This window comes from Pongo abelii, chromosome 2 (assembly GCF_028885655.2).
Source record: "Pongo abelii isolate AG06213 chromosome 2, NHGRI_mPonAbe1-v2.0_pri, whole genome shotgun sequence".
NCBI classification, from domain to species: domain Eukaryota; kingdom Metazoa; phylum Chordata; class Mammalia; order Primates; family Hominidae; genus Pongo; species Pongo abelii.
In genome coordinates this window covers 169,845,440-169,967,335 of record NC_085928.1, presented here as the reverse complement: position 1 = coordinate 169,967,335, position 121,896 = coordinate 169,845,440, and the positions used below count along the sequence as shown (strand labels likewise).

The 121,896-nt window shown below is 41.9% G+C and overlaps 1 protein-coding gene and 1 long non-coding RNA gene across 2 annotated transcripts; one reads left to right on the top strand and one right to left on the bottom strand.

The window, feature by feature from the left end:
- Window positions 1-18,537: 18,537 nt before the first annotated feature.
- C2H3orf80 (chromosome 2 C3orf80 homolog) lies at window positions 18,538-21,721 on the bottom strand. Its single transcript, XM_024244220.3, has one exon. The coding sequence runs from the start codon at window positions 21,110-21,112 to the stop codon at window positions 20,366-20,368; it is 747 nt and encodes a 248-aa protein (XP_024099988.2). The 5' UTR covers window positions 21,113-21,721; the 3' UTR covers window positions 18,538-20,365.
- Window positions 21,722-23,268: 1,547 nt separating this feature from the next.
- LOC129058703 (uncharacterized) lies at window positions 23,269-59,737 on the top strand. The gene is made up of 5 exons (XR_010139296.1): window positions 23,269-23,506; window positions 29,081-29,196; window positions 39,769-39,956; window positions 57,964-58,099; window positions 59,552-59,737. It is a non-coding gene; the product is annotated as an uncharacterized LOC129058703 (long non-coding RNA).
- The last annotated feature ends 62,159 nt before the right edge of the window (window positions 59,738-121,896 follow it).

Below are 121,896 nucleotides of genomic sequence, written 5' to 3'. Positions count from 1 at the left end.
CTACTTTTGCTTGGGCTGTTATAAGTAAAGGTGTTATGAACATTTTCACACAAGTTATTGAGTAATAGATCTTTTTTCCTGTCTTCTTTTTTTTTTTGAGACAGAGTTTATATATGTATATATATATACACACACACACCATGGAATACCATACATATCATGGAGATAGATAGATAGATAGATACATATATATGTATATATATACACGTATAGATATATGTGTGTGTGTGTGTATATATATATATATATATATATATAACATTTTCTTTATCCATTTGTTGATTAATGGGCATTTGGGCTGGTTCCATATTTTTACAATTGTGAATTCTGCTGCTGTAAGCATGCGTATGCAAGTATCTTTTTCATATAATGTCTTCTTTTCCTCTGCGTAGATACCCAGTAGTGGGATTGCTACATCAAATGGTAGATCTACTTTTAGTACTTTAAGGAATCTCCACACTGTTTCCCATAGTGGCTGTACTAGTTTACATTCCCACCAGCAGTGTAAAAATGTTCCCTTTTCACCACATTCACTCCAACATCTTTTTTTTTTTTTTTTTTTTTGGCCATTCTTGTAGGAGTGAGGTGGTATCGCATTGTGGTTTTGAACCACATCTGATCATTGGTGATGTTAAGCATTTTTTTCATGTTTGTTGGCCATTTATATATCTTATTTTGAGAATTGTCTATTCATGTCCTTAAACCAATTTTTGATGGGGTGGTTTGTTTTTTTCTTGCTGACTTGTTTGAGTTCCTTGTAGATTTTGGATATTAGTCCTTTGCCAGATGTATAGATTGTGAAAATTTTCTCTCACTCTGAGGATTGTCTGTTTGCTGATTGTTTCATTTGCTTTGCAGAAGCCTTTTAGTTTAATTAAGTCTCATCTATTTATCTTTATTTTTGTTGCATTTGCTTTTGGGTTCTTGGTCATGAAATCTTTTCCTAAGCCAGTCTCTAGAAGGGTTTTTCCGATGTTATCTTCTAGAATTTTTATGGTTTCAGGTCTTGAGATATGATTTAAGTCCTTGATCCATCTTTGTTGGGAAAAAGCTGAGTGTTGGGAAAAAAAACTGAGGCAGGGCTTGTATGTCTGACATAATGTCCTCTGGAATGTGTCTAGACTGGCTGGCTCCTTGCTTCTAGCCCTCCTACACTCTTAGATCAATTGTATTCCCATTATCTCAAGTAGCAGAACATGTTCCATATAAATGCTAAACCCAGAACAGCTGTAGATCATGCGCCTGCCCATTTGACCCCCACATTCTCACCACCTGTTTCTTTGTTGAATTACCAATAAATAGTGTGGGCTCCCAGAGCTCAGGGCCTTCGCAGCCACTGCAGCCTCCGCAGCCTTCGCAGCCTCCGCAGCCTCCGCAGCCTCCACAGCCTCCACAATCCCGACGGCCCCCTGGTCCCACTTTCCTTCTCAAACCGTCTTTTTCTCAATCCTTTGACTCTGCCGGACTTTGTCACCCCTATGACCTGGTGTTGGGTCTGATCACCCCAATACATCTTGAGTTAATTTTTGTATAATGTGAGAGATGAGGATCCAGTTTCCTTCTTCTACATGTGGCTTGCTGGTTATCCCAGCACCATTTGTTGAATAGGGTGTCCATTCCCTACTTTAGGTTTTTGTTTGCTTTCAGTTGGCTGTAAGTATTTGGCTTTATTTCTGGGTTCTCCATTCTGTTTCATTGTTCTATGTGCCTGTTTTTATATCAGTACCATGCTGTTTTGGTGACTATGGCCTTATGCTGTAGTTTGAAGTCAAGTAATGTGATGACTCCAGGTTTATTCTTTTTGCTTAGTCTTGCTTGGCTATGTGGGGTCCTTTTTGGCTCCATATGAACTTTATGATTGTTTTTTCCTAGTTCTGTGAAGAATGATGGTGGTATTTTGATGGGAATTGCATTGAATTTGTAGACTGCTTTTGACAGTATGGTCATTTTCAAAATATTGAGTCTACCCATCTATGAACATGGAAAGTGTTTCCATTTGTTTGTGTCATCTCTGATTTCTTTTAGCAGTGTTTTGTAGTTTTCTTGTAGAGGTCTTTCACCTCCTTGGTTAGGTATATCCCTAAGTATTTTATTTTATTTTTTTGCAGCAATTGTAAATGGGGTTGTGTTCTTGATTTGATTCTGAGATTGGTCACTGTCGGTGCATAGCAGTACTACTGATTTGTGTACATTAACTTTGTATCCTGAAACTTTGCTGAATTCATTTATCATATCTAGGAGCTTTTTGGATGAGTCTTTAGGGTTTTCTAACTATGTAATCATAACATCAACAAACAGCAACACTTTGACTTCCTCTTTACTGATTGGATGCCCTTTATTTCCTTCTCTTGTCTGATTGCTATGGTTAGGACTTCCAATACTATGTTGAATAAAAGTGATGAAAGTGGGCATCCTTGTCTTGTTCCAGTTCTCAGGGGGAATGCTCTCAACTTTTCCCCATTCAATACAATGTTAGCTGAGGGCTTGTCATAGATAGATGGCTTTTATTACATTAAGGTATGTCTGTTTCATGCTGATTTTGCTGAGGGTTTTAATCATAAAGGGATGCTGGGTTTTGTCAAATGCTTTTTCCACATCTATTGAGATGATCATATGATTTTTGTTTTTAATTCTGTTTATGTGGTGTATCATATTTACTAACTTGCATATGTTAAATTATCCCTGCATCCCTAGTATGAAACCCACTTGATTATGGTGGATTATCTTTTTGATAGGCTGTCAGATTTGGTTAGCTAGTATTTTGTTGAGAATTTTTGTGTCTGTAGTTTTCATTTCTTTTTTCTTTTTTTTTTTTTGTTATGTCCTTTCCTGGTTTTTGCATTATGGTGATGCTGGCTTCATAGAATGATTTAGGGAGGATTCCCTCTTTCTCTATCCTGTAGAATTGTGTTAATAGAATTGGTACCAATTCTTCTTCTTCTTCTTCTTTTTTTTAGATGTAGTCTGGCTCTGTTGCCCAGGCTGGAGTGCAGTGGCGCGATCTTGGCTCACTGCAACTTCTGTCTCCTGGGTTCAAGCGATTCTCCTGTCTCAGCCTCCCAAGTAGTTAGGATTACAGGCGTATGCCACCACGCCTGGCTAATTTTTGTACTTTTAATAGAGATAGGGTTTCACCATGTTGGCCAGGCTGGTCTTGAACGCCTGACCTCAAGTGATCCACCCACCTCAGCCTCCCAAAGTGCTGAGATTACAGGCGTGGGCCACTGTACCCAGCCCCAGTTCTTCTTTGAATGTCTGATATAATTCAGCTGTGAATCTGTCCGGTCCTGGCCTTTTTTTTTCTTGGCAATTTTAAAATTACCATTTCAATCTCGCTGCTTGTTACTGGTTTGTTCAGAGTTTCTATTTCTTCCTGGTTTAATCTAGGAGGCTTGTTTATTTCCAGGAATTTATCCATCTCCTCTAGGTTTTCTAGTTTATGCGCATAAAGGTATACATAGTAGCCTTGAATGATCTTTTGTATTTCCGTTGTATTGGTTGTAATATCTCCCTTTTCATTTCTAATTGAGCTTACTTGGATCTTCTCTCTTTTCTAGGTTAATCTTTTTTCTTGGTCTATCGATTTTATTTATCTTTTCGAAGAGCCAGGTTTTGTTTCATTTGTCTTCTGTATTTTTGTTTGTTTGTTTGTTTCAATTCATTTAGCTCTGCTCTGATCTTTGCTATTTTCTTTTCTTCTGCTGGATTTGGGTTTGGTTTGCTCTCATTTAATTCCTTGAGGTGTGACCTTAGATTGTCTATTTGTGCGCTTTCAGACTTTTTGATGTAGCCATTTAAGGCTATAAACTTTTCTGTTAACACCACCTTTGCTGTATCCCAGAGCAAAGGTTTGATAGGTTGTGTCACTATTATTGTTCAGTTCAAATAATTTTTAAATTTCCATCTTGATTTCATTGTTGACCCAATGATCATTCAAGAGCAGGTTATTTAATTTCCATGTATTTGCATGGTTTTGAGGATTCCTTTTGGAGTTGATTTCCAATTTTTTTTCACTGTGGTCTGAGAGAGTACTTGATATAATTTCAATTTTCTTAAATTTGTTGAGACTTGTTTTGTTGTCTATCATATGGTCTGTCTTGGAGAAAGTTCCATGTGTTGGTGAATAGAATGTATATTCTACAGTCGTTGGGTAGAATGTTCTGTAAATATCTGCAAAGTCCATTTGTTGTAGGGTATAGTTTAAGTTCATTTTTTCTTTGCTGACTTTCTGTCTTGATGACCTGTCTAGTGCTGTCAGTGGAGTATTGAATTCCCCCCATTATTATTGTGTTGCTGTCTATCTCATTTCTTAGGTCTAGTAGTAATTATTTTATAAATTTGGGAGCTCCAATGTTAGGTGCATATATATTTAGGATTGTGATATTTTCCTGTTGGACAAGTCCTTTTTATCATTATATAATGACCCTCTTTGTCTTTTTTAACTGCTGTTGCTTTAAAGTTTGTTTTGTCTGACATAAGAAAAGCTACTCCTGCTCACTTTTGGTGTCCATTCACATGGAATATCTTTCTCCACCCCTTTACCTTAAGTTTATGTGAGTCCTTATGTTAGGTGAGTCTCTTGAAGACAGGAGAAACTTGGTTGGTGAATTCTTACCCATTCTGCCATTCTGTATCTTTTAAGCGGAGCATTTAGGTCATTTACTTTCAATGTTAGTATTGAGATATGAGGTACTGTTCTGTTCATCACGCAGTTTGTTGCCTGAATACCTTTTCTCTTTTACATCGTGTTGTTTTATAGGTCCTGTCAGACTTATGCTTTAAGGAGGTTCTATTTTGGTGTGTCTTGAGGAATTTGTTTCAAGACTTAGAGCTGCTTTTAGTTGTTCTTATACTGTTGGCTTGGTAGTGGCATATTCTCTCAGCATTTGTTTGTTTGAAAAAGACTGTATCTTTCCTTCATTTATGAGGCTTAGTTTCACCAGATACAAAACTCTTGGCTGATAATCGTTTTGTTTAAGGAGCCTAAAGACAGAACCCCCATCCCTTCAAGCTTGTAGGGTTTCTGTTGAGAAATCTGCTGTTAATCTGATAGGTTTTCCTGTATAGGTTACCTGGTGCTTTTGCCTCCACAGCTTTTAAAATTATTTACTTCATTTTGACTCTAGATAACCTGATGACTGTGTGCCTAGGTGATGATCTTTTTGTAATGAATTTCCCAGGTGTTCTTTCAACTTCTTGTATTTGGATGTCTAGTTCTCTAGCAAGGCCAAGGAAATTTTCCTCAATTATTCCCTCAAATATGTTTTCCAAACTTTTAGATTTCTCTTCTTCCTCAGGAATACCAATTATTCTTAGATTTGGTCATTTAACATAGTCCCAAATTTCTTGGAGGCTTTGTTTGTTTTTTAAATTCTTTTTTCTTTGTCTTTGTTGAATTGGGTTAATTTGAAAGCCTTGTCTTCAAGCTCTGAAGTTCTTTCTTCTACCTGTTTGATTCTATTGCTGAGATTTTCTACTGCATTTTGCATTTTTTAAAATGTCTCCTTCATTCTAGAAGTTGTGGTTGTTTTTTATTTATGCTTGTTAGATATGAGTTCTAAACTTCTTTTCAAAGAATCACTATGTCAGTATGTTCAATTCTTTGCCTTCTACTTTTAAACTTAACTTCCTCATAAAGTAACCTTTTTTGATTACCTGCTCCACCCTGACTCATTTCAATCACCTGCTCCATGCTGACTCATTCCAATTACCTGCTACCTGCTGCGCCCTGACTCATTCTCCACCCTGCATAACCATTTTTCCCGCCAAACCACTCACCCCCGTCACTCTCTGTAAATTAGCCAATCAGAATTAGGTTAGCCTGTGCGGTCTAACCCTAGCCAATAGGGGGACAACACAGCAGCAGAGATCACGTGCGTCAGGGATAAGAACTCCTTCCCCTCCCTTGTCCAAGTGTGTGCTCATCATTACTCCATCTGTAAGGGCCCACCCTTCTATAGAAGCACCTTGCCTTGCTGAGAAAAAGAAAATTTTATATTCGAGTGCTATTTCTTTTGAGGCACCGAAACTTTATTTATAACACTCTCTATTCCTCTGGAGATTTTTCCATCCATATCCTATAGCATTTAAAAAATTTCTTTGAGTTGATATTCACCTTTTTCTGGTGCCTCCTTGAGTAGCTTAATACTTGACCTTTTGAATTTTTTTTCTGGCAATTCAGAGATTTCTTCTCAGTTTGGATCCATTGCTGGTGAGCTAGTGTGATCTTTTGGGGGTGTTAAAGAACCTTGTTTTGTCATATTACCAGAATTGTTTTTCTAGTTCCTTCTCATTTGGGTAGACTCTGTCAGAGGGAAGATCTGGGGCTCAAGGGCTGCTGTTCAGATTCTTTCGTCCCACAGGGTGCTCCCCGGATGTGAGTGCTCAGAGAAGAGGCTTCCTGAGAGCCAAACTACAGTGATTGTTAATTCTCTTCTGTATCTAGCTGCCCAGCAGAGCTGCCAGGTTCTGGCATGGTACTGAGGAGTCTCTGCAAAGAGTCTTTTGATGTGATCCATCTTCAGGTCTCTCATCCTTGGATACCAGCACCAGCTCCAGTGGAGGCAGCAGGAGAGTGAAGTGGACTCCGTGAGGGTCCTTTGTTGTGTTGTTGTTTATTGTGCTAGTTTTGTGTTGGTTGGCCTCTAGCCAGGAGGTAGTGCTTTCGAGAGAGCATCAGCGGCTGGGCACAGTGGCTCACGCCTGTAATCCCAGCACTTTACCCACCCAGGCGGGTGGATCAAGAGGTCAGGAGATCGAGACCATCCTGGCTAACATGGTGAAACCCCGTCTCTACTAAATATACAAAAAATTAGCCGGGCATTGTGGCGGGTGCCTGTATTCCCAGCTACTCAGGAGGCTAAGGCAGGAGAATGGTGTGAACCCAGAGGGTGGAGCTTGCAGTGAGCTGAGATCGTGCCACTGCACTGCAGCCTGGGTGACACAGTGAGACTCCATCTCAAAATAAATAAATAAATAAATAAATAAATAAATAAATAAATAGCATCAGCTGCAGTAGTATAGGGAGAATACAAGCTTGTCCTAAGGTCACCTGGATAAGTTTCTCAGGCAGTGGGTGGGGCCATAGGGCTACCAAGAGATTATGTCCTTTGCCTTCAGCTACCAGGGCAGGTAGAGAAAGTCCATCAGGTCGGGGTAGGGATAGGTGTGTTTGAGCTCAGACTCTCCTTGGGCAGGGCTTGCTTCGGCTGCTGTGGTGGATGGGGGTGTGGTTCTCAGGCCAATGGAGTTATGTTCCCAGGGGGATTATGGCTGCCTCTGCTGTGTCATGCAGGTCACCAGGGAAGTGAGAGAAAGCCAGCAATTACAGGCCTCACCCAGCTCCCATGCAGCCCAAAAGGCCGGTCTCACTCCCAACACGCCCTTCCAATAGCACTGAGTTTATTTCCAGACAGGAGGTGAGCAGGGCTGAGGACTCGCCCCAGGCTCCAGGCCACCCCACTGGGAAAACAAGCAGGGCTTTCAGGTTTTGCACCTCCCTGCCTGCCACAACTTCTGTGGCTTCAAGACCCAGTATGCCAGTCTGACTCCCATGCCAGTATGCCAGTCTGACTCCCATGCCAGTATGCCAGTCTGAGTCTCTCTGGCTCTTCTTACCATTCGTCCACTACACTGGCTTCTCAACAGCAAGGTGTCCACACTCAACCCCTCCAGTCTCATTTAGTGTGTCACATCTAGTCCCCCCTTGCCTGCCCCAACCCTATGTCTGTTTTCTGACCCAATCTTAAACTCAGTGTGTCACTTCAACCAAAATCAGTCATGGAGATCATTTTGTAGGCTTTTTTAAGTGAAGTTAATTATATTGTGTTTTACATAAATGTGTTTCTATTCTTCTTAATTCAAATCATTAATGTCCAGGACTAATTAGAAAAGTTTTGGAATTTCCACAAAGAGATTTGAATTTCACACCAAGAATGCAGTGTCAACCAATATGTGTACAATGGCACTGGAAACACATTCTGATGTTCCAGGCACCAAGGAACAAGTTATGTGGCTTATGGTCACATAACTAGTAAATCTAGAGACCAGAGATTTACCTAGGCAGGCAGACTCTGCATACTCCACAGCCCAACTCTAAACCACTATGTATATGAAGTTCTTGTTTGTTTGTTTGTTTGTTTGTTTTTTGACAGAGTCTCCTTCTGTTGCCCAGGCTGGAGTACAGTAGCATGATCATAGCTCACTGCTGCCTCGATCTCCTGGGCTCTGGTGATCCTCCCACCTTATCCTCCTGAATAGTTAGGATTACAGGTGTGCATCACCACACTCGGCTAATTTTTATATTTTTCACAAAGGTGGGGGTCTCACTTTGTTGCCCAGGCTGGTCTTGAACTCCTAGGCTCAAGCAGTCCTTGCCTTGGCCTCCCAAAGTGCTGAGATTATAGGCATAAACTACCACACTCAGCCTATATGAAGTCTTAACATTCATATTCTACCACAAAAATATAAACAGAACCTTAATTTAAGAATGTGCTATTTTTGTCCTTGCTCTGATATTAGCTACCATTGGGTATTTAGTGATATGTTAGACTCCATGGTTCTCATTTTTATGCTGAGCATACAAATCCCCTGATGTTTCTTTTTTAAAATATTGGAAAAGATTTACCAGCTATTTTAAAGAAATGGTTTTCAATTTTTAAAGTTAACTAAGCCAGACTGGGAAGGAGGCACACTTGGTACTAACAGCCCATTAGCCAAATGAAATGGAAAAATGAAAAACACAAACAAACAAACAAAAAAACCAAACCAGTATCTGAGTAGTTTTTTGTCGGACATTTCAGATTGTATCCATTTTATCCATTAAACATTTCTACATACCTACAAATAATTTTGAGTCATTATTATAGATTCCCAGCACAGATCCTAAGGTGTTTTTAACAGTGGTTTCTTTAAACAGCAAATTACAGCCACCATGCCTGTAATCCCAGCACTTTAGGAGGCCGAGGCAGGCAGATTGCTTGAGCTCAGGAGTTTGAGACTCCAGCCTGGGCAACATAGTGAAACCCTGTCTCTACAAAAAATACAAAAATTAGCTGGATGTGGTGGCACACGCCTATAATCCCAGCTACTTGGGAGGCTGAGATGAGAGGATCACTTGAGCCCCAGGGGTTGGGGGAGGGTCGAGGCTGCAGTGAGCCTTGATTGTGCTACTCCACTCCAGCCTAGGCAAAAGAGTGAGACTCTCAGAAAAAAAAAAAAAAAATTTTATATATATATATATTTATGTATTCTGCAAGGTTAAATTAATTGTGTGTTGAGACATTGAGTGGTTGAGAACAGCAGCTCTGGAGTAAAACAGGCTGGATCAGCTTCCTGGATCTTCTACCTATCAGCCATGTGACTTTAGGCACATTACTCAACCTCTTGGGGCCCTACTTTTCTCATCTGTAAAATGGGGTTAATAATCCTCACTTCCTCCTGATGTGAATTTTAAGTGAAATAACACATGTAAAATGCCTAGCACAGTGCCTGGCATATGTCTTCATTCAGTGAATTATAGTTATTTTTGTTATAGTCATCATGATAGAAATGAAAAGTGTCACCCTCACAGCAAATGTTGAGCTTATATCTAAAGTTGGATGAATGCCTATATTTTATTTGTCAGAAGAAAGGCTAAAATGTAAATGCTACCAAATGTTAAATCAGAGCAAGCTAGAAATAATGATATTTAACTTATCAAAGTGAATTGCCAGAGTTCAAACTCAGTAACTATAAATTTCAGGAATTCACTAATGAAATTACTAATTATAACTGATTACAGATGTTTACTAAAATAGGTAGCCATAAAAATCTTAGGAGCACTGCAAAGCATAATTGGGAACCCATAGAAACTCTAACATTCCTCAAGAGACTGATGAAAAGAGCTGAAGAAAAGGCAAAAGCTGTGGAAGACCTGGCAGGTATCAGAGAGCACCCACAATCACTGAAAGAACCAGAGGAACAAATTAAGTGGTGAAACACCCATAGAAATCTTATGAGCACTCCAAAGCACAAAACAGAACCAGCGGAAACTCTAAGAATTCTCATGAAAATGCCAGGACACTTAAAATAAAACCAAAACCCACAGAAGACTGGCAGCTATCAGAGGGCTCCTGTAAACACCAAAAGAACTAGAGGAACAAATAAATGTTGATGATGTCAACAGAAAGTTTAGGAACACTTCAAAGCACAAACCCAGGAGACTGCTGGGGATGACTGGGGAAAATGCAGTCAGGAAGAAAACCCGACAGGCATCAAAGGGCTTATGAAAATGCCAAAGCAGACAGCACAGCTAGAGAGTGAAAGCAACAAGAACCCCAGATCTGCCAAGTGGAAATGGTGAAACCTCACAGGGAGCAAGAGATTGTTTAGGATACCTAAAGAAAAGCCAGAACTGGCAGAAGACCCAACAGAAACCAAGGGCCTTGGGAAAACTCCACAGCCAATTGCTGACCCAGAGGACAATCAACAAGAAACTTGGGACAGTGCCCAGGGCTCAATGCGAATCAGCTGGACTTCTTACAACAATCAAGAAATTTCTGAGAACTTCTGTGAAAAAGATTGAACTCATGGAAGACCTGACAGGCACCAATAGACCAAAACTCCTAAAGAAATAAAGGCCAGTACAGTCGTTGACGTCTGTAATCCCAGCACTTCGGGAGGCCAAGGTTGGAGGATCACTTGAGTACAGGAGTTTGAGACTAGCCTGAGCAACATAGCAAGACACACACACATACACACACACACACACACACACACACAAAGAAATACATAGTTTCAAATAGCTAGAAGAAGGATATTGAATGTCCCCAACACAAAGAAATGATAAATGTTTGAGATGATGATCTGCTAATTACCCTGGTCTGGTCACTATACGTTATAGGTATCAAAACATCACTATGTATCTCACAAATATATACAATTATTATACGTCAACTAAAACATGTAAAAAAATGAAAAAGATGAAAACAGTGACTTGAACTTAGTATGTTTTCAAGAAATATTTGTAAAAGAATAAAAGTAAAATAAAGCCCAGTTGGATTCTGTTTCCACTAGAAAAAAAAAAAAAAGAGAAAACAAGGCGAATATTTTTTCTTTCTTTCTTGAGACAGTCTCACTCTGTCGCTCAGGCTGGAGTGTACTGGTGCTGTCTTGGCTCACTGTAACCTCTGCTTTCTGGGTTCAAGAGATTCTCATGCCTCATCCTCCTGAGTACCTGGGATTACAGGTGTGCACCATTACACTGGCTAATTTTTGTATTTTTAGTAGAGATGGGGTTTCACCATGTTGCCCAGGCTGGTCTCGAACACCTGGCCTCAAGGCCAGGTCTCGAACCACCTGCCTTGGCCTCCAAAAGTGCTGGTATCACAGATGTGAGCCACTGCGCCTGACCAAGAAGATTTGACAAGTGTCAAGAACCTCATGACAACTCTTTTGTGGAGATGTGAATCGGTAGAAAATTTTACAGGCATCAAGACACTTTTGAAAATTTCTAAGGTATATCTAGTAGAAGATCTGGCAGACATTCCATTCCAATGCTTATAGAATCTTAGAAACTCCAAATTCTAAAAAGCTTGCTCATAGGAAACCCTTAGTACACATTCAACTATATTAGACAGAACTAGAAAACCAGTTGGCTAAAACACCTATAATAAAAAATACAAAAAATACTACTGAATGGCCGGGCACAGTGGCTCATGCCTATAAGCCTACCGCTTTGGGAGACTGAGGTAGGAGGATCACTTGAGGTCAGGAGTTTGAGACCAGACTGGCCAACATGGAGAAACCCCGTCTCTACTAAAAATACAAAAATTAGCCGGGCATGGTGGCATGCACCTGTAATCCCAGCTCCTTGTGAGGCTGAGGCAGGAGAATTGCTTGAACCTGGGAGGTGGAGGTTGCAGTGAGCCGAGATCGCACCACTGCACTCCAGCTTGTGTGACAGAGACTCTGTCTGGAAAAAAAAAATACTACTCAAGAAAGCCAAGCACTAGAAAAAAATATATAGAACATACAGAGATTTTATTTAGAGTTCAAATTTGATTGTACAAGTTTTCAATCAAAAGAAAAGGTGGAAGACCATACAAAACTTTTTTTAAGGTTAGTCAACTGACCATGAAGCCCTCCTCACAGCGTTAACAAGAATTCTGGACAGATATACAGCTAGAATTAAGCATTAATCAGGCTGTACTTTGGCCCACTTCCTTGTAATCAAAAATCAGGGTGGCACTAGATACTAACCATTTGCATCCCCATTCTTACCATAAATAGGATTTCTGATCTTTAAATGATAAAACTCTTAAGAATTGCTTCAGCAGATCCTAAATTCCAGAAGTACAGCTGAGACAACCAGTTTGAAGACCACCACAGAGAACCCAAATGAGCATGAGAATACTGATGCTGTCCCATGACCACACCTTTGTACTCTGACCAATCAATGAGCTCAACACTTTGGCCCACTCCAAAACCAAAATCCTCAGGGAGACAGATTTGAGGTTTTCTCTCATCTCCTCTTCTGTTTGGTGGCCCTATGATTAAACCTCTTTCTCTGCTGCAACCAGGTGTCTCTGCATATTAACTTCCTTGTGCATCAGGCAATGAACCTATTATGATTACAATCATACAGAACTTTTTAAAACACCAAAAGAAAACACTGACCCGAGCAAGAGCTATCGGTAACTTACTGAAACCATCAAGAAAAATGAACAGTGCAGTTGAAGACTTATTGGAATGAAAACACTTATGACAGAACCCAAACGAAAACATCGTTTGGAAGTATATAATGGATTTGAAGAAATGTTTGATCCAATGAACAAAAATAAGAATCGACCAGGAGATCTGTCAAGAAAACTTCTTCTGTAATCCTTGTTAATATGAATCTAAAACGAATGCTTCTGAAACTGGAGACATGGCCAAAGAACATGCAAAGTTGAGTTAGTCAAAGAACCAGATCTACCCTAAAAAATAAAGATTTTCAAGAATCTAAAACCTTTGCCTAGCCAAACAGATATGTGCAAAGAGAAATTAATATAAAGGAATATAAGCTTTTTTATTTTTTTTGAGACAGAGTCTTGCTCTGTCACACAGGCTGGAATGCAATGGCGCAAACTCCACTCACTGCAACCTCCACCTCCTGGGTTCAAGTGATTCTCCAGCCTCAGCCTCCCGAGTAGCTGGGATTATAGGCAACCGCCACCACGCCTGTATTTTTAGTAGAGACAGGGTTTCACCACACTGGTCAGGCTGGTCTTGAACTCCTGACTTCAGGTGATACATCTGCCTCAACCTCCCAAAGTGCTTGGATTACAGGTGTGAGCCACCATGCCTGGCCATAAGCTTAATTTTCAAAAAAGCTGAGTCAGGGAATGTCCCCACGTCCTAGACCCAAATACAGAATTGATAAAAACTGCAAGAGTCTCAGTTGCTTACATCAACAGAAAAGATTCAAATAAACAAAGTTTAAAAGAATATTGTGAAGATGCCAGGCGTGGTGGCTCATGCCTGTAATCCCAGAATCTTGGGAGGCTGCAGTGGGCAGATCACTTGAGGTACGGAGTTCAAGACCAGCCTGGCCAGCATGGTGAAACCCCATCTCTACTAAAAATACAAATATTAGCCAGGTGTGGTGGTGCATGCTTGTAGTCCCAACTACTCAGGAGGCTGAGGCAGGAGAATCACTTGAACTCAGGAGGCAGAGGTTGCAGTGAGCCGAGATAGCGCCACTGCACTCCAGCCTGGGCAACAGAGCAAGATTCTGTTTCAAAAAACAAAAAAAGAATATTGTGAAGAGTTTCCAAGAGAAAAACTCAGAAGATGGAGCCATGAAACAAAAGACAGTGAGTGTAACATAGCGGGGGTTGAGGGGTGCGGAGGGGGTTAGTGGGATGGGAGAAGGTAAAACTGGTATAAATCTTCAGGAGTCTGATGGGTTGGCAAGTTCAACAGGGATTATACACATGGAAAAGAATGACAAACTAATGAAGAATTTGCAACAAAAATTTAAATCTACAAATGGAAAGAAGATATTTTTAAGACCTAGAAAAACAATCAAAATTAATTTTTATCCATTGGTATCTTTGATCAATACAGAAGAAAAACTTCACAGAAACCAAAGTGAAACAGGAGTAATCTGGAAGGTTCTAATCCTCTGTCTGATGAAACTAACATAGGCAACAAAGAGGCAGAAAACAAAACTATTGACAGTTCTTCAGATAAGGTCCTAATACAGTGGGGATTTGAGGCATTATAACTTCAAGATCATATCTGCAAGCAGGAATAAAAGAAATGTAAAGGTAGAGATATTTTCTAGTCTACTCAGTAAAACAGAGATACCATATGCAGAGGAAGTTTAAAAGGAGCCCTTGCAAAAAACCCGTAAGAACGTTATAAAAGATAGAGCAATCAATTGTAAATCAAGTTACCTTTGAGGTCCAGAGACTCAAATGAGGTCTTTCCTACAAAGATAGAGGATATGATCTTTTAACTAGTACAACAAATAGAATATCTGCGAGCAAGGATAGGAAGAAAACAGGTGATCATTACTCACAAAAAGTGACACACATAGAGGATACCACAGTGATGCCTGTGAGAAAAAAATCGAGTAGAAAGATGTAATAGTCCATGAAGAAAGAATATGCTTGAGGTTTGGAAGCCAAAATAAGATCCCTGTCATTACTAAAATGCAAGGGTCTAATTATGTGTCCTAATATAGCAGAGAACACATCTTTGGGGAAAGATGGGGAGAAAAGTGCTGATAATCCCTTCAGGAAAATCCAGGTGAGAAAGCAGAAGATAAAGAGGTAGTAATACATCTGGATCTATTACATTTGAGATTTAGAACAATCCTTGCTGGACACATGAAAAGATTTGTTTGTCCGGCATCACAGAGAAAAACTTCATAGATAATAACAAATAAAAAAAGTTTACAGTCCTTTAGTGGATAAAGAGGAAAAACCATGCCTGGGTCAACATGGAAAAGCTACAGAAGTCACATGCAAAGAGAAAACAAAGGAAGCACGTTGGAAAATACCATTTTACCAAAAGAAGAAACTGTGCAAAAGGTGAAGCCATACCAGAGAGAGATGAAAGCACAGCAGAATAACATGGAGTTCTAAGAGATGTGTTTCTGAGGAAACATCTACTGAAAACCTAAGCAGGATAAGAACAACCACACAAAAAGAAAGTAAGAATGGCAAGATATTAGACAAGATACTTAGCTAAGAAGCTGAAGAGGGAATAAAAATAATACTGTTTGGTTTGGCGACAAACATAAGTATCTCCACCATCATATAATTTTTGCCATAAAATTAATAAAAGTGGGCTGGGCGTGGTGGCTCATGCCTGCAATCCTAGCATTTTCAAAGGCTGAGGCGGGAGGATTTCTTGAGCCCACGAATTCGAAACCAGCCTGGGCAGCATAGTGAGACCTTGTCTCAACGAAAAAAGTTAAAAATTAGCCAGGCATGGTGGTATACTCCTGTACCCAGCTACTAGGAGGCTGAGGATGGAGGATCACTTGAGCCTGGGAGGTTGAGGCTGCAGTGAGCTGTGATCACACCACTGCACTCCAGCGTGGGTGACAGAGCAAGATATTGTCTCAAATAAATAAATAAATAAATTTAAAAAGTGAGTTCTGTAAATAAAAATGAATGAATAATAAAATTAGGTTCTACATGTAATTAAGTATGACAAAAGTATTGGTTTTACTTGATATTTGATTATTTTTACAAGCAAAATTTTACAAAGGAATACTGTAACTTTTCTGGTATTATCCATATGGAAGAAAGAATGGCTTAATTTTTTGCGATTTAGCTGTTGCTGATTCCTTGGTTGACAAAATACCTTCCCTTAGTTTACCAGTTATTAGTCTCTTCATCAATGCATGAAAGGAGAATGAAAAAGTAAATTGTAAACTACTGAGGTCAGATATGAACTTGCCAAATATTCTATTATTGATCGGTTTAGGAAACTTACACTTTTGAAGAGATGGTTAATGCTTGTTGCTCAAAATAAAACTCAACATACATCATTATTTCTCTCAAGCTGGAAACCCAAATTAATTACAATTCATAAAATTTTTAATGAAAGTCAGATGAGAATATTGTATAAATCTAGACATCATATTCATGTTTATATGAGTTTCAGCTTTGAATTGTTTCCTTTATTAATTCCACTTGAGAGAAACTGTATACAAAAAGTACAACATTAAGGTACTTAGCATATTGCCTTTCAAATTGTTAACTGAGTCCATTTCCTTAATATTCCCTCTGGCCTTTACAATTGAATCTTGTTTTCCTTATAGAGTACATTTCATGCCCTTTGACATAATTGCCAATGCCATTTTCCATGGTTGAAGCACACTCACATTTGCAGAATGTAGCAATTAATGGCCTCTTAAAACTATTATTCTATCTCAAGAAGACATTTTCCCCTTGGTAATGATATTGAACACCCATAACGAATTGCTTGTAAGCAACTGGTGATTACACACACACACACACACACACACACACACACACACACACTACAGTCATCCCTAGGTATCCATAGAGATTGGTTTTAGGACCCCCTGCAGAGGTCAAAATAAACTCCCTGATATAAAGTGGTGTAGTATTTGCATATAACCTATGCATATCCTCCCATATACTTTACATCTCCTCTAGATGACTTATAACACTTAATACAGTATAAATGTTATGTAAATAGTTGCTATAACATATTATTGTTTAATTTGTAGTTTTAAATGTTAATTTTCTTTCTTAAAAATATTTTCAAAAAATTAAAAAAATATATTTTCTACCTGCAGTTGGTGGCATCTGCAGATGCAGAACCCACAGATACAGGAGAGCCAACTGTACATATACAATATACATATTTATATATGTAGCACCTAAATTTAGAAAATCAATCATGTTTTTTGCATTCCAGATGGATTACAATATGCAGGACCATTATTTCCCTACTCATGAGAAGTCAGTGAAAATAAAATGTGCTTAAAATGTTTTAGTATTCGAATTACTCTGATAACTGAAAACCAGGAGCAAAAGCTCACTTGGTACTGGAAAACACTGCACGCCCAGGTGGGTTTAGTTAAGATATATATACCAAAGGCTGGGCATGATGGCTCATGCCTATAATCCCAGAGCTTTGGGAGGCCAAGGGAGGCAGATCACTTGAGCCCAGGAGAATGAGACCAGCCTGGGCAACATGGCGAAACCCCATCTCTACAAAAAAATACAAAAATTAGCTGGGTGTGGTGGTGTGCACCTGTAGTCCCAGCCACACAGGAGGCTGAGGCAGGAGGATCCCTTGAGCCCAGAAGGTCAAGGCTGCAGTGAGCGGTGATCATGCCACTGCACTTCAGCCTGGGCAACAAAGTGAGATCTTTTCTCAAAAAAAAAAAAAAAAGAAGAAGATATATATACCGTAAAATTAATGTTCCATATTAATTCCATTAATATGTCATGCCATAAGTTAATAGTGTATTATTCTACATATAAAGAACACAATGTTCTATCCTCCACTTTTACTACAGAATATTCAAAAGAAGTAAAATCATTTCTTTGTGAGTTTTTTTCAGGTAACAGGATAACTATTTTCTATATTAATAAACACATGCAATTATAATAGGGCCTGTCTATATAATAATTTCCAAGTGAAATCTATAAAACTTAACACCCAGATACTGCCTTTACTGCTTTAAAAATGTTTCTATCCAGGCAATCCAGCGTTACAAACACACAGGTTTTGTGTGTGTTAATATGGTCTGTTGTATGTGTATATATTACCATGAGACATGCTCATTTATTAATAAAATACTGTTTTAAAGAATTTTTCCACAAAATTATGCCTGAACAAAATTGTCCTTGGTAAATCAATGGATTGCAAGAAAAAAAAACCCACAGTAGAGTCAAACTCATTTCTATTGAACTGAGGGATGTGAATAAAAGCTTGTGGGTTGGGCAGATAAAAAACAGGTGAAAACTTATCATTTTAAAATTCAGTAGCACCTCATTGTGTGATTGGTATCAAGTGTAATTACCACTTTATAGACATTCTAGATTTTAGGGAGAGAAATGTTCCATAGTTGATAAAAGAGAAATATACTTGATCCATATTGTAAGTATTTTTCATAGGATTTTGTTGAATTTCTTTAAGATGTTATGGTAACAACATGTAGACTGCTTCATATACTGGCACAGGTATTTGGATATTTAGGTTGATGTTTCAGATACAGGTAACATTTGTGAAATGTGTAAAACAGTGTAACCTCAAATAATAAGTTATTTTTTAAAATATGGCAACTTTCCAGTTTGTTTGAATGGTGAGTAGTATTGATAGCCACATATAACAAAAATATACGGTATCTGAGTAACATTAATATGTGATTATCTATATAATGTAATTAAATTTTGTACCATTCTCAACTGATACAGCCTCAACTCCTGATACTTTTGTCAATTCACAGCTCAAATTGCTTTAAATGACAAATAGACATATTTCATATTTTGATACACTACCATATAGCCACACATCTGATAAAATTTGCACAGAGAAAAGATTTTAATGTTTTGCTATTTTTTAATACACTTCAAATGATTTTTCTTTAGTCACAAGGTCATTAGTTTTTAGTTTAAAGTAAACCATTTTCTTTTATTACAATTCAGACATTTAAAAATTCTCAGAACTCAGACTTTTTCAACCAGCCTTTAAAAATTTAATCAAATAATTTTCTTCAATACAAGTTAGATATTTAAAGATTTTTTCAGGAGTGTCAGACTTCTTCAATCAGAAGAACAATGTTTTAAAAACATGTATGAGATCCATGTGTGTAATCGTTCTTGATATAACAACATTCACCTTTTCCCAAGCACAGAAACCTTTCGTATTTTTCCTTCTTTCAGGTGAATGACAAACTGTAATAACAATATTATAAACAATGTGTATACAGTACATAGACAATATGCATATGTACATTACACACAATGTATTAAAATATGCTATATTATCTTTTACTTTTAAAGGGCGTGTCACAGAACAGGAAACTGATACAATGACACTTGTTTCTTAAGAGAAGCTGATTGAATCCTTCTGTAGCACATTACTGCACAATTAATGGCTTTAAACAAAAGTTACAAGTCATAAGTTCTTATGTTTTGGATCATGTTGTGGAATGTATTCCAAATGAAAAATGGAGGAGAAAGTGCACAACATCATATGCTTCATGGTATGGCATATACTGTCAATTATTTTTACATATAACTATGTGATGAGTGATACAATTAAGAGCTATACTACATAATGCATACAGTTATTATTATAAAAAGTTATATATTATGCCACAGTACTAAAAATAAAATATATTCTTCTCAAATAGTGAAAATAAGATATCCTTCATGTTTTTTATGTCACATATGCTTCCTCCTTTGACCATACCTGTTTTTTTATGAAATAATTTAATGAATTATTAAACAATAATGACAGAGCATGGGCAATTTCCTGACCATTAATGGCCTACAAAAAGTGATAAGACGATTACCTTGTCGTGAATTTGCTGAAATACCCTCCTGTTGCGTTCAATGCATGGTAAAAATATTAGAATAAAAGACAAATAAATATAAATACCTTCTCAGTTATTGAACAATCAAAAGTCCAGCCGAATGGATATACATGGTTGCTGTTCCCTGAGTAGGTACAGCAGCTAACCTTGTATCACAGGTGTCCCCCCTAGCCCACTCCCCGCACTCCACCTAATTGTGAAACACCAGCTGTGACTATTTGCTCGATCAGGAAGACACTGAGGGATTTTTGGGGGTCTGCCGCATGGCAGCGATTTCATCAAAACCAAGTGGCGCTCTCCCACACCCACGTGCAGCAGTCCCCGGTCGCGGCTGGTCCTCAACGGCTCCTCGCCCTCTGCGCACCCTGGGAGACCTGTCCAGGCGGCAGGTAGGGAAAGGAGTGGAACTGCGGTCCTTTCTCCTCAGCCCTAAAGAAGACCGCCCTTCTCTCGACGCACCAAAGGGCTCACGTGTTCTCTTTGACTCGGGAAGCAGGCACTTACTAGTGAACCACAATACGAGGCAAGGCAGAGGGCAGGGACGTCCTTCGAAGGTGCGCTGGAGGGTCGCCTGCTGCAGCCGCACCCGCCGCGCGTGCCCCACGTTTCTTTGAACGGAATGAAACGCAGAGAAACATAAGATCCCGGGAGAACGCGAGGGAGACGAGTGACCCCAACCCAGTCGCGGGGTGCCGGGCAGTTAGGCCAGGGTGCCAGATAAGGTCTGAGGCAGTTGGCGGCGGCACCCCGGCCGTTGCTTGCCACCCGCAGCCCCCAGCCCTGCACCAGCCGCTGATCCCCGAGCGCTCAGATAAGGGGGTAGCGGCCCTCGCCGCCGTCGGGCTCCGCGGCGACCCCGCCTCGAGGGCGGCCGAGCACCGACACTGGCAGCACGACCTCCCCGGGGCTGAGCTGCTGCAGCCGCATGGACTCCTCGTAGGTGGGCAGATACTTGACCTCCTCGTAGCTGGGCAGCTGCAGGAAGACCGGCGACACTACACGCATCTCGTGCTCTGAGGCGCAGGAGGGGTCCGGGCGCCCGCCGCCTCCCCGGCCCCGGCAGCCGCCGCCACTGTCCAGCAGTGAGTCCTGAGAGCCGGCTGCTGCCTCGTCGCGCAGCAGAGCGGGCGAGTCGTCGTCGTCGTCGTCGGGCGGCCCCGCGCCCCCCAGCGGTCCGGCGCCCCCCGGAGGCCCGGGCCGCTGTCCCGGGCGCGCCTGGCCGCGCGGGTACCTGCGTGGACTGGGGCAGATGATGCGCTGCAGGAAATAGCCGATGGCGAAGAGCACCAGCAGGATGAGCAGCCCGGAGAGCTTGCGGACGAACCAGCCCACGTTGTCCAGGAAGGCGTGCAGCGGGAGCTTGCAGCAGCGCACCGCCGTGGCGTTGGTCGCGTCGCAGCAGCGCTCCCGCTCGCCGCACGCCAGCTCAGCGCAGCCCCCGCCGCCCCGCGAGGGCGCCACCAGCGCCAGCGCCAGCAGTAGCAGCAGCGGCAGCAGAGGCGGCGGCGCCGGAGCCACCGACAGGCCCTCAGCAGTGACCCCGGGTCCCCACATGGCCCGCGCAGACCTCGGCTAACGTCCGGGACGGGAGGCTGGGGAGTCCGTCCGCCCGCGCGTCCGTCGGCCCCTCCCAGGCGCTCCGCTCGGGTCCCGCGCGCGCCGCCTCCCGCGCCTCAGCTACCTGCGGCCGGAGCAGTCCTCACTTGGCCACGCTTGGGCGGGAGGAGGAGCCCGCGGCGCGCGGAGGCTGCGGGAGGCGGCTGCTACTCGCAGCCCAAGCAGCTTCCTGAGCTTCTGACCTTAACCTCTCGCGCCCAACCGCCCGGGCCGGGTGCAAGGCGTCCGGAGCCTCCCTAAATGGCAGAGGCAGCCCGCGCGAGGCTGCCGTGGGCATCTTGGCCCCGGCCGGCCGCGTTTTTCCTCCTCCGCCTTGTCGCTCTCTGGGACTGGAAGGGTTAACGCTCTGCTCTCAGCCCGCGAGCCCCTTGATCTTGATTAATTCAGCCTTGGCGCTTAGGCCCGCCAGACGGGCGGGGGCTCTCGCTCGCGTAGGTGTCTCCGTTTTAAGTGATTGGATTTCCCCAGGAATGTTATTTAAATTGACTTGCGACTGGGATTCGCTTACCATCTTTCTTGTGATCTTCCGATTAAAAATAGATGATGGCCATTAATGGCTAGTGCAGTATCCACTGCTGTCCCAGAGTTTGGGGGTGGGGGTTGGGGACCGGCGGATATTTCTGCTTGCAGGCAGGTCCAGGGAGCTAGGAACCCGGGATTCCCAGGAAACCTCCAGAACAGGTAGAGAATTTCTCGTAGAGGGACAGGTCAGGGTACCACAGAGGTAGCCCCAGAGGGACAGGGAAGCGCTCTGTCAAGGTGACCTTAGTTGATTAAGGAGAAGTGCGGGGACACATATTTTCCCAGTGGCTCATCCGACAAGCCCCCACTGAGTCCGAAACACAGAGCAAAGATTTGGGTTGCCGGGATGAAAGGAGACTCCTCCTTGAGCATAAATAACACGTCCGTGAAATGTCTAAGGAGGTTGCAAGTGATTGGCAATGTTCTTGAGCATTGATTTGCGCCTAAAAGGTCTTTTTCAAGATTATTCTTGTTCGCAAAGTTTGACTTTAAAGGAAATCTGCGCTCCCACTTAACATGGAACAGGGTTTACCTTGCCTTGGTTGTCACCATTCTCTGGGGAAGCCCGTTAGCGCACACAGCACACGTAAGGGGCGACAGTTACCGCGGTCCCTGACTGGCAGGCACATCTACATGGTGTAGTTAAGCTCTACCCCCGTGGTGGATAGAGCCACACCACGGGGAAGCCAAGAGCTTGCCACTTTTATTAAGGCAGACTGAAGTAGACAATCATTCCCTCACCCCTTAAACACGAGGACCCCTTGAAGAGAAACCAAAGGGAAAATTCCACCGTCACAGAGAGAAAAACAGTAAAAGCAAAGGAACAATATGCAGACAAGATTCAACCGAGGATCAGAGAAAAGCAAAGATTTCTCCCTGAGTAAGTCATCGTATATCTCTGTAACAAAGTGTTGATGGAACAAGAAGGTTGGCAATGGTGATTTGATTGAGACAGGACATTGCTCAGCCTAAATGAAACATTTTAAACATATCTGTTGCTGTGAACACCTTACTTTGCCTCACACTCTAAAATGATTCTTTCTACTCACAGAGAAGCTTCTAAGTGTTACTCAGACAAGATATGATATGTAACGCTTACTTGAGCACAGGTCCCTTTTTTCCCAAGCTCTTCAAAAGCCACATTTCTTTGTTATGATCTCTTTATAGGGAGGCATATTACCTATTTTGCAAAGCCTGATTGACAATGGATTTCAAATTGTAGTAAAATCATGGAATGAAAATGATTCATTTTAATACAGTGAATTTTTTTTTTTTTTTTTTTTTTTTTTTTTGGACAGAGTCTCACTCTGTCACTTGGGCTTGAGTGCGGTGGCACAGTCTTGGCTCACTGCAACCTCTGCCTCCTGGGTTCAAGTGATCCTCCTGCCTCAGCCTCCTGAGTAGCTGGGATTACAGGCATGCACCACTACACCTGGCTAATTTTTGTATTTTTAGTAGAGATGGGGTTTCGCCATGTTGGCTGGGCTGCTTTTTGAACTCCTGACCTCAAGTGATCCGTTCGCCTCGGCCTCCTAAAGTGCTAGGATTACAGGCGTGAGCCACCACACCTGGCCAGAAAATTGTATTCTTTCATTCACCCATTCTTTTGCTAAATTTACGTTGAACATTTTCTATGTTTAGGGAACTCTGCTAGATGCTCATTGTAACAGAAAAATACTGACTCCTCCCCAGCATGGAGTAAACCCAGGTCTGCACTCCCAGCTTCAACTAAATGGATTAAAAGATTGCACAGAAGGCAACAAATGGCAGTTTCTTCTTCTATCATGACTTGTTCTTACTCTCCCAAAGGTAAAATAAAATTAATGAATTTCAAACAATTTCAGGAATGAAGGCAGTTCATAGCTTGAGATAGGCTTTGAATATGAAATAGAAAAAATATAAACCGTCTTTGGGTTTTGATTATCTGAGTTTTTGGGATTTCTTCCAGTAGTAGCAGGAGCAGTGGCAAAAGTAAAGGGGGTTATATGGCTGATGACACATAAGAGAAAGTCCCCTGCTCATTACTATTTTGAAATTACTAAGCAGCATTTAAATGGTTTCATTTATATCTACCTTTAAATAGTTAGAATTTGCAGAATGTTAGGTAGGACACAGTAGAAGAACAACATAGATTGTATATAGTATCATCCATTCAAGACCCTCTACAGAAACTGGCACCTCTTTATTTCTTCTCTGATCTCTCAGTTTCTCTTAATTCATCTCTATTTGCAATGTAATTTATTGTGTACAATATTTCAAAGGAAAGAATAGAAACCTTATAGCTTTAAAAGCCCCAGAAAAGACACAATCTTCATTACTCAGCATCCTTATTCTTTTCTTCGATTCAACACACAAATAAATGGGGTAGATTGAGCTGCCAGAAAATCAAATTCAAGCCACTTAGGGGGGAAGACGGAATTTAATGATATGTTTCATAGAATGACCACAGTGCAAAAATTAAAACCTCATTTTGTTAAAAAAAGAAATTGCACCAAATGTGTTAAGTGAGAACAAGAGAGTGAGAGAAAAAAACCCAACACGTGGTGGGAGGGGACTCACCTTTTTCCAAAAAGCATAGTCTTAATGATAAAGATTAAGAAAACTTCTTTACCGTACTGTAGAGCTTGAATGATAGTTTTTGAACATTTTCTCTTCCTGATTTATTTGCATTCACACCATATGAATGCAAATTAGCCATACTTTTCAACTTTCTGGAACAGAAGAAAGTAAACAGAACACAGCAAAATTGGCTGCTATTTTACCTGTGTCTCTGGGAGCTGTCTTGATAGCTTCAGAAAGACTTAGTGGCTCCATCATACAACCTTCTGTTCTATCACATGACACAGGCCCAGAAGGAAGTTTTTCTCTGATGTCTGCTGACTGTTGCTTGTGCCTTCAAGCCTGAGATGTGATGGGTCTGCCCTTTTCATGTCCCTCCTTCAAAACGTCTAGGCATGGGTAGTTGGGACCCTGTAAACTGTCTAGTCCTTAAGGACCCCTTATTCAGGATGTGCAACACCTGAATACTACCTTACTACTAAATTATTATAATTGATTTCTTAACCTCCTCATTGTATGATTTCCCTCCACTTGCACATGTCTTCCCTGAGCAACAGTAAATTAAGAGGCTTATTGTAAATAGCATATATTTGCATGAATATACCTCCCTAGAAATGACGTAAGATCTGAGATAATCTGCTTTGGAGTTCTTTTCAGATCGTATTTCTTTCATCACTCATTCAATAAATATTTAATGAGGGCCCACTTTGAGCTAGGCATTCTGCTCCACTCTGAGGATACTATGAAATCAAACAGTTCTCTGTCCTCAGGGAGCTTATTAGGGGAGGGGGAAAAGAACAACAGTCAAACAGTCAAAATAATGAACTGGTCATTCCAATGATCAATGCACACACTGGAGGAGTGCAGGATGCTCTGAGTTTTTGCACTGGACATGATCTGGATTGGGTTAGGGCAGTGGCATTGGCTGGAAAAATGTCCCTAAGAAAGACCTCCTTAAAAAGGACAACAAGGGGAAGCAAAAAAGGGGTCCTCTGGGCAGAGGAATCATCATGGACACGAGTCTCCGAGGTAGAAAGACACCTCATGTGTCATCTCTTGTGATTGAGGCAAAACTTGTATAATTTCTATCCCAACAATTTTGACTCTGCTCCTAGATTAGCTTTATGTAGAGTCAAGCCACCTCTGCTGCCATCCAACTTTAAAACCGAATCTGATTCTCTGCAGCGGTCTAACAGGCTGTGTGGTTGTACTTATCTTTGTATTTGGTCCTGCCCGGTTTCCCCTTGGAGACCAGGAAAATTCTAGTGACATTTCCTGTTCTTTCCACCTCCACAGCCCTGACTTGGAGTGGAGTTCAGATTTCCCCTTTCAACTTTATGAGTTGGTAGCTGGCTGACAAAAGGCTTCTGCAAGCCAAATGCTTGAAGTAGGAGAAAAGTCCAAGTGGAATGCTTTGTATCTTTTGTCCAAATTAGGAGCAAAAGGAAGTAGAAAGCTTTCTCTCAAGCATGAAGTTAGAAACAAAAGGTTGAGTAATTCCAGGCCCTTATAAAAATAATATCTATGTTTATATTTGGCCTTTTAGCTTTTCAGAGAACTTCCACATGCATTGATTTTTTTTTTTCCTCCTTACTACATTTCTGTGAGATGGGGTGAAGTTATTATTATCCCTTTTCACCAATGAAGATAGGCTAAAACAGCGAAATCAAAGGACAAATTAGTGGTGGTGCTAACACTGGAATCCAGGGCTTATAACTCTAAATCTAGTTAAAAACAGTGGGTTGGCATCTCACTCCCTTACTGATTTGAGCTGGACAGGCCAAAGGGATCACTGTGGCGGGAGTCACCTGATTTCCCTTAGACAACTCCTGATGCATCATGAGGCCAATTCTAAGGAAAATAGCTGGGAATTAACCTGGACTGTATTCTGGACCACAAATATGAGATTCTTCTGAGGAAATAAAATTTTTATTTCTGCCATTTTGTGGCCACTTTTGTAAACCATTAATAATGGTCTAGGTGAGGCCAGCTATTTTTGTATGCATTTCTGCAAACAAAAAATGAATTTCCCTCCTTCATTACATTGATCTTTACCCATGAACTAAGTTATCTAATGCTCATCAATATAAAATAAGAAATGCTTGGCAAAATAAGGACACATTGGGTTCTAAAACACAAATAAATGCAGTATTATTTATCAATAATTTAAACTTCTATATTTAAATTCTTGCTTTATTACAATTATCAGTTAATTTCTTGTGGCAACCTTGTAGAAGAGATTGATAACTTTCGCATTATTGCTGATGACATAAAAACTAAACCATAAATGTTATGAGAAAGATTTAGTGAGGCCGTGAAGATCTGAAATTAGAATTCCAGTTATGTCAGCTGAATGAATTTCTTTCTCACTCATGTTTTTTAAAAATGGTCAGATTGTTCAAGTTAGAATATACCTGCTAGTACGCTGTTGTACCAGCCAAACACTTGCATTGGCAGAAAAATCACATAGCATGAAATTATTTCATAAGATGAAATAATTTTTTAAGGTGAAACATTTTATGCTCCATTATTTTAATCTGAAACTAGTAATGTACTCTTTGTCTCCCTTTCATTACAAGGAAAAATTGCTTGTCAATAGCTGCTTCTGAATATTTTCTGTAAACCTGGATGGAACGGGAGATGACTGTTCCTGCTCACCAGGCCAGACTTTATACTTATAGGGCAACAGGCTAATGGCATTGACTCTGAGCTTGCCATTAGTCCCTGGGCAGCAGGGCTGTGGTCCATCTACCCAGCATCCTGCTTCTAACATTACATAAAATGGGATAACCGTCTTCCAAGACACCTGCCTTAAAACTTTTGAATATACCCTAAATATCTAAATTCTGCTTAACAGTTTTCATTGTAGATTTATCCAACTATGAATTTCAAAGGGCCCTTTGGGGTATAATCCTAGTCTTTACTTTCACCTTTCTTTCCTACTCTCTTCCTTTGTGCACCCTTTGCTTCAATAAGTGACTACCTGATATGGCTGTTTAAGATGCCTGCTTTAGAGATGTTCTCCCTTCCCTTTCGCTGTGCCCTCCACCAGGAATTATCTTTTCCCATCTCTGTTGGTCAAAACTATGCAAAATACAACTCCAATGACAGCTCCTGTCCAAAATCTACCATCTACTGTTTGTGGCAATTCTCATTTTTAAAATTTTATTTTAATAGCGACGTGGTCTCACTATGTTGCCCAGGAGGGTCTCAAAATCCTGAGCTCAAGTGATCCTCCCACCTTGGCCACCCAAAGTGCTGAGATTACAGGCAAGAGCCACCATGCCTGACTGCAAATCTCATTTACTACCTCATATTTCAGGTAGTTATGTACACATTTTGGCCTTAGGACTTTTAGAAATAAGCATATGGTGGTAGGCTTTGTGTGTGTGTTTCTGCAGCACAGTGGCTTTCCGTCTCTTTGAATACTAGTACTAGACTTTGGGAGGCTCTCTTGAAGGGTTCACCTGGACCTATGTTGCCTTCCGCCCATTGCTATTTTGTTGTTTGGATGCAATGCCTCACTGTCTGCCTGTGTTCCATTAGAAATTCATAACACAATGCCCTCAAATGTTTCTGTAAGCACATTTCCTTAGCCCCTACTTGCTGTTAGAATGTTCTTCTTACCTCCCGCAGCAAGACTTATCTCACTGAACTCAAGTCACAAGACGTGCAACATTCACCATTCTGTCTAACAGGCATCACTTACATGTATGGGACTCAGCAGGGACAAAATGAATGCAGCACACCTGTGAAGAGCTTACAGGATTCCAGAATGCCATAGCCACATCATCCAGGAGCTTCTACCAACTTATACATAATAGGTGCTGAATACATTTTTGTAGAAATAATTTACCTAAGTTTATGAGTCTATTTATGTTTTCAATATATACTCCTCTTCTGAGTAACAATTCCATGGTTTTGCTACTTGCTGGATGAATCATTTTACTTATGTATTCTTTCAAGCATAAAGAGGATTTTCCCCTTGTTATAGTGACTTGGGATTTAGAGAACTGGACTTTATTTACCATGGGATTTGCCTTCTGAGGTCCATATGCTCCAGCTACTTGAAGACAGAATGCCTACCTTTTTTTTTTTGTTTTTGTTTTTGTTTTGTTTGTTTTTTTGACAGGGTCTCGCTCTGTTGCTCAGGCTGGAATACAATGGTGTGATCTCTGCTCACTGCAACCTCTACCTCCTGGGCTCAGGCGACCCTCCCACCTCAGCCTCCTGAGTAGCTAGAACTATAGGCATGTGCCACTACATCCTGCTAATTTTTTCTTTTTTGTTTTTGGTAAAGACAGTGTTTCACCATGTTGCCCAGCTGGTCTGTTCCTGAGCTCAAGCAATCCACCCACTTTGGCCTCCCAAATTGCTGGGATTATAGGAGTGAGCCATTGCGCCTGGCCGGAATTTCCACTTTTGTAGTGTTAGTGTGTGAGCCAGTCTTGGGTGTTTTTGCTTTTGGATTTCGTTCTCAACCTTTTACAGCTCTGCCCTGTATCACAGGAGAGCTGATCCCTGGAGGGTGCATTTCCCTGTTGGTGAAATTCTGGCAGAGTTCAGTCAGTGGGAGATTGGAAGGAAGATAAAGGGTGAAGCCAGGGTGGGGACACTGGCAGCTCCTCCACGGCTCCTATTGAGGCCTGCTGTGGCTCCAGCTGCTGTCAGTCAACTCCCCTGCCTCCCCAGGCTCCCATAAGACCACTTCCACCTTCCTACTATTACCAGTCTCTAGGCTGCCTCACCATTTTCTGGGAGATTCTTAGCACTTCCTGCATCAACAGTTTCTTGTATGAAATTTCTCTCTGTTTAAAAATTCAGAATGGGTCGTTTTCCTGGTTGGACCCTTGATTGGTGCAGTTTGCCTGAACCACTTTCACCAGCACTAGGATGCAAAGATAACAAATTACGTGATTCCACTGATCCTACTGACTGAGGTGAGTAGTGTTAATCCCCTCTAAAGCTTAAGACTGGTCCCATTTCTCCCAACCATTGATGTGGAAAAGGTGACCCTAACTGCTGGTAACAGTAAATGATGTTAGTACCAGCCATGTGATCTTGGACAATTAATCACTGGATCTGCATTTTCTTGTCTATGAAATAAAGGGTATAATAATACCTACCTTCCATTGTGCGGATTAAATGAATGAATACATATAAAGTGCTTAGAACATTGGCATATAGTGAGCTCTGTGTGTTACCTGTAATTGTTACTTAATCACAAAGAGTGCATTATCTTTTCTTGCCTGCTAGTTTGATTCTGAAAATGGTGAAGTAAAAGCTAATTTTTCTTAGGGTTATCATGACTTAATTAGATTTGTAACTTGTCTTCGTGAGTGAGCCAAAGGCAAATGAAACTTATTAACTTTGTAACATTTGATATTTGTCTCTCAGCTTTATCACTGGCAATATTCTAAGAGTTAACCACATGAAGTTATTATTGCATTTGTGGAAAATGGTGGGAGGCATCATGTCTCCTATGAAATTCTCCCTTTTGAATGATTTCTTTTAGAAATTCAGCCCAAAAAAGCCATGTTTTCTTTAGAGACATGTTAAAGCTTTCTTCTTTTTCATCATGGTAATTTTGTAAATGGTCTTGAATCCCTCTTTGCTTTGGTTGCCAGGGAGCTCAGAACTAGATTTAAAGTTTTTTTAATATCTGTGCTGGCCCCTCCTTTTTTTTTACATTTATGTTTCTACTGCCATATGGCCTTAGTTTTCTAATTCAAAATTTATTTTTTGTTTGATTCCGTCTTTAGATTTTGCCATTTATATTCATGTTGTAAGTTATGGCACAATTTTTTGTGGAATAAGATGTAGTAGAAATAAATGACACTAAATTTGCAGAGTTTTTAGAGTGTGTTTTGAGTTTTCCATCAATATGTTATTCTGTGTCACCAAATTCCTTTTGGAATATACAGTCTTTTCCTGCATAATGATTTTCAGAGAGCTAGGGACTGCATATATGATGGTGGTTCCATAAGATTATAATACAGTATTTTTACTGTATCTTTTCTGTATTTAGATAGCTACAAATTTTCAAATTTAGGTACTCTACAAATAGCATTGCCTACAGTATTCAGTACAATAACATACTGAATAGGTTTGTAGCCTAGGAGCAATAAACTATACCATATAGCCTAGATGTGTAGTAAGCGATACGACCTAGATTTGTGTAAGTACACTCTATGATGTTTGCACAATGATGAAATCACCTAAAGACACATTTCTCGGAACTTATCCCTGTTGTGAAGCAATGCATGGTTGTAATCTCAATGTAAAAAGTAACATTCTTAGATAGTTATATTTTTCATCATGGTATGTATTGGGAAGTCCATGTGGTTTGGTCACATGCCTCAGTCATTTTTATTTCAGAATAAATTATATTCTGAAATAATATAGTTGTTATTGTTATTCGGGAAAGTGGTTTTGTGGTCAGGCAAGTTTGGGAAATACCCAGTGAGCTTCATTGCTTCAAGATTTTTCGGGGCTGGGAGCCATGGCTCATGCCTTTAATCCCAGCACTTTGGGAAGCCAAGGAGGGTGGATCACTTGAGGTCAGGAGTTTGAGACGAGCCTGACCAAAATGGCGAAACTCCGTCTCTACTAAAAATACAAAAATTAGCTGGGCGTGGTGACACGTGCCTGTAGTCCCAGCTACTCATGAGGCTGAGGCAGGAGAATTGCTTGAACCTGGGAGGCAGAGGTTGCAGTGAGCTGAAATTACACCACTGCATTCCAGCCTGGGCGACAGAGAGACTCCATCTCAAAAAAAAAAAAACAAAACCAAAAACCAAAAAAAAGGTTTTTCGGAGCCTTTAATTTGTTCAGGTAAACAGTTGGCCCTACGTATCCCTGAGTTCTGCATCTGCTGATTCAACTGACTGCTGATAAAAAAATATTTGGGAAAAAACCCCCAAACCCAAACCAATTAAAAACAGATACAAAAATAAGAAAATATGAATTTTAAAAGACTATTCATGTGGCATTTACATTATATTAGGTATTATAAGTAATCTAGAGATGATTTCAAGTATGCAGGAGGATGTGCATAGGTTAAATGCAAACACTATGCCATTTTATATAAAGGACTTGAGCATCGGCAAATTTTGGTATCTATGTGGGTCCTAGAACCAATCCCCCTGTGGATATTGCAGAATAACTGTATTGTGATTCTCTAAAAGAAAGAAATATAAGGTAGCAGTTTTCCAACTTACTATGACCAAGGCACTCCCCTCAAATTCCCGCAATTTTTTTCCTCTCCAATTTTTTTTTCCTAACTGAAACTCCAGTTAAGATTTTAAGGAACTAGGGTTCTCCAGTATAGGCTAATTTCCCATAGACTAGGTTTTGCCTACATTGGCAAGTGCCGCTTTTTCAATAAGTCCATAAGAAAAATCTGAAAGGGCTGTTCACCATTAAAGCATTCTTTAGAATCAGAAATCTTGAAGATGCCTTAATATTGAAAAAAAAATCTTATTGTAATAATAAATGAAGATTATTTGGAAACAAATAAACATTTTTAGTGCTGGACCTTCACTGTTTTTGCTTAAAGTCTACTAGTCTGGGCAGAAATATAAAATCAATGGCCATGTTACTAATGTGACATTTAAGCTGTCAATATCATGGAGCCATGCTTTAGCTTTAGATGGGGTCAGATTAGAAATGAGTCTGAGAAAAGAGTTAAAGAGCTCAAAATGTGAATAGAAGAATTTTTTAAATGACATGCTTGGGAAATGAAAGTAATTACTTTTGAGTGCTTTTACATATATATATATGTATATATATATATAATCCTCAAACACAAAGCATAATTTTATTAAGATTGACAAGGCTAATCTATAATTAAAGCAGTTCAGAAAGACATTTTAGCAGAGATTTACTTTTTCTTAAAGTGGAACACAATGCATACTGCTAAGTGGAGCCATCTAATAATAAAGCATTCTGGCTGCCTGCCTTTGGTTCCAGAGAGCACAGTGGGGCTGGCTCCAGAATTCTAGATTCCTCTATTTATGTGGACATTTATTCCCAGAGAGTCGATACCTTCTTCCAGCTCAGTTTTCCTATCCTAATCAGAATCAAAACAGCTAACATTTGTTTCACACTTAAAATTTACCAAATGTTTGCATATGTGTCATCTTGTTGGTTATAACAAGATGGATCAGGAAAGTGTTAGTAGAGATAATTATGCCTGGTGGTTAGGAGTTCAAGCCACGGAGTCAGACAGACCCTGGGTTTAAAGCCAGTTCTACCATTAACTCTGTAACTTTGGGCAGGTCACCTAATCACTCCAAGCTTCAGTTTCCTCTTCTATAAAATGGGAGTAATAGTATAATCTAATTTGTAAAGTTTTTGTAGGATTAAATGAGATAATCCAAAGTGCTTGGTGCATAGTAAATGCTCAATAAACACAAACTATTATTATTTTAAACTATAGAAAAATTTACTAAGCAAATTGCAGAATTAATTCTATTTATCTTTTGCAACATTGAGAAAAAAATAAAATCTGATAAAATTTTTGGAACATGGCTGGTTGTGGTAGCTCATGCCTGTAATCCCAGCACTTTGGGAGGCTGAGGCAGGAGGATTGCTTGACCCCAGGAGTTCAAGATCAGTCTGGGAAACATAGTGAGACCCTGTCTCTATAAAAATTAAGAAAACAAAAACAAAAACTTATCTGGACATGGTGCTGCATGCCTGTAGTCCCAGCTACTTGGGAAACTGAAGCAGGAAGATCATTTGAGCATTTGAGCCCAGGAGTTTGAGGCTACAGTGAACTAAGACTAAGATTGCACCACTGCACTCCAACCTGGGCAACAGTGAGACCTCATCTCTTAACAATTGTGTTTTTTTTTTTTTTTTTGGAACATGATAGCAAATACAAAAAGGAAATGTTTGTGGAAACAGAAGACGATAATGAACAGAGGCAATAGCCTAACATTTATAAAAATAGAAAGATGGCAAACCATTACAGCATTTTGAAGTTAAATTATAAATAAGTTAGTTGATAACTAATACCATACATTATTTAATGAATTTAGAAGAAAATTAGATTCAAGAAGGGTGACTTGTTCAAGGTTGCAGAAACAGGAAGAACTAGGATATGAACTCTGATCTCCTTATTCCCAGTGAGGAAATCATACAGTGCTAAGCTGGGGGACAGCTGCCTGCCTGATGAGTATGCTGCTGACCCTGCCTAACAAGGTCCTGGCGTGAGTTCTACCGTGACATCAGGATAGAAGGTGTGTGGGGTAGGCCAAAGAGCAGGAATATCAGAATTGGACAGATAAGGGTGCAAATCCAAATGGTGTCACTTTTTAGCTCTGTGAGATTGGGATAATAATTCGGGATCATTGTAAAATTTAATGAGATGATGCTTACAAAGTGACTGGGTAGATTGGTTATGGTTGAGAAGTCCTGTGGTGGGTAGGGGCCACCTCTTCTGTACTAATCCAGGCAGAACAGGTTTGGAATGGCCCCAGTCCTCATCCCATAGTGTGGAGACTTAGACGCGATGTATTTTATTTCCTCTACCCAGATATAAAGAAGGAAATAGAAAGGCTTTCTCATCCCCATTATTTTTTAACAACCTTGTTTATAAACTTTATCTGCATAATCCAAAATAAAATATTAAAGCTCCTTAATAGGCTCTTAGAAGTACCATTTTGGCAAGCGCTTCTGAACATGTTTACTGCATCTTGGGTTTGTAGTTACAGTAAGTCAATATGTACTTTTAGATATAATTTGAAGTTTACACTTTAATATTAGATACATAAAAGAACCTCAGAAAATGACATATTCAAATAATGCTCCATCAACATTTGATATTAACTACCATCAATTGGGAGTAACATAAGCATTTAGGTGTTACAAAAATATCTTGAATTTTATGAGCTGAGGAACACTGAGGGCAAGGAGCAGAGCAGGAAGGGGAGAAGGGGACCGTGGGAAATGTCAGCTGAAGCCTAAGGAAGGAGTCAGGACACGAAAAGACACTGAGGACTGTGGGTCGTTGTAATATAAGGTATGCATAACAGATCTTACGGTCTAAAGAATAGAATAGGTGCAAGCATCTGAACACACATATAAATACAAAATTGAGTAGGTGATTTGATTTTTGCCGGCTCTCTGGCAATAACCATATTTCCCTGCCTCTTGCCTCTGCTCTCTTCCCCTGGTATAAGTTAGGGGCATCTCATATACATCTCATCTCACATGCTCTTACAATGTATCCTTAACATGCCTCAAAAGAGCTAGCGTTTATGCTCCCTCTCATTGAGCCAAAAGAATGTAGCAGAAGTGACTCCAGTTGACTTCCAAGGCTAGGTCATAAAAGGCAATATGGCTTCCACCTGGCTCTCTCTCAGGACAACTGCCCTTAGAACCATGTTGTGAGGAAGCTCAGGCCACATGGTGAAACTTCATGTGGATGTTCCAGTTGACAGCTACAGCTGGGCCCCCCCAGTCACTAGCACCAATCACTTGATTGTGAATGAATGACCTTTTAGAGAATTCCTGCCCCCTGCCTTTGATTCTTTCAGCCAATGTCTGAGACATTGAATAGAGCCAAGCCAGCCTTGTTATGCCCCAATTTGAACCCCTGACTCATAGGAACTGTGGGAAATAATAAATGATTTTTGTTGTTTTAAAAGCCTCTAAGTTTTGGGGTGATTTACTACACAACCATAGTAATCCAGAGCAAATTCTTTTCCCAGTTATTTCTGAGAATCCCTGGGGGCATCACAAATGCATCTCATAAATGACCTTCTCATGCTGTTCAGCTTTGTTTCCTATGGGATGGACACTGCTCAAGAAGCCATGCAAAGTGCAATGCATGCAAGGGTGACTGGTATGATTAGAACTAGGTCAGGCTTGTCTGGGGAACTTCACATGTATCTGGAGAATTTTGATTAGTTATTTGAAATAAGTTGGAGAGAAGCTGAAGGACCATTACCTGAAAGAGAAATAACATATGGCACTATAAGGAGGTTTAAGTATGTGTACATAAGTGTGTGTACATATTGCATACATAGTCAGTTGCCTGCTGGGTATGAAGTTGTGGGATTCAGCTCCAGGGGGAAGGTGCTGGAGTTCCATTTAGGGGTACAAACAGCAGGCAAAGTGACCCTTTCAAGTGGTGCCCATTCGGTCATAGACTCTCAGCCTTCATACCCACAGTCATCATCTTTTCAGGGACTCTAGAGAATGTGGTTTGGGATGCAGGAGGAGTCAGGAGATCTTGTATATACTTTGGCCACTGGGAAATGTCTGCTTCTGTACTGGACTGGTTCAAAGGAAGAACACTTAGCATTGTGTCTGGCTGCAAGTAACAGAAAACCTGAAGAAATAGTGGCTTAAACAAATAAGAACTTTTATTTTTTTCTCATGTAAAAGAAGTCCAGAGGGAGGCAGCAGGGAGCTGGTATGTGGTTCTGTGATGTCATCTTGTTGCCTCATGGTTACAATATATCAACTCCCTTTCCAGACATCACATTTGAGCTCTAGGCAGGAGGAAGAAGGAAAGGCAAAATATAAAAAGGTACATGCCAATTTTTTTTTAAAAAGTGTATTCTCACTGTGTCCACCATTGCTTTAAGGAGCTTTCCCTAGAAGCTCTACCTAAACAATTCTATCTATACCATACTGGCTAGGATGAGTCATGTGCCCATCCCTAGTTGCAAGGCATCTGGGATATGTAGTTTAGTAGGTGGCACATTCTGCCTAAACCAAACAGTGGATCTTTTGTTAAAAAAGAAGTCATGGAGTTTGGAGTGGTTTCTGAGAGTGGTTTCTGATTTTAGCAGGGGGTGCTGATTTTAGCGAGGCTACATGGTATGCCATTAATAGAAAGAACACAGGCTTTGGAATCAGAAAGAAAAGTACCAATTACTGTTGGGTGATATTGGGTCAAAGACTCACTTCCTTTGTGCCTCATTTCCTCCAGTTTTAAAGATTACATTACATTAAATTTTAAAAAAAGACACAAAATGACCAGCACAGCACTTGGACATAGGACACTTGCAAGACAATTAGTTCCTCTTTTTTACAAAGGATTTTAGCTAGGACCTGCAGAGTCAAGACCAGTTAGACTCTCCCAAGTCTCCTAGACCCTTTGCACAAGCAGGAGGTAAACTCCCTCCCCCTGTCCTCAGCCAGAACGAAGGCCCCAAGGAATCTAAACCCCTTAATGCCAGGAGAAACAAATGCAATTCCTGCAGCAGGTTTGCGGACTCTGTGGGCACTGACCCTTCTGAAACCCTTCTCCTGAAGAAATCTAGGCACTGCGTAGGAGTCGTGGAGGTGCCTAATAAACATCTCTGTATGAAGAGGTGATTAACTTAGATGGATGGCATCTCTCCATAGTCATAAGATGTGGGTTTTATGAAATACAGGGTAAGATATTTGGATTGGTGACAGTCTTAAAGGCCTTGATGACTTAATACGAAAATGAAAGAAGTTGACATTATGATATGATTAGATGGGTGCTTAAGGATGAGGAGAGAGAGGGAGAGAGGAACAAAGACCATCACAGATGGCATTTCCCCAGGCTAGGCACATGAGGGCTCAGAGCTGTGGCTGTAGAATTATTTAGTTAAGGTAATTCTAATTCCCAGAACAGTTAGACTCTCCAAAATCTCAGTGGATTTGTACAACAGAAGTTTAGTTCTCACTCTTGTAAAGTTCAAAAAAGGTCCAGATTAGGGCAGTTCTCCTCCAAGTGATTTGGAAACCCAAGCACCTTTCATCTCCTTGGTCCTTCATCATCAATTTATCTATGAATCTGCCTAAAGCCAGTGGCAGGGAACGAACATGGATGATCCTGCATGGGTGGTTTTGTGGGCCAGTCCTGGAAGTAAATGCTCATTCATTGTATTGACTAGAAATCAGTCACATGGTTACATCTCTTTCTGCAAGAAAGGCTGGGAAATGCAATCCAGCTGTGTACCCAGGAAGGCTGGAGAAATGGGTTTCGTGAACATCTAGCTGGTGTCTACCATGGAGATGAGAAAAAAGTTCAGGTCAAAATTGTAGCCTTTGAATAACAAAACCTTAAGGCCAAAATAGAATTTTAAAGTCATTTAGTTCATCCTCCTTATTTTGAATTTAGTTCAATTTCTAATAAAGGCAACAAAGTTTGAAGACACTGTGCTAGGGTTTGTGGGCAACCCAGAGAGGAGCTTCATCCTGCTGCGTCCCTGCCTGTCCTCTGAGGAAGACAATGCCACGTGGGAGGGGGCAGAACAGGAGCCAGATGTGTGTGATGAAATGTAAGGTGCAACAGAGGATTACTAAATGACAGGGGACCTTTCAGAGGTGTTTCACTTAAATGTTAGTGGAATATGTAAGTGTGAAGATGGTACTATAAAGCTGGTAACAATCAGTAAATATTAGCTTTAACCAAGTGGTTCTTGAAGTGTGATCCCTGGACCACACTCATTTGGCAGACTCATTTGGCAACTTGTTGGAATTGCAAATTCTCAGGCCCACCCCAGATCTACTGAATGAGAAACTCCAGGGTAGAGCCTAGCAATTTGTGTTTTAGTAAGCCCTCCAGGTGTTCTAACCTATGAAGTTTGCAAAACTCTGCCTCAGAGTACATCAGCTCTGCAGATATATATATATATTATTTATTTATTTTTTTAGATGTTCAGGCCTTTGAGACACCCTAAACTGTAAAGGTTTCCACTGTTCTCCCATGTTTATTCCAATGTTGTAAGCTTATTTTATCATCAAATATCAATAATATCTGAAACCTAAAGAAACTATATAAAGTTATATAGATTGTATTTTCAACAGTTATCCAAACTATTATTTATTATTAGTTTAATATTCTTTGGAGTCATAAGGGCATTTTGATCTAAAGGCCAGTTAGTGCTTAATTGCCTTGTTGGTCATTAATGGTGTTGTACACTGGAGCTTTTATAAGTCATGGCTCATAGATTCCTCACTTTACTCAATAGCAGTGATACAGGGGAAACGACCAACCATCCATCACCTTCCAATCACTGAAGTCAGAAGGGCCCATTTCTTCACTGGTTGCATATCACACCCTGACCCATATTTATTGCCACAGTAGGTATCAGAGGGTGGTGACATGAGGGGCGATGAGGCTTCAGGAGCCGGTGCTAACAGTGATACAGGATTAGGGGACGTGGCAGCTCTTCTGAGAGGCAAGAAGGTGCTGAGAAGTGTGATGACCTTGCTTCTAAATCTCAGTTCTGCCACCACTGACTCTATGAGACCCTTTTGATTTTCATTTTTGTAACATGAAAGACCTGGGTTTGGTCTGTGGGTTTTAACTTCTTTGGAGCCATGGTCCCCTTCAGAATCTCTGGAAGCTGGGAATACTGTCCCTGAATATGTACATGTGCATCTATATCCCCAGTCCACAGCCCTGGAATAGATGGTCTCTATGAGCCATTCCAGCCCTGACCTCATTGAAAGTTCTTATGCTTCTGTGAAACATTATGGAAAGGAAAAGTTCATTACTTACATTCTGGAAATAAATGTTGCCATCATCCTTCATGACCCTGTGGGTGCATAAGTCTCATGCTGTAAAAAGCACCTTTAATCTAGTTTAATCTGATTAATCTAGTTAATGAAGTAACTCTGATTTGTAATGCTGGTCTCAAGGTAGGGAAGTGGGCAATTCATTCCCGGCCTTCAGGTAGGAAAAAAGGCAAAGAGTTCACACTTTTTTTTACAAAGTAGAAATAACAGTTTTACATTTTCTTTAAGTTTTCATTTTTTATTTTCAACAGGGTTAGGAAGCAGCCAATCATAACTCAAGCTATTGGGTAGTAATTATCCTTCATCCGCTAATTTCTAGGCAGGAAAAATATGATTAAAATGAGTTTCCGCACAGCTGTTGATTAGGCATAATGTCAAAGTCATCATCATAAAACTAATAATCAGAGCAGAGCTAACATTTGGAAAGTTATTGTTGAGTAACCGGAAGGCTCTAAAAGCCAAAAACAATGTCCAACTAACTAGAAAATTACCACCGCCCCCACATACTTTCCTGTCTACACTTCAACATCAATTAAACACAGCAAACTAAAACCAGTTAATTACATCAATTTTGAGGTCAACTTTCAACAACTCAAACCTCTGTGATAAACAAACCACAATATCGAAAGGTTTTTTGAAAAGTCAATATACAAACAGCCATAATTCTAGGAAAGGCTGCAATACAGTTAACAACACATCAATAAATTCTAAACAAGCTTTGTACTTTGATTAGCTCAAACCCCCTGTTGCCTCCCCCTGCCCCGAATATGCATTCCCATTCCAATCAGGCCAGTGTGCCTGTGGCCCAGGGATGCTGCAGTTGGACAGCTGTTGGAGGTCTCCGCTGATCAGCTCTTTGCAATTTCAAAGCTCCCACTGGAAAACAGAGATTAATGAGCTCACAAATGGAACAGCACATAATTTCAGATCTTGGTGGTGATAACAAGGAGCTCTTTAGGATCCTCCTTGCTTGATAACAGAATCACTTTCTTTCTTAGATTTGTCATCCAGAAGTCTAAAGTCAGTAGCAGTAATGGAAAGTTGGGCTAATGTGGAGATATTCCAAACAGAGCAAGAGCAAATGGGATTCTTGGCTTGTCTCTCATTGTGATCCTGATTGAAGACCACTGGACAGATCTGTCAAGATTCTAACCGCAATCCATTGGAAATCATTGGAGAGCCAAAGGTGAGTGAAGATGAATGTATGAATGTATACTAGGGAGGTTTGGTAAGATAGCCAATGGTAAAGACAATTGCAACTCTAGGGTTTGGAATATTACCATCCTTTGTTGTTTTCTTTCTACTTTTGCCTCCTCTTACTTTTTTTTTTCTTTTTATGCATTTAAATTTCTTAGAACTCTCTTTCATTGTCCTGGCTGGAAGCACTGGATTCCTTCTATCAAATGAACTAAAATATTTTCCAAGATGTCAGGTCAATCTGGGCAAACTTTCTCAACATAACCATCCCTACATTCCAATATCCCTCTTTTTCATTTTTCCTTTAAAAATAAACGTGCATTTTTTTCTCAAAATTGACTGAGCTCCATACTCCACGCAACCACTGTTTTTAGACCATCCAGATGCTTTGACACATGATTTTATATTTTAATAGAAGAAGGCTGAATATGAATTGCAAAATCATCTGTCTCCTTTTCAATCATAAGAATGTGACAACTCATTAATCTCAATTCCTCAACAAATAGCAGTCTTCTCACATGGGTAAAACTCCATAATGTTAAAGTCATTGCTTTGCAAAGACATTCTCATAAGATTCTATTTCCAGGAAAACTCCAAATTTCTAGTGCTATGAGTGTCGGTCACTTTGACAGAAGAGGGATGGTCAAATATTTGAAATTTGCATTGAGAATTAAGGAGTTATCTACCTTTTCCTGGGATTACTTTGAGGAAAAGGAAGGAAATGTAGAGGCTCTAACTGTGAGGAGTTGGAGGACAAAGACTCCACTGGGAGAAACATGAACAAAAGGGAAAAGATGATGAGAATATGGCACGGCACTGAATTCGCAAGGAAGGAGTTCTCTTGAATGATATTGGTCAGTGTTTGTCCTCAACTCTGCACACAAAGCTGTAGGCCTTGTTGCCTACTTTCTGGGTTACAATTGAAGCCAACAACTCTAGTTCCCCAGGAACAGAATGGTCCCACAAGACCCTCCTACTCGTGGTTCTAGGAGGATGATGAACAATTCCTACTCACGCCCTCTTTGGAGAGGGCTTGGCTTCCCTGCTTGGAATGGGATTCCTGGCAGTGTGCCAGGAGGTATTCCTCAAGAATTTCACGAGGTCTAAACTAGGGAAACGTTTCACTTCCCATCCCCTTGTAGTTTCTTCTCAATCTCCTATGCTCTCATTCTCATATTTTAGGACATGTCTATTAATGGCATGATATAGAATGGATTGAGGTAGATTAAGAAAAAGTTGCAATAATCTTGAAATGTTAAGATTGGTGTTTCCACTATAAGTCTTGTAGAATCACTGGAAGCTTTGAAGTGCCAAAGGATGTCCAGAGACCTCAGAACCACTTACTAAATCTTTGCTTTTCTTAATCTTTATATTTCAGGATCTGGGTGGTCTCATTTTGACTTCATTGAATTTCTCAAATTTTACCTGCTGTAGCCCAAATTAGACTCTGCTTCTCCTTCTCCTGCCGTCACCAGGAAAAGGGTGGGAATGGGTGACGCTGAAGTTTAGGTGTATTAGTCCATTCTCACATTGATATAAAGGACTACCTGCAAGGCGGGCTGATCACTTGGGGTCAGGAGTTTGAGACCAGTCTGGCCAACATGGTGAAACCCCATCTCCACTAAAAATACAAAAAAAAAAATTAGCTGGATATGGTGGTGGGCACCTGTAATCTCAGCTACTTGGGAGGTTGAGACATGAGAATTGCTTGAACTGGGGGCTCGGCAGAGGTTGCAGTGAGCCAAGATCATGCTACTGCACTCCAGCCTAAGCAACAGAGCAAGATTCTGTCTCAAAAAATTAAAAAATTTAAAAAAAAAAAAGAAAGAAAAAAAGGACTACCTGAGACTGGGTAATTTATAAAGAAAAAAGATTTAATTGACTCAGTTTCACAGGCTATACAGGAAGCATGGCTGGGGAGGCCTCAGGAAACTTATAATCACGGCAGAAGGCAAAGAGGAAGGAGGTACATCTTATGTGGCAGGAGGAGGAGGAAGAGAGCTAAGGAGGAAGTGCTGCACACTTTTAAGCAAGCAGATCTCGGAGAACTCACTCATTATCGTGAGAACTCACTCATTATCATGAGAACAGCAAGGGGGAAGTCCTCCCCGGATATGTTTTGGCTGTGTCCCCACCCAAATTTCATCTTGAATTGTAGCTCTCATAATTCCCATGTGTTGTAGGAGGGACCTGGTGGGAGATAATTGAATCATGGGGGTGTTTTCCCCTATGCTGCTCTAGTGGTAGTGAATAACTCTCACAAGATCTGATGATCTTATAAAGGGAAATTCCTTTTGCTTGGCTCTCATTCTGTCTCTGGCCTACTGCCATGGAAGATGTTCCTTTCACCTTCCACCACGGTTGTAAGGCCTCCCCAGCCACATGGAATTGTGAATCCATTAAACCACTTTTTCTTTATAATTTACCCAGTCTTGGGTATGTCTTTATCAGCAGTGTGAAAATGGACTAATACAGCCCCCATGATTCACTCACCTCCTAGCAGGACCCCCTTCCAACACTGAGGATTACAATTTGACACAAGACTTGGGTGGGACACAGAGCCGAACCATATCATTAGCGGAGAAATTGCAGGAACTTACTTTGATTGAGTGTGAGAAGATGACTCCACACCATTCTCTGCATGAGTTGGCATACAATTAAGACAGTCTGATAGACTGATTGGATCTTATAACCTAGGCCAAGGAGGCCATTATATCATTCATCACAAGCCTGCAGGCAGGCCCTGGTCAAGGCTGGCCTAGGGAGGAGAAGAGGAAGCAAGTCATGATGGGTCAATACCACCTTCTCTTTCTCAGCCTTCCACACCCTAACCTCTGCTGTTATTCTCAGCTGATGATCTCACTTTGCACCTTTTTAGGAAAACAGAACAAGTCTACTGAGGTAGGGCCTCTCTTCTCTGTTGTTTGAGTCTCTCCTCCCACCAAAGGCCAACCTTCCACTTCACCTTCTCAAGGACCTTTTCCCTTTGTTTCTCCTCTCACTTCTGAATCTTCAGCATCTCTCCCCTCCCTTTTTTTTTTTAGACAGAGTCTCACTCTGTCCCCCAGGCTGGAGTACAGTGGCACCATCTCGGCTCACTGCAACCTCCATCTTCTGGGTTCAAGTGATTCTCTTGCCTCAGCCTCCCGAGTAGCTGGGACTACAGGTGCGTGCCACCACACCCGGCTAATTTTTGTATTTTTAGTAGAGATGGGGTTTCAGTATGTTGGCCACGCTGGTATCAAACTCCTGACCTCGTGATCCGCCTGCCTCAGCCCCCAAAAGTGCTGGGATTACAGGGGTGAGCCCCCGTGCCCAGCCAGCATCTCCCGCTTTATTCAATTACTATCATGACTAGATAGACATGTCCTTAAAAACACAGAATAACCCCCTCCTCCCATATGTCTCTCCTGATGCTTTCCCATTTCTCTTTTGTTAAATGCCAGCATCACGATATGGGCAGGAATGGCAGTAGGGTGATCCAGAGAAGGTAACAAGGGAAGAAAACATAACTCTGTTATGAGAACAGGTTAGACTTCTCCCTGCACAGGAAGGGGGAGTGGTGGTGGGTACTTGTAGGTAAGTGTGAGCAGAGTGGGAGGATAAGTGTTCATTCTAACAAGCATTTAGTGAGCACTTACTCTCTGACAGATACTCTGCCAAGTGCAGGGAATGTAAGGATGGCTAGCATTTTGTCTCTTCCCTGTGAGTGCAGAAGTGTGAGCCTAGAAAAGAGAGGAGGAGAGGAATAAGGAAAGAAGAAGGAGAGAAGAAGGAAGGAAGTCAAGGCAGCAAGAGAAACTAACTGCCCCCATCCCCAATCTCACCTCCATCCCAGTAACACAGACTCCTGGGACTAGCTAAAAATGATGGCTAGGATCATGACCTCTAATATAACATCTTTAGAAAGCCCCTGAATGGCTTGAACTTAGGAGGTCGAGGCTGCAGTGAGCTGTGATTGTGCCACTGCACTCCAGTATGGGTGACAGAGCAAAACCCTGTCTCAAAAATAAAAATAAAATAGAAAGCCTCTGAGGTTTATTGAGGCCTTGTTCTGCACAACTCTGCTTTCAGCTTCCTATCCTTGTACTCTTGAGCACACTAGGCCTTTTACCCAGCCCAGGAGCAGTAGCAGCAGGGCTGGGATCAAGATGGCAGTTGAGTATTAGTACAATTTTCCAAGAGCCATAACCTTAAGCTAGTAGCTAGGCTCCAGATGTTTCTGTCAATGCACAGACCTTTTGGGGAGCCTCCTGTAGACTCAAAAACATAACTTTTCTGGTTTAAGTGTCAATATGCTTTAGTCTTTTTTGTTTGTTTGTTTTTTGAGACAGAACCTCACTGTGTTGCCCAGGCTGGAATGCAGTGGTGTGATCTCAGCTCACTGCAACCTCCACTTCCGACGTTCAAGCGATTCTCCTGTTTCAGTCTCCTGAGTAGCTGGGACTACAGGCACATGCCACCATACCCGGCTAATTTTTGTATTTTTAGTAGAGACGGGGTTTCACCATATTTTTCAGGCTGGTCTCGAACTCCTGATCTCAGGTGATCTGCCCATCTTGGCCTCCCAAAGTGCTGGGATTACAGGCGTGAGCCATCGTGCCTGGCCAATATGCTTAGTTATAATGGTCATTTATAAATTAAGAAAATTGTTTCTCACTCTGTGTTCATGCTGTAAGATTGAGGTGACCTTGAGAAGGCGAAGCATTTCCTCTTAACACCTTTCATGTTCTGTATCATTTAAAGATAGTGCATTTAAAGGAAGTGGCACTGGCAGTGGCTGAAATAAGTAGGGAGGTTATTTATCTCATGCATCAAAGAATTCCAAGATAGGCAATAGAGCAGATACTGCAGGTCACGGTGACCCCAAAGATCCAGGTCCCTTCTCTCTTGCTGCTCTACCATCTTTAGATAAGTGCTTGGCACTTGTCTGCTTGCTTGTAATACAGCAGCTGAAGATCCAGGCATGGCTTCTATATCACAGACAGGAATAAAAAAAAGGGGACACAGGGCAAGGGCTAAAGTGCCCACCAGCCAAGTCAGTCTCCTCTAAAAAGCTTTCGTGGGATCTCTACCCAGTGAATTCCACTTATATCTCACTGGTCAGAACTGGGGCACATAAGCCTCTTACTGTAAGGGAATCTGGGGAGGTATTTTAATTTTCTAGCCTTTTTATGTGATGAAGACAAGGGAAAATTGAGCACTGGATGGCTTTTGAGTAGCTCACAGTGTGTGCCACACACCCCATGGAGCTTTCTCCCTGAAGCAGGAGTTTTCAGCCTGAATGTCGATTAGTATCCCTGTGGGCTTTTAAAATTAAAGCCCAGGAGCCCTCAGACCAATGAAATTAGAATCTGCAGGTGGAAAATAATGTCAGTAATTTTATTTTTTTAGAGGCAGAGTCTTACTCTGTTGCTCAGAATGGAGGGCAGTGGTGTAATCATAGCTCACTGTAATGTGAACCTCCTGGCTCAAGTGGTCCTCCTGTCTCAGCCTTACAGGTGCCTGGAACTACAAGTGCATGCCACCATGCCTGGCTAATTTTAAAGTTCTCTGTAGAGACGGAGGACTTGCTACATTGCCTAGGCTGGTCTTGAACTCCTGGTCTCACACAATCCTGCCTCAGCCTCCCAAAGTGCTGGGATTACAGGCGTGAGCCACTGTGCCTGAGCAACATCAGTAAAGTTTTAAGATCCTCAGGTGATTCCATTGTGCAGTCAAGATCTGAAGCTGTTATTCTGCAGGCTGCCCTGAGTGTTAATTTTAATGATTCTCATTAGGAACGAGTGATAGACTATATATATAGAACGAGTGCCAGCCTCTAGGCTGGGCAGAACCTTCAGGATCATAGAACAAGATTTGCTCAAGGTTAAATTTGTAGTCAATGAAGAGTTTGGGGTGGCATAGCCAGATCCTCCACCCCACCCCTGCAAATAATAATAGCCCCTGCTCAAGGTTCCTATTATATCCAGTTAAATGCAATGTGAAATATGTGGCTGTTTGGAAGAATTAAACCTTGATCCAATTAGTACTGAAGGTTGAGGAGAGCAGGTAGCCTTGGACTGTAGCTGTCTCTCCTACACTCCAGTAATGATGCTCAGCTTGAAATCCAATTTGGGATGAGTGTGTAATTTAAATGTTTATTTAATTCAGAGCCACTTCTCAGTAAATAGGATGCTCAGGGGCTTGAATTACCAAAGCTCTCTCTACCCAAGTCTCCCTTACTAATCTACTCCTGACATTTATTCACTGTGTGTGCAGCTGCCAAAAAGCCCAATGCTAAATGCCCTCATTCAGTCGGAGGTTTTGTCTTCTGAAGCCAAACATCTGGTCTGTCTGAGTCCCTGGTGGTGGTGATTAACACGGGGTTTTCCAGACTGTTAGCACTGATGACAGGCTACAGATTATCCATCCAAACTAAAGCTTAGGGAGGTTAGGTGGGGTGACTTGTCCAAGGTCACGGAGACTATTTGTTGCAGCACCGGGATAATAACATCAGCCTTTAGGTTAACTCAGTTGGAGGTTGTGTGTGTGTGTCTGTGATATGGTTAGGCTTTGTGTTCTTACCCAAATCTCATCTTGAATTGTAGTCCCAATAATCCCAATAATCCCTATAATCCCTATAATCCCAATAATCCCTATAATCCCTATAATCCCCATGTGTCAAGGGAGAGAGCAGGTGGAGGTGACTGAATCACGGGGCGATTTCCCCCATGCTGTTCGCATGATAGTGAGTGAATTCTCATGAGATATGATAGTTTTATAAGGGGTTCTTCCCCTTTGCTTAGTCCTTCTCCTTCCTGCCACCTCGTGAAGGTGCCTTCTTCCCCTTTGCCTTCTGCCACGATTGTAAGTTTCCTGAGGCCTCCCCAGCCATACGGAACTGAGTCAATTAAACCTTTCCTTTATAAATTACCCAGTCTTGGGTAGTTCTTTGTAGCAGTATGAAAATGGCCTAATACAGTGTGTGTGTTTTGTGTTTTTTTAGACAGAGTCTTGCTCTGTTGCCTCGGCTGGAGTGCAGTGGCACAATAATAGTTCACAGCAACCTCAAACTCCTGGGCTCAAGCCATCCTTGTGCCTCAGCCTCTGGATTGGCGAGGATGATAGGCATGCAACACCATGCCTGGCTAATTTTTTAATTTTAGTAGAGACAAAATTTTGCTATGTTGCCCAGGTTGGTCTTTAATTCCTGGACTCAAGCCATCCTCCCGCCTTGGCCTCCTAAAGTGCTGGAATTACAGATATGAGCCACTGTGCCCAGCCTTGATGGGATGTTTTTACAAAGCAGAAACATAACAACTTTGACTAAAGATACACTGGTGCATAGTTATTGCCCTCCAAATTTTCAGCATAAACCTTTAAATAATTCAGAACCCTAAACACACCCATCCTGCAGGAATAACTCAGCTAGTAGAGGGAAGAGCAAATAATTCTACGCTTTTCCTGAATTGGCTGCCTGCCTGCACTGCTCAATTACACCAAAAGGCCCTGTCAGCACCTGGCACATGCCTGACCCACATGGGTTCACTCTAGATGGTTGTTGGTCTGAATTGATCCCTGCAAGGGCTTTGCTTTGTTACCCATTATTTAGAACGCCTCTGCAGGACCAAATTATTACCAGCTATTACATCTAGAGCAAAGCAACAAGAAATCCACTATCTTTGGGATTTATGTGAAAAAGACTCGTGGTAGCTGGAAGTCATACATAGACAGATGAGTATTTTACGGTAATGTGCTCTCAAAGTTCAATTTCTCAAGTTCTCTAGGTGACACAAAATGATTGATTTTGAAAATGAATGCTGAAGAAATAAATTGATTCCTTTGAAGTAAGTGGACCATTAATTCTTGACCTTAAAATCTCTAAAATGTTTTAAAAGGAGTTGACTTAGCAGTTACTGCATTTTGTAGAATTAACTCTTTTTTCTTCTTTTGTTATATTATCTTGCTGGGGCCCATCCACTAGCTTCACAGTTCTTAGAAAAATAGGATAGAGCCTGCTATTGGCCATATGTTTCTTAATGCCTTACTTTAAACACACATGTAGTCAATGCTTGAAGGTATAGTGGGGGGAATTAAATCCATGGGAAAGCTCAAAGCCACGTTCTACGCTACTTTAGGAAATGGCTGGTTATTTTGGCTGTGGCTCTCATTTGATCTCATTACTGAGGCTGACTGTCTTACAGCAATCCCTGGAGCAGTGTGAGCTGGCCCACCAGGGTGCAAGCTCCTCACTTGGTTGTGTCTATCTAGACTGAGCGAGAGGCTCCACTTTACTCTGTGTGGAAACTTCCCCCAAGCTGCCACTGTGGAAGCTCTGGTGAATGGGCTTAAACTTCATTCATTTGTACATTTCCTCGTTCATTTATACCTTTATTTAGTCAATATTTAGTGGTTATCTACTATATGTTAACAGGCCTGCCCCTAACATTTGGAGAGCAATTGGAGGCCCACATACTATATGTCTAAATTTTAAGTTATAAATCAAACTAATGAACTGTTCCATCATATACTGTCATAAAGACCTGGAGGGCCAGGTTCAAATGCATAATCCTAGAGCTCCCTGGAGTTCTGCATTGGAACTCGATGGTGTGTGGAGAGCTCCCCCATCCCCTCCCTTGGCCCCCATATAGGAACTGCCCTCTCTTTTCTTCCCTCCCCCAACTCTCCCTCATTCTGAGGAGCCTCCCCCAACTCTGCCCAGCATTCTGAGGAGCCTCACCTGCATGTACTGCCCCGTGGCCACCCATCGGGCCTTGGGGCCTCACAATGGTGTGTGATCTACCCTAGGGAAGATAAGAGGCCCACAAATCCTCCCTGGAAGTGGATTTAGGGCCATGTGGTCAGGGACTTACTGATTCCTGGGTACCCATAATGCCATCTAGAAGAGGAGATAATGGGCTCTGGGTGGGTACTCCCTTTGGTCCTGTGTAGACCCCTTATCCTATGGGGAGGGCACAGCTGCAAGGGCCCAGAGCAGACCCTCTGGGCAATGGTTCAGGGCCCAGGGCAGGGGCTTGGCTGCCCCTCGTCTGAGGATGGTGCTGTTTGCCAAGTGCTGCAAGGAGACAGTGAGCAAGACTCCTGAGATCCTAACCTCACTGAGAGAGATAAAAATAAATGGATAGGTGTGCGCAGTGGCTCAGGCCTGTAATCCCAGCACTTTGGGAGGCCGGGGCAGGCAGATTGCTTGAGCCCAGGAGTTTGAGACCAGGCTGGGCAACATGATAAAGCCCTGTCTCTACCAAAAAATACAAAAAAATTAGCCCAGCATGGTGGTACATGCCTGTAGTCCCAGCTGCTCTGGAGGCTGAGGTGAGAGGATTTCTTGAGCCTGAGAGGTCAAGATTGCACCACTGCACTCCAGCCTGGATGATAGAGTAAGACTCTGTCTCAAAAAAAAAAAAAAAAAAAAAAAAAAAAAAAGAATAAAGATGAGTAGGATAAGGGTTTGGAGGCATTCAATGATGAGATACAGAGTGATTGATGAATGCTACTTTAGAGTGACCAGGGAAAGGCCTCTTGGAGGTGACGGTATCTTCGTTGAGACCTAACTATACAGAGGCACTGTCCAAGCACAGGGAGCGCAGGGGCTGCAATGGCCCAGAGGCAGATTTGAGGAACAAGGTGGTAGGGAGCCCCTGGTACTGGGTTGGGGCTTGGGGGCAGTGAAAAATGGGCTGTGTTTGTAGTGGCCAGTAGGAGCTAAGTGATACAGGGCCCAGAGGAAAGAGAAATGGCCTGAGACTTCCCAACTGGCTGTCTCTGAGCAAAGGACATCCCTTGGCCTTAGCAGCCTCACCTGTAAAATTGAGATGCCTCATGCCCCTCAGAGGGCTGCAGAGGAACAGATGAGATGCTGCTGCTTCTGATATTGGACATGGAATAAGTAAGCAGTGATGTGCAGCAATGAGCTGCCTTGGACTGTGCCAAAGACTGCTGCTGGGAATGGCTCAGGAGCGTCTTGTTGCAGCTCTAAGGGAGGATTCTTTCTAGGGCATACTCACTCCCCAACCCCCACTCTCAGATGGGCTTTGAAGCCCTTCTCATGGCCTCTGTCTGTCCAGGGAGATAGCTCTCTGCCGATAGAGCAGAAAATGTCTGGGAGGCTGTGGAGCCAACATAGTCTGGACAAAGCAGCTCATCTGCAGCCCTTCCTCCCCTGTCAATAAGGAAAGCCCAACCTACCCCAGACTGTGCCCTGGCCAGGAGCTGGAACAATAACTAAGAGTCAATCCCAGGGGCTCCAAACCAAGACGTCAATGGCCCACTTGGCACAGAAGCAACGTTAGCTCATCAAACACCAACTTGCCGGGACCAGCAGTGGGACTTTTCACCCAACCACTCTCGGTTAAGGCTGCTGTTTAGTGAGAGGAACCAGAGGCCACATTGCGTGGTGTTTCTTTTTTAGGTCACTGTCTACACTGTACCTTGTGAGTTGTCTGTTACCCTCAGTACAGACTGTGAGCTCAAACATTCCCAAAAGATCTTTTTGACATCTCTACAAGATCCCAAGTTAAGGAATCTCTTCAGAGATTGTGTAACAATCTTCCACAATGGCGGTAGCTACCAGCTGTTACCCATTTTCTATTTGTCAGGACCCACACTGAGCTCTTGAATCTCACAACCACCCTATAACGGGAGCACCATTATTATCTCATTTTCCAGATGAGGAAAACATGTATTAAAGGGATTGAGTAGCTTCCTTAGGGTCATACATTTGAGATTTGAACCTAGGCTTGTTTGACTCCAAAGTGACACTCTTTTTTTTTTCAACTTTTATTTTAGGTTCAAGGGTATATATGCAGGTTTGTTACATAGGTAAACTCATGTCACAGGGGTTTGTTGTACAAATTATTTCTTCATCCGGGTACCAAGCCTTGTAGTATCAATAGTTATTTTTTCTGATCCTCTCTCTCTTTCCACCCTCCATCCTCAAGTAGGCCCCAGTGTCTGTTGTTTCCCTCTATATGTCCATGTGTTCCCATCTTTTAGCTCTCATTTATAAGTGAGAGCATGTGATATTTGGTCTTCTCTTCCTGAATTAGTTTGCTAAGGATAATGACCTGCAGCTCCATCTGTGTTCCTGCAAAGGACATGATCTCATTATTTTTTATGGCTGTGTAGTATTCCATGGTGTATATGTACCATATTTTCTTTATCCAGTCTGCCATTGATAGCCATTTAGGTTAATTCTGTGTCTTTGCTATTGTGAATAGTGCTGCCATGAACATTCGCGTGCATGTGTCTTTACGGCAGAACAATTTATATTCCTTTGGGTATATACCCAGTAATGGGATTACTGGGTGAAATGGTAGTTCTATTTTTAGCTCAATGTGACACTCTTAATCACAGTGCTGTAACATCATCATCATCAGCAGCAGCAGCATCCTAATACATTTTTAGCAGAATTTTGTACACATTACATCATTTAATCCTCACAACCCTAAAGAGAGTTATTATTATCCCATTTTACAGATGAGGAAATGGGTACGGAGATTTTTAAATAACTGAAGTCTCATTGCTCATAGGTAGATAGTTTTGTAAATAAACACCTATCACCCAGAGGGGTCAGCTGAGGCTTAGTGAGATGAAGCATCTTATCTAAGATCACATGACCAGTCAGTGGCAAGACAGGGACTGAACCTGAAGTTTGCCTGGCTCTCAATGCAAGCCTCTTAGAAATCTGCACTGAGTCTCCAACATGAGGACTCCCTGCCCCATATTTCAGTGCCTGGAGCAGAAAAACCTGGGTGGGGGTGCAAGAATTATTTTCACAGGGGTCCTTCCTGCATGTATGTGCCATGTGTGACTCAAGCATCTTGAGAAACTGAAGGTTCAAGGATCATTGCCCAAGTCCTCCTTGTGGTGGATATTTTAACAAGTATCACTGAAGGACAGATGATGAAAGAAGAAAGGAAAGCACAGGAGCTGAATAATCCAGAAACTGGATAATTAAAATGGACTCTATTTGAGAACTACCTGGCAAAGGCCTCTTGTTGGCTACAATATCAGAATTCAGAGTTGAACCCTTATAAAGTTGAATGACTACTTTCAATACAATTACAGTGCTTGGGCAAAACCATCTTTCTTTAAAAAAAAAAAAAAAAAGGTTTTCCAAAGGGAAGGGACAAACCTATCATTCCTTTCCCAGCAAATTTGAACAATTTAGGTGGTACAAAGGAAGAATTTAGCCTGTTGATGATAATAATGATCATGATAATAATGTTTCACTTTAACTTAAAGTAAGAGTCATAATGAAAGGCACGGGGTTAAATAAAGAGCATTTGCTTACTTCCTTAATGCCGTAGGTTTAGATGAAGTATATATGATACGTCAAGTCCTTGAGTTAGGCAGCGAAAACCCAGAACTTGTGTGAATGTGGTTTATTTTCCAGTGAGGAAGCAGACATCAACCAAGCATCACAAGTAACTTTCAGAATATCAAGTGGGTGCAAAGATAGTCTTTTTGACAAATGGTCTGGAACAACTGAATATCCACATGCAAAAAAATGAATCTAGACACAGATTTTCACAAAAATTAACTCAAAATGTATCATAGATCTAAAGGTAAAATGTAAAACTGTAAAACTAGAAGATAACATAGAAGAAAACCTAGATGATCTTGGGTTTGGTGATGACTTAGATACAAGAGGTGATTAGAAGTAAGCAAGGGCTGTGAGAAACAGGGTAAAATGTTTGAATTTGGGCCTAAAAGTAAAGCCAGAGGTGCAGAGCTGTGTTATCAGCAGGATCAGTCACATGCAAAGGCAAAGCAGGTGAGGTTTTGGGTGACTGGGTTGCCTCCTTTACTCTTTCCTCTACTCCCCTTCCCCAATGTCTGATATTCCAACATTAATGGCAATCACTTTAATCCTCCCACAATTCCCTGCTGATGTGCCAAAAATAGTCTGGTACTGCCGGGGAGGGCTGCCAATTCTGAAGAGATTACAGACTGGGGGATTTGAGAGCAGGCCCTATGGTGCATGTAGAAAGCAGGGTGGCACTGGGTGTCTAAGGATGGATCTGGAGGGGAAGGTGGAACAGCAGCGGAGGAGGCGGGGCTCTGGGTCTGTTGTATTCCCTAGGGTGGCTCTTGACTGACAGCTGCACTAATTGCAGATTACATTGCTGATACATTATCCATATAGCTGAATTGATAATGTTTTGACAGCGAAATGTTTTATGACTAAAGTCTCCCAAGGTGAAGGAAACCAATTATGAAACATGATGGAGAATCTCATAGAAGCACACACCACTACGCTCTTTGTGGGCATGAATGTGTGTGGGTCATGTGCTTGGCCCTGCTTTCAGCACTTTGTAAAACCCCCCACCAGCCCTCATCTCATCCTGGCTCTGACCTGCCTCTTTCCAGGGGTCTCTTGGCCAAGTTTCTCTTCCTGCCTGCCCCTCAAAACCCCATGCTCTGTTCTAAAACCACTGACAATCCTGTCTAAATGAGTTTATTTGCAATAAACCCATTTTTACCCCAAATGCATACATTCCTGTGTTAGTGTTTAAAAGCTAACGGTGGCACTAAAGTGTCATTTGTTCATTCACTCATTGGTTCTAATAAATGGCATTCATCAAATGCCCATGATATCCACTAAAGCTAAACATGCCCCTGTCCTATGACCCATCAATTTCACTCTTAGGTATTTACTCAAGAGAACTTAGTGCATGTGTTTACAGAAGCACATGTATGTGAAGGAAGACAGCAGCTTTATTCATAATTGCCAAAAATTGGAAACAAACCCAAATGGCTGTCAAGGTGAACGGATACACAAATTGTAATATATCCATACGATAGAATGCCCCGCAGCAATTAAAAGGAACAAACTATGGGTCCATGCAACAACATGGATGAATCTCAAAGACATTATGTTGAGCAAAATAAGCCAGGTAGTAAAGTCTACATACAATATAAATCCATGTCTAAGAAGTTCAAAAGCAGGTGAAACAAATCTATGGTGTTAAAAGTCAGAATGCTGGTTGCCTCTGAGGGAGGGGGCTATTGACTGGGAAGGGCATGAGCAAACTGGGTTATTGAGCCTGGAGAAGCCTTCTGGAGTGATGTAATTTTTCAAACTCTTGACCTGGGTGATTTGCTTACGTGGGTATACCCATATGTAAAAATTCATCAAGCTGTACACTAAGATCTGTATACTTTACTATAGATAAGCTATACCTCAATTTTAAAAAGTGTTCACCACCAGGGCAGTGTGCATCCGGGCTGAGTCCAGCTGTTCCAGGCCACCACTGTTGAGAAGAGTCAATGGCCCAGATGAGGGTCTGGGCAGCCCTCCCTCAGGGCCCTAAGGAAAATGAGCAGTCGTTGGGTGACAGCACTAACTGCAGCTCAGGGTACTCCAGGGAAAGAGAAAAGACTGTTAAGGCAGAAAGGAGGTGTGTCTGGTGGTCACTGCTGAGGCCTGCAAGGAAGGCTGATCCAGTGTGGACCACAGCAGGGTCTCAGAGAGGCAGGAAAGAACCTCCCTCATCAGTGCCAGTGGCTCAGAAGCTGGAAGAACTGCACAGCTGTGGCCAGGCCAGGAGGCAGTGATCCAGGGAATGGAGACCCAGGGGTCTTCTTACCAGGAAGTGAACATGTGGAGGAGCAAAAAGAGAGATACACTGTGGATAAAGCAGCTCCTTTCTATTTTTGAATGTGTACAGACATTATTTCATTTAAGTCTCACAACTCTGTGACATAGCCTGTATTAGCCCCACTTTGCAAACAGGAAACTCAAATCTGAGTTCATAAGATATCCTGAAGGCCTGCAGCCAGTCAGTGCCGCATTCAAACCCAGGGCTTGGGGCCCAGAACCTGCACCCCAGCCACTGCACTGTCTGCCAGATAACGAGTGTGAGGACAGCTTATTCAACCCATGACGTCCGTCACACATAAACTGCCTGTTTTTTCAATGTCTGTCCCCATCTATGCTCTGCTCCTGAGTCAAAGGCTTCCTTAATGTCACCTCTGTCCAACTCTGTAACTTCATAATTTCAGTTATTAAAATAAGATAATCCAGTTATTAAAACTCAGCCTCATTTGTTTTAAAACTCCAATAACACTTTTTAAAGTGTTATTTTGATTTTAATTGACATATAATTGTACATTTCCGTGATGTTTTGATACATATATACATTGTATAATGATCAAATCAGAGAGATTAGCATATTCATCACCTCAAACACTTGTGATTCAAATCTTTCTTCCTTTCCCAAGCTCAGGCTCACCTGCAGTTCTAGGGATCTGGAGCTGGGAGGTGGTGTGGGCCGCTCCCTTTGCTGTTCCCCACCCCTTCCCCATCCTTCTGTAGAGGAGGGAAGCTGTCTCCTTAAGCAAGAGCATGCATTGGTTGATGTTTGGTTTCTGGTGGTTGTCACCACTGATCCATTTCCCTTGTTGGAGCCCCTCACTCCCATGACGCATCCGTGGCTTTCATGTACCTGTGAGACACATCTGACCTTCACTTGGGGCCTCCTCCTGTGCTCCTCAATCTAGTAACGCTTCAGCCCCAGTCTCCTCTTCCTTCCTTAGACTCTAATGCTGGGGCTCACGGCTTAGATCAAATCCATCTTTTATATCTCTGTGGCCTGGGAACGTGAGGGATATTGTCTTAGTTCTGGTGGCTATAACAAACTGCCATAGGCTGGGTGGCTTATACAACAAGCATTTATTTCTCACAGTTCTGGAGTCTGGGAAGTCCAAGATCAAGGTGCTGGCAGACCATATGTCTGGTGAAGGCCTTCTTTCTGGTTTGCAGATGGTCATCTTCTTACTGTGTCCTCACATGGCAGAGAGCAGAGAGAGAGGAAGCTTTCATTTCTATTTGTAAGCGTACTGATCTCATTCATGAGGACTCTACCTTCATGACCTAATTACCTCCCAAAGGCTCCACTTCTGAACACCATCATATTGGGGGTTAGGATTTCAACATATGAAATGAAGGAGTGGGGGACACAAACATTCAGTCCGTAGCAGGTATCCTTGCTCCTCTCCCCCAACACCATCCACCATGCTACTTCTCCCTGGTATACTTTGCCTGATTTGCAAGCACTTGGACAGGCAGGGAGTCCAGTGGCTAATCAAACAACTGGGAAGAAGATGTCAGTCTTCCCTTCTGGAATAAAATCTGAACTGTATAAGCAAGTCTTCTTGGGACTTCCTTCTTCATCTTCAATTTTTAACAAAGGAGTCCCTAAGGAACTATAACAAAAGAGCACGAATTCCCTTTCCCTCCCAGAGTGGGGAGAAACATGACCAATCCTCATGAACACTACCTTCTCATCAGAGGCAACCTCCTCCTCTTCCTCCTCCTCACTTACTTCCTTTTTTTTGTTTTTGTTTTTTTTGAGACAGAGTTTTGCTGTCTCGCCCAGGCTGGAGTGCGGTGGCACAATCTTGGCTCACTGCAACCTCTGCTTCCCGGGTTCAAGCGATTCTCCTGCCTCAGCCTCCTGAGTAGCTGGGACTACAAGTGGCTGCCACCATGCATGGCTAATTTTTGTATTTTTAGTAGAGACAGGTTTTGCTATGTTGGCTAAGCTGGTTTTGCACTCCTGACCTCAAGTGATCGGCCCTCCTCAGCCTCCCAAAGTGCTGGGATTACAGGCATGGGCCACCGTGCCCAGCCCTCCTCCTCACTTCCAATCTTCCTTTGGTATCTCCAGGATGAAAGCCCCAAGGCAGTTCATCCACCAGTTCATCCCCCCTTCTGCCTAGAAGGGGGCCTTCTTTGAAGTAAGTGCTGAAGAATTTAGTAATTTTATTAACAGCAACGTCTTTACCTGAGGTGCTATCTCTGAACTACTGGGTAACCTCTAGGGCAAGTAAATAGTTCAGTTCAAACTCTCACCAACTCAGTTACAAGTTTGCTCCTGAAAGGCCTTTATTGGGAAGCCCACATTCCTGCGTGAGGTAGTGAGGTGGTTTGCCTCCTTTGAATACACTGTTCATCATGCTGCATTGCTTAGGAAAGGTCAGATTCATGAGGTTTCTCATGGCAGAAAAATACTTCCAGAACCCCTAGGAATGGTGGCTACACAAAGTCACTCATGTAGTGGTGATGGTGCTTATTGATGGGGATCTGCAGGATGGGGATTGATTTTTCTCACTTGTCTCTTGGGGCTTATGGAGTGCTCATGAGTACTTTTGCCACATGACAAAGCACACCAAAGTTAGCATCATAAAACATTGGCCATTTGATTATGCCCACAAGTTCTGTAGACCAAGAATGTGAAACAGACATTATGGGGATGGATTTTCTCTTCACATGTTTGGGCCTCAGCTGGGAAGTTTAAAACACAGAGGGCAAACTGAGGCTCCAACTCCCATGTCTCTGATGCCTGGGCTGGGGGGACTTAAAGACTGTCACTGCCAACTGGAGCATCTACATGTCTCTTCTTCACTGGATTGCACCTCCTTACAACATGGCAACCTCAGAGAAGCTGGACTTCTTACATGGCAGCTTAGAGTTCCAAGAGTGTGTCACTGTATTCCCAAATCACAGGCCTTGCCAGACTCCAGTGGGGAGAATATGACTTGGGAGCTATTGTTATGATGGCCATTCTTGGAAAACACCCTGCCATGGGAGCCTGTGCCCCTTTTCCAGCCTCGAACATCTCAGATTCCAACAGAGCCAGGTGAAAGGACACCGCACCTCAAGACAGGTGCATATCGACTAAAAGCACCAAGGACAAAATCACTATACTGCAGAAATATTGTTTTATTCTAGAGAGTGAACAATTATTTAAGGTGTCTAAAGATGTCAAGAGCAGGAGTGGTTGTCCTGTCCTGTTTTTCAAGAGTACAATGCTCACAGAGGGAAGCATTTCTCATGGGCCACTTGTTGCAGTGCCACTAAGCTGTACCTCAGGGATAAAGCTGTCTCAGGATCCAGGGCAAAATTCAAAATTTGTGATTCCCACCCAAAAGGGCAAAGACATCTCACAGCATCGTCTTCATCATTATTTTTTATTTTTATTTTAAAGAAATGGAGTCTCAGACATGTTGTCCAGGCTGGAATGCAGCAGCTATTCACAGCCATGATCATAGTGCACTACAGCCTCAAACTCCTGGGCTCAAGCAATCCTCTCATCTCAGTGTCCGGAGCAGCTGGGACTATAGGTATGTGCCACTGCACCCAGCAGGACATTATTTTGAGTGTCCCCAAGTGGGACAGCAAATGTTTGAATCTCTCTGGCCCCTTTGGGTGTGGTGACCAGGATGGGCCATCCATTAAGGTACATGGGGCTGGGGTTAGAGAATAGAGCTTCTCCCTCTAAATCATGGAGTTGCCAAAACTAGAAAGTGAAGTTCAGCCAGAGAAGAAATGAAGTCCAAGCAACTACATGGAGGTTCCAGAGAAGGGAGGAGAACTAGATACAGAAGTTGTGATTGAGTCAGGCATTTGGGAGGTAAATAATTAGTTTGAGAGGAAATGGAGGAAGGGTCTTGTACTATGCTGTGCTGTTCAATGTGGTAGCCAGTAGCCATGTGTGACTATTTAAATTTAAATAGCTAAAATGAAATAAAATTAAAAAGTCAGTTTCTCAGTCACACTAGCCACATTTCAAGTGCTAAATAGCTACATGTGTCTAGTACATGCTGTATTAGGTGGCATAGATTATAGAACATTTACATCATCACAAAAAGTTCTACTGTACAGTGCTGACTCTATAACAATTGCCTAGAGCAGGCAGCTTTTTTCATGAACCAGCCTTAGCATAATGGGGGATGGGAAGGAGGTGAAGGGTAGGGAGGTGGTCAGCAGAATGTAAGCGGTCAAGAGTGGATTTGACTTTCCAAAACAATCCAGAGTCATCTGGAGCCAAGTCATACCCTGGATCTGGCATCCTCATGCTCAATACATTTTTGATGATTACATAAATGAGTGCTTGAGCTGTACAGTATCATTTGGTGGGGATAGGGGTTGAGAGGAGACAGAGGCCTCTATAAAATAGAGGGGCTATATTTTCTTGTGTAGCAACTCATTAACTAAATGAAAGACATTCTAAGAGGAGCTTCAGAAATGTTTTGAGTAGCGTCAGCAACATCAGAATGAGTATAAAGCCTCTGAACATAACTGCCTTGAAAGGGGCCACATTCAACTAGCTGGCTGTGTCACCAAGGTTAAGACCCCTAGCCACTCTGGGCTTCAGTTTCCTCAGCTGTCAAATGAAGAATTGAGACTGAAGACCAAAGCCAGCTCTTTATGTGTATCTGTGATTTGGTTATTTAAACTCTATTATTATCATCTTTGTTAAAACAGCTTTTTTTGTCATACCACAAAGCTACTATGAAAGCATCAGGGAGAGCAAATAGGTTTCATCTCATGAGCCAGTTTTGATTAATTGGTAGTACTTGCTTGGAAAACTCTGTTGGGAAGAGTTCAAGGCCAAGTTCAAGCTTAGTGATAGGAGTGTCCTGGTTGATTAGTGATGTCTGCCTTGGGGATGGGAGTGGTGGTGCACTGGGACACCTACCATCCCACCTTTAGGCACTGCCTTACCCAACACCCAAGCCTAAATGTTTACTTTCTTAGCCTTTCTTGCAATTAACAGTGACCATGTAACACAGTTCCTGTCTAGATGTGTGTTAGTGGCTATGGCAGCCATCTTGTGACCAGGAGGAAGCTTCTGAGAATCACAGAGATGCAACCTCTGAAGCTGCCAAACCACTGCCAGCAGCTGCCTAACCACTGCCAGCAGCTGCCTAACCACTGCCAGCAGCTGCCTATCTCCAGACATCTTGGTAGGTGAGAAAAATAACCCCCTCTTCATTTCAGTTCCCAGAACTTGGGATTTCTGTTACTTTCAGCTGAAGGTTTTCTGGATACATCCCAGATCACACATCTGCCTTTGCATGGGCACATATAAATGGTCTTTGCTAAATTTCTACTACTTGCCCTTTTCATTCAACTTCTTAGTGTTCAGAGGTGTTCCCCTTTGTCTCTTCTCTGAGATTTTGAATTTATGCTACTCTGCTTGAGGAAGCTCTGGAGACATATTCCTTTATCACAACATTCTGTGAATATTGAAAGCCTGGGCAATGGAAAGAACATTGGCCAGAATGTCAGGTGGGGCAAGTTCCATTTCTACCACTGTCACTCACTGTGTGTACTCAGACAAGTCACTTGGCCTCCCAGGACCTCAGTTGCACTCTGTAAAATGAAAGGCTGGATTATAAAACTTTCAGAGTCTCTTTTTAGCTCTAACTCCTATGGACCCTGATTGAAATGGATGTAGACATGTTTGTTTTTCCTTTTGTTTCATGTTTTTCCTTGGGTAACTAGCATATTTTACCTTCAATAGGTACACATTATGAAAATCCACCTTGTCGGTGAAGTATAGTTCTTTCTTCATGCTGAAGCAATAGTTCTTTGGCAAGGAATAACCAAGGAGTTTTGGGATAAGACAATTGGGTTAGACACATGGCTCCATCTCAGAACTATCTTGACACATCTGTCTCTCTCTGCCTGCCCTTTGCCTGCCTGAAATTTGATATTCAAGCTATCCTACCACCTGGATCTGGGAAGCTCCTCCATGTTTTGGATTTCTGCATGCCGGATTTGTCCTTTCTCCCCTGGCCCCAACTCCTTCCCTATTTATTTTCACCTCTAATAACCTCTGATCTTTCCTTTGTGCTTAACATTTCTCAACCTGAAATCTGTAGGGTAGGCCCTGCTCTAACCACAGGCCCAAGGAAATCAATGAAAACAATAGTATTGCCCATATATAGAGACTAAGATCTGTGCCTGTAAGCACTCCCTGCCCTTCCCCTTGTATTCAGTCTTAGTGGCTCCAGACCCCTCCTTGTTAATGAGAAATCACTAGGATCCCTGTGACACGGTCTGCCTCCCTACCCAGGTTCTCAGAGGTAGCTAGCCACATGCAATCAGATGCATTAAGTAGCTGCCTTGTCAACATGCAGCAGCCAAGAAAAGTCCTTTCTAATCATGCTTCCTGTGGACTTTGAGATTCAAGTTCCATTAGGTACTCCAATGATCCCAGCAATGTGATAACATTTCTATAGCAACCTCCTCAGGTTCATGCAAGCCAAGCACTCAGGCACCTTGGTTCCACCTCTGAGGCATGAGTGGACTGCTTATCTCCTGACTTTTAAACACCTATCAGCTGTCCCAACACTTATGTAAATTTGTCCATTTGCTACTAGCCAAAGAGGAGAACTGAGCTTGCGAAGTCATGGGGGAACAGCCATAATGCATAACTCAATTTATCCTGGTTGCAAAATTAATTTAGGTGAACATAAGTCTACATGGCAATTAAAAGACTGCACACTCTGAGTGGGAGATTTCCCATCTTAGTGGAGAGCATTCATGAAATTTTGCCTCAATATCTGATCTGTAGTCCCTACTCTATTCACATGGGCCTCTGCTCATAATTACCTGTTGTCTGGCTTTCAGAACTGTGAGTGTTTGACTTTCCTTTAAACTGTAGATTAACTATCTGGATTTCTGATCTCCTGTGTTAGCTGGCCCTTAGAAACAGCATGCTCTTTTATGCTTGCATACTTGTATCTCTGCACTATTGCAAGTTGTGGCTCTAATAATATATATTTGCTTATTATTATTTTTTTTCATTGCTAACATTTCCATGGAGTAGCCCTGTTCCCTATAACCCATCACCCAGGGTAATAGCCACAGACTATGATCCACATAGATATTTTGGACAATTTTCAATAACAGGCTGACAAATGTTAATCTCAGAAGTTGGTTAACATTTCAGAATACTAGGTAAACTCTGCATTACTGCAAACACAAGGTAATTAGTTTTCCTTTAGCTTAGGTTAGCTGAATCAATCTCAAAGAATAGAAAAAAAAACCACGAAGACCATTCACACTTTAAAGGGTCCCCCTCAGCTGTCCTTTACCTCCTTCCCTGCAACCAACAGTCTCCTATGGACATGGGATCTCTAGCATTTTCAGAGCGTCTGTAGGAAGAGATGGAGTTATTTATGAACACTGTGCATGATTACATGACTGTTACAATAACTCATGTGGAGTCATCAAATGGATGCTTAAGCCTTGCTAAATATATCGGACGGAAACTTTTAAAAATTTGAAACACAATTACGCAATTGGCTTTTGAGGTTCACATTCTGAAAAGGCATGTATTTAAAGATAAGGGGAGTTTCTTTCTGGCTTGGAAACTTACCATCTCTGGCTCTGAAACCATTTTAGAAGCAAGATGACTCTGCAAGTTGGAACCAAACAAAAGAGATGAGAAATATTCTGCTGTGAGCAAGTATTTCCTTTTAAGTTATGAAGAAAGGCATTTTCTTCAGTTCTTATACAAGATTTCTCGTGATATTTTCCCTTCCCAGATTAGGTTTTTTCTTCTGCTAACAAGCTGGATAATGTCCCAAAACAATCTAAATTACTGAACTTCACTAAATTTTGAAAAATGCTGTAATGAAATCTCATCAACACCTTGGCTACTGTCAAAGTTCCCAGATTCTAGTCTCTTGTATGCCATTTAATGTCTTTATTAGCATATGTGTATAAGAATAATCATGATGATAGTTTTAATCTAATACTATTTTCCTTGTCATGACAAGAACTGGTTAATGTCCATAACAATAAACATGACTTCACACTTGCTGCAAAAAATAGTGCAAATCTGCATCAATCCAGAACCACACACCAAAGGATAGTCTGAGTTGCTCTTCCTAATACGATACATTTTTAAAACATACATCCTGAATCACTGAAATGTATGAAACCAATGATTACATTTGTTGGCCTGGGAAAATTCAGGACAACGATCCGATGTAATAATAATAATAAAAAGCATTTATTTTACAATGAACAAGTTTTTTCAGACCAGAATTTTAAGTAGTGACCCTTCTCAGGCAGCAGTAATGCTATTGCCATGGATTTTCCAGAGAACATTTCACTTCACTGTTATTTATAACTTAGCTCAGCCTCTTTCTATTATTTATATTTAAATGTAGAAAGACATCTTTTCCTGTTCCTATTTCTTTGGATTTTTCTTTTCAACACCCACACAAATCCATGAGTCATAAATGAGACTATGAAAATGAATGGTTCCCCATCGCAGAAGAACACTTTTTGGCTACTCATGTGAATTTAGATATAGTTGTCAAGGTAGGTTCAAACTGCAAATGAAACAATGTCATGTGAATTCTACTCAGAAAAAACAGAAATTAGGGAGTTGGCATATTGTCCTTATATTTTAATTTAACACAATAGATTTTTTATACAAACACATCCTTTCTGAACTCTCACATAAATACTGTAAGATATGTATAAGTAGTAGAATGGGATGGTAAGAACCCAGCTTCTAATCTTAGCTCTCCACTTCCTGATTAGGTGAACAGCTAACTGTGGCTATCTGCAAAGCAGACAATACTGTCTGTCTAGCCTCCCCAACGGTGTTGCTAAGAGGGTCTAATGCATAAAATATGTAAGAGTGTTTTGTAAACGATAACACGCCATCACAATTTTAAGATATGTTTATTACCGTTTCTTTAGCTAAATTAATTGTGTGGGCAGAAGAATAACTAGGCAGGAGAATGAACTGACAGGCAGATTATAAATTCGTCTGCTGCTGCAAACAAATTTAATGTTAAACTTAGTCCCCAAGGATCTGATAATGAATTTGGTCCTGTAATACAAAAAGACACAATTGATCACCATAAGTCAAGTCCAATTCAACCTGAATGATCCAATGATGAGTAAGTAACAAACGTCCAATATACAGAGATGTTATTGCTTTTTGCAGTTGAACTCAGTTTTATTTTTATCCAAGAGTGAGCTGCCCCTGCAAAACTCCATCTTAGTTATTTTTCATATGAGTATGTACCAAATGTTACAAATGTTATTCATCACTCTTTATAATAGTGTCTCTGTTTCAGAGATGAAGAAATTGAAAAAAATTTTTTTTTGAGATAAGGTCTTGCTCTGTTGCCCAGGCTGGAGTGCAGTGGCCTGATCATGGCTCACTGCAGCTTCCACCTCCTGGGCTCAAGGGATCCTCCTAATTCAGCATCCCTAGTAGCTGGGAATACAGTCACATGCTACAACACCTGGCTTTTTTTTTTTTTTTTTTGTAGAGATGGGATCTCACTGTGTTGCCCAGGTTGGTCTTGAACTCCTGGATTCAAGCAATCTTCCTACCTTGGCATCCCAAAATGCAGAGATTACAGACATGAGCCACCATGCCCAGCCTTGAAATCTTAGAATAGCTTTATTATTATATAATTATAATAGCATATAATTACAACTCTGACCAAAGTTTTATGAATTAAACAGAGTTGTAATTATATGCCATTACTATTGTATTTGAACAAAAATTGTTAGAATATTTGAATTGCATTTTTAAACTTTTTAGCTGAGCTAGGTTTACCAAACATACCAAAAGGTGTAAAACATGAAAAAATTCAAAGGATAATAATATAAATGGTAAACACTCCAACAATATTAAAGAATATATAATGAAAAGTTAGTCTCTCTAGCAGGGCAAACACTCAAGTCACCCATCTCACTTCCCTCCAAGAACATACTCCAACCAATCTGGTGTGTCTATGCTTTTAGAATTTTTTGCATATATAAGCATTTATATATCTATTCTTCTTTTTTTTTATTTTTTATTTTATTTACTTTTTTTTATTATTATACTTTAGGTTTTATGGTACATGTGCACAATGTGCAGGTTAGTTACATATGTATACATGTGCCATGCTGGTGCGCTGCACCCACCAACTCGTCATCCAGCATTAGGTATATCTCCCAATGCTATCCCTCCCCCCTCCCCCCACCCCACAACAGTCCCCGAAGTGTGATGTTCCCCTTCCTGTTTCCATGTGTTCCCATTGTTCAATTCCCACCTATGAGTGAGAATATGCGGTGTTTGGTTTTTTGTTCTTGCGATAGTTTACTGAGAATGATGATTTCCAATTTCATCCATGTCCCTACAAAGGACATGAACTCATCATTTTTTATGGCTGCATAGTATTCCATGGTGTATATGTGCCACATTTTCTTAATCCAGTCTATCATTGTTGGACATTTGGGTTGGTTCCAAGTCTTTGCTATTGTGAATAATGCCGCAATAAACATACGTGTGCATGTGTCTTTATAGCAGCATGATTTATAGTCCTTTGGGCATATACCCAGTAATGGGATGGCTGGGTCAAATGGAATTTCTAGTTCTAGATCCCTGAGGAATCGCCACACTGACTTCCACAAGGGTTGAACTAGTTTACAGTCCCACCGACAGTGTAAAAGTGTTCCTATTTCTCCACATCCTCTCCAGCACCTGTTGTTTCCTGACTTTTGAATGATTGCCATTCTAACTGGTGTGAGATGGTATCTCATTGTGGTTTTGATTTGCATTTCTCTGATGGCAGTGATGGTGAGCATTTTTTCATGTGTTTTTTGGCTGCATAAATGTCTTCTTTTGAGAAGTGTCTGTTCATGTCCTTCGCCCACTTTTTGATGGGGTTGTTTGTTTTTTTCTTGTAAATTTGTTTGAGTTCATTGTAGATTCTGGATATTAGCCCTTTGTCAGATGAGTAGGTTGTGAAAATTTTCTCCCATTTTGTAGGTTGCCTGTTCACTCTGATGGTAGTTTCTTTTGCTGTGCAGAAGCTCTTTAGTTTAATTAGATCCCATTTGTCAATTTTGGCTTTTGTTGCCATTGCTTTTTGTGTTTTAGACATGAAGTCCTTGCCCATGCCTATGTCCTGAATGGTAATGCCTAGGTTTTCTTCTAGGGTTTTGATGGTTTTAGGTCTAACGTTTAAGTCTTTAATCCTTCTTGAATTGATTTTTGTATAAGGTGTAAGGAAGGGATCCAGTTTCAGCTTTCTACATATGGCTAGCCAGTTTTCCCAGCACCATTTATTAAATAGGGAATCCTTTCCCCATTTCTTGTTTTTCTCAGGTTTGTCAAAGATCAGATAGTTGTAGATATGTGGCATTATTTCTGAGGGCTCTGTTCTGTTCCATTGATCTATATCTCTGTTTTGGTACCAGTACCATGCTGTTTTGGTTACTGTAGCCTTGTAGTACAGTTTGAAATCAGGTAGTGTGATGCCTCCAGCTTTGTTCTTTTGGCTTAGGATTGACTTGGCGATGCGGGCTCTTTTTTGGTTCCATATGAACTTTAAAGTAGTTTTTTCCAATTCTGTGAAGAAAGTCATTGGTAGCTTGATGGGGATGGCATTGAATCTGTAAATTACCTTGGGCAGTATGGCCATTTTCATGATGTTGATTCTTCCTACCCATGAGCATGGAATGTTCTTCCATTTGTTTGTATCCTCTTTTATTTCCTTGAGCAGTGGTTTGTAGTTCTCCTTGAAGAGGTCCTTCACATCCCTTGTAAGTTGGATTCCTAGGTATTTTATTCTCTTTGAAGCAATTGTGAATGGGAGTTCACTCATGATTTGGCTCTCTGTTTGTCTGTTATTGGTGTATAAGAATGCTTGTGATTTTTGTACATTGATTTTGTATCCTGAGACTTTGCTGAAGTTGCTTATCAGCTTAAGGAGATTTTGGGCTGAGACACTGGGGTTTTCTAGATATACAATCATGTCATCTGCAAACAGGGACAATTTGACTTCCTCTTTTCCTAATTGAATACCCTTTATTTCCTTCTCCTGCCTAATTGCCCTGGCCAGAACTTCCAACACTATGTTGAATAGAAGTGGTGAGAGAGGGCATCCTTGTCTTGTGCCAGTTTTCAAAGGGAGTGCTTCCAGTTTTTGCCCATTCAGTATGATATTGGCTGTGGGTTTGTCATAGATAGCTCTTATTATTTTGAGATACGTCCCATCAATACCTAATTTATTGAGAGTTTTTAGCATGAAGGGTTGTTGAATTTTGTCAAAGGCCTTTTCTGCATCTATTGAGATAATCATGTGGTTTTTGTCTTTGGTTCTGTTTATATGCTGGATTACATTTATTGATTTGCGTATAATGAACCAGCCTTGCATCCCAGGGATGAAGCCCACTTGATCATGGTGGATGAGCTTTTTGATGTGCTGCTGGATTCTGTTTGCCAGTATTTTATTGAGGATTTTTGCATCAATGTTCATCAAGGATATTGGTCTAAAATTCTCTTTTTTGGTTGTGTCTCTGCCAGGCTTTGGTATCAGGATGATGCTGGCCTCATAAAATGAGTTAGAGAGGATTCCCTCTTTTTCTATTGATTGGAATAGTTTCAGAAGGAATGGTACCAGTTCCTCCTTGTACCTCTGGTAGAATTCGGCTGTGAACCCATCTGGTCCTGGACTTTCTTTGGTTGGTAAGCTATTGATTATTGCCAGAATTTCAGCTCCTGTTATTGGTCTATTCAGAGATTCAACTTCTTCCTGGTTTAGTCTTGGGAGGGTGTATGTGTTGAGGAAATTATCCATTTCTTCTATATTTTCTAGTTTATTTGCGTAGAGGTGTTTGTAGTATTCTCTGATGGTAGTTTGTATTTCTGTGGGATCGGTGGTGATATCCCCTTTATCATTTTTTATTGCATCTATTTGATTCCTCTCTCTTTTTTTCTTTATTAATCTTGCTAGCGGTCTGTCAATTTTGTTGATCCTTTCAAAAAACCAGCTCCTGGATTCATTAATTTTGTGAGGGGTTTTTTGTGTCTCTATTTCCTTCAGTTCTGCTCTGATTTTAGTTATTTCTTGCCTTCTGCTAGCTTTTGAATGTGTTTGCTCTTGCTTTTCTAGTTCTTTTAATTGTGATGTTAGGGTGTCAATTTTGGATCTTTCCTGCTTTCTCTTATGGGCATTTAGTGCTATAAATTTCCCTCTACACATTGCTTTGAATGCATCCCAGGGATTCTGGTATGTTGTGTCTTGGTTCTCGTTGGTTTCAAAGAACATCTTTATTTCTGCCTTCATTTTGTTATGTACCCAGTAGTCATTCAGGAGCAGGTTGTTCAGTTTTCATGTAGTTGAGCGGTTTTGAGTGAGATTCTTAATCCTGAGTTCTAGCTTGATTGCACTGTGATCTGAGAGATAGTTTGTTACAATTTCTGTTGTTTTGCATTTACTGAGGAGAGCTTTACTTCCAACTATGTGGTCAATTTTGGAATAGGTGTGGTGTGGTGCTGAAAAAAATGTATATTCTGTTGATTTGGGGTGGAGAGTTCTGTAGATGTCTATTAGGTCCGTTTGGTGCAGAGCTGAGTTCAATTCCTGGGTGTCCTTGTTGACTTTCTGTCTCGTTGATCTGTCTAATGTTGACAGTGGGGTGTTAAAGTCTCCCATTATTAATGTGTGGGAGTCTAAGTCTCTTTGTAGGTCACTCAGGACTTGCTTTATGAATCTGGGTGCTCCTGTATTGGGTGCATATATATTTAGGATAGTTAGCTCTTCTTGTTGAATTGATCCCTTTACCATTATGTAATGGCCTTCTTTGTCTCTTTTGATCTTTGTTGGTTTAAAGTCTGTTTTATCAGAGACTAGGATTGCAACCCCTGCCTTTTTTTGTTTTCCATTTGCTTGGTAGATCTTCCTCCATCCTTTTATTTTGAGCCTATGTGTGTCTCTGCACGTGAGATGGGTTTCCTGAATACAGCACACTGATGGGTCTTGACTCTTTACCCAATTTGCCAGTCTGTGTCTTTTAATTGGAGCATTTAGTCCATTTACATTTAAAGTTAATATTGTTATGTGTGAATTTGATCCTGTCATTATGATGTTAGCTGGTTATTTTGCTCATTAGTTGATGCAGTCTCTTCCTAGTCTCGATGGTCTTTACATTTTGGCATGATTTTGCAGTGGCTGGTACTGGTTGTGCCTTTCCATGTTTAGCGCTTCCTTCAGGAGCTCTTTTAGGGCAGGCCTGGTGGTGACAAAATCTGTCAGCATTTGCTTGTCTGTAAAGTATTTTATTTCTCCTTCACTTATGAAGCTTAGTTTGGCTGGATATGAAATTCTGGGTTGAAAATTCTTTTCTTTAAGAATGTTGAATATTGGCCCCCACTCTCTTCTGGCTTGTAGGGTTTCTGCTGAGAGATCCGCTGTTAGTCTGATGGGCTTCCCTTTGAGGGTAACCCGACCTTTCTCTCTGGCTGCCCTTAACATTTTTTCCTTCATTTCAACTTTGGTGAATCTGACAATTATGTGTCTTGGAGTTGCTCTTCTCGAGGAGTATCTTTGTGGCGTTCTCTGTATTTCCTGAATCTGAATGTTGGCCTGCCTTGCTAGATTGGGGAAGTTCTCCTGGATAATATCCTGCAGAGTGTTTTCCATCTTGGTTCCATTCTCCCCATCACTTTCAGGTACACCGATCAGACGTAGATTTGGTCTTTTCACATAGTCCCATATTTCTTGTAGGCTTTGCTCGTTTCTCTTTATTCTTTTTTCTCTAAACTTCCCTTCTTGCTTCATTTCATTCATTTCATCTTCCAGGGCTGATACCCTTTCTTCCATTTGATCGCATCAGCTCCTGAGGCTTCTGCATTCTTCACGTAGTTCTCGAGCCTTGGTTTTCAGCTCCATCAGCTCCTTTAAGCACTTCTCTGTATTGGTTATTCTAGTTATATATTCTTCTTCTAAATTTTTTTCAAAGTTTTCAACTTCTTTGCCTTTGGTTTGAATATCCTCCCGTAGCTTGGAGTAATTTGATAGTCTGAAGCCTTCTTCTCTCAGCTCGTCAAAGTCATTCTCCGTCCAGCTTTGTTCCATTGCTGGTGAGGAACTGCGTTCCTTTGGAGGAGAAGAGGCACTCTGCTTTTTAGAGTTTCCAGTTTTTCTGCTCTGTTTTTTCCCCATCTTTGTGGTTTTATCTACTTTTGGTCTTTGATGATGGTGATGTACAGATGGGTTTTCGGTGTGGATGTCCTTTCTGTTAGTTTTCCTTCTAACAGACAGGACCCTCAGCTGCAGGTCTGTTGGAGTACCCGGCCGGCAGTGTGAGGTGTCGGTAGTCTGCCCCTGCTGGGGGGTGCCTCCCAGTTAGGCTGCTCGGGGGTCAGGGGTCAGGGACCCACTTGAGGAGGCAGTCTGCCCGTTCTCAGATCTCCAGCTGCGTGCTGGGAGAACCACTGCTCTCCTCAAAGCTGTCAGACAGGGACATTTAAGTCTGCAGAGGTTACTGCTGTCTTTTTGTTTGTCTGTGCCCTGCCCCCAGAGGTGGAGCCTACAGAGGCAGGCAGGCCTCCCTGAGCTGTGGTGGGCTCCACCCAGTTCAAGCTTCCTGGCTGCTTTGTTTACCTAAGCGAGCCTGGGCAATGGCGGGCGCCCCTCCCCCAGCCTCGCTGCCGACTTGCTGTTTGATCTCAGACTGCTGTGCTAGCAATCAGCGAGACTCCGTGGGCGTAGGACCCTCTGAGCCAGGTGCGGGCTATACTCTCCTGGGGCACCGTTTCCTAAGCCCATCGCAAAAGCACAGTATTCGGGTGGGAGTGGCCCGATTTTCCAGGTGCCGTCTGTCACCCGTGGAAAGGGAACTCCCTGACCCCTTGTGCTTCCGGAGTGAGGCAATGCCTCGCCCCTGCTTCGGCTGGCGCACGGTGCGCTCACCCACTGACCTGCGCCCACTGTCTGGCACTCCCTAGTGAGATGAACACGGTACCTCAGATGGAAATGCAGAAATCACCCGTCTTCTGCGTCGCTCATGCTGGGAGCTGTAGACCAGAGCTGTTCCTATTCGACCATCTTAGCTCCTCCATATCTATTCTTTTAAAAGCAAAATACAAAGGCTAGCATAATATACTTGCTATTCCACTTTTTTTAAATTTAACAATATATCATGGAGGTAGTTATACATCAACTTATTTCATATTTGGACGTATAACAATTTGTTTAACCAGTTCCCTACTTACGAGCAATATTTTGCTGTTGCCAACAAAGGCAAAATCCTTTTACATACATCTGCACATATTTTAAAAGGAAAGAATGAATTGATACTCTAAGACTTATTGAAGTACAAATGCATTACAAGTAAAAATAGAAAAAAGGGATTATCCATAATTTCTTTAAGTTTGAAAAAAATCCTCTGAATTACTTTTTAACCAGATGAGAAAAACAGAATGGAATGCCATAGCTTAACTTAAGTAAATTTGACCCTATGCTGATTAACATTTGGATGTTGCATATGATTACCCAAAAGTAAACTACTCTGCAGCCAACTTCAAGTGACACTCTAGTGTTTAGACAATAGTGAACCTCCCATAAAAAATAAACAAAGCCAAGTTACCTTCAGCAAGTAGAGGAGATGTATTTAAGAAGATGATATTCAGTTTTCCTACATAAAAAAAAATTGGACAATTTTGCTATTTGGACTTGGTTTGAGGAGGTGTTTGTGGCAAGTCTCAGGACATAACATAATTTCACAAAAATGGTGCCATGCAGGTCATTTTCTTTGAGACTTCCATGGAAGGAAAATATAGCCCTCCAAAATGAGATGGAGAGATTGCCTTTCCCAGAGGCCCCACTCTCAACTCTGCATGTCAGGCCCACTTTGGTGGTGCCAAGGCTAACATGAGCTGGTCTGGAGATAAAACCATCCCATGTGCCCATATGATGGAGACCTTCCAGAGCATTGTCTCCACACTTGAATCTACTCTGCACCACTCCCTGAGATCCAGGAGAAGATTGTCTGGCAAATGCTTGCCTTCACCTAATGGCTTCATTTGTGCCGCAGTTTCCCTTGCATTTTCTGCATTGTTCACCTAATATCAGTCTTTTTCTTTAATGGATATATTGTTTATCTAGCTTTTCAGGAAGAGATACATTTGCTTAAAAATAGATTGTCTTCATTATTATTCCAGTTAATTCCAGGACGATGTCAAAAGCAATCCTCTTTGCTAGTGGCTGTGAGAAATCCTGTGTCTGGGCCTGCTGTGTGACTTACCAATGTCCTCCTCATCTGAAAAACTGGCCTCCCAGAGTTTTTGGAAGGAGCAGACATGCAATGTGGTTTAAAATGCATGTAAGCAACTAAAATTTATGGATCACTGTAAAAGTGTCAGCCATCCTAGTGATTATTTATCTTATCTCTGTCGCTTTTATGGCTATGTAGGTCCTGAGGCCTGATGGGAAGGGAGTTCTCTAAAGATGAATTGCACTTAACGCCTCTCGTTTTCTCTGCAGCCAAACCAGTGTGATTGCATAATGATCCTAACTCCTTTCATTGGCTTAATGGCTACATTTCCTTCCATGGATAGAGATTTGGGGGAGGAATGTTTTTTTATGGATCTTTCCCTTTGGCCATATTTCCAAGTTGTAATCCCTCTTAGGGTTTTGTTAGAATTATCTCAAGGAGGATTTTTAATGTCCTTGCTTGCCAATGTCCTGTTGGCAGGAGGACGCATCAAGAGCCAGTCAGTCCTAAAACTCTGCTGCCAGGAAATGAGGCAGCAGTTAACAGGCTAGGGGAGTCGAGCCGCATTCAATCTGCATCCTGCTCCACGTCCGACAGGCTTTGCCCCTTCTGCCGACTTAAACAATATATTGTTTTCTTCTGATATAGAAGTGAATAAGTGCTTGTAAATAATTCAAACAATCCAGAGATGTATAATTTAGGAATTCAAAGTCATCTATTATTCCTTTCTCATAACTACTGTTAACAGTTTGTGGATTATTTCTCTGGATTTCTTTCTATGCATATACTAAGATATGCATTCATTTTCTAAAGTGGGAATTAGAGTAGACACAAAGTTCTGCATCTTACTTTTACACTTAATATTACATATGAGACTTTTTCCTCATCTTTAAATGTATCTCATTCTTGTTAAAAGCTGCACAGTATTGTATGGATGTAACACACATTAATTGGAATCTTACTAAAGAATATTTGGGTTGTTTCCCATATTTCAATATCATAAAAAGGAGTAAAATAAATATTTTTGTTCATATTTATTTGCAGGCTTGACCAAGTGTTTTGGTTGGATAAGTTCCTAGACATTGCTGTATACTCTTAAACAATGTTAAAATTTTAATTGCAAAATATGACAAAATAAGCTGTATTCTATTATTAGATTAAGAACTGTTGCGTGAAGAAAATTTGGTCAAACCAAAGTGGAAATTTAATTGCCGCTGTAACAGTGGGATCTTTAAGAAGTGGTTAGGCCATGAGGTGCTCTGCCATCATCAATGTATTAATGCCTTTACCTTGGGAGTGTGTCCCTTATAAAAGGATGTGTTCGGCCCCCTTTTGTCTCTCTCTCCCCTCTCTCTTTTTCTGCCCTTCCACCATGTTATGAGGCTGCAAGATTTTTGAGGTGCCGGAATTTTGATATTGGATTTCCCAGCCTCCTGAACTGTGGGTCAATAAATTTCTGTTTATTATAAATTACCCTGTCTTATGAATTCTGTTATAGCTTCACAAAACAAACTAAGACACGTATACAGGTACTCACCACTCTCTTCTGTTCACTTTTCTATAAATGTGAAAACTATCCAATTAAAAAGTTGAAAAAAAAGAACCAAGATAATTACCCAAAACCATATAGTAAGTCCTCAATGTCATGGATAGGTTCTAGGAAACTATGACTTTAAGCAAAATGTTGTATAATAAAACAATTTTTTCCCTCATCAGTTTTATAACAAATCACATTGAGGGAAACAATGTTATTCTAGGACTGCTGTATGTCACTTTGCTTAAAGTCACTGTTTCCAAGGACCTATAAGGACATTGAGAATTTACTGTATCTTGCTTTAATTTGCATTTCTTTCATGAACGAGGTGGAATATTCTTTCTCATTTTCATTTACTAATTCCCATTTTAATTATGTGACTGATCTGATATGACCCTTTACTCATCAGTGGGGTCTTAATTGTTTCATATATAAACTCTTTGTAGATACTGATACTAAAATCCTGAAACTCATTATTGCAAATCTCTTTTTCTCAAACTATTTTCCTGTAATATTGGAGAGCCTGGCTCTAGGCTGGCCCACTTTTCTCTGTTCTCCTCCCTGAGTGATCTTACCTGGTCCCATAGCTTAATGGATCATCTACATGCTAATGATTTCCAATTTTAGATCTGTAACTATGACTTCTCTCATGTCTTCCAGCAACATCCCAAAGGTAATGACAACCTTCTGCCCTGACATTGGTTTCCAAATATCCTTCCCAAGTAAAATGAACTAGGGCTCCATGGAGAAATGGCTGATTTCATGGCAGAAGCAGGAAAAGTAAAAGATAAACCTAGAGCATCTTGTATCAGAAAGTAAGGAAGAGTTCAAAGAATGATGAAAATTTGTCAAAGGGACACAGAAGCCAGCTTGAAGGGGCCTTCAGTGGCCAAATCTAGAACAATTTCAGCATCAAAACAAATAATAAATGATAGTAATGGGGCAAAATAAGAATCCACAAAATAAGAATCCACAATAAGAATCCAAAAAGATACAAGAATTTGTATTAAGTCCTGATACAAATAAGGACTTGGCTTTTCCTACAAAGGGTTGGATAATAAATATTTTAGTGTTGATAAGCCATACAGCCTCTCTCACAACTATTCAACTCTGCCATTGTAACACAAAAGCAGCCATAGACAATAGGTGAGTGTGTGGCTGTGTTCCAATAAAACTTTATTTGCAAAAACAGGCAGAAGGCCAGATTTGGCCCATGCATCATAGTTTGCCTATCCTTGCATCAAATAAACAAATGAATAAATAAACAGAGAGGACAGAAAGCTCTTAATCATAGCAGAATGCCAACTAATAAACCCAGAGGAGTGTTGGGGTTTAAAAAGTCACAATGTGGCAGCCATCACAGTAATTATTAATTCAGGTAGAAATATCAACAGATGCTAAAAAATAGTGTGTAAAAGAAGGATGAGCCAAGGTGGTGCCATTGCACTCCAGCCTGGGCAACAGAGACTTTGCGAGGAGCCATGAGCAGCAGAAGCAGTGGTTCCAAATCAGCGTCCAGTGAAGGGTATACATAGAATTGAGGTGGAGGCTGCAGTCTTAGCAGCTACGGAAGGGGGGTCTTTGGTCTGCAGTGTGGCTTGGGTGTTGCAAGGCTGGCTTCATGGGCAGTAGTCTCTACAGTCACAACTGCCCTGCACTTAGAAGGGCTCCACACTTGGTTTAATGCTCTGCTATTCCTGTCTTAAAATTCTTAATAAATTTGAACGATAGACCTGCAAATTATGTTAACTGGTCCTGGGGTATTGATCTGACTGTAGTTTTGTCCTGACTGAGGAATCTAAACCCAGTCCTTCAGCCCTTCTAGAGACTTGGGGAGTTACCCAATACCACTGGTGTGCCAGGGCAAATGTTTAACAGCCAGTAGCTTCTTTGAGGATAAAAACAAATACAAACCATTTGACTTGAAGTTTTTGCTGATTCCTGTGGTGTAAATATGCTCACCACTGCTGAGCTCAAGCTACCAGTGTAATGTCAGTAAACATGAAGCTGGAAAGAAAAATACAACAGCACATTGCTATATGGTATTTCCACCACACAGACACAATACATGTCATAGCCTCGAGAGTATAGATGCCAATAAAATCTAGAAAGATACTTGAGAAGTGATGAGTTTCGAGAATTTATTATCTTTGATTTTGATATAATTTATTTAATTGTAAGTTTACTTTTTATTTATTTATTTTTTGAGATAGAATCTCACTCTGTCACCCAGGCTGGAGTGCAGTGGCACAATCTCGGCTCACAACAACCTTCACCTCCCAGGTTCAAGTGATTATCCTGCCTCAGCCTCCCAAGTAGCTGGGATTACAGGTGCTCACCACCATGCATGGCTATTTTTTTTGCACTTTTAGTAGAGACGTGGTTTCACCATGTTGGCCAGGCTGGTTTCAAACTCCTGACCTCAAGTGATCCACTCACCTTGGCCTCCCAAAGTCCTAGGATTACAGGTGTGAGCCACCACATCTGGCCTAATTGTAAGTTTATAAATTTAATTTTTTTTCTTTTTTTTTTTTTGAGACAGAGTCTTGCTCTGTCACCCAGGCTGGAGTGCAGTGGCGCAATCTCGGCTCACTGCAAGCTCCGCCTCCTGGGTTCAGGCCATTATCCTGCTTCAGCCTCCCGAGTACCTGGGACTACAGGCACCCGCCACCATGCCTGGCTAATTTTTTGTATTTTTAGTAGAGACAGGGTTTCACCGTGTTAGCCAGGATGGTCTCGATCTCCTGACCTTGTGATTCACCTGCCTCGGCCTTCCAAAGTGCTGGGATTACAGGTGTGAGCCACCGTGCCCGGCCAAATTTTATTGTTGATAATGGCCATGTTTAACAACTAGCTCACAGAATTCTTAAAAATTTCACAATTGACTCTTGTGAGCCAGTAACAAGCCAGCCCCAGCACATGACTCCTTTCTCCTTTTAATGAATTACTTTTCAGTTTAAGTCAGCCAGCGTTAGTTTCTGCTGCTTGCAATGAAAAACCCTGAGTGACAGGAGCAAGAATTATCAAGGTGTGTGCAAGGTGTAACCAATTATCCTATGTTGCCTCCTGTTTCCTGTTTTATTTATCTCACTAGAAACAGGAAATAGGAGGCAACACAGGAGACTGACATGAACTATGAAATCCCATAATTCCTGGCCTGCTGATGATCCCATGGAGATAGGGTCTGCTGAGGAAGACAGAGTGGGAGTTATCACAGAGTAAAGGTGGTCCCAATGCTGGGTATAGCCTGGTTATGTGTTAAATTCTGGGGTTCACACTCTAACTGCTTCAGAACCTTGAAGACAGGAGAGGCCAGTTAGTTCTGAGTGGGGCAGTCTAGAAAAGCCTAAGAAAAGAGATTAGATTTGAGCTGGCTTTGAAAGAGTGACAGGATTTGATAAAAATTTGGCTTCCATTTATAAATGTGGGAACATCTTGGAACCTAGCTGCCCTAAAAAAGCATACCCTTGTTAACTAATAAGCATTTTTTTGGTCATAGAAACCTCAAGAATATAAAAATGTGGGCGAGGAAATTTGGAAAACTCCAAATTTGTTCTTTCTCATGAAGTCCCTGTTACATCAGCCAAATAATCTCAGCTAAATGTTGGCTTTCTCATCTATAAAACGGGAATAATAATACCTGCCTACTCTATCTCACAGTTGTGTGAGGATCAGATGAGATAAGACATATGAAAGCCCCTCAAGAAGGCCATGAACAGACTAAAGACATGGTCACAGTCATCCATGTTTAAATGCAAATGGAAACGCAGCAATTTCTTGTTATTCCGTTTACAGCTTTCATTCTGCCTCCTGACATCTGGATGATGGGCTTCTTGCAAGCCTATGTTTCTTCCCAACTGTGGCATGGAAAATTTTGTTCACACACCACATCCCAACTCAGACTTTAACTTGCCAACATCATGATGTCTCCCATTTGAAACAACCTCCTTTGGAAACATTATCTCCTTTGGATAAGTGTGTAGTCTTTCTGATGATCTCCCACTTTAAAACGTACCTGGGATAAGGCCGGGCATGGTGGCTGACACCTGTAATCCCAGAATTTGGGAGGCCGAGGTGGGTGGATCACGAGGTCAGGAGATCGAGACCATCCTGGCCAACATGGTGAAACCCTGTCTCTACTAAAAATATAAAAATATAAAAATTAGCTGGGCATGGTGTCGGGTGCCTGTAATCCCAGCTACTCGGGAGGCTGAGGCAGGAGAATCCCTTGAACCAGGGAGTCAGAGGTTGCAGTGAGCCAAGATCACGCCATTGCACTTCAGCCTGGCGACAGAGCAAGACTCCATCTCAAAAATAAAATAAAATGTACCTGGGACTTGTTTGATCAGGTATGGTAAGGTGACTGGCACGGAGACAATTGCCTTGAGAGAATAGTGTATTACTTACACTTCCCCAGAGGAGGAGGGATGCCATGCCATGCAGGGCCACATGGGGAAGCACCAGGGTTGGTAAAGGGGCAGAAGGAGTGAGATAAAAGCGTGGGCCAGAGTCTTTATTGTGATTTTTGCACACAATAAATATATATGCTGGGAGGATAGGCTGAGCACATTTAGGACTGGATAGTAGGCTGAGGCAGGCAGATCATCTGAGGTCAGGAGTTTGAGACCAGCCTGGCCAACATGGTGAAATCCCCTCTCTACTAAAAATACAAAGAAATTAGCCAGGTGTGGTGGCAGGCACCTGTGATCCCAGCTACTTGGGAGGCTGAGGCAGGAGAATTGCTTGAACCCGGGAGGTGAAGGTTGCAATGAGCTGAGACCGCACCATTGCACTCCAGCCTGGGCAACAAGAATGAAACTCTGTCTCAAAAAAATAATAATAATAGTAAATAAATAAAATGAAAACAAGTAATATACTTTCCTTCCCCAACTCCTCTCCAAGATGATATCTGGGAATATAGATGATTCTAGATTCATGAGTGTCCTCTACATTCTTAGTGGTCTGTTGCTGATTGTCTGCTCTGGACAGGCCCCTAAGCAGATGCATACACAGATCCCTGAGTGGATGCATGGACAAGCTCCTAAGCTGATGCAGGGTCAGATCCCAGAGAGGAGATGCATGGACAGGCCCTTAGCTGATGCATGATCAGATCCCTGAGCAGATGCATGGACAGGCCCCTAAGCAGATGCATACACAGATCCCTGAGTGGATGCATGGACAAGCTGCTAAGCTGATACATGGTCAGATTCCAGAGAGCAGATGCATGGATAGACCCCTAAGCTGATACATGGTCAGATCCCTGAGCAGATGTATGGACAGGCCCCTAAGCTGATGCAGGGTCAGATCCCAGAGCAGATGCGTGGACAGGCCCCCAAGCAGATGAATAGACAGATCCCAGAGCAGATGAGTGGATAGACCCCTAAGCAGATGCCTAGACAGATCCCTGAGCAGATGCATGGACAGGCCCCTAAGCTGATGGAGGGTCAGATCCCAGAGCAGATGCATGTACAGATCCTTGAGCATATGCATGGACAGGCCTCTAAGCTGATGCCCTGTCAGATCCCTGAGCAGATGCATGGATAGGCCCCTAAGCTGATGCATGCAGAAGGGCAGCTGGCCCCATTGGGTCTTCTAGAGCATCTGATGGCACATATTTGAAGCCTCCAGCTCAGCCATTTGCCTCTGGCTGTGAAGGCCCCAAATGTGGTGGCTTTTGTCCGAATTCCAGCCTCTATCAGAGACTATGGAAAATCTCTATGCTCTATATCAACGAAGTGTGCTACGCAGAGATGATGGAGAAAGAATATATTGGTTTGATATTTCAGAATATTATTTGCCTTTGGGTCCCCCATGCAGGTGTGGGTGTGCTCAAAGGCAGGCATATGCAGTCAAAAAGGGTGAGCTGGGGTTTACTTCATGAGGATCAAATGACTTGTTGCCTCGATTTGCAAAAGGAAGGTATAACATGGATATTAATTGTGAAAAGACATCATCTAAAGTCTCTGGAGAGATGACTGCCAAAAAGAACGAGAAGATACATGACCCGAGGTGGTTTTTAATGGAGCGAGGTATTAATTTGGTCCAACTGAAGTTCTTAAAGTCAAAATAAAATTATAGCCTGGCCACATTGATTGGCCCCTAGCCAAATTCACACCTCGGAAGGAACCTTGCTGTTCCAGAAGAAGCCAATTTGCTAAGGTCGCCTGTTTCAGTAGAAAGCAGGAAAAGGATGTGGTAGCAGCATATCAGAACCTCATCTTATGAGCTTCAGGTTTAAATCCCTGATAGGGAAGAAAGTATATTTATTGTTCTTGCAGCTGTAACAGATTTTAAAAAGAAATAAATGGAAAGGGAATGATTTATCTTCTGTTTACAGCTTGTGAAATGGACGTCTGTTTTTACTGACCTCCTCAGCTTTCATTCCCTCTCCATTTCTTCCTGGACACTCACCCTCCACTGAGCACATCCTCAGAGAGACTGGAAATGGAGGTGTCCAATTCTCCCTGGCCAAAGCGGGCGTGGGAGGGGCAGTGTAGGCAGACTCTCCTTTATCTGTGCTGTAGATAAAAATATTGCAGGGAAAGGGATGCGGAGAGCTGGGGTGGGAGTATAATTTAAAGGATGGTGGTCAAGAATGGCCTCACTGAGATTTAGAATTTACCTGAGGCTCTCCCCCAAAATAAACCCTGCTCTACCCACAATCTTCCTCATCTCAGTCGATGGTTTCACCACCCTTTCAGTTATGTTAGTGAAAAAGTAAACAAACAAAAATGAACAACATGGAATAATCACTCCCATTGTCTCACATCCCACATCCAATCAGTCATCCTCACATCCTGTTTACCTTCTAAATAGATCCAGAATCAGACCATCCCTTCCCTGCACAGCTATCAGACTGATCAAAACCCCCACTCCTAAACGGTCTCTCTGCTCCTGCCCTTACATCCTGTCATCTATTTTCAGCACCACAGCCAGAGGAACCTCTACAGGTAGAAGTCAGTTGATGTCACTCTTTTCAAAACCTTCTAAAAGCTCCCCATCTCACTCAGAGAGAAAGCAGTCTTTATCATGGCCTACAAAACCCTAACTGATCTGGCTTCCTATTCACTTCTATGACCACATTTTTGGTTATGTTCCCCTTTGCTCGTTCTTCTCAGCTGCCTGGCCTTCTGTTAATCCTCAATGTCTCTGTGCAATCTTATGCCCCAGGGCCTTTGCATATGCTGTTTATAGTTTCAGATATTGGATGGTTCACCCATTCAATTCCTTGAAGCCTTGTGTGTTTTCTCCGGACTTCTTCAGTTGTGTGGGCACAGGCACAGTAGGCAGAGAGCTGAGGTTGACCATGGGATTTAAACTGGATAAAGAGAGCAGTGAGGAGCAGAGGGGCTGAGAGACAGTTAAAAGGCAGTAGAGTAGATGAATTATCAGCTCAGTGAGGTACTGGAAAGAATGAGATGTGCTGGGGCTCAGATTGTGATACACCTAAGTATGGCACCTTAGCATGCTGAGTATTTTGAACTGAAAGAGACTGTAGAGTTTCAGAGGCAAGGTCCCTCTGACCTTCTCCTGCCCTCCTGTGTCTCACCCCCCTCTCTCCCTAATTGAGTCATAGAAACCAGAACTCCTATTCTCCAAAGCTGACCATAGCAACTAGAACCCCTCTCTCCAAAATCAAGCCATACAACCTAAAAGGTGTATAACTTGAAGCCTGCAGCTCAGCCATTTGCCTCTGGCTGCAAAGGCTCCAAGTGGGGTGGCTTTTGTTCCAATTCCAGCCTCTGCCAGAGACTATGGAAAATCTCCATGGTCTGTCAACCAAGCGTGTTATGCAGAGGTGATGGAGAATAAGAATATATTGGTCACTCTCTCCCTTCTCCCTTGAAGACCTTCATGTAAGAGATGTTCTGTCCTATTCCATAAAGGGGGGAATGCTACACAGAGAGACCAAGCATCTGAAAACACAGGACTTGCTGGGTTTCCCCCTCAGTCTATTACCATTAGATCATATCTTTTTGTCTAATCACACTTTTACATGGCTATCCATTCTTCATAGACTCTAAGCTTGAAAACAGAATGTTTTTCCTGGGTCTTTGGGTCTTTATTTCTGAAGCCTCCTCTGTCACATAAAAATGTGATTAAATAAGTTTGTTATGCTTTTCTGTTGATAACCTGTCTTTTGTTATAGCAGTGTTGGCCTTGTCCCTTATGATGAGTGAGGAAAGGTATCACCCCTTACTGCCCCTACAGATAGAAAGACAGGAGGTGGTGTTGGAGGACAGAATGCTTGGAATTAAGATTAGGGAGGGGTTGTTGTTGAAAATGCAAAATTGGGATATGACTCTGAAAGTGAGTAGCTGAGGTCGGGTTGGGAACAGGATCCCTGGAGGAGAAGGCAGGAACTGAGAAGCTAAGACTTTGAGAGGATCATCTTTGTGGATGTTGAAATCCCCAAGAATTAAGGCAAGAGTAGGGTTGGAGAGAGTGACAGCGAGCTAGCAGCTAGAATCATCTCTTGGGGTGTGTTCCAAGAGCTGGGGAAAACTACAATGAGTAGAGGTGTGGAAGGGCCTGCCAGAAGACCTGAGATTCAAAGATGCTGGAGGGTGCAGCAAGTCAGAAAGGAGAGAGGCAAGAGGATCTCCCATTCCCGGCCTCAGGGCCAGTGGCATGAGGCCTGGTAGGGGCTGCAGGGGAGCGGTGTCCTCAGGACAGCTGGTTACTGTTAGAGCAAGAAGGCAAGGACTGCATTTAGAGAAGAGGCTGGGGATAGAGAGAGTTTTGCTGATGACTGTGAGTTTCCAGGGGATGGTTTTGGGAGTGTGGGAATGGTGAGGAATAGGTCAGGAAGGTTTGAGGTTCAGAGTGTGGGAAAGGGAGGTGGTCTGAGTCCTAGGATAAAAGGCAAAATGAGATGAGTAACAGTGGTAAAACCCAAATTCCTTCTGCAGCTGCAGTGACTCAGCGAATCAACTAGTCGCATGTTATTATGAGCAAAAATAACATTTAAAAGTAGAAAAGAAATACATGCTCCTGGAAAAAAAATCCAAATAATTTAGAAAAGCATAAATTGGAAAATAAAAATCCGCCTCTCCCTCCCAGCCCTACCCCCAGAAGTAACCAATGTTAACAGTTTCTTGGGTATCCTTGCATCCACTTTTTATGTATGTGCAAGCAAAAACAGTAGGTTTTTTATGGGATAATTTTATACAGCTTGGTCTTATCCATTAAAAATACACTTGCTATACGTCTTCATACACATATAAATTCCTCCATTCTGCTGCATAGTATTTTATTATATGCAATCTATTTCACCAGTCTTCTGTTGTCGGCCATGTATGTGATTTCCAGTTTTTTGCCTTACAAACAGTGCTTCAGGGAACATTGTTGAGAATAAATCTTTGTTTTATTTCCCATTTTATTTATTTGTGCTCATTTGTTAATATTCATATTGTTACAGGTATTAACCAATGAGCACACATATACATATACAGTGTTACATATTGTTCATATTGTTGCACTGTAACATATTCATACTGACAAAATAATAAAACATTTCTAACATTGAAAGTACAGGACAGATGTAATACATAACTACATACACACTATGGGGATTGAATACGTGTTAATGTTTTACCATAATTGCTTTAAGTCTTCAACTTTACTACGTGTGGCTACCTTGCTTTTCAAGGCAGTTGTACTAATTTATGGTCCCACCAGCAATTATAAGCATTCACATTTCCCCACATCTCTGACAACACATGATGTTAAACTTTTGTTTTGCCAGTCTGTTGGGTAGAGAAAATCATATTGCATTACTTTAGTTTCATTTTCCTGTTTCAAAAACTATTCAAATGTTTCTTGACCATTTGAGTTTCCATCTTTATGAATAACCTGTCCTTCACATTTTCCTGGTTCTTCCTGGCAATATGCTCTTCCAAAACGATGTAGGATTACTTTGCCAAGTTCTATGAAAAACCATTGTTTTAGCTATAGCTCTTTGCATAATTTTCCATTTGTTTTAGTTATGTCAGCAATAGCCGCCATTTTTTTTTTTTTTTTTTTTGAGGTGGAGTTTTGCTCTTGTTGCCCAGGCTGGAGTGCAATGGCACAATCTCGGCTCACTGCAACCTCCACCTCCTGGGTTCAAGTGATTCTCCTGCCTCAGTCTCCCAAGTAGCTGGGATTGCAGGCATGCGCCACCACGCCCGGCTAGTTTTGTATTTTTAGTAGAGTTGAGGTTTCTCCATGTTGGTCAGGCTGGTCTCGAACTCCCGACTTCAGGTGATCTGCCTGCCTCGGCCTCCCAGAGTGCTGGGATTACAGGTGCGAGCCACCGCGCCTGGCCGGTACCCAACTTTTTGGCACCAGGGACTGGTATGGTTCTAGGATAAAACTGTTCCACCTCAGATCTTCAGGCATTAGTTAGATTCTCATAAGGAGAGCGCGACCTAGATCCCTTACATATGTAGTTCACAATAGGGTTCATGCTCCTATGAGAATCTAATGCCAATGCTGATCTGATAGGAGTCAGAGCTCAGGCAGTAACGCTCCCTCGCCACTCACCTCCTGCTGTGCAGCCCAGTTCCTAACAGGCCACGGACCAGTACCAGTCTACGGCCTGGGGGCTGAGGACCCCTGCTCTATATCCTTTACTTTGCACAGTCTTTTTAGAGTTGACATTGTATCATTTTGTGTGTAAGTATTGTTAAAAATATAAAAATTTTACAATCATAGAAGTCTATTTACTCCTCTATATGCTTTTGCACAAGTTGCTATATGTAACACATATAAACCCATATAATTATAATAAATGTTATAATTTTTGCTTTAAGTATTACCGTGTATTTTAAAGGAACTAAGAGGAAATTATAATAGTCATTTCTATATATCCACATATAGTTACTATTTCACTGCTTTTTTTTTTTTTTTTGGTAGAGTCTTACTTTCTTGCCCAGGCTAAAGTGCAGTGGTGTGATCATAGCTCACTGTAACCTGGAACTATTGGGCACAAGTGATCCTCGTACCTCAGCCTCCTGAGTAGTTGGGACTACAAACACATGCTACCACAACTAGCTAATTTTTTACTTACTTATTTACTTACTTATTTATTTTTGAGAGAGAGTCTTGCTCTATCGCCCAGGTTGGAGTGCAATGGCATGATCTCAGCTCACTGCAATCTCTACCTCCTAGGTTCAAGAGATTTTCATATTTTTAGTAGAGGTGGGGTTTTGCCATGTTGGCCAGGCTGGTCTTGAACTCCTGGCTTCAAGTGATCCAACTGCCTTGGCCTCCTAAAGTGTTGAGATTACAGGCGTGAGCCACCTTGCCCAGCCTAACTTTTTTTTCTTTAGATATGGAGTCTTGCTATGTTGCCCAGACTGGCCTTGAACTCTTGGCCTCAAGTGGTCCTCCCACCTCAACCTCCCAAAGTGCTGGGATTACAGGTATTAGGTACCATGCCGGCCTTTATTTCATTGCTCTTTATTCCTTCCTAGAGAGTCTCTTTTCTATCTGGTACCATTTTCCTTTAGTTAGAAGAAATTCCTTTAGCCCTTCTTGCAGTGCACATCTACTGGCGACAAATTATCCTGCGCATTTTGTTTTTTTAACCTGAAACTATATTTCGCCTTCATTCTTGGAGGATATTTTTCTTGGATATAGAATTATAGGTTGATAGGTTTTATTTTTTCAGCACTCTAAAAGTATATTCCACTGCCTTCTGGACCTCGTAATTCACAATTCAAATCATCAGGAACTTCACTCATTGTTCTCCTGCAATATGCTGCTTTTATATTTGGTTTTCAGCAGTTTCTCCATGATGGGCCTAGGTGTAGTTTTCTTCATATTTATCTTGTATGGGATTCACTGAAATAATTGAATCTGCTAATTTGTTTTTCACCAAATCAGGAACTTTTTCATCCATTATATCTTCAAATATTTTTCTGCCTCAGTCTCACCTTTCCTTCTGGGACTCCCAGGGCATGTTTCTTTAACCTTTTGATATTGTCCTTTAGAGCCCTAAGAGTTTGTTAATTTTCTGCATTTTTTTTTCTGTTCTTAAGATTGGATGATTTCTATTGATTTATATCCAAGTTTATTGACTTTTTATTGTCATCAGTATTCTGCTGTGGAATTTTAATTTTAATTTAAACTTTTATTTCTGCTTGTGATTTTTAAATGTCAGAATATTATTGTTTTTGAATTTTCAGTGATTCCTTTTGAAGTTTTTATTACTCTATTGGGATTTTTTTTTCATTTATTGGGAAGATATATTCTTCTATTTCGTTGAGCATAATTAATATAGATGCTTTAAAATCCTTGTCTATTAATGCCAAACTTTGGATAACACTGGGGTTGGTCTCCATTGACTGCCTTTTCTCCTGACACTAGATCACATTTTTTTCTTTTCTGCTCTTCATATGTCAGATCTTGAATTGTGTCTTGTACATTGTGATATGTTGTATAAACTCTGACATTTGTTATATCCTTCCAAAACTTTTGATGTTTTTGTGTTTGGAGGCAAGTAACTTGACTGGACTCAAGCTGCAAACCATCTTTTGCTTGGCAGCTCAAGTTTCAGTTCAATTCTGTCTTTATGTGAGTTGCCCTGAGTCTGCCCCATGAATGCAGAGAACTGGATTATAACATAGGCTCAGGATCTGGGGATTCCCTTACTCAGATTCTTTCATTTCTGGGATTCTCCCCTCATTTTCTAGTATATGCAGCTGCTCTAAACTCTCTCCTCTGGTTTTCCATCCCACAAAAACTATGCTTTTTTCTATTGGACTTTTAGTACTCTGTGTAACACTGACCTCAGACTAAAAGCATTAAAAACAGGTAAATCACTTTTTATTATTTCCTTCTTTCAAGTTTTAACTTCCTTTCAGAATAGATTAACTCTTTTGTTCACTGTTCAGTGTCTTCAGATCATTCTGTGTGGGTGTGTACATATGTATGTGTGATATTTTCTCCAGAGGTTATAGTTGCCTGTGGAAGTCATATCCAGGAAAAGCTTACCTGTTTACTTGGGCATACTGGAAGCAGAAGCCTTCAATCTTTTTTTATTTTGCATCTTTAAAATTAGAATATGGTGGAACATCTTTTTATGTGTTTGTTTATATCTGCATTCCTTTTTAAAATCAATTATCTGTTCATGTCCTGTGGCTATTTTTTCATTGTTTTTTTTTTTTTTGGTCTTTTGATGTGTAGAAGCTCTTATTGTGTTAAGAATATTAGCTCTGTCTGTCATACTTGTCACAATTATTTTTTCCAGATTGTTATTTTCTTTTGACTGTTCACTTTTAACTACTAGGAAGCTTAAATTTTTTATGTAGTCAAATTTATCAATCTTGCCTTTAATGATTTCTGGATTTTTGGGTCATGCTTAGAAAACTTTTCTCCACCAAATACTAAAATAACTACTTTTAAATATTTTAACACTCACCTATTTAATCTATTTAGAATTTGTCTTAGTATAAGTATTTAGAAACTGAGCCAGCTTATTTTTCCAAATATGTAACTAATTATACCAATTTGATTTGTTAGATAATTTGTCTTTTCCTCACTGATTTTATGATGCCAACTATTTTACTTTTATATCTCTATTATCTTCCTGCATTTTCTCTTAAAATTTATATTTCTGACTCCTTTCATCAGTGTATATTCTACTTCTTGTTCTTTTTTTTTTTTTTTTTTTTGAGATGGAGTTTCACTCTTTTTGCCCAGGCTGGAGTGCAGTGCAGTGGTGTGATCTCGGCTCACTGCAACCTCCGCCTCCCGGGTTCAAGCAATTCTCCTGCCTCAGCCTCCTGAGTAGCTGGGGTTATAGGTGCATACCACCACGCCTGAATAATTTTTGTACTTTTAGTAGAGACAGGGTTTTGACGTGTTGTCCAGGCTGGTCTCGAACTCCTGACCTCAGGAGATCTGCCCTCCTTAGCCTCCTAAAGTGCTGGGATTACAGGCGTGAGCCACCGCGCCCTGCCCTCTTGCTTCTTTTAGGATGGCCTACATTTTTGTAACGTTTATATCTTTATTTTCTTTTTATTGTCCCAAGACTCTGCCATCTCACTCTTCAACGATTTTGTCATCTTATCTGATCTTATTTGATCTCTCGAATTTATTCGTTGAGTTCTATTTCTTCCAGAGTTCATATCCATTCCAATTTCTTTGAGAGCATAAAGAAGCATTTGTCTGATATTTTCTTCTGTTTCTGAAGTGATTCTTCTTCTGCTGTGAACCATTAATCTGTATTTTGCTTATTCTATTCTTTCCCCCCAGCTTCTGCCAGGTTTGAACCACATTAACTTATCTGACATCAAATCCCAAGTTGCACTGATGCAGGATATAATATAAGGGGTGAGAGTGCAGACCCTGGAGCTGTAAAGGCTGGGATAAAATCCCAGATCCACCACTTACCAGTTCTGTGACCTTGGACAACTGAGTTGGTATCACATTATCTGTCTTACAGGGCTGCTGTTAGGATTAGAGTGTTTAATACAGTGTGTGGTACATAGTACTCAATAAATACTAGGGAAAGATAATTCTGGTTATTATTTTAGCAAGAGAGCTATAATACTTATGTAATTCGGTGTTATCTAATTAATATATGGACACAAGAAAGCTAATTTAGTTTTTCTTTTTGGTTCATCCAAAAAAATTACAAAATAGATTATTTGTGATATTTGTTATTATCCACCAATAAAGAACTATCCCCATCTGCTGGCCACACTCAAGAATTAAAAATCAAAAGCTGTTCAAATATGGTTGTTGGAATATTTCATCGTGTAGCCGCTATGACTTGTAGCTGTCTTTGTAGCAAACAGCCTCTCTCTCTCTCACCTACACAGTCAAACAGATTAGCATCTTGTCACACAGTGCTGGGTAATTGTTGATACACTTATTTAGTTGGAGGCAAACATTTATTTTCATTCGGGAATTTAGATTTGTCTTAGATGCAGGCTATATGTTTCCCTTCTTGCTTAGCTTGGCTATTTCATATGTTTACCTTTCCAAATCTTGAATCTTTGTCCCAAAAAAGGAATTTCCCCTAATGTCTTTCTTTTTCCTTCTTAAGACTCACTGCAGTCAACACACAGAATATTCCTAACTACCATCAATGTTTCACAGAAAAAAAATTCTCTTAACTAATCATCCTCTCTCTCTCTCTCTCTCTCTTTTATGAAGATGTTGTAAGAATTGCTGATAAATGAACTGTTGGGGAGAGTTCTATTTAAGTTCTACCTGGAGTCATTTCAGACTGAATAATAAAGGCCAGTAGGTCTTGGTCTTTGAGTTTTGGCCTTTCTGAGATCCATGCATTTCATCAGAGCTTTCTTTGGGGTAATCCAGACCTGACTCTCTGGGGAACTTCCATTTCTGTGGGTCACAGGGATTGGCTCAGGGCAGTGACTCAGGTCAGTGCAGCAGGAGGAGAAGCTGAAGCAGCACCAGCTGCGGATGCTGAGGAAGACCCCAGACCTGCCTGTGGCATTTCTGCATAATTGGTGTCAGCCTGTCTGCCCTCCTGGCCTTCTTGTTACCAGGGCAACAGTGGGCCTATTCCGAGCTGGCTGAGAGGTTGCTACCCTCCTCTGCCTTCCACCCTCACATTCATCGTGGCCTCGCTGTGTGCCTGCTTCCAACGGCCTCCAGCTCTTTCTCTATCTGGATTCCCAGGGATTCTTTCCTGAGCCCAGCCAGAGGACAAAGGGACTCTCTCACTCTTTATTCCAAAGGATATAACTCTTACTACTTTACTTTCACTCTGTACCCCATACACAGCCTTCTGATGCTACTGCAAACCCTCTCCACAATCTTCTCTCCAACTTCTCCCAAGCCCGTCTGCTGTTCCCTCACCAACTCTCTGCATCTCTTCCTACTCTGCCCCAGCCTCTATGCCTTCCCAACCGCTCTCCTGGTCCCTCACTCTACCTTCACAGGGCCTTTCTTTTCTGTGCTTTTGTAATGTCTTAGGCTGCTTTGTGCCTACTGATAACACACCCTAGTTTTTTATTACTTCTTTTCCCTTTGTGTTCCTGTGACACTTCGTCTGCTTCTCAGATAGCCCTCATCGCAGCATCCTATCACTTTTGTGTCTGGATCCTTCTAGTCCAGACTCAGGCCTCACAGATATCAGGGACTGTCTTCTTCCTGGTTGTATCCCCAGTTCTAAGAACAGCCCCTGGCATACAGTAGACCCTTTTTGTTGAGCAAATGAATATTTCTGTCATTCCAAATCTTCATTTGTTGATCAAGTTTCTCTGATGTTTATTTTCTCCTGATTTTATTGTCCAAAGTTTTAAAATAACTTTCATTTTGAAGTACTTTTAGACTTTTTAAAAACTTGCAAAAATACTACAAGAAATTCCCATACACTCTTCAGCCAGATTCCCCACATGTTAACATCTAACATATCTACAATATGATGATCAAAACAAGGAAATTAACACTGATGCAATGCTATTAACGTCTCCAGATTTTATTCAAATTTTCTCAATTTTCCCACTAATGTCCTTTTTCTGACCCAGGATGCAAATCCAGGGTCACACATACTATTCAGTTCCCACACCTCCTTAATCCCCTTTAATCTGGGACAGTCCCTTCATCTTTCTTTGTCTTTCATTATCTTCTAACTTTTGAAGGATACTTGCCGATCATTTTGTAGACTGTCCCTCAAATTCAGTTTGTGTAATGTTTTCTTATTATAATAATCAAGTTTTACATTTTTCCCAAGAATCTCCTTCTCAGTGCATCATATCAGAGGGTATTGATGTCTATTTGTCTTATTACTGATGATATTAATGTTGAGCTCTTGGGTAAGGTGGTTCTAGCAGTTTTCTTCAATCTAAAATTATTATTTCTCCTTTGTAATTAATAAGTATCATGCAGGAATATATAACTATACTGGTTCTCATCATACCACTGATTTTAGTATCCTTTGATGATTCTGCATTGCATGATTATTATTGTGGTGTTTTCCAAACGGCAGTTTTCTATTTCCAAGATTTTAAATGGGTCTGGGGAAATGATTTTCTCATAGTGAACTGTCAGGGTCTAATGCCAGGCATGACCCTAAAGCATTCTCTAAATGAGACTTGAGCATTTCAAGTAGCACTCTGGGTCACAGATCTCTCTAAACAACTTCAGTGTATGGACTGCTCCCTTTCTTTTTTCTCCCCCAACCCCCAAATCTCCTATTTGTGGACACAAATAGGCTCTCCTGATGGGATGGTAGTGTTCCTGATGAGACACCAAGAAGGGCTATCAGAAGTAAATTGATCATGACTCAATTATTAATTCATGCCCTTAAAGTACATACTGTGGAGATTAATGCTCCAAGCCAAAAGATCCTTGGCTCACATTTTTAGAACCACTGTCTTAAAGGACAGCTGCATAGGCTAAGATCAAGGTAGCATACAATAAACCAACACCTAATGTCTTTAGGGAAAACACTTCACAATCCATTATGTGCTATGTCATGAAATCAATCACCTTGGGATCTTTTCTAAAACATTCAAGCACAGAGTTAATGAGTTTAGGGAAGGAGTTGGAGGTTGCATGACATTTTAAAATGCTAAGACACTGGATCCTTGACAGAATGCTTGTTAGGTTCTGTTATTCCCTGAAGTATAGGGTGTTTATGATCTACAAAAAGTTTCAAATCCATAGACAGTGTCAGAAAAGAAAATCTTTTCTTTTCTCATGTTTGCAGTAGCTAGTTTTCAGTGTGACCAAGTTTGGGTTAATTATTCCCTGATTAGGAGATCAAGGTGGTAGAATTTGGAACTGTGTTTGGGGGACTGCAAAGCAGGCCACCAGAATTCCTAGCTGTAAGAGGACTCCTTGGGAAAATCAGGCAAGCATACACTGGGATTCGTAGTCAAGACTGAAATGAAGAAAAGGTAGCCTGCCTTTGACCCTGTGCTGGGGTCAGTAGGTTGCTGAGGCAATTGGAGTCACCAAAGCAAGACAGAATCCAAGTCATGGGCCTGGTTCTAGATTGAGTTTCAGTGCTGGAGAAGTCTCTCAACAATTGCCCTTCACCGCGTTCCCTACCCAGAAACCCGGGAATTACAGAGGTGAATGAAGAAGATCAAAAGACCTCAGTTTGGCTGAGAAACACGTGACACTTGGGGGACCAATCACTGCCCGGCTTTCTCCTGTGTGAGAACACTGTAGGCAGAAGCTGAGGACGGTGTGTGCTATGGGGATGTGGCGGGGGCTGGCAGCAGCCCCAGGGTGACAGTTATGATGGCAGAGACAGTTCCTGCCATCATTAGAACCCCTGTCTGTGATTCCTCTGACCCATGGCTGGTATAGTCCAAAAAACAACGGTTACCTTCATGAAAAAATTCAAAGCAAACGTTATTTCCTCTTTTTGTGAAATTCCTTAATACTGATTATTGTATCTCCTGAAATCTGTAAGAAAAAGTAATCTTCCTTCAGTTGGAACAGAGAAATCTTTATGTTCAAGTGGCAGTGCCCAGTGAATTGTTCAAAATCTTTTAAGAATTGAACAGCCTAACTACTCTCTGCATTAGCACAAAAGCTGTTTGTCATGATACCGATATTCTCAACAAAGGCCTTCTTTGGAGCCGTAGACTTTGGACTGAGTTTAGCCTTTGGTAACTCATAAATTCTGGTCAGCCATTGAAGAGGCCCTTTCTGAGGGTAGCTCTGCCCAAAGGGATAGCACTATCTAGGGAGGACTTCTCTCTCTTTTTTCTCTATAGCATCTCAGGGACAAAGATCTCACTTCACAGCTCTGAACTTAAAGATGACAGCCTCTCTTTCAGGCTTGGCTTCATCCAGCTGGGTTCTCTGAAAGAATGACCACAGAAAACACTCAAACATATACATCACCACTGTGCACAATAACTTGAAATAACCAGTGTGCAAATGGGACACCAGGCTGGGTACTCGTCATGGGGGAGGAGGACGAAGTTAGGTCCTTGTCCATCACTGAGCAGTGAGCTAGGTGATGCCAAGAAATGTTTTGCTTAGGACCTGTGTGAATTCTATCAGTCAGATCTGTCAGTTGGCCTGGACTCGCTTTGGGACAGCTTGATTTGGAAAGACCTTGAAGAGGCCTGAGAGACCTGGGCTGGAGGGAGGGGTAGTGACTCATCCCTGGCCAAGGCCATTTTTATTGAGAGTATTAATATTGTTTCCAGCATAGAAACCATTAGATACACAATAAGATTCCTTCCTCTCCTAGAATACCCTGGGAGCATACCAAAAAGAGAAGATCTGGTAAAATAACCTTTAGCTCAATGTTATTCATTCATTTAACTAATCACACTGCTGTTCCATGAATATTTATTGAGTGTCTAGTAAGTGGCAGGCACTGTACCAAGTGCCAGGAATGATAGTAGTGAACAAGACAGACACAGTCCCTGCCCTTGGGGAATTTGCTTTCTAGTTGAGGGAGACATCAACAATACATTAATCAGATATATTGTGGATAACAGTGTTATAAAGGAAATAAGGCAGGTTAATGCAATGGAAATGGTTTGGGGTCTAGAGGGCCCCCGATCTGAATGGCAGGACAGATCCTGTTATGCGAAGACCTGAGGCACATGAATTCCAGGCAGTGGGAGCATCCCAGGCACAACCCTGTGGTAGGACCGTGATAGAACTGTGTTTGAAGAGCAGAAAGAAGGCCAGTGGAACAGAGCTCAGAGAGCAGATGTGGGGTGGCCTGGAAGGTGAGGGTGAGATGGTGAATCTAGACAAGACCAGAGAGACAGGGAGAGACTGGATCATGCAGGGCCTTGCAAGCCACTGCAGTCTCCTCAAAGAAAACTAGGAGGTTATTCAGGTTAGTCTTTAAAAACTGTCTTCTCTAGGGACCTCTGTTTTATCTGAAGTCCAAGGGAGCAGCAGAAGGAGCAAAGCTCTTCCCCTCCCCCAGGGCCCCCATGTCCCCCTAATATGCCTCCCTCCCCTTTGTCAGTTTTGCACAAATTCTGTGTAAGATTAGCCTCTCAAAGATTTCAAAGTTGTGATAGGTTAAAGATAGAAATTCTTTCACTCACCCACAAAGAGGTAGAGTTTTTATTTACCCTGTCTTTGAAACTGGGCTGGTTCTCTGACTGCTTTAACCAAAGACTGTGGGGGAAGTGATGCTGCACAGCCTTGAAGAGGACTGGCACCTTCCACGCCCTCCTTGACCGATGGCCTCTCGGAGCCTTCACTGCCATAGAAGAAGTTCTATTCTACTGAAGAGGCCACGTGGCAGACAGCCAAGCAACCGGCAGACAAGGAGACCTGTGGCACTGACCCACACCCTCCACTGGACCGTTCCGGCCAGCCCCCAGCCATCTGCGCCCTCTCAGCAGATGTGAAGAAGCGTAAGAATTCCGTCTCCAGCAGGCATCACCTGGGGCAGAGACGAGCAGATCCTGGTTGCCTTGCCACGGACCTCGGAACTGTGTTCAACATAAAATGGTTGCTGCTTTAATCCACTTTGCTTAGGGGCAGTTTATTATACAGCAATAGATAACTGAAGGAAAAGTTTACACAAAGAGGTTGAAAACCACTTCTCTGAGAAAAATCAATGGTTTTATAAAGAACTCAGAGAACTCTGCTCTCACAGCTGGGAAGGCAGTGGAGTGTGATGGGGTAGGCAAGGACTCGAGAGTAAGATGGTCCTGAGGCTGAGTCATGGCATAACCTTGATTCTTTGCCACTTTGTTTCTGAGACACAAAGAATAGTATGTACTGTGGAGGGTTAACGTGAGACTTAAAATCAGACATGGTGTGTGAAGACCTTGGTACGTACTAGGAGCTTGACATGTTGTAACTATCTTGTGGTCATCAGGGCCCTTCCAGGGCTCCTGGCCACCTGGGTTAGGAGCCCACTTGGTGGGCCAGGCCCTGTCACTGCCAGAACCGAGGTGAAATCACAGATGTGGGCAGTGGCAGGAGGAAATCTGCTACCCAGACTTACTGTTGAGTTTCCCTATGTGTTAATGTGTTTCATGAACACAGTATTTCATAATGTTGAATTAGTATTGAGAATGTTTTTCCCTATTCAATCCTCTTTCAATCCTGATAAAATCAGAACAAAATTGCTACCACAGCTTTAACATCTCTCTAGCCCTTGGTGATCTCTCTTCCTTCCTTCCTTTTTTTTTTTCATTTTAACAGAGAGACTATAACCTTTGGTTTAGAGTGTTTGGCGGGCAACAGTATGTAACTAGACTAATATAGATATCATTTAGTTTGTGTTTTATTATATTACTAGTTTCCTTTTTTTTTTGAACTTGATATAAACATTTTCCTGAAAATGAAGGAAGAAAAGTGAGCCAATTTAAAGAAGACTATTAGATAAGAAATATACAGTTACGATGTGACAAAGATTGTGATGAAGGTATGCGGTTGACCGATGCAAATGCTGCTCCATTGATTATCCCCCAAGCTTTGTCTATGGGCCTACTTTGGGTTGTCACAGTGGAGAAAAGCTGACAAAGCCACTGTGTTGTGAAGTTTCCCTCTGCCACCTCTGAGGCCCATGCACCCTACAGTCCCCCACAACCCAGAGTGGTCTAGCGGGGGTGACAGGAGTGGGCAGTAGGAGGGAACAACAGCTTCATGGTTAAGATCCTAACATGCAGTTGTTAAGACTCTTTCAGCCAGCCCCTGGCATTTGGCCTCTTGGTTTCTTAGTCCTTTTCAGAGCTGGGTTGGCCCATGAGCCATGCACCTGGCCCAGGACTCCTGCCTGGGCAGTTCTGTCAGCTCAGCTCTCCCTGACCTTCTCCTTGTCTGCAACTTTTCCCTCCCTAATGCGCTCAGCACTTTTAGCTGTTCTGTGATAGTCTCAAAGGGCGTGGAGATGAGAGCTTTGCTGAAAATGTGCACCTTCTGCAGAAAAGGGCCAGGGAACACTTAGAAAGGAAAAGGACAAAAAGATCAAAGTGGTTTTGAAACAGAAGAGGGAAAGAGGAGCTATAAAATTTGAATGAAGAGGCTGGAAAAAAGAAGCAGGAGAAGGCAAATGGCTTTGTTTGGTAGTTAGAGCTAAGAAGGGAGAAATGATAAGAGTAAGGATAGAAGCTCTTTAAATTAAGGGACTACTTTAAAACTAAAAATATCAATGTGATAGTGATCAAGCTATCACAACCTACCATGGCATGGATCTCAAGCACTGAATGCAAGTATAGCATTTCTATCTATCTATAACACAGTGTGTCTATGGTCCTTTATCCTCCCAGGTATCTGCTCTTATGTCACCTCCTCCGTGAAGTCTTCCTGGACCACATCATCTGAAATAGCAATCTCCTTTTTCTCTATCCCTGATCCCACTGTGGTTTTCTTCATCACATCACCACATGGAATTTTGTTTGGTCATGTATTTGTTATTCTATCCCCATTAGATAGTAACTCCATTAAGGCAGGGACTTTGCCTGTCACTTTCTATCTCCAGTTCCTCTGGCACAGAGAAGGCATTCAATTTAAAAAAAAAAATGGTAGAGGAATGAATTCAAATAATTAATGTAGGCTGGGCACAGTGGCTCACACCTGTAATCTCAGCACTTTGGGAGGCTGAGGTGGGCAGATTACTTGAGGCCAGAAGTTCGAGACCAGCCTGGCCAACATGGCAAAACCCTGTCTCTACTAAAAATACAAAAATTAGCCGGGCATGGTGGCATGCACCTGTAGTCCCAGCTACTTGAGAGGCTGAGGCAGGAGAATTGCTTGAACCTGGGAGGCGGAGGTTGCAGTGAACCAAGATTGTGCCATTGCAATCCAGCCTGGGCGACAGAGCAAGACTCCGTCTCAGAAAACAACAACAGTGACAAAAAAAAAAAAATAGTTTATGTATATAAAGTCCCTAATATTCTATAGAATATTCTAAGAACAAAAGACGAGTCAGATATGAATTTTTCCCTCAATACATGGTCTAATAATTAGGATAATCACTATCCATTTTAGAGGGCTACTATGTGCTAGGCACTTTATACACATTATGTTATCTTTAATAATTAGGAGCAATATTCAATGTAAACATATTTAACAGGTATTATAGAAACTGATCTATCAGTACCATGAACTGGCACTCCGACATATTAAATAGTATTGCCAAGATCTGAGAACCAGAAAATGGCAGAGTCAAAATCTGAATGAAGGTGTGCCTGACTCCAATGTGCATTCTTCTGGGCATACTACTGCCTTTCTTGGAAATACATGTGAGCACACATATTGAGACTTACAGTTCTTTGATGCTGGAGACCATTCTTTTATGTGTGTCATAAATAGTTGTCAAAAGACAACTTTTATGTGTGCACAGAAATGGAATGTTTTCAGCGTCAGAGAACTGTAAGTCTCACTGAAGAGCTAAGGACTTTGGACCAGTTAGGAGCTGGGGAGCCAGCCAGCTTCTTCTCTCACAGCCATCTTAGCTTCAAGAGGTGCTAGATCCAATGTCTATACAAAGAGAAATAGGAGAGAAGGGCAAGAGGAGTGGGGGATAGCTCAGCAAGGTAGCTTTGGGGAAGTTTACAGAAACTGGGAGAATAGGCAGAGAAAGCCCAGACCCTGGATAGTTTGCTGGTTCCCACAAGGCTGTGTTCCTCCTCACCTCTTCTAAGTGACCTCCGTCATAAGGGAGTCCAGCCCAAGGGGGCGGCAGCAGGCTGAGCTCTCTAGGACGGGCTTTTCTCAGGCCTGGCAGTGCAATTTGAATTTTCATCCCAGATGATACCTAATAGAAACAGTATCACCACAATCAAAGAGAACTGGGACCTGGCCTTCTCACTGTCTGCAGAGCCTGTGCCTTTGGTAGTAATAGTTAGTGCTCACCAAATGTCCATGTGCTCCCTCTGTTTCCCAGCCTTTCTTGCAGTTCACGGGTGGCAGAAGAGATGTGCCACTTTCAATCTTAATGCCTCTCTTCTGCTGCTGTGGCATTAGAGTCACATTTTCCACATTCATAGTTACAAGGTGGAGGTCAGCCTCCTGACTCGCGACCAGCAACCACAACGAACTTGTATTGGGTTAAACCACTGAGCATTCAGGTTTGTCTGTCGCAGAAGCTAGAGTTAATTACCTAGGACTGGTATGTCTCACTAAATGCACTCTGCACTTCCTAATGCATCTGTAACGATCACTGCTAATAATGGATGTATCATATACTTTCATATTAACAGTGTTTGACTTAAACTTACATGGGTTTGGCGTATGGCACAATTTTATCCTGGCCATATGCCAGAGAAAGTAACAATGATGGAATGAAATCTGTGCTTGTGCCTCTACAGTGGTGTGGCACTATACAATAGCTTCCTAAGACATACCTATAGATTCTATACATCATCTGGGTAGGCAGAGATTTTTGTATTTACCCTGCTAGGTAGATACTGTTCTCTTCATGTTACAGAAGGAGAATGAAGCTCAGAAAGGCCAGTTAACCTGTTCACAGTTGCATGGCTAATGAGCAGTGGAACTGGGCTTCTAACCAGGGAGCACTGATTCCAGAGCCCATTCCACAGTGCCCTGCTCCCTTGACTGACAAGCTGCCTCTATTTAATTCACAAATAAGACTTGGATATTAACCTCAAAAAGAATAGAAGCCAGATGAGGCAACTAGCTGAACCCAGGTAAGATAGTTAGAAGGCAATATTAAAAAGCACCAGTGTGAATGAAACAGATTTGAAATACTACAGGTACCCAGATAAGAGGAGAGAGAAAGGCATGCAGGAGTGGGAACGCAAGGCTTCGCAAAACTTAGAGAGCTGAGGGAGGCCAAGAAGGATGGAGAAGGTAGGGGCAAGAGGAGGGAGGAAGGTGTCCTATATGAGGGAGAGCATCCGTTCAGGGCCTGGGGACAGGGATGGGGAACTAGCCAGGGGCATCAGGTGACAGGGAGAAAACTGATATGGCAAAATGAAGGCTTTGTGTGGAGATGAGTGGGATGGAGGCCCTAGAACAGGAAAGCCTGTGGAAGACCTGGCTGGGGAGTTTGGAGTTGACCCTGAGGCAGGGCAGAGCCAAGAAAGTGAAAATAAAGGAATCAGTTGTTTGGAGGAGATAGGCTAAGAAAGATTTTGAGTATGTACTTCCTTTAAAAATGGAATTGATTTGCAGGCAGTTAAAGGTAAAGGGATTTGACTCAGGAAAAATGAAGATCCAGAATGTCAATTTAGAAGATATTCCGTGGTTGCAGTTGGCACCAAGGTGAACCCTGTTTTCCTTTCTGTGGAACAGGCCACCCCTCCAATGGCTCGCCCTCTCCTAACATTGAATGAGAAATGACTGAGGATAAACAGCTGTCCTTGGCCTTTATTTCAAATCACTTTATCTCCCTGGCCTCAGTTGCTTCACTTGTGAGTTGGCAGCATTGGACCTGGCAGTCTCCGGGTAGTGGTTGGCCATGGTGACAGCAAGCTCTTCATTTATGTCTACCCTGTTGCACTTCTTTTCATCAAGCCCTTGCTCCCCTCTTTTTTTCCCCTTTGGAGGATGGCTTGGGATATATGATCAGATTTCCTCTTTGGGGTCTTTGGCTAGGTGGGAACATAAGCCATCTGATCTGCTTTGTATAGGTCCTGATTGCCTATTCTTGTGTTTGGGCCAAAGCTTAGAGTCTCAGGGAATATAGTTCTCTTCAGCTGCAGCATGTGAGGAATTGCTCCCATGCTGAGATTTGGGGGACCCTAGGAGAGATAAATGTTCAAAAACTACCTCTGTGAGTACACACTGAAATATTTATGGATAAAATGATATAATATCTGGGGGAGTGGGTCATGTATGAACGAAACCAGATTGGCCATGACCTGGTAATTGCTGAAGCTGGGTGATGCTACATGTGGTTTAATTAAACTGTCCAGATGACTTTTGTGTATATTTAACATTTTTCCATAATGAAAAGTAGAAAAAGCCGCACACACACACACACACACACACACTTTTTTTTTTTATGTTGCAGCATTCAGAAAACTGGACTGTTGAGTCTCCAGAGAGCACAAGTTGAGTACTCACAAGGCAGTATCCATAAAGCATCCCTGAGATGTGGGACAACAGTAAATTTGATACAGCTAAATAATTGACTGTACATGGTAGGGTATCTATGAGCACATTGGCCTTGGATGCCTTGATGGCCTTGGATGCCTTGTTGACCAGAATATCTCCCTTTATTGTGCGCTATTTTCCTGTCTGATGACTCCACCTTCCACATCTTTCTCTTCCCATTTCTTCGTTGGCAAGTTAACTTTCTCCCATAGGCAGAGGGAGCTTCTCTTTCAGGAACCGTAGAGGAAGGATGAGAGAGCCCTCCAAAGCTGCAGTTTTCAATTTTTTTGACCACAACCCCAAGTAAAAGATATATATTTTTATCATCATAGACAATCATAACTAAAATGTGAGTTTCACAAAATAACACCCTTTACCAAATGGGATACATTCTGATATTTTCTCTTCTGTTCTATTCTAGACTATTCTATTCCATATTTTAAAAGGCTGTCATGATCCATTAAATGTAAATCACTAATAAATTCAGGGTTCCTAATGGGTTGCAGCCTGCATTTTAAAACAAAATTGGTTAGTGGAAAGGAGATGTTGGGCAGGAAACTTACTATTTAACACATCTGGCCTGGGGTTGAAGTCACAGGCAGCTGGATTTCATTTGCATCTGACAGTGGAGAAGCCCTCCATACTTTGTGCGGGTGTTAAGGTCAGATCTACAGTGCTAGCCAAGGATTGACTAGAGTATTAAATTTCAGCAGATGTGTTAATTGATGTGCTCGTCAACAGGGAGAGATCACAAGTCATAGACTTAAGATGGGAATTTTGTTGAACTGGGCTGTCACATGCCATCTTGTAGTTTTAAGATAGAAAAAAAACCAGAAAAAAAAGAAATAGCCACGTTATTCACACCACCACTATGACTGTTCTCAGAGAAGACGCCAGGCAACAGGATAAGACAGTGCATGTCCTTCAGAACCAGGTAGATCTGAATTTGGACCCCATAAACTACTAACCATGTGACTTTAGAAAGATTACTTAACCTCTCTGAATCTCAGTTTTTCTCATCAGAATAGGAGAATGATAATACTTCATTAAATGAGAGAGTATATAGCATCTAGCCCAGAACCTGACTTGAGGGCAGACCCTCAAATGTTAACCCCTTCTTCTCCTAGCACAGAGGCCCTGTGAGGTTTCCTTCAAAGGCTGTCAATCTAGTACCCCATATGACAAATCTATCACTCTACTTTGCTCAGTGGTTTACTGGAGGGGGAAGAGAGCCAGGAGAAAACCCAAATAGAAACAAGCGAAGTGCCAAGAGAGGAGCCACATTTTCAGGCTGAGCGACCTAGGTAGTGCCATTCACCAGCTTTAGCTCTCCAGTTCTCAGTCATGAAATGAAGATGAGGAAAATGCTATGTTCTCCAAGAACTCTTGACTCATATTTCCTAAACATAGTTGGCTTCCTGGGCACCAACTCAGACCCAGTGAATCATAATCATTCTAAGCCAATGTCCAGTAATTTACCAAATCCTTTCCAGCCTGCTTCCTAACCATCTCTCAAGACAGCTCATTCTCTCCTCCCCACCGCCCCTACCTCTGTACCCTTCCCACTCCTGCTTGCCCTTTTCTCCTGCTGACTGCATTTCAGGCTTTCAGTCTTGCTTGTTCTTCACCCAGTTTTCACTCTGCAACCAGAGAGACAGTTTTATCCTGCAAACATGACACCAAGACTGCTGTCCAAAGCTTCTAGTGATTTCTCTTTGTCCTTAAAATAAAGTCTAAACTCTTAACCTGTCTGTCCCCAGGGCTCATCTTGATCTTCTCAGCAACAACCCTTGCTCTTTCTTTTTTGATCATCCGTCCCCACCCCTGGACTGTCAAGTCTGGGATAGTGGCAGCAGTGTCTCTCCTGCTATTGATGTAGGCCCAATGCCCAGCACACGGCCTGATGCAAGTCAGGCACTGAATGAAAAAGCAGTTGCGGAGCTCCAACTAATCTTTTTCCATAAAACGATAGCATGTGACCTATTTTCTGGATAAAATAAATTCCATGTGCTATGGCAAATTGTCTCTTAAAGTCCTTACTGTGTTCTCTGCTAGCTGTGTAGAGACTAAATCAATTGTACTATAATGTCTATTATTTTATATTTTGGTACAAGGATGCTTTCAAGGATTTTTTTGGGTTTTGAAGAACAAATATGATTTGGGTGCCATTTCCATACCCCTCAAAATACTCTAAGTAGATAGTGAAGCTGCTATTTATTTCTAAACCCTCATCTCGCACAGACATAATAGCCAGAGATTTCCCTTAGCAGGAGGAATGTCACGCATTATGGTTTTCACTTCCATTTAACTGGATTAAGTATTTGTTGAAGAGCTTTGTGCTGATTAGAGATGTCTGAATATGAAGTGCTCCTTGAACAAAAGTTATGGATAGTCACATCAATTTAATTGAAAAATGTTCCATAATTAAGGCAAAACCACTTCACTTAAATAATTAGCTTGAAGTGGTCATAGTAACAGAGTTAATAGATTTTCTTTTATTTCCTCGGTGTCACTGGTGCCTGCCTGACAAAAGAACACTGGTGACATGGTGTTCTATAGCAAGTTTTGGGCTTAGCATTTAGGATTCTGTGCCATATAACTACTGTCCAACTCTCTTCCTAAGAAGGCACCTAAAGAGGTGTCAAAGTGCAATAATCACCAGATCATGATTTGTTCATAAAGTTGAATAAGCATTCAGAACAGAGTGTTCTGGAGAAAATATGGGTGATTCCACCAAGCTTAGTGCACACTGGAGGAATTATTTCCAGAGTTTTCTAGAGTATTGATCCTCACATCACTACTGATTCAGGATGCTGCAAAATCTTTGGGGTGTCAATTGCAGGTGATTCAGTGTAGGCAAAGGATTAGTAAATTATCTGTTAGATATGTGTTCAGAAGCTCATAGCAGAAAACCCAATTTACAAGAGCTTAAACAATTTCCCTTTGACATCATCAAATATCCAGAAGTAGATGGTTCTTTGTCTTGGTTCAGGCCCAAGATGTCACATGGGTACGCAGGTGCTTTCTGTTTCCATCTGCCATCTTGTGATGTTGCCTTCACCCTTAGGCTCCTCCCACCATGGTCACAAGCTGCATGCCAGCCATACATCAGCAGTCCAGGTGACAAGAGGGGAAAAGGCAGGTAAGCCACATATGGCATCCTTTATCAAGGGAAAACAAGGCTTTCTCAGACCCCTCTACCTTGCTTAGATCTCACTGCATGGCCACCCAGGTCAGAAAGTACAGGACAGTGGAGGACAGAAGTTTCATATTTGCTTTAGACCTAGTCTTATTGTAGGATAAATATATCAGAGAGCAATAATTTAAGCATACCCTTAGAATGACCCTGTATGGCAGATGCACATGAATCCGGGAGTGGCCAACTCAGAGACTCGCTCTTTGTCTATGAGGAACATCTGAGTCCCTGGCACATCCTATAGAACATGGGCCGTGCAGGGTATTCAGGCTCTGGGTTTTGGATTAAATGAAGGTTATCAGGCAGAGGCCATTAGGGGACAGCGTTAAGTGAAAAGGTAATATCAACTGCATGATGTCTGTAGGTGGTTGCAGTTTTCCTGCCCTGCTCATCACTACTGGGCCATGAGGTTATTTTGTCCAGCCCGTGGCCCTTGGACTGTAGGAAGGTGGATATCTTGCCTAACCCACTGCCACTGGACTCTCTGCTTTGTATGTAAGCCCCTAGTATTAATAAAACCCTATGTCTTGTTTGCTGGATCTGGGTCTCTTCATTGGCCTCTAGAATCTGTTGCCTTCTCTATTAAGGTTAATAGGGGTTCAGCACAACGACTATCAAGACAGGTCTTCCCTTTTATTCCCTCTGTTTAAAAAAATGTATTCAATGAAGGACTAATATTCAGAACCTATAAGGAACTTAAACAAATCAACAAGGAAAAAATAACCTCATTAAAAAGTAGGCAAAGGACATGAACAGACACTTCTCAAGAGAAGGCATACAAGTGGCCAATAAGCATGAAAAAATGCTCCACTAACATCAGAAAAATGCCAATTAAAAAACACAATGAGATATCATCTCACATCAGTCAGAATGGCTATTATGAAAAGGTAAAAAAATAACAGATGTTGGTGAGAATGTGGTGAAAAGGGAACACTTATACACTGTTTGTGGGAATGTAAGTTTGTTTAGCCCCTGTGGAAAACAGTATGGAGATTTCTCAAAGAACTAAAAAGAGAACTACCACATGATCCAGCAATCTCACTACTGGGTATCTACCCAAAGGAAAGTAAATCATTTTATCAATAAGACAGCTGTACTTGAATGTTTATTGCAGCACCATTTGCAATAGCATTCAGGGAATCAACCTAAGTGTCCATCAATGGTAGCTTGGATAAAGAAAATATCTGAGGCAGGAGAATGGCTTGAAGTCAAGGGTTCAGGACCAGCCGGGGCAACATAGCGAGACCCCCTGTCTGTATAAAAAAATTAAAAATTAGCTGGGCACGATATTGTATGCCTGTAGATCCAGCTACTTGGCAGACTGGGGTGGGAGGATGACTTGAGCCCAAGATTTCAAGGCTGTAGTGACCTATGATCACATCAGGCTGGACGACAGTGGGAGAGACAAGAAAGAAAGAAAGAGAGAGGGAGAAAGAAAGAACGAGAAAGAAAGGAAGGAAGAAAAGAGGGAAGGAAGAAAGGAAGAAAGCAAGAAAGCATAAAATATGGTATATATACACTCTGGAATACTATGCAACCAGAAAAAAGAATGAAATCATGTCCTTTGCAGCAATATGGAAGCAACCGGAGACCATTATCCTAAGTGAATTAATACAGAAACAGAAAATCAAATACCGTATGTTCTCACTTATAAGTGGGAGCTAAACAATGAGTACACTTGGACATAAAGATGGGAACAATGGACACTGGGAACTCCAAAAGGGGAGACAGAGGGAGGGAGGAAGGGAGGGAGAAAAGGGTTGAAAAACTACCTATTGGGTACGATGTTCACTATTTGAGTGATGGGTTCAATGGAAGCTCAAACTCCAGCATTATTCAGTACACTAGTGTAACAAACCTGCACACGTATCCCCTGAATTTATAATTTTAAAAAATTTAAAAATAGAAAATAAATATTTTGTAATATTCTTTTATCCTTAAAGGCAACGAATAAATCATATAACCCATTTAAATTCATAATTTTGAAGTAATGCCCTAACTGTAACTTAAGAATTAGAGGAAAGTAGCCCAAGCAGGCCCCATCCCCACAAGACCTCTTATCTTGGAGGAAGAGAAGGTGGAGGGATGAGCATCCATAGGGAAGTCAAAGTGGGTGACAGGAGGACTCGAGGCAAGGTGTTAAATCTCAGTCCCATTAGTGTCACAGCCTGGCACAGGGAGAAGCCGTCCGAGACACTCACTGCCAGCTCCCAGCAGGAGCAGAAAGCATCTCCAAATAAGAAGCAGGTTCCTAACCAGGGAGGTCATAGCTGAGGAAGGGTAAGATGCCCCATGAACCTTGGGCTACAAAGGAAACTCAAAAAAGAAACATCTTGAAAGCTTCCTCCAGCTGCCAGGCCTCTAATTCCCTCTTGAAACAAGAACTCTAATCTGGAAAAGCAGGATTAGAGAAAATCTAAAACCATTTATGTCAATATGCCTGCAGGATTTGATCAGGGATCCTCACAGTTGTTGCTAGAATCTATCTCACCTTCCAGCGTTGGACACATAGTGACTGATCCTTTATATGGAGAAAAACCACTGGACACATTAATAGATATTTTTATTTTTAAATTTTTATTTATTTATTTATTTATTTATTTTTGAGATGGAGCCTCGCACTTTCGCCCAGGCTGGAGTGCAGTGGCGCGATCTTGGCTCACTGCAAGCTCCACCTTCCAGGTTCACACCATTCTCCTGCCTCAGCCTCCCAAGTAGCTGGGACTACAGGTGCCCACCACCACCCACGCCTAGCTAATTTTTTGTTTTTTTAGTAGAGATGGGGTTTCACTGCATTAGCCAGGATGGTTTCAACCTCTTGATCTCGTGATCCACCTGCCTCCACCTCCCAAAAGGGCTGGGATTACAGGCGTGAGCCACCGCGCCTGGCCATTAATAGATATTTTTAAAGACACAAGAGGGGCCTAACCTGAAAAATCAGAACAACAGTGTTCCCCTCTGAAAGTATTACTTCAAGCCCATTAGGAAGACTTAAGCCAGCTCTAATTCGTATCCTCTAGGGAGTCAGGGGCACATTGCACCCAAGACACAGGAGCAGGCAGACAGGACACAGGGAAAGATTGGGGCAGGAAAATTATTTACATGTTGCAATGGATTGAATGTGTCCCCCCAAAATCCTTATGTTGAAATCCTAATCCCCTCACTGTGATAGAAGTAGGAGGTGGGGCCTTTGGGAGGTGACTAGGTCATGAGATTGGAGCTTGCACGAATGGGATTAGTGTCCGTATATGAAGGACCTCAGAGAGCTCGCTCCCCCTCTTTCTCCAATGTGAGGACATAATGAGAAGATGACAGTCTGCAACCCAGAAGAGGACCCTCATCAGAACCTGACCCTGCTGGCACCCTGATCTCTGCTGGCCTCCAGAACTGTGAGCAATAAATTCCTATTACTTAAGTGCTATCCAGTCTATGGTATCCTGTTATAGCAGCCTGAACTAACTAAGGTACATGTGAAAGACACAATGTCATGGCTGGAAATGCAGTGGAGACAGTCAGTGGAGATACAGCTGATGCTAAATTAGGGCAAGAAGACAAATCAGACATTTTCCCAGAGTTGAATAGAGGCAAAAATGACACAGAGAAGAGAGAAGCCATGATGCACAAGTCCAGGAAACCCAAATCTGTAAAACAGGGTCTTCCAAAATGAGAAAACAGGGCAGATGCTGTGATTGCATCCAAGTGGAAAGTTAACTGTTATTTTCTTCTTCATACTTTTTGCTTTGCTTTCTTCTCCTTCAAATTATCATGGAATGTGCTACTTATAAACTCAGAAAACTACAAACTACAAAAAGCACACAACTTAGACAAGAAAATCTGTATAGAGGCCCTATTCTCTCTGCCTTTGAAAGAGAAAATATTCTATTTTAATTTTTACTTTTAGAGACAGGGTCTTGCTCTGTCATCCAGGCTGGAGTGCAGTGGCGTGAACATAGCTCACTGCAGCCTCAAACTACTAGGCTAAAGTCATCCTCCCACTTCAGCCTCCCGAGTAGCTGGGACTACAGGTGTACACCACAATGCCTGGCTAATTTTTTTTTTTTTTTTGTAGAGAGGTGGTCTTGCTATGTTGCCAAGGCTGTTCTTGAACTCCTGGCCTTGAGTGATCATCCCACCTCAGCCTCCCAAAGTGCTAGAATTACAGGCATGAACCACTGTGCCCCACCTGAAAGAGAAAAATCTTATAGAACTAAGGGAGGATCCCAGGCTGAAGGCCAGAAATGAACACGTGTGACTGTAATTTGCAGCCAGGTGAGCATCAGCTGCAAGAGAAATGCCTTGATAGGTTTACTCACTTGCTTCTAGGTCCCTTTCACATCTGGGGAAGGCTGAAGCAATTCCACTGACTGTGGTCCTCCTCTTGAGCAGGCCACATACAACCTCCCTCATCTCATTGACTGGGGCACCCACCATTGATTGGGGCTCCCTCCTCTAGAACCCTCTGGCATAACCACAGTTATTGCCTGAAGTCTGGGTCTAGCATGCTGCTAGTGAGGAAATTGTCAGAGGTTAAATGCCAGGATGAATCTGTGAGTTTTATGCAATGGAAGCTCCAGACCTTCTGTCCCAGAGAAGCCCTGGCTTCGGTGGCTCAGGTCACACTCAGAGTCAAGGGCACCAGATGAGGAATCATTGCAACTCTTACAACTGGAAAAATAGCTCATATCACAGCTCTGTTAATGGTGTGTAAATGAAAGGAAGGGTTTCTCACTGCATGGACTTTCTAGTGGTCCATAGTTTTCTTTTAAGTAGAGTTAGGTAGACATTCAATTTTTTCATGGCCATCAATGAAAACAGCACTCCACTCTTAAGTAGTTCATTGCACTTCCCAAGTGAGTATTTGCTCTATGGCACATTGCCCCTTTGAGGAAGAAGAGGCATTGCTCTTTTAAAGTGAATAACATGGGCTGTTTTTTCATACTCAAATGTGAAATGAATGAAACGTGGCTTATAATTTATTACAATTTTAGTCTTTCTCTTCAGCATAAGCCTTAGGCATATCTTAACAGGATTGAAAATATCAGCATGTGGTAAATAAAAGAATTCATCGTGTCCTCACTCTTTTTTTTCCTCTTTTTTTAAAATTTTATTATTATTATACTTTAAATTTTAGGGTACATGTGTACAACGTGCAGGTTTGTTACATATGTGTGTCCTCACTCTTAATGATAATTCAGCTGGGTGTAAAATTCTGTCCACCAACTGATGAGTGGATAAACAAAATGTGGTATGTCCATGAAATGGAATATTATTCACTAATAAAAAGAAATGAAGTACTGATACGTGCTGCAACATTGGATGAACCTTGAAAACATGTTAAGTGAAAGAAGAAAAATAAAAAAGGCCACATAGCATATGATTCAATTTATATGAAATAGCTAAGATTGGCAAATCTATAGACATAGAAAGTAGGCTAATGGTGGCCTAGGGTTGACAGTGGGGTGGGGAGATTGAGGAATGGTAGCCATGGGGTGTGGGTTATCTTCTTGGGCTAATGAAATATTCTAAAATGGGTCGTGGTGACGGACACATAACTGCAACTATAATAAAAGCCATTGATTTGAATTGTACACTTCAAATGGTTGCATTGTATGTGAATTATATCTCTGTAAGCCTCTTTTTTGTTTTTAAGTATCCATGGGCAGTCATTTTTTCTGGGCATGTGCGTATATTTAGGACACTGTTTTTGGTCTCCTCTTTATGGCTCTAATATTCCGGACTTGTTTTTAGTGCCTTCCTTTCATTGCCCTATTTGAAATTTCCTTTTCATTTTATTGTACTGAGCTTTTCATTTGCCTTTCAGCTCTGCTTGCTGTCCTAATTTTGGGTGAGTCTGCCAACCTTTGATGACCATCCCTCTTCCTTCTCCAGCCCCTGGCAGTCCCATTGATAGGCTTCCTCCATGATCTTGCATAACAGATGAGACAGACCCACGTTCTCCTCCACAGTGGCTTTTCCTCGGACTGTCAGAGGAGCTTGGTTATTTATCCTTACTGCAACTACCTTTTTTGAGTACAGTTCTTTCACAGGGCAGCTTTCCCACTCACTATTATTCTTGCTTTTCACTGTAATCCTGTGAAGTGAATACAATAAGGATTAAACTCCTTGTTTTACACGTGAGGAAACTGAGCTCAAAGAGGTTAGCTGGGCTCCAAGTCACACACAGGATCATACAACTCAGATCTTCTATTATTCTTTCCATTGATTCAGGATTTCCCAACATAAAATTCTAGATTAATCCTTTACTCTAAATAAATTGTTTTCTTTAATCTCTGTTCTTCTGTCATGTTTATTGAGTAACTACTGTGTGTCAGACACTTCTACGTGCTGGAGATATCTTTGAGAAAAAAGATAGGGTCCCAGCCCTACAAACTATCAGAGAGAGTAGATATGCATCTGTCCTTACTTTTGCCCAAATAGTATCTCCACTGCCACACCAAGACTCCCACCTAGCATCCCCTACTGCCACCTACCATCTGGCATGACTTCTATCTCATCTCTACAAGGTTAATGTCTATCTAACTTTGAAGGCTCTCCCACCTAGAATAACCCACCTTCCTGAGAATACACAATCCCCAGGGGTTTTTCTCTACTTTCCCTTGTTGTTACGTATAGGTTTTAAGTGAAGGCAACCATGAGCTAAGTGCTGCTCCCCTGCCACTTTCAGAAAAAAATAAAATAAATGATCCTCTGAACCTGAAAGGGCTCAGAGCAGAGATATGCAAAGTCATCTTAAAGAGATAGAGTGGCTCCCAGGTAGCCCAACTGCTGGTAACTTGATTGAATGTACTAAAGTATCTAAAGAAGGAAACCATCATGAAAAGGGGGTTGGTCAGCCAGGGAAATTAGAAAAGGGACAGTCCCTGAAGCAAATGTTGCTGGTGCCATTCAAATGTCATTTAGGGAAGGGGGTGCCCAGCCAGCGTGCAGGATAGGAATGACTATTGTAGAAATGGTCCAGGGGCTACCAAAATCTTCTGGGACCAAGCCCCCAATTCATATAACTCCCATCTGTCGCCCTGAAATCATGCTAACCAGATAACCACCAGTTAAACTGGCTTCCCCTGCTTGCCTTTGGGGAAGAAGGGGCTGTTCAAGCTGGCATATTATCTGACCTACCCAACAGTTCTTTTCTCTCTGGAAGTTAATAAATGAGCCATGGCTTTGTGCATCAGCATGGGAGTCTTTGGGAGGTGGTTAGGTCATGAGAGCAGATTCCTGATGAATGGGATTAGTACCCTTATTAAAGACACCCAGAAAGCTGCCTTGCGCCTTTGATCATGTAAGGACACAGAAAGACGATGCCATGTGTATTAGTCAGGGTTCTCTAGAGGGAAAGAACTATATATTTATAAAGGGGAGTTTATTAAGTATTAACTTACATGATCACAAAGTCCCACAATAGACTCTCTGCAGGCCGAGGAGCAAGGAGAGCCAGTCCGAGTCTCAAAACTGAAGAAATTGGAGTCCAATGTTAGAGGGCAGGAAGCATCCAGCACAGGAGAAAGATGTAGGCTGGGAAGCTAGGCCAGTCTCTCTTTTCACACTTTTCTGCCTGCTTATATTCTAGCTGTGCTGGCAGCTGATTAGATTGTGCCGACCCAGATTAAGAGTGGGTCTGCCTTTCCCAGTCCACTTACTCAAATGTTAATCTCCTTTGGCAACACCCTCACAGACACACCCAGGATCAATACTTTCTATCCTTCAATCCAATCAAGTTGACACTCATTATTAACCATCGCACCATGTATGGACCCGAAAGCAGTCCCTCAGCAGACACCAAATGTGAAGATGCCCTGAGCTTGTACTGCCCAGCCTCCAGAACTGTGAGAAATAAATTTCTGTTGTTTATAAGTCAATCAGTCTATGGACTGAGACACATGAGTCAGCCTTCAGTCAAATCTAGAACAGATGAAGTGACTTATCTCACCAAAACCTCACAAAAGCTGGTGTTTATCTCATCAAGGCCAATGGCAGAACCCTGCACCACCCTACATCACCAATGAAAATGGCACTTTATGTGGCTGAGTGGGCGATACACCCACTTCCTTCAAACCCCTAAACCTAACAAAAAATGCTAATTGGTTGATGCATTATCCTAGAGGGAAGACTTGAAGAAAACTCAGGCCTGACTCTTGCTTGCCTGAGGCTTAAGCACTTCTATAATTTTGGTTGCTGTTATTGGTGTTAGTTTGTAGTAAAGCCAGATTATCAAGGCTATGACATTTGTCAAGGGAAACCTGGGAAGAATGATCATTTGAACAAAAAGGCATTCTTATTTTTATTTTTCTTTGAGACGAAGTCTCTTACTCTGTCACCCAGGCTGGAGTGCAGTGATGCAATCTTGGCTCACTGCAACCTCCACCTAGGTTCAAGTGATTCTTGTGCCTCAGCCTCCTGAGTAGCTGGGACTACAGGTGCACACCACCACATCTGGTAAATTTTTGTATTTTTAGGAGAGATTGGGTTTCACCATGCTGGCCAGGTTGATCTTAAACTCCTGACCTCAGGTGATGGCCCACCTTGGCCTCCCAAAGTGCTGGGATTACAGGCGTGAGCCACCACACTCTGCCAAAATGCATTTTTAAATATATTTAGTTGTGACCATATTTGGTAGGCAATGTCTTTACTCAGTATTTAATGTAATTTTCAAAAGCTAAATCCATTTTAAAGCTCTATAATTTGGAACTTCAGCAAGAGTGCCTCTGTGGGGTGGACCATCCACATAAGTCTGTGTCATTGCGTATGGCTCCACTGTACAGAGGAAGGGTAAATGGCTTGTTTAAACAAATTTATTTTGTGTAGTGGTTTATCTAAATTTTATTATTTCACCTTGTATGTTTTATAGAAGTCCATTTAAACCCTGAAACATCATTTATTGGAAGAAGTAACTATTTTAGTCCATAGAGACTGTCCTGAGTCACCTTGACCAACAAATTGGCCTTGATGACTGCGCTCTGCACAGATGCAGAAAGGTATACTCTGGTGGCTAGGGGTTAATGGTAAATAGCGAGTTTCTTACATTAAGGTCTCTTCTAATTTAAGAAAGTAAAATAACATTTGGTAACACAATAATTCAGGGGTATCTGTGTTTTCAGGCACAGACAAAATTGGAAAGAACTGTGAAGATTAAAGGAAATTTTAGAATTTTCTATAATGTACACTGTGTTCTAGGAGGAAAAAATAGTATCAGGTTGAGGTAAATTAGCTTAATTCTGTTACCTGAATGTGTTCACTGGTAGATTCTTTCTTCCATTTGTTGACTAATTGAATATAAATTCCATTAAAGGGCATTGGATTCATTTTTCATTTGAATGAAAGGAGCTCAATTTCCTACAAGAATTGGCTTGCTGAGAATTCTTAACACACTGCTAAAAGTGCTCTAAATTTGCAATTCAAACCCCAAGGGATGCCAAGTCTCGTGATGAACACACACACACATACACACACATGCACACACACACACACGATGAGTTAAATTTAAGAATATTTGCATCATGAAATAAATTAGTTGTCAGATTATTGTAAATTACGGATCCCCAACAAGAAAGGTAATTCAGAGCTTCCTTTTCCCTCCTAACAAGTAGGTTAGGTTTATGAAGAACATGCTAAGAAAATAAACAATCTAAGGAGTAATCATTACATTTCAAATGGCTGGAAGCTTTTGGCAAAATGAGGAGGAAATTTTAAAAATACATCATAATGTAGGAGAAAATTTGTAATTTTAATTGGGAATATACTTGAACAAATAAATTTTAGTTTAAACATTGGTAAACTTGAATTTTAATCTGAAATTAAATCCTTACGGAATTACACTATCACACCCATGTGTTTTTTTTGTTGTTTTTGAGACAGAGTCTTGCTGTCGCCCAGGTTGGAGTGCAGTGGCGTGATCTTGGCTCACTGCAACCTCCGCCTCCTGGGTTCAAGCGATTCTCCTGCCTCACTGTCCCAAGTAGCTGGGATTACAGGCGCCTGCCACCATGCCTGGCTAACTTTGAAAATATTTTTAGTAGAGACAGTATTTCGCCATCTTGGCCAGGCTGGTCTCAAACTCCTGGCCTCAAGTGATCCGCCTGCCTTGGCCTCCCAAAGTGTTGGCATTTTCAGGCATTAGCCACTGCACCCAGCCTCTCCCATGTCATTTAATCATGTTTTTATGTAGGGTTTATGTTACGGCAAAAGAAAAAAAAAAAGATACGGCTCCTTCATTCTCCCATGATAGCTAATAGCTAAATGAATGTCTTTTTTTTTTCTTTTTTTTAAATTTTACTTTAAGTTCTGGGATACATGTGCAGAATGTGCAGGTTTGTTACATAGGTATACATGTGCCATGGTGGTTTGCTGTACCTATCAACCCATCATCTAGGTTTAAGCCCCACATGCATTAGGTATTTGCCCTAATGCTCTCCCTTCTCTTGTCCCCCACCCCCCGACAGGCCCCACTGTGTGATGTTCCCCCCCGTGTCCATGTGCTCTCATTGTTCAACTCCCATTTATGAGTGAGAATATGCAGTGTTTGGTTTTCTGTTCCTGTATTAGTTTGCTGAGAAGTCTCAGTTGGACATACAGTAATCTAAGGCCTTCTCCCATGTAAAAGCCTCCCAGTTACCCTCCATTCAAACAGACGAGTGTCAACTCTACACTGCTTGCTGGGACCTCATGTCATTCCACAGTCCTGTTCTTGCTTCTGGGTGAGTCATCCAAGTCAGTATACTCAGGGTAAAGAATCTCTGGATATCATATACAGCAACTCAGCAGAGTCACAGAATTTAGCTTGGCAGGATAATGCATTAGTCTGAACTCTTTCACCCATTGTCTTAGCCCTAACCTGTGGGGAACCTGGGTCTTTTAACCTGAGCCTTGGTTGGCAACTTGAGCTGCAAATCCTAAGTGCTCCTCTGAAACCTCCTGACATCGATGCCATTTGTTCCATGCCTAGTCTATCTTGAACTCCTGGGTCTTCAGCGTTTCTCCAGCCTGAACCTTCACCTCCATCAGTTCTTGGACTTCTTATTCTAGTTCTTTTGAAATTTTTGCTCTTCTTGCTCCCCTTTTTCTTAATCTTCACAAATAAGGTCTTGTGACCCATACTATCTGTTAAGATGGGGAAAAGAAAGGCTAGTTGCTTTTGGGCTCAGAAGTGCTAGCAGCCGGATCCTTCCTTCCTGGCTTCTCTCCAGAAGAGGGGGAGGAGAGGGTTTGATAGGTGGGTGGGATTTTACCTGGAAAAGTGAAGACACTATGAAAGCTAGTGAGGCTTTTTTGGTGAACTTTTAAAGTCAAAGAGTTTATCAAAGGATTATGGGAGGTTTTTGATTGGGGAACTCTGGGGTGGTGTCTTTGATTTGTGGCTCAGGTAGGAAGAATCCAAGAGCAGGCTTTTTACGTCTTAGGCCCCAGAAATAAAGACAGCCTTCTGGTTTCCTTCTCAATGGTCTCACACACTTCCTAAGCCCGGAGGAGAGGCAGGGACTCTGGTAAAAGCCTGGCCCTAAATCTTCCTGTGGGTTTTTGTTTTCAGAATCCTGACCTATTATATGTAGTGCTGGAGAGCAAGAAATTCTAAGCAGTAATGACTTCCACTGCCCAATGGTCTGGGGGGATATTAATTCTGGTCCTAAATCCCATTGTGTTTTCCCATCTTGTAATGGGGTGATTGTCTAAATAAAGCATTATGACCAAGCATTATGACCTTGCATTGTCCCATTGTCCCAAACCACTGTCACAACCCAAATGTTTGTGTCTTGCCTACAAATGTCAACCAAGTCTGCTGGTCACCCATACTAGCATGCCACCTATACTTTGAGTCCAGCAGAATTCCATAAGAGCCATTTATGTATTTTTTTTTTTGCCACAGGCAGAGGGAAAGCTGGCCCCTGATGTTCTTAAAGACAGCCCCTGCTATCCACAAGCTCCCGCGAACCCCCTGACCTTCCCAGAAGACCTTATCTTGGACTTGTCACTTCCATTCACTAAGGGCAATATAAACCTCAGGGCTGTTGGGAAAGGCTATTTTAGCAGACCCCAAGTTCTCTGTGACCATGGCTACACAAGGCTGCGGGGTAGGCCTGTCACTTCATTCCAGTTGTTCTCACTGAGCCTTGGCCATTAGAGACTCCTCTAGGAGGAAACCCTTCTTCTTCTATGTAGATGCTTCATCTACAAAAACCTTGATCTCATGTTTGTGGGGCCCCTTTTGTACCCTTGAAGCTGTCAGGACACACATGTGAGTCATCTGGAGGCATTCTGTTATGACAACTCTTCACGCAGTCCTCAGCTCACTGAGCAGGCAAATTAGTTTTATGTTAAGGTTGATAGCATTTATGCTTCAGTTCCTTTAGATGTATGTATAACTGCTGAGCCACCAGAGATATAACAGGTACCACATTCCAACACGCAAGCTTCCAGAAGACTTAGCAGAAAAGTGCTTACAGACTCCCGAACTCTTCACCTATGTCAAGGGCACATAAAACATTGATGAGAGTAGGCACAGAGAGTTGGTGAAGTGGATTTTTGGAAAGCGTTGGTGCATTAAGAGTCTGATCCCCAACAAAGAGCAAGGACTCCTCCCATCTCAAACCCAATGAAAGGGGCTTCATGAAAACCTTGGGGGAGCGAAATGGGGGCAGAGGGCACTCCTACAGCTGGTCATGGCAGTCTGGGGTCAAGTTTGATCTGAGAAGTGAAACTAAATGTTGAAGGGTGGGCTGGCCAACAGCTTTGGTTGTGGGCAAAGGAGTGGGGCCCAGATAGGACCAGATGGCACTCACAGACTTTGTGAACACATGTTTTGTGTGCTCCAAATGTAGGTCACAGCATGAGAGAGAGCTGGGGGCAAACAGAGCTGAGAGTATGTGAAGGTCTGGCTGGATTCCTAGAGGCTAGTATCTGAAGTCAGATGCCAGCAGAATAGAGATGAATTCACCTGCAGCATGGTAGCTGCCAGCTGGATAACCTATGTTCTTGTTTTGGGGAGTAGGGTGGGGGTGGGCAGAGCTCTGCAAAGAATCCACAAAATACCTACAGGAGGAAGCCCGTACTTTAAACACCTACGAGACCTAGAAAGCTTGGAGCCAGAAGATGACCAAACAAGTCAATTCAGAAGTTTTCTGTGACCCTCTGACCCTGGAGAGATCAGAAGCTACCGCAGCAAAAGGGCAGGGCCAGAAATCAGCAAGGCAGGGGGCAGAGAGACCAGCACAGGCTTTCCTCAAATTGAGGTTTCCCATCAGCAGTGAGTCTGGGTGGGTACAGACCCAACAGGGACAGTTTCAACTTTAAGTCACAGTTGGAGTGTTTAATTTGATCCTGGCCAGATGTATTAAGAATAAGAACAGCATTGATGTGAGAGGGGATTTTTGACTTAAGAAGTGAACAGAGAAGTTGTGAGACCCACCTGACCTTTTATGCAGGGCATGGGGAGAAGGAGTACCAGTGAAATTTTAAAGGAACAGTGGCAGGCAAAATTAAGTTGCTATGTGCCAACATTCCAGAAGACCCACTTCTTCAATGTGTCCGTGACATATCTTTATAGTTTGCTTCATACAGTCAGCATACATTTATTGAGTTATACCCAACACTGGGAACACAAAAGTGAAACAGTCAGGGTTCCTGTCCTTGAGGAATTCATGGTCTTGTCAGGGAAGTGGACATTTTCTCTACAATGAGTCTGAGTCTGAGTCGTTTACAACTGTTTCTGCTGTAGTGGTCTTGCGTAAGGTTGAACTGAATTGCATAATGCCAAACCCACAGAGCTGCTCTCTCTCCAAAGTTCTTTATTTTTTATTTATTTATTTTTTTTTAGAGATGGGGGGTCTCACTCTGTTGTCCAGGCTGGAGTGCAGGGGCGCAGTCACAGCTCACTGGAATCTTGACTTCCTGGGCTCAAGTGGGCCTCCTGCCTCAGCCTTCCAAGTAGCTGGGACTATAACATGTGCCACCATGGCTGGCTAATTTTTTATTTTTATTTTTTGTAGAGACAGGGTTTCACTTGAGTGTCCAGGCTGGTCTAAAACTCATGGGCTCAAATGAGCCTCCCACCTTGGCCTCCCAAAGTGCTGGGGTTACAGGTATGAGCCTCTGTGTGCCTGGCCACCGTCCCCAAAGTTCTAATCTAAGGCACCCTAACTCAGGAAAGGTCAGGCGCCTCCCAGCTAGTCATCCCTTAATGCTGTGACTCATCGTAAGTGGCCCTTGCTATTTGCAGGTGATACACTCGCCCAGCAGGAGGACACTGCCTATGTGATTCCTCCCAGGTAAGATGCAGGGACTTTGGTCACCACCCACTGAGAGTTATTCTTATGAATTGCAGGTGTGAAAGCTGAGCAGTAGCAATATGTGGACACTGAGAGAGCCACACTTACTGTCCTGAGAGTCACAGAGATGATAAAGAAAGAGGTTCATGTAGAGCTTTCTTATGTAGCAGAGAGGAGAGGAAAGAGCACTAGGTGTGGGTAAGAAGACTGACCAGAGGAAAGGGATGGCACAGGCCAATGTGTTTGGGGCAGTCTGTCCTCTTTACAGACTGGAGTTGTCAGGGGCTCCATTGAGCTGCCAGGAGTTAGAGTAGCCAATGAAAGCAACAAGCCAAAAATGAGAGTCACAGTCAAGCCCTTAGTCACTTACTGCGCTTGTATAAGCAAGAGCTAAGACCAGAGAAAGTGCCTACTCCCCTGTGTTCCATCTTCCCCTTGGAACAGTATATCAGTGGAGGCTCAGGTAGATCAGCATGGATGTAAAGGAGTGGAGAATCATCTTGCCCCCAAAAGCTCTGGCAGTTTTATGGATGAATTGGGGGTGGTATGGGATAAGGGGCATGGCAGATAAGGGCTCAGAATGGAGAAGTGCTGAGTCAGAGTAGACAAAAGTGGCTTAGAATTTCCCTGATAAGGAGCCCTCCAAATGGAGGAATCTGGGCTAGGAATCAGTGATGCGTAACAGCGCGGGCAGCCAGGGGGCAGCCTCCTCATGAGGCCTGCCAGGCTAAGCCTTGTCATTGCTCATAGACAGGCCTGAAAAATCACCCATAGGATTTTGGCCTGGAGCTGGACTTCACAAGAGTAACTTGATGATGCCGCTAACACAGATCTTTATGACAAAAAGCCTGTAGCTTCTACAAAGAGTGAGAAACAGATATGCTCCTAAGGACTGAGACCTTTCCCCACCTTTTTTTTAAATTAAAAAAAAAAATTAGAGACGGGATTTCACAAAGATGCCTAGGCTGGTCTTAAACTCAAAGCTTGGGTAATCCACCTGCCTTGGCCTCCCAAAGTGCTAGGATTACAGGTGTGAGCCACCACACCAGGCCCAGACTGAGATCTTAAATCTGAAACACTTTCTTCCTGCAGTGTCACTAGGAAAACGAATCCTCTCTTGGATCTGGCTTTATCCAGGAGGGTTTGGGACATCCCCTCTATGGGGGCTCAGATAGCCAGGAAAGCCTTTGTGGAAACATGTGCCTTCCTTCCCTTGACCAGCTCCCCTCCCTCCCGAGGGGCTGAAGTTCCCTGCCCAGTGCTCCAGAGTTCACGCCACCCTGTTGGGGTTACAGGGAGGACGCTGAATCCAAGGTAATGCCTGTGTTATAGTAAGTGAAGATGAGGGTCATTTTAACCAAGGAATTGCCAACTCCAGAGATTTCTGTTATGGAGTAGGGTTCAGATCTGGAGTCAGAGTGCCAGGTTTAGAATCCCAGCTCTGCATCTTACTGGCCATGTATGTTGAGTTAATTACATAAATTCACTAAGCCTCAGTTTTCTCATCTGTAGAATAAGCATCTCACCCATACCTGCCTTATGTAGTTGTTAGAGAGAATTAAATGAGTTAATGCATATGAAGTGCCTAGCTTGTGCCCGGCACACTAATGGCAGTCATTGATATGGGCTTATTTGGCTGTCTGGGGGAGAGAGAGGAGCAGCTGAGACGGAAGAAAAGTTGAGGGTGCGGCTGATGGGCATTTTGCTGCTTCATAGCTCCATGGACATTACTCCTGAATCTAGAAGCTCAATTCCCAGAGACAGAAGAGTTTTTCCTCTATCAAGGTTAATAGAGTAATTTCAGCTCCCTGCTTGAGTCTTCTTTTTCAAGGTGAAGAGTCATGCCATAGGGTGCTGTATGATAAACACACATGGTAGCAATAACTTAAGCATACCATGATAATGACCCTGTAGGGCAGGTGCACTGGAGTGTATGTTCCCAGCTAGGCAGTCCTGGAGTGGCCAACCTGGAGACTCGTTCCTTGTCCATGAGGAGCATCTGGGCCTGCAGCCCATCCCATGGAACATGGGCCCTACAGGGGATCAAGGCCCCGAGCTTTGGCTTGAATGAAGGTTGCCAGATGGAGATTGTTAAGGAAGGAGTGCTAAGTGAAAACGCTATATAAACTGCATGCCTTTTGCAAGCAGTTGGGTTCTTCTGCCCAGCTCACCGTCACTGGGCTCTCTGCCCTGTATGTAAGCTCCCAGTAAAAGTCCATGCCTCATTTGCTGGCTCTGGGCCTCCTCTTTGGCCTCTTGAAACTGGTGCCTTTCCCATTGGAGTTGATAGGAATTTGCCACAACATGGACATGGGCAGAACTAGTTTAAACCTAGAAGGGAATTCCCACTTGCCTACAAGTAAAGTCTATCTAAGAGTGGCTGATACTAGATGGCTTCAAGGAAGAAAACCAGCCTGGTTTTGACAGTCCTTATTTGCTACTATTCATAGTAGTGAAAGCGTAAATGATTTAGGATTAACTCTGGAGACATCTTCTAAGAAAAAAAAAGATTTTCTGCTCTCTATGATAGTGATTATTCTTTAAATTGGCCCATAATACTTTATTAATAAATTAAAATTATGTTCCAAATGTTTAATCAAATAATGCAAGTTGAACAATATTGTCAAAATATCCATGACCACACAAAACAACAACTGAGAAGTCCCTTCACCAAATCGCCAATGTGCCTTACCTGTTCATGCTGCTTTGCCGACTCGATGGCTACTAACACTGCCATTTCAAGTTCCACATATATCACGAGTTACTCTTCACCATTCTTGCCACATATCTACATTAAATTAGCTTGCCTGTTAATGAAATTATATGCTATTTTATTAATTTCACACATGGGTTGCATACATATTCTCTTCAAGTTGGGAATTTACACAAAACGGAAGCTTTACAAACCTGTGTTACTAGGAATCTGCTTTTTTTTTTTTTTTTTTAAGATGGAGTCTTACTCTGTTGCCCAGGCTGGAGTGCAGTGGCACAATCTCAGCTCACTGCAGCCTCCGCCCCACCACCCCCCATCCCGGGTTCAGGCAATTCTCATGTCTTAGCCTCCCGAGTAGCTGGAATTACAGGTGCCTGAAACCATGCCTGGTTAATTTTTGTATTTTCAGTAGAGATGGGGTTTCACCATGTTGGCCAGTCTGGTTTCGAACTCCTGACCTCAAGTGATTTGCCTGCCTCGGCCTTCCAAAGCACTGGGATTACAGGCGTGAGCCACTGCCCCTGGCTCAGAATCTGCTTTAAGTTCAAGAATTCGATAATCAGATTTTATTTTATTTTTTTTAGGATGAATGATTATAGATGAGATGGAGGGAGTTGGGAAAGGCAGGACATGATTAAAAACATTTCTTCAGTTTGAAATTGTAATTTTATGCTCAAGGGGCCTTCTATTAGTTCTTGGCACTGCTTTTGCTAGAGTCTTGGGTGTGATTACTCACCACCATGCTCAAGAGGAAAACTAAATAGCCAAGGGATCAAGAGTAGTCAGGAAATCAGACAAGGATACTCAGCCAGGCTGCACTCAGGGAACAAAAGCCCTGCTAAGTCCCTGAAGGGTCCAGGGAAGGAAGCAGGAAAATTCAGGCACTCCTAGGGAAACAGAAACCAGAAATCTGAAAGAAATTGAGGGGCTTCCTAAGAAAAATTATTAAGGGAGAAAGGTAGGAGTTATATGAATAGTAGAAACTTGATAAATAGGACTGAAATGGGGCTTAATTATTTTGATAATTATAATGTATTGTCTACCAAGTGTTGGCGAGACTATGCATTCCAGGCCAGGCGCGGTGGCTCACGCCTGTAATCCCAGCACTTTGGGAAGCCGAGGCGGGCAGATCACGAGGTCAGGAGTTTGAGACCAGCCTGACCAATATGGTGAAACCCCGTCTCTACTAAAAATATAAAAAATTAGCTGGGTGTGGTGGCATGCGCCTGTAGTCCCAGCTACTAGGGGAGCTGAGGCAGGAGAATCGCTTGAACCCAGGAGGTGGAGGTTGCAGTGATCCGAGATCATACCACTGCACTCTAGCCTGGAAGACAGAGTGAGACTCTGTCAAAAAAAAAAAAAAAAAAGATTATGCATTCCAAATAGTTACATATTAACACTATGGAGTGGAAAAGGAGTGTTTATCATAATTGTATGTGAATAGATAGAGGGCTGAGAAAAGTAAGCATAAGGAAATGTAAGGGGAATATCAGGGTAGGAAGAAAAACACTTCCAAACTTGATTGGCTGTGAACTAGCCTTGCAAGGATAGCAGTGGTGATGACTCTGGAATTCAACAGTTATGTACCTTCTCTTTGGGCCACTGGTGACTAGAGACATGGCGTATGACAATCACCCTGAGCTGTCCCTGGTGATCTCAGAGAACTTTTGGACCTCTAGGTTTTGGCCCACCCAGCATCCAGAGTGTCCTACAGGGAACTAGCCCTCCTCCAAAATATGCAGCCTGAGGGAATGTCAACCATGTCTCCTCACCTCCACCACAAGAGATGTGCACGTGTGCAACCCAATTTCTACATCAGTTAGACTCCTGGTCACAATTACCGTGGACTTGCTGTGTGCTGGGAACTGTTCTTAGAGCTCTACATATACTAACTCATCTAATCCTTCGAACAACTCTATGAGGCAGTTACATTTTACAGATGAGCAAACCGAGGTAAACAGAGGTTAAATGACTTGCTCAAGGTCACACAGCTCGCAAGAGAAAAAGCCAGATTTGAATCTGAGCAATCTATTTCCTGCTGGCTGCAGGGAAGACAGGGAAAGAGGCTATTTCAACTTTTCCAGCCTTTAAAGCAGAGTAAGGCAAGCAAAATTGGGAGATACTGAATGAGTCAACTGTGATGTCTGCCAAATCTGTCTGGTCAGTTTCCTCTTCCCCTGTTGTTAATTATTTCTTCCTGTCTGTTGTGGCTTTGTATGTGATTCGAATAATTCTCCAATGTCACACTCATTGCTTCATGAACCACATCTTTTATGAGACTTGCAATTTCACTTTGCAATTGATTGCACAGTAGTTTTTGTAGTCATGAATATCATCTGAAAGTGGCAGTTACATTTACAGTATCTGACAGCCGATGAGAGACTGACCCCAGATCTTTGAATGAT

What these genes read in the sequence shown, in the direction of transcription:
- C2H3orf80 (XM_024244220.3), bottom strand. Translation starts at nt 21,112, where the DNA reads ATGTGGGGACCCGGGGTCACTGCTGAGGGCCTGTCGGTGGCTCCGGCG.